Source organism: Bubalus bubalis, chromosome 8 (assembly GCF_019923935.1).
Source record: "Bubalus bubalis isolate 160015118507 breed Murrah chromosome 8, NDDB_SH_1, whole genome shotgun sequence".
Classification (NCBI taxonomy): domain Eukaryota; kingdom Metazoa; phylum Chordata; class Mammalia; order Artiodactyla; family Bovidae; genus Bubalus; species Bubalus bubalis.
The window spans coordinates 116,364,574-116,506,189 of record NC_059164.1 but is presented as its reverse complement, the minus strand read 5'-3'; the positions used below and the strand labels follow the sequence as shown (position 1 = coordinate 116,506,189).

The window sequence follows — 141,616 nt, the reverse complement described above, 5'->3', positions numbered from 1 at the left end:
GTTTTAGTTAAGGAAAGAATTTACTTAGCCTAAGGTCTAACGTGATTTATATCAAAGGTTAATACTTATTTCTTCTATATATTCATTAATGTGTATAAGGGCAGGGGATGTGGAGACTTAGCAGTAAGCATTGGCTCAACAAATGAAAAACCCTTCACCAATACAATTTCTAATCAGCCCACTATAATTATACTAATAATTTTCTAACTTCTCTAAAGAACCTGTTTTTAGAAGGTTTAAAGCATCTCGTGCCTCTCACGGTTGGGAGGCTGTGAGCAATCACATGTGGCCGGACAAGACTGTCAGGCAGGCTAGAGAAACTTCAGAGGAGTTTGTAGGTTGAAACACTCCTATCACGCCCAGGAATTATTATTAACTGGAGCTCTAAGTTAACTCCTTCTCTGAAAGAGGTGGTGGGGGACAGCCCCCCGTAAAGTCAGAGGTGTAGGTGAGAGCACAAAGCAGTAAAGTAGGCAGGCTCTGGTTATGGGGGTAGATGCTTGAGGATTTCCAGGGGGACTCTTGAGGCTCGATCCCGCCTTTGCGTATGTCGAGCCTCCTTCCTCATGACCTTTGCCACAGGCAGAGTGTCTCACGCTGGCCCCCAACAGCCTGGGGTGTAGTCTCAGAGCCCCTAGAACGTCCTGCCTGCTAGGAGCACCTGTTTGCCTGGGACCTTGGTCACACTGGACAGTCTGACAACGTCCTTAGATGGGGGTTTGGCCGAGTAGAGGTGGTAGATCCCCACGGAGATTGGCGACTGAAATTAGCCATGTGGTCAATAAAGTCATCCACGTGGCTCAGTCAGTAAAGAATCCGCCTGCCAGTGCAAGAGATACAGCTTCAATCCCTGGGTGGGAAAGATCCCCTGGAGAAGGGAATGGCAACCCACTCCAGTATTCTTGTCTGGAGAATCCCATGGGCAGTAGAGACCCTGCCAGGCTACAGTCCATGGGGTCATAAGAGCTGGACATGACCTAGCGACTAATGCACCGCCATGTGACGGAGCCCCGTGAAAGCTCTGAAGCTGGGCATGGCTGGCTTCCCTGGTGGCTGTGTTCCATGAACTCTGCTGCCTGCTGATGCTGTGAGGGTCACCCTGTCCTGACTTCACGGGGAGAGAACGGTGGATGCTCTGCGTTTGGGCCCCTCCTGGACTTTTCCTTGGTTGATTTTTATCTGCAGCTTCTCCCTGTAACACATGGTAACTGTGGGTATAACAGCTTTTATGAGTTCTCTGAGTCCTTCTAGCAAGTTATTACATTTGTGGGTGATTTGGGGAACCTCAAAGTTTACAACTGATGTCAGAAGCGAGGTGTCTTCTGTGGATTGTTCTAACTGATCAGTTGGCTAACTCTTCACCAACAGTGAGAGTATGTGAGTTCCTGCCCTCAGCAGTAGATGGTCTAGCGGGGACACTTATCCTTCAGGGTCACACTCCCCAAACTGTGTCCAGATGAGGGCCAACGAAACAAGATTCGAAGGTCAGGTAAATTAACACATCCCTCATCTTCCACTTGAAGAATCATACCAGTGGTTTCAAACCAAAGCCCCTGAAAAATAGGTGTTAGAGAAGCTGGTTGATATTTTTAGCTAGCTTTCCCAAACGTGTCTTTATCTCATGGCATTCTTTATCTTTCTTGATCTGATGCCTGGTAATTTATTGGGGAACAATGTGCTTTGGAAAATGCTGCCCCAGGAGACGATGACAGGTAGTGTGTACTGGGAGCTTCCCAGCTGGCTCAGTGGTAAAGCATCTGCCTGCAAATGTGGGAGACCCAGTTCCATCCCTGGGTTGGGAAGACTCCTGGAGGAGGGTATGGCAAGCCACTCCAGTATTCTTGCCTGGAGAATCCCATGGACAGAGGAGCCTGGCGGGCTGCAGTCCATGGGGTTGCAGAGAGTAAGACACAACTGAAGCGAGCAATCAGCAGCTGCAGCAGTGTGTATCAGAGCTCTTCCCGTGTGCTGCATGCCTTGCAGAATGACCTCATTTAATCTTTACTACATCCCTGAAAGCACGTTCCACCCCTGTTTGACAAATAAGGAAACCAAGCTGCAGCAAGAACAAATATTTCCTACAGAACCGCAGTTTGAAAGGTGGGGCTCAGGTTGGCCTGCCCCTGGAGCCCTCTCCTCCATACAGGAGGATGGCTGGCTCTCCAGGTGTCCTTGGGGTGGGGAGGAGGAGAGTTTTGTAGGTAGAGGGCCCACAGCTTTATGCAGACATCCTAAATCTTCCATTCTGAGAATCTTGTAAGATGGAAAGCTACAGCCATGAGGGTGTGAGGTGCACTTCTGCAAATGGACATTTTGCGATCGGGGGCAGTATTTTTCCGATTGATAGGATGCGTCCTTTTCAGGGACACTTCTAAAGAGGAGCCAGCACTTTCACTACCTTCCTTCCCCCTGAGCACAGAGCAAATGGTCAGCCTGTGCGACGTCCAGGGCTAAGCGGTGTGGACCCGGACCCGGGCGTGGGAGGATGTGGAGGTCAGGGTTTGGGGTGGACAGTCCCCAAGGACTGTTCTTGTCAGCAAGGGCTCGGGAGGGGGAGCAGCGCAGGGGCGTTTGCACGGGCGGAGGCAGGGCGAGAAGCCTTGCGGGGGGTTTTCCACGTGTCTGCTTCACACACAGCTTCCGGTGATTCAGTCCTTTGCCCCCAGGGGAGTCCACTCCAAGGGAGGACCCCTGAGCCCTGCAGCACACGTGGCTGCTATGGGACACACACCTTAAGCTCTTCTCTCATCCATCCTCTCAACCGCTTTCTGAAGAAAAAACTGCTGTTGCTAATATTTTCCAGGTGAAGACCTAGCCTCGGAGGGGACAAACGGCTTGCTCAAGGTCACCCGAACGGTGAGGGGACGTCTGGGGTTGGAAGCAGGCTGCCTCCGGTCTGCTGATGAACGAGCCGGAGGCCCCGGGGCCCCAGGAGGGTCGCGTCATTCTCTGGAATCCCTGGAGTCAGGTTCTGTTTCTCCTTTTTCCATCTGTTGGCTCCAGCAGCTTTGGCCATATGGTGACGTCAACTCCCGGGCAGGTTCATTTTCTTCTCAGGAAGGGGCGCTAAGATGCCGGGTGTTGCAAACCGCAGAGGCAAAGGGGAGGGAGACACCTGGGGCGATGCTGCGTCGACACAGAAGCTCAGAGGAGGGGCATGCTGGGCATCTTGGTGGGCACGTGGTGTGCCACAAAGAAGCGACATCCAAGCACTTCCCACATGGTCCAGTGGTTAAGACTCCACGTGTCCACTGCAGGGGCAAGCGTTCGATCCTGCATGCCACTGTGTGGCATGACCGAAAAAAGAGAACAAAACCCTGTCAATTCAGGGACATCTAGGATGAGATGGTGAAGCAGGACTCTGACCGAACTAAGGACCCAGGCTCACGAGTCTTTATACAGAGTTCTTTTCACTAGACACTGGTGCGATCTGCAGGACCAGGACTCAGAGAACCCCAAGCACCTGTGTAGAGTGAGACCCCCTTCCCTGCAAAGGAGCAGCACACTCGTCAGCCATGCTCTTAATTTAATAGAAAACCGGAGCCCTTCTCGCTGCCCAGCGCCGGCAGCCCCAGGTCACCATCAGCCCGAGTACATTTTTCATACCTTTGAATCCACCTTCCAGGACTCTGGAGGCTGGGAGTCCAAAGGTGTGGGGTGTTCTTACTTGGAAAATTGCCATTTTTAATGATTTGTTTGAATCTTATGAAATGGCCGTTTTGTAGGTCAGCTTGGCCGCATGTCAAAACTTCACTCGGGTCCAGCGAATAATGAGAGCGTGAATGGTGGAAGGACCTCTGTGACGTGCAAGAGGGCTGGTGGAGAGTGGACGAGCAGGGGGCTGGAGGGGCAGCTGCTCTCCGCGGGCGGAGGGGCTGCTGGAGTGGGTGCTTCCAGGCACGGTGGGGAGCTGCGGAGCTGGCGCTGGGGCTTCAGATAGCGGGTGCCGGCCACGGAGGCCAGGGGGCCTGGCTGAGAGCGGCGGATCCCAGAGCAAGGGCGGCAGAGGTGGTCCTGGCTCTCAGGGCTGGGGCTCTGGCCGTTCTTAGACGGGCACGAGGCGGGCACCGTCAGCACTCCCATCCTCCTGAGGCCAGAAGCGTTTACGGATATTTAAGGCACTTGTGTATGTGGACAAGTGCGTGTGTGTGCATGCTAAGTTGCTTCAGTCATTTCCGACTCTTTGCCATCCTATGGGCTGTAGCCTGCCAGGCTCCTCTGTCCATGGGATTTTCCAGGCAAGAATACTGGAGTGGGTTGCCATGCCCTCCTCTAGGGGATCTTCCCGGCCCGGGGATGGAACCCATATCTCTTGTGTCTCCTGCATTGCTGCTCGGGTTCTTTACCACTAGTGCCGCTTGGGAAGCCCGAGCATAAGCTAATGTTACTTTCAAACTGCTGTCAACAAGTCATTTCTACCTTTCCACATTCTATGTTTCCTTCACATTCTGACTCTTTCAACAAGACTCGACCCCTGAGGGTGCCCTGGCGCTGACCCTTCCTTGACTCGAACTGGAAACATTGAGGTAAATAGAGATACTTTCTATTGTCTGCTTCAGCCTCTCTCTAGGGTCGCTGGCTTGTTCTCGCCTGCTCATTTCCCACCATAGTCAGGGCAGGACTGAGCTCCCGCCAAGTGCAGCGTTAATCTAGGACATCACTGGCGCTGAGAACATGAGGCCAAGCTTGACCCAGAGGAACGAGCTAGATTCAGGCCACAGTGGAGTCCACCCAGACCTCTGGGGTCCTGAGTAAAGACTGGAAGGAGCTAGGAGCATCCCAGCACAGAGAAAGTGATGCTGGAGGGCTCCTCAGACCTGCGTGCAATGGGGCACTGGTATCCACTGTGTGAATCCGAGAGAGGCTCTGCGTCTCTACTGGGCAGGGATGGGGCAGGGGAGGTACGGACTTGAAAAGAGACATCACCATCATCACTGATGGCTGCCTCCAGGCCGGCCGGCACGCCCCCTCCTGAGTCTCTGGTACGTGCTGAGCCTTTCAGGAGCCTTGGTTCTGAGGGACCTCAGCATTCCATGGGCATCAGGAGCTTTGGGGGGCAAGCGTGTGGGTCTCATGATGTTTTTACTTCAAGCCGCAGGTCGGGGAGCAGACAGGATGAGTTTAGGGAAAATGAAGCGTGGGAAGGTGGCAGCCTAAACTTGACTCCACCCCGGGAAAGGGGTCCTCACAGGGACTCCCTCCTCCGTTTCCATGGCTACGCAGCATCCTGAAGGAGGCCCTTTCTCAGTAAAGAACTCTTGCTCAACAGTGTCATTTTGTGTAAAGATGTTCCAGAATGCCAGTTAGAAAGTCAGTTGCAAGAATCACACGGTCTGGGGTCCCAAGTAGTTTCCCTGACCTGCCGGTCACCCCTCCCAGGGACCCTCTGCCTCTGTGACGCATTGAGACGCTGTCCACACTGGTCCCACCTCCTCCCAGCGAACCCTGAACCGACCTTGGGGGGAATCTCAGCTCTGCATCACCTGGCTTCTCTGCAGAGGCTGCCACTCCTCCCAAAGTTCGGTTTTGCAAACTTGTAATGTATTTTACAGAATAATGGCTCTGGATCTCAAATTCTTCCTTTCTGTAACATAAAACATCATTTTGTTATACTTTGAGGATAAATGTTATGTTTATTCAACTGTTCGAAAAGATATGTATGTACATGTGTGTGCATGGGTGCTGAGTTGTCTCAATCGTATCCGACTCTCTGTGACCCCATGGATTGTAGCCTGCCAGGCTCCTCTGTCCATGGGATCCTCCAGGCAAGAATACTGGAGTGGGTTGCCGTACCCTCCTCCGGGGGATCTTCCTGACCCAGGGATCAAACCCACGCCTCTTGCATCTCCTGCCTTGGCAGGTGGGTTCTTTATCATCGGTGCCACCTGGGAAACCCATGCATGTATACACTAAATATCAATGTAAGTTGCCATTAAATTATAGAAATCAGTGATTTATTTATCAGTTGCTCATTATATTTTGTAAAGAGAACATATTTAGAATCTTTAATAGCACTTTGTTACTGTTCATCTTTGAAATATCCATACATTTTTCACAATTTTGAAACTAAAATGGTACCAGCATAGATGCTGCAACTCACTCTCCTCCCTTCTCTACCTCCCCACCTCCCAGCCACTGCCAGTCCACTTATTTTTCCCTCTGGGTTTTCCTCATGAGTCTCCTTGGTGGGGACCTCCTTGTCTTTGTCAATAAAGCTTTATTGGAACACAGGTGGCCCACCTGTTCACATTTGTCCTGCAGTCCACAGAATTCCAGCCTCAGGCACCATCCGGCTGGCTGACTCCTTGCCTATATTAGTTTTGCTGGTGATTACCTTAGGTCTTTTGAAGCTGCTCTTGTTCATGTTTGTTTTATTCAACATTTTATTCATTTATTTTTGAGACTTTGTGGTTTTCTCAAGACTGTATTTTTAAACTTTTTCTTTTCTTTTTTTTTTAATGACTGATGTGATTTGACCTCTGCTCTGCATTCTGCTATATGAACCGTTTAGGGGAAAGCATCTATCTTACTAAGGCAAGCAGGGATCGAGAGTCCTGCCTCGTGTGCCGTGAGGTCAGCCCACCTTTCTGGCTAACTGGCCGTTTGCAGCACCTTCTCTTACTTGGTCCTTCTGCGTGACAGCGGGTGTTGATTTTCCCTCCTCTCCCTGGCTACTTCTCACCTTTTCTGGGAATGACACAGTTTCTTGAGTGTATTTCCTGCTTAAACAGAAGGAAACAAGTAGACACTCATGCTTCATAAGCTGACAGATAAAATTAATAGAAGAGACAAAACATCCGAACAAGCAAATGTGTTCTGCTCACTAGTATCAATAAAGACTTACGACCTACACCCCAAGGTAGCACCGCTTCCATTGCTCTGCACCGCTTTGCCATGGGGTGCGTCTCTAAGTCACTATAGCTAACCCACATTTCTGTCTGTTGTCTTATTTACCATGTGCTTTCCCTGAGCTAGATGGCAGCTCACCCATCTCCCGCAGGCTAGGGGTGGTAAGTGGCACAGCACTGGGGTCTGTAAGTGTTTCTTGCCCAAGTCAGTGAATGGGAGAGTCTCGGTGGGGTCCTGGGGAGGTCTAACTGTGTTCTAGGGAGCTTGCAGGCATAGGGGCGGAGCCTGGAGGTGCATGAACTTGGGAGCCTGGGGCGACGGCTCTCTTAGGTTCACAGGTTACCGGTGTGCCTTGGGACCTTCAGGACACCCTCGCCTAGGCCAGGCCCCAGACACAGAGCAAGGGGAGGATGGTCGTGACAAGCGAAGGCAAACGGGGATTGGGGGCAGGTCTCAGGCTGGGGAGGTGGCTCTCCTGCCACGTGGAAATTCTGAGTCCCTGAAACTGAGGGAAATGTGCACGACCCCCACCTCCCACCCCTGAAAGAGTGTTCAGGTTAAGGTCTACCGCGGCTCTGGCAAGCCAGGCTGGCTCTTCCCAACCTCTGCTCTCCCTTCTTCTGGGCTGAAGCCAGCCTGAGCCCTGCTGGGCCCTAAGGGCCTGGCTTCACCCTCAGCCATGCCTGTTTCACCTGGGCCTGCCCGGGACTCTGGGACCGATGCCCAGGAGCCAGACCTCTGCTGTCTCCTCTGTGACATGCCTCTAGGGGAGTCCAGTGGGCACCTCTGCTTATAATCACCTGCCTTAATTACAGGGGGCCTCTACCTGTGCCGGCGGCTGCCGTGTGCGCAATGCACCAGAGTTGAAAGCACAGGGAAAGGAGAGGTCTTACAGGCGGGAGGGGAAGTCCAGACGGGGCTGCAAGCATCCGTCACCCACCCGTCGTCCACCCACCGCGGCTGCCTGGAAGTGGGTGTAATTATTGTGCATTAGATTATAACCTGCAGGGATTTGTGGGCAGTTCAGAGAGAGGCACCCCAAATGACACCCTGTCTAATCAATTCTTTTGAGTTTCTGTTATTTCAAATTGGGCTCTGGTTCCAAATCTTGATATGACCCACGGGCAGGAATTACAACTCCACACCCCTTCACGGCGGCCGAGCCCGATGTCAACACATAATTGCCTGCCTTTGGCCCATTATTTCCAACAGTCAGTCGAGGGCCCGTGGCTCTCCAGCCTGGATATGTTTTGATGATGTCAGGGCTGCCTGGGAGTTGATGACTTAATTTTCTCTGAAACTGCGACATCATCTGTCACTGCCCAAGACAATGAACATCACAGCGGGGGTGCAGTCACTTCTGATTTGGGGAAGGCGGGTGAGGATGGACACGTCCGGCTCGGTCTGGATCAGCGGAAGGGGAGGGGAGCTGTTTAACATCCTGGTGAAAATTCTCCTGGTTGGAACGTGGCAAAAAAACCCCCACAGTAACTTCTCCGGGTGGAGCAAGAGCCCTGCTGGCCTTCTCGTGCTTTAGGAAGACAATGTTGATCCTTTCACGTCTATTTCTCTCCCTGAAACACATACGCTGGAGAGCTGGGTCACAAAGGCTTGGGACCACGGAGGATGAATCCTCATAGGACTGCACTGCAGCCGCTGAATCAGGAGGAGAAATCCCAGCAGACAGCGAGGCCTCGACCAGGAGAGCTGTGAGCCCCGCTCCCGTGGCGGTGATGGTGGGGCTGGCGTCCGGCAGGTGTGGGGACACACGCTTACATGATGTCACAGACACTTCTTGTCGTCTCTGGGCCCTCCTTGTCACAGCTTCATTCTCAGGTGGATGTGCTCCACAGGGCAGGAAAGCCGACCACTGGCAGAGCCAGTGGACTCCCACCAGGAGACACTTCGGAATCCCGCCAGGAGACAGTCCCTCTTCCTACGAGGAGCACGCCCAGACTGCAGGCAAGGCTCCGCTGGCCCTGGTGGGGTCGCTTGCTACCCGGAGCCAGTTACACAATGGGGGGTTGGTGGCGCCAGCCTGAGTCATGTGGGTAGAGGGCACCGTGATCGTGTTCTCCCAGGACCATCTTGAGTGGAAAAGCAGTGACACCCGTGTCCCTGAGGTCCCAGCTAGAGCAACAGCACAGAAGAAAATGTAACGCATGCACTCCACAAAAACAAGAGCCAAAGGGGAGGGTGAAATTCCCCTAGGATGGGCAACAGCAGGAAGCGGTTCCACCTGCAGGCCTCCAAGGGGATGGAGTGGTGTCCGAACTGCCCAGGATGGAGGCTGGCCCGGCCCAGCCCAGGCGCCGACAATGCCACCCGCTGACGGCAGCCCACAGCGACGCACAGGGGAAGCAGCCGATTGCCATCCACTCACTCGCTGTCGGGTACAGTCAGCCTCCCGGAGTCTCTGTGGTTTGGGGAGCAGAGGGCGGAGGATGGACTGGGGTAAGTGGAGACAGTCCACAGAGCACCCCAAGAGAGGCGGTGCTGGGAGGACGAGCTGTTCCCCGCAGCTGCAGAGAGGCTGTCTGCAAGGCTGCGGTCATCTCATCACACCTAGCTCCTCACTTGATCATCATCCCCATCTCATCTAATTAACAGGACGTGGATTGTGCCAAGATAACCCGATGAGTGTGAAAGACCCATGAAGACTGGGGAACTGCAAGAAAGGAGACGAGAGGGGCTTGCTCTGCAGCCCAGGGCAGTCCTAGTGGACAGAGAGTGGGAAATCCCGCATGAAGTCCAGGCGTCGGGGGTTCCTGCAGTGTCAGCCGCTCAGCAGCTGTCTGAACGCGGTTGTGGGGGTGTTCAGTCTCCCCCGCCGGCTGTCCCTGCGGCCAGCACAGCATCTCCATGGCCTCACGTCACTGGTGACTAGCTGCCGTGTGCTCCTCGGACACCGCGTGCTCCGGCCTCGGCTTGACCGTATGTGCCCTTCCCTCCCACACTAACTGATTAGCAGAACTGAGCAGACCAAAGGACTGAACGGCAATCACATAAGAGCTTCCTGGAGGCGAGCAGTGGGCAGGAGGTTCTGGGTCCCTGGAGTAAAGCCTCCCCTCAGTTCCCCCCGCCCATCCCTCCCTCCTTGGGGCACACAGGGCCTTACTGCCTTAGCTGAGACAGACCTACATACAAGGATGCACGCTACCTGGGCCAAGCCTTTTACCTGTTTCCAGTTAACTTTCAATTTATCTGCTCCTTTCCTGGCACATTAGACCCCAAGAGAGGGCATGCTTCTGAGATGGCCCTGTACCCAGCCATTGTACAGTCAGATTTTTTAAATTAACACTGATTGAGCCCTTTGTACCAGGCTGTGGGCTAGGCATCTAGCATGAAGGTGAATGAAACACTGCTATGCCTCCAGGTGGGGACCCAGACGGATAAAGAGCAACTGCAACATCAGGGCACAGCTCTGCACAGGGGAACTGTGCATGTGTGACTGTGGACACATATGTGAGCAGGTGCAAGCATGTGCACATGCGTGAACAGGTGCAAGCCTGTACACGTTTGTGAGCGTGTGTGAGCAAGTGCATGTGTGTGAACAGGTGTGAGCATTTGCACATGTGAACAGGTGAAAGCGTGTCTATGTGTGTGAATGGGTGTGAGTGTGTGCATGTGTGAGTAGGTATAAGCATGCACATGTGTGAACAGGTGTGAGCATGTGCACTGTGTGAAGAGGCATGATCCTATACACGTTTGTGAGCGAGTGCACGTGTGTGTGAGCCAGAAGCCCACCCAGGGGGATTACGTCTGCACTGAGCTCTCAAGGAAAACTAAGGCTTACACGCAAAGGAAGGGGTATCACAGGGACAAGCAGAACGGCTATGAAGACCTGACGAGCGAAAGGAAACGGCGCTCTGGCGGGAGTCACCCTGCCGCTGCTGCTAAGTCGCTTCAGTCGTCTCCGACTCTGTGCAGACGGCAGCCCACCAGGCTCCCCCGTCCCTGGGATTCTCCAGGCAAGAACACTGGAGTGGGTTGCCATTTCCTTCTCTAATGCATGAAAGTGAAAACTGAAAGTGAAGTCACTCAGTCGTGTCCGTGGTGAGAGAGTCATTTCCTAGGCAGGTTGATAGGAAATCTAGGGGGTCCCCAAGGAGAGAGGGGTCTCCAAACGGAGGAAATAGCCTGCAAGTGTCAGACATTTTTATCTCTCTTAAGCGGCAGGAGGAAACAAACTAGCAATATTTTTTTCCTTCTCTATACAAATTTAAAGGGAGGTTTCTCTTAAAATACTGTGTTGCCATAATGACACCTGGTTTCGCCTGAAGTTAGCTATTCTTGAGCCTAGAGATAACCAATGCCTTTTTCTTATGGAAATGTTTGTCTTAAGCTATGCTAATGTACTATGCCTTTACCCCAAACTCTGTCTACAAGTCAGTTCCGCCTCTTGGCCCAGAACCTACTTGACAAACCAGTATGTTATACTCAGATATTGTTCCCCTAATCTATGTAAATGAAACTATTTGTATGGTGGTCTGCCCTTCTTTAAGATTCAAGTTAATCATTTTATGGCTCAGGATAAGCCATTTGGTGCCAAGATTATCCCAAAATGCATCTTATGGGTGAGGGGCCTGGTGCCATTCTGAATTTTAAGACATTCCTTTCTTTCCTTAACAGACTGCTAGTGACTATATAACATCCAGCTGAAGACTAGCAGGGGGGTACTCTTTCTGCCCCCTTCTGATGCCTATGTCAGAAGCTTTCTCTATCTCCTTTATACTTTAATAAAACTTTATTACACAAAAGCTCTGAGCGATCAAGCCTCGTCTCTGGCCCCGGATTGAATTCGTCTCCTCCGGGGGCCAAGAATCCTGGTGTATTCGCGTGATTCAACAACAACCTTTCATCTTGGGGGCTCATCCGGGATCCTTCAGGACAAGGTAAGGATGCTTGGAGCTTTAGTTCTTTGTTCTCTTAGCGAACACATTTTCTGCTGTGCTTTACTAACTCTACTGTGTGCTTGTGTGAATGAATGGCATGCCCCGAGTGAAGCAAGTAAGGGGCCCTGCTCTGCAGTTCCACGGTGATCTCATACGGCTTATGGCAAAAACCTGTCGGGACGTTATACCGACCTGCCAATGCCAAGAGGCACCCAATGTCTCCTTCGGGAACCGACCAGAAATGGGCAAAGCGTGTGGACCGAACTCTCCTTTCTCGGTCAAACCTTTCGGTCTCTTTGACCATTTCATAACTCCTTGGGAATTAGAACTACTAATCTAATCTATCGGATCATAGACTTTCAAGGGACTTGTGATCTATACTGTTACTGTGTACTGTGGCTTAGGTCCCAAACTTGGATTGGTAGTCAAGAAAGTGTCTAGCCTTGCTAGGAATCAAAAGTTCAGAAGCTAGATGGAGCTCTAGCTCCCAGAACATCTCTGAGGTTAAAGGTTACTCAGATTGGAACTGCAATGGGTTTTTTCCTTTGGTAATGCCGGCTCTTAGTGGATCAGAGGAGGCTGTTATACTGGTGTGGTGATGCTTGGAAAGAACATCTCAGTTTTATGTTTGCGTCGGTCTTATTGTGGTCAGGAAATACTCAGGGTCGTGCACAGGCACTCAGGTGACAAATGTTTCCCACAGCGGTCTTAGCTTGGGAGACATTCCGGAAGGTTACTCTGATTCACCCCGGGTGACATCAGAGGCAAGCAAGGTTGAGGGTGAAGAGCTGGACGTCAAGTAGGGATGCTACCAAGTCTACCCCTGGTACATCCCCACCCCATCTCGGTGGTAGAACCGGGAGGGACGAGTACGGTGCCTGCGTCGGTAAGGGACAGACTAAGTCCGACCAGGAAGGAAAAGCTTTTGGTGTAACGTCTGTGTACACCCCCATCTAGAGCAGGGAGGGACGCCTCCAGCAGAAAAAATGGCGCTGGTCACTTTTTTTTCTCATCTTACAGATGGGAGCTAACAATTCCAGCCTCACTCCTTTGAACTGTATCCTGAAAAACTGGGATAGATTTGATCCCCAGGGCTTAAAGAAGACACACCTGGTCTTCCTATGTGATACTGCATGGCCATGGTATCCATTGGAGGATGGCGAACAGTGGCCAGTTGGAGGGTCTCTTAAGTATAATACTGTTCTACAATTAGACCGGTTCTGTAAGGAACAAGGGAAATGGGTAGAAGTAGCATATGTGTTGCCCTTTTTCTCTCTGCGAAATATGCCAGACTTATGTCCTAAGGGTACAGATTTGGGCGTGAAATCTTTAGCTCCCTCCTGTCCTCTTACTTTGCCCCCGTACTGGGGACTCCAAACTGGGATTCAAACTGCCACATGGAGGTCCAAACTACTCCTGTCTCAGTACGACTTCAGACTACTCTGGTTTCAGTAGAAACTCAGACCATCGAAGTAAGAGATGAGATGGAGGACAGGAGACAAAGAGAAGAGGAAAAACAGGTTTCTCCAATCTATCCCTGGGATCATATGCGCTGAGCAGCCAGAGAGACTGAGGAACAGCCACACAAGCTGTTGCCTCTTTATGAAACACCCACCGGGAGAAATAGTCTGTGAGAGTTAATAAGCCTTTTTCTTATCAAGAAATACAAAGAATCAAGGAGGATCTGGGAGACTATTTAGAGGACCCAGAAAAATATATTAGAGCTTTTAAAGGTGTTACTCTGCTTTATGACCTCACTTGGAAGGATGTGATGTATATCTTGGGACAAACGCTGACTCCTGAGTCAAAGACTCGAGTTTTGGGAAAAGTGGTTGCTTATGGAGATGAGTGGCTTGGTAATAAATCAGTAGGGAAGAGGGAGAACGAGATAGCGGCCCTCCCCACTGGGAATCAGGCGGTCCCAACTACAGAACCAGACTGGGACTACAACACAGCTAAAGGAAGATGGGATCAGAGTCATTTTGTTAGATGGATTCTTGAGGGACTTAGGCAGGCGTGTTCTAAGCCTTTAAACTATGGCAAATTGGCAGATATAGAACAGGAGGAGAAAGAAGCTCCTGGTAAATTCCTAGATAGACTGAGAGAAGGCCTTCGCAGATTCACTGAGATTGATCCCGAAAGTGAAGAGGGAAAAGTGATCTTAAAGGATAGATTTCTCACTCAGTCGGCTCCAGATATCCACCGCAAGCTATTAAAACAGGCGTATGGACCAAATCAGTCTTTAGATACTCTGTTACAACTGGCTCAGACAGTCTATTATGGTAGGGAATATGAGGAAAAGAAAGAAAGGCAAAAAAAAAGACAAAGGAAAAGGCGGAAGCCTTCGCCATGGCTATGAAAGACGTTCTTAAACAGCCTGAGAAAAATGCCCAGAGGGGCCCAGGTGAAAAGGGATGGGATTGCTACTACCGTGGAAAGGAGGGGCACCTCAAGCGGGATTGCCCTCAGGCATCTAAGCCGCCCCCGGATCCATGTCCGGTCTGCAAAGGACCACACTGGAAGAGAGACTGCCCCCAGAGGCGTAGGTCTCCCAGGTCGGACTCTCAAGACAATCAGGACTGAAGGTGCCCGGGGGTCCCCACACAAGCTCCTGTCCTAATTACACCTGAGAAACCCCGGGTATTAATAGTTGTGGGGGGCCAATCCGTCGATTTCCTTTTAGATACTGGGGCAACTTATTCTGTGCCTACTGAAGCCCCTGGCCCACTTTCTTCCCGATCCACTTCCGTAATGGGACTGTCTGGATGAGCCAAAAGGTATTATTTCAGTTATTCTTTATCTTGCAATTGGGATTCTGTGCTGTTTTCACACGAGTTTCTGATTGTGCCAGAATCTCCCTCACCCCTTTTGGGAAGAGATATACTGAACAAGGTCCATGCCTCTGTTTTCATGAATATGGGAACCTCCCTTTCTCTCCCTTTAGTTGAACAAAATGTAAATCCTAGAGTATGGGCTGATGGAAAATCTGTGGGTCGAGCACAAAATGCTATTCCTGTAGTTGTTAAGCTCAAAGACCCACATGTATTTCCACATAAGAAGCAGTATCCACTGAAACCTGAAGTTAAGGAAGGGTTAAAACCCATCATCAAAAAATTTAAAGGAGCAGGGACTATTAATTCCCTGTAACAGTCCTTGCAACACTCCTATTTTGGGTATAAAGAAATCGAATGGTAAATGGAGACTAGTTCAAGATTTACGAATAATAAATGAAACTATTTGTATGGTGGTCTGCCCTTCTTTAAGATTCAAGTTAATCATCTTATGGCCCAGGATAAACCATTTGGTGCCAAGATTATCCCAAAATGCATCTTATGGGTGAGGGGCCTGGTGCCATTCTGAATTTTAAGACATTCCTTTCTTTCCTTAACAGACTGCTAGTGACTATATAACATCCAGCTGAAGACTAGCAGGGGGGTACTCTTTCTGCCCCCTTCTGATGCCTATGTCAGAAGCTTTCTCTATCTCCTTTATACTTTAATAAAACTTTATTACACAAAAGCTCTGAGCGATCAAGCCTCGTCTCTGGCCCTGGATTGAATTCTTCTCCTCCGGGGGCCAAGAATCCCGGTGTACTCGCGTGATTCAACAACAACCTTTCAGTAGCAACCCCATGGACTGCAGCCCACCAGGCTCCTCCGTCCATGGGATTTTCCAGGCAAGAGTACTGGAGTGGGGTGCCATTGCCTTCTCCAGGGAGTCACCCGGAGCTCCGCAAATCTGGAGATTCACCTTGACACCAAGGGCAGCCCACTTACCCTGTGGACCTGGGACTTGCTTCAATACTGACCTGTAACCTGCCTTCACCCACCAAGCTCGCTTTAATTATCTTTACAAACACGTGCCTGCCCTCCAAGCCTTAAGAAGTCCAAACAGGTGGATGTCTGTCCCCGCCGTTTCTCAGCACCTTAGGGTCAGCCGAGTGCACCATGAGTTCTGATTGGTTGAGACAGGTTGGGACCCCCATCCTCCCCTGACCCTCTCACTGGGCATGCGCGGTCCTGCCCCCTGACGTCATGGCCGGAAGTTCCGCTGGAAGGCCAGGGCGCCGCCATTTCCAAAGACCGCCTGCTAAGGACCTGGAGTTCGGGGTCGCCAGCAGAGAACGACGATTCGCTGGGTTCGTTCCTCTTTCCAGTCACATTTCGTGGCCCCACAGCCTCCCGCCACCCTGTTTGTCTGTCCCGAAAACATCCCGGCCCCTGCTGTTCCCCAGGATGCCTATTCTCTGGGCTTCCTTCCTCGGGCAAACCTCGGTTTCAAAAGAGGTCCCGCAGTGTGTGGCGCAGAAGGGTTGGTCACCTCTGTGCTGTGCCGCCTGGGGACGCCCAGGTCCCTCCAGGTAGGGGGCCGGCCTGCCGCGTGTAGACCGAGCTGCGAGTCCAGAGAGACGGAAGCTGAGGCCCTGGCGAGGTAGTGTTGTAGGGGAGGGCGACGCGCTGGGGTCCTGAGAGAAGGCGCGGGAGCAGGCGTGTGTGCGTGTGTGTGTGGTGGGGGTGGGGTGGGGGGAAGCTCGCCTGGACGCTCACGGGTGTGTGTGTGTGGGGGGAGACGCTCACCTGGACACTCACGTGTGTGTGTGGGGGGGGGGGGGGCGCTCGCCTGGATATTCACAGATGTGTGTGGAGGGGGGAGGAACGCTCATCTGGACACTCACGTATGTGGGGGGCGTCGCTTGCCTGGACACTCTCGTGTGTGTGTGTGTGTGTACGCTCGCCTGGACATTCACAGGTGTGTGTGTGGCAGGAGGAACGCTCACCTGCACACTCACTGGTGTGTGTGTGTGTATGCTCGCCGGGACACTAATGGGTGTGGGTGTGGACACTCACAGGTATATGTTGGGGGGAGGAACGCTCACCTGGACGCTCACTGGTGTGTGTGTGTGTGTGTGTGTGTGTGTGTGTGTGTGTGTATGCTCGCCGGGACGCTAATGGGTGTGGGTGTGGACACTCGCCTGGACACTCACGGGTGTGGGTGTGGGTGTGGACACTCACCTGGACATTCACGGGTATGTGTGTGTAGCGGAACGCTCACCGGGACACTCATGGGTGTGGGTGTGAACGCTTGCCTGGACATTCACGGATGTGTGTGTGCAGGGCGGGATGCTCGCCTGGACGCTCAACGTGTGTGTGTGTGGGGGCACTTGCCTTGACACTCGTGTGTGTGTGTGTGTACGCTCTCCTGGACACTCACAGGTGTGTGTGTGGGGGGAGGGGCGCTCACCTGGACACTCACGGCGTGGGGGTGGGGGGGGTGGTGTGTGTGTGTGTGTGGATGCTGGCCTGGACACTCATGGGTGTGGGTGTAGGGGGAGACACTTGCCTGGACATTCACGTGTGTGTGTGGGGGGGGGACTTGCATCGACACCCTCGTGTGTGTGTGTGTGTGGAGGGAGGGACGCTCACCTGGACCGTCACGAGTGTGTGTGTGGGTGGGTGGATGCTCCCCTGGGCACTCAACAGGTTGTGTGTGTGTGTGTGTGGACGCTCACCTGGACACTCACGGATGTGTGTGTGTGGGGTGTGAATGCTCGCCTGGACACTCACGGGTGTTGGTGGGGGGACGCTTGCCTGAACACTCACTGGTGTGTGGGTGGGGGATGCTCACCTGGATACTCATGGGTGTGTGTGGGTGTGGACACTCGCCTGGACATTCACGGGTGTGTGTGTGTGTGTAGGGGGGACGCTCGCCTGCACAGTCTCGTGTGTGTGTGGCGGCACTCGCTTTGACACTCACAGGTGTGTGTGTGTGGTGGGGACGCTTGCCTGGATACTCACAGGTGGGTGTGTGGGTGTGGGTGGGTGGATGCTTGCTTGGACACTCACAGGTGTGTGTTGGGGGGTGGACGCTTGCTTGGATACTCATGGGTGTGTGTGGGTGGGGGAAGCTCACCTGGACACTCATGGGTGTGTGTGTTTGGGTGGACGCTTGTCTGGACACTCAGAGGTGTGTGTGTATGTGGGTGGACACTCACCTGGACACTCACAGGTGTGTGTGTAGGGGGGACGCTGGCGTGCTGGTGTGTGTGTGTTTGTGTGTGTGTGTGGTGGGGACGCTCATGTGCTGGCCTGGACGTGGCGCGGTGGGAGGAGGAAAGGCCCAGGGGAAGTGAACCTCAGGGAAGCAGGAGGAGGGGTAGCGGTAAGGAGAGGGTGAAGGTGGGAGAGGAACCCGGAGCCACTCCTGCGGGAGCCCAGGACAGATTCCGAGCTCGGGGAGGCCCTCCCTGCCCCTGTCCCCACCATCTGCCGGTCCCTCAGCTTCCTCTCGTGCTCACCTGCGTCTCTGTCCTCTGCAGCTTCCCCTGCACTTGCTAGAAGGAGGCCGGATTCCTTTTGCCACTTAGCAGGACTTTTCTGTTGAAACGAGGTGTTCCTTTGTTCGTTCTCTCCTTGGCTGCGATCAGGCAGGGCTACCATCAAAATCATTTTGACCATTGGTGGGCACGTGGCCCAAATAGGCCAACAGGATGCTTATCGTGCAGTTTGCAGCGGGAACACAGTGAGAACAGAGTGACCGAAACACAGTTGGTGTTGATGTGTACACTGCAGCATGGAGACCCTGGGACACCTATTCACCCGTTGCGCCCGGGGGCGTTCCTCCTCCCCACCTGGCTCTCTAGAATTGCCCTCAATTCTGCATCCTCTCTAGGTGCTTCCCATAAGTGTCTTCCTGCCTAACGTGCCTGGTTTCACTGTTTTATTTTGTTGGCTTTGCTGTGAGGCTTGCAGGATTTTGTTCCCCAACCAGGCCTTGAACCCAGGCCAGGAGCCCAGGCCACATCTGTGAAAGCCGGAGTCCTCACCACTAGATCTCTGGGGAACTCCCAGGGACCCACTGTTAATTGCTGAAGGGGCAACAGGAACCTTGACTGAGTCCTGACCAGTTTGGGAACACCTCCCCACCCCTTCCATCTCTTTCTCTTTGCTCCCCTTCACCTTGCATTTCTAACTGTAAACTTGTTCTGAAATGAAGAGAGTCCTCTGAGAGCAGGCCCAAGAGCTTGTTCTGGGTCATGTGGGGACCCCCTCCTCAAAGTGGGGGCTTGTCTCATTCCCCCAGCAGGAAGAGCTGCCCTAGAACAGACACTGGGCCATGCTTCAGGCCTGGGTGTGCAACTTTTATGAACCCTGACCCCAGGCGTTGGGGTGCCCCAAGCCTCTACCTCTAGGGCAGGCACCCCCAGCACCTGCTGCCTGGCATCTTGATGTGCTTCCCATGGACAGAGCAGCCTTCTCATGCTTGCCCCATGCAAAGGTCACCAGCAGGAGCAGTGCTCCTCTTCTGCCACTGGCACCCGACCTGGGTGGGGCCCAGCAGAGCCCCACCCAGCACACCATTCTTGGGGAGCACATTGAAGGAGGAGGCCGTTGCTGACAGTCTTTGGTTTTCACTTTCCCAGTGAAGATTAATTTCTCACCCTATTCTGTGAGACACACTGGAGTCCACTCTGAAGCCCGAGGCTTCACTACCCTTGTTTTCAGATGCTGTTCCAGCATGGTTCTTGCTGTCCTTTGTCTTAAAAGTGTCTTGGTTTGGACGGTAAGTTACAGCCATTCCACTCAAAAGGGGCACAACACAGATGAGACAATGCCCTGCTGGAATTCCCTCATGGTTCCCAGTGCAAACGTGCTGCATTAAATCTCATCTATGTGCGTGAGTCCAGTGCTAACTTAACAGTTACCTCTAAAAATGTAACAGTGATAGCAGTTCTGTTGAGTTAGACATGTGAGAATGTCATTTCTAAAAAGTGCTGCCTGCCACCTGGACTTGAGCGTTTACAGAAGCAAAATCACCCTGCAGCATTTGCATCGTGGTAGAAGGCTATGATTGTGATCGGGTGCCCCTGACCTTGTATGTTGAGGGTGGCAGTTTATCTCACTTCTTCCCACACCTACAAGCAGGGCAGGAATGGGGTGAATATTGTAGTTGTTTTTAAAGAGAACTAGGGATACACTGAAGACTGTCCTCTACCGAAGGGCGAAGGGAACAGTCAACAGAGTGAAAATACAACCTGCTGAGTGGCAGAAAATATCTGTGCATCATATGTCTGTTAAGGGGTCACTTTCCAAAACATGAAAGGAACTCCTACAGCTCAACACTAGAGAAACTGACAGCCTGATTTTAAAAAGGAGAAGACTTGAGTAGACATTTCTCCAAAGAAGACATGAAAAAGGCCAACTGGTAATATGGAAAAGGGCAGGATGTCTCTAGGCATCAGAGAAGTGCAAATCAAAGCCATAATGAGATACCACCTCGTACCTGTCAGGATACCTGTTATCAAAAAAGTAAAAAGTGTCAGCAAGGATGTGGAGAAATTGAAACCATTAGACACTGTTGGTGGGAATGTAAAATGGTGCCACTACTATGAAAAACAGTATGGAGATTCCCCAAGAAGTTAAAAATGAAACTTCCATATGATGCAGCAGTTCCACTTCTGGGTATTCATCCAAAAGAATCAAAACCAGGATATCAAGAGACACTTGTACATTCGTGTTCATGGAGGCACCATTCCCAAGTGGAAGCACCCAAATATCATAGGGAATTTCTGCATCAGTGCAAACCAGTGAGTGAACACACTGCTGATCCGGGGGAATTCCCCATTGGTGCAGACCAGTGAGTGATCATGCTGCTGACCCAGCGGGATTCCCACATCGCGCAAACCAGCGAGTGAACACACTGCTGACCCAGGGCTCTTCTCCAGAGGGCACACTGAACACACTGACCTGCTAGGTAGATATCACTTGAAAACAAAGATTTCTGATCATTCCCTGTCCTAAGGGAAACATCGGCTAAACTCTGTGGGTAAAAAACACCATTCATGTTCATCAGTAGGTGCTGTTCAAACACCAGGTGGTCATAGCAGGTCTGTAAAAGCTGCAGCCTTGGAACTTCTCCAGTGTTAGTGATCATCTTTTGCTTCTTGGTGGAAGCACTTCATACCTTGAAAGTATATTCTGGCCTTTCTCACTAATCAAGGATTGAAGAAAGGATCAATGATGGTTGGCTGGGTTGGTGGACGTCCCCAGCATCTGTACCCTTTTCATGCAGCTGGGGCCTATCTATGAACCAGGAGTTACCTGCCACCTCCACAGAGATGGCTGAGGCCACATCTCCTTCCCTTCACCAGGAAGACCCTGTGCCTCAGTGGCAGAACCAGGCTTAGAACCTAGTTGTCAGGCCCCCTTTATTTCCTACATTGTATTGTTTTGAGATGATCGCTGGTGCAGTGAATCAGAAGTCCTGAATTAAAAATCACTTATGGGTATCTTTGAGAAGATTTAGGGTAAGGCTAAAAAAAGCAGTAAAGCACAGTTCTGGATATATTTTCTAAGAAGTCATCAAGGGATGATTCTTTAACCTGACAAAAATAGGTTCATCTCAACCACAGAACCAGTATAAACTTGGTTATTATTTTAGGTTCTATAACTGAAAAATCCAAGACAAGAATCCAAGCCCCAAACCAAAAAACTTAATGAGAAATAAGCTTAAAGAATTGACAAAATCCATGCAAGGGGTGTTTTTAAATACTCCTGAGGGATACAAAAGACAGTTCAGCAGACTGAAAGTTGTGCCATGGTCTTGGGTAGAAAGACCCAATGTCTGTGTGCATCCAGCCCAGATCTCCCTCTCAGGACTAAGGCACTTACTTCTTGAGCTTCTAGGAGTGTTGTCCTCAGAAGCTGCCCTTGGCCTCACCCGAGAGTAGCTCTCTCCTTGAGGACAGCTGTCCTTGCCAGTGAGTGGCTGATCTCGGGTATAAGGGCTAAGCCATACTTGCCTCATTCGAGCGTGTCTCTGAAGGGCTATCCCAGCTTCAGAGCTCGCCGTGGGATGGCTGAGCTCTCTGCAGCAGTTCAGCTGTCTTTGTGCAGTCTGTTCTATCTGTTGATCTGAGAGGAGTCCATCACTCTCTCAAAGATGCTGATCCAAAGAACAGAACAGTTCAGTCGCTCAGTTGTGTCCGACTCCCCACGACCCCATGAACCACAGCACGCCAGGCCTCCCTGTCCCTCACCAACTCCCAGATTTCACCCAAACTCATGTCCATCGAGTTGATGATACCATCCAGCCACCTCATCCTCTGTCGTCCCCTTCTCCTCCTGCCCCCAATCTCTCCCAGCATCAGGATCTTTTCCAATGAGTCAACTCTTCGCATGAAGTGGCCAAAGTATTGGAGTTTCAACTTCAGCATAAGTCCTTCCAATGAACACCCAGGACTGATGTCCTTTAGGATGGACTGGTTGGATCTCCTTGCAGTCTAAGGGACTCAAGAGTCTTCTCCAACACCACAGTTCAAAAGCATCAATTCTTTGGCGCTCAGCTTTCTTCACAGTCCAACTCTCATATCCATACATGACCACTGGAAAAACCATAGCCTTGACTAGACGGACCTTTGTTGGCAAAGTAATGTCTCTGCTTTTCAATATGCTATCTAGGTTGGTCATAACTTTTCTTCCAAGGAGTAAGTGTCTTTTAATTTCATGGCTGCAATCACCATCTGCAGTGATTTTGGAGCCCCCAAAAATAAAGTCTGTCACTGTTTCCATTGTTTCCCCACCTATTTGCCATGAAGTGATGGGACCAGATGCCATGATCTTTGTTTTCAGAATGTTGAGCTTTAAGCCAACTTTTTCACTCTCCTCTTTCACTTTCATCAAGAGGCTTTTTAGTTCCTCTTTACTTTCTGCCATAAGGGTGGTGTCATCTGCATATCTGAGGTTATTGATATTTCTCCCTTCAAACTTGATTCCAGCTTTTGCTTCTTCTAGCCCAGTGTTTCTCATAACGTACTCTGCATATAAATTAAATAAGCAGGGTGACAATATGCAGCCTTGGCATACTCCTTTTCCTGTTTGGAACCAGTCTGTTGCTCCATGTCCAGTTCTAACTGTTGCTTCCTGACCTGCATATAGGTTTCTCAAGAGGCAGGTCAGGTGGTCTGGTATTCCCATCTCTTTCAGAATTTTCCACAGTTTATTGTGATCCACACAGTCAAAGGCTTTGGCATGGTCAATAAAGCAGAAATAGATGTTTTTCTGGAACTCTCTTGCTTTTTCCATGATCCAGCAGATGTTGGCAATTTGATCTCTGGTTCCTCTGCCTTTTCTAAAACCAGCTTGAACATCTGGAAGTTCACGGTTCACATATTGCTGAAGCCTGTCTTGGAGAATTTTCAGCATTACTTTACTAGCATGTGAGATGCGTGCAATTGTGCGGTAGTTTGCGCATTCTTTCGCATTGCCTTTCTGTGGGATTGGAATGAAAACTGACCTTTTCCAGTCCTGTGGCCACTGCTGTTTTCCAAATTTGCTGGCATATTGAGTGCAGCATTTTCACAGCATCATCTTTCAGGATTTGAAATAGCTCAACTGGAATTCCATCACCTCCACTACCCTGAAATTTTTTCCCATTCAGATCTTCATCTCAGAATGTTCCCTGGGGAAACTGGATTACACAATGTCGTCCGGTTTTATGTAATTTCTCCCTAACAATTTATAAAGTAATCACAGTAATCATAATTTTGAGATTAATGAAAGATGGTTGCAAGAAGTGTCCTATGCCAAACTTAAAGCCATTTATGGTTAAATTAGACCAATGGAATCGATCAATAGAGCATAAGGGAAAATTCAGACTAGACCCACATTCATTCATATAGAAACTTAGTGTAAAAAAAATGCCATCTCAAATTAGCGGGGAGAGTAGATTGTTCAATAAATGGTGTGTTATATGTGTTAGCTTTCTGTTGCTGCAGAGCAGCTCATCCCTGAAGTTTGTGTCTTAAAACACCATGGTACATGGGCAGTAAGTATCTCGCATGAATTCTTGGGTCAAGAATTCGCTGGTGACTCAGCTGAGTGGTTCTGGCTTAATGTCTCCTCTGAGGCTCAGTGCAGCTCTTGGCTGGGGCTTCAACTGAAGGCTGGGGCTGGGACATTTGTTTCCATGGTGCTTGTCCACACGTGTGTGTGTTGAATGCTGGCCATCAACTGGAGACCTCAGTTCCTCCCCATGTGACTTCTCCACAAGGCTGCTTGAGTGTCCTCACAGCGTGGCATCTTGTGCCCCCAGAGCAATACCCAAGAGAGAGCTATGCAGAAGCTGCAGTCTCCTCCATGACCTGGTCTCAGAGGCCATAAACCTTCACTTCTGCCACATTATCTTACTTAAAAGTGAGTCTTTAAGTCTGATCTTCACTCAAGGTGAAAGAAATTAGCCTCACCCTTTGAAGGGAGGAGGGTCAAAGAATTTAAAACAACCACAGTGGCTGCAGTGGCGCACATAGCGTGGCCAAGAGGAGCTACCCACCGCCGCCCCGAGAGGAGCTACCCCCCCGCCAAGGCCAGGGGCGGCGGTCTGGAGGAGCTACTCCACGCCTGAGGCCAGGGGCGGCGGCCAGGAGGAGCTACTCCACGCCTGAGGCCAGGGGCGGCGGCCAGGAGGAGCTACCCCATGTCCAAGGAGCAGTGGCTGCGTGGGCACGGGAGGGCCTAGAGGAGCTATTCCACATTCAAGGTCAGGAGGGGTGGTGGTGAGGAGATAGCCCTCATCCAAGGTAAGGAGCAGCAGCTGCGCTTTGCTGGAGCAGCCGTGAAGAGATACCCCACGTCCAAGGTAAGAGAAACCCAAGTAAGACGGTAGGTGTTGCAAGAGGGCATCAGAGGGCAGACACACTGAAACCATACTCACAGAAAACTAGTTAATCTAATCACACTAGGACCACAGCCTTGTCTAATTCAATGAAACTAAGCCATGCCCGTGGCGCCACCTAAGACAGGCGGGTCATGGTGGAGAGGTCTGACAGAATGTGGTCCACTGGAGAAGGGAATGGCAAACCACTTCAGTATTCTTGCCTTGAGAACCCCATGAACAGTATGAAAAGGCAAAATGATAGCATATTGAAAGAGGAACTCCCCAGGTCAGTAGGTGTCCAATATGCTACTGGAGATCAGTGGAGAAATAACTCCAGAAAGAATGAAGGGATGGAGCCAAAGCAAAAACAATACCCAGTTGTGGATGTGACTGGTGATAGAAGCAAGGTCCAATGCTGTAAAGAGCAATATTGCATAGGAACCTGGAATGTCAGGTCCATGAATCAAGGCAAATTGGAAGTGGTCAAACAGAAGATGGCAAGAGTGAACATTGACCTTCTAGGAATCAGCGAACTAAAATGGACTGGAATGGGTGAATTTAACTCAGATGACCATTATATCTACTACTGTGGGCAGGAATCCCTTAGAAGAAATGGAGTAGCCATCATGGTCAACAAAAGAGTCCAAAATGCAGTACTTGGATGCAATCTCAAAAATGACAGAATGATCTCTGTTCATTTCCAAGACAAACCATTCAATATTACAGTAATCCAAGTCTGTTCCCCAACCAATAATGCTGAAGAAGCTGAAGTTGAACAGTTCTATGAAGACCTACAAGACCTTTTAGAACTAACACCCAAAAAAGATGTCCTTTTCATTATAGGGGACTAGAATGCAAAAGTAGGAAGTCAAGAAACACCTAGAGTAACAGGCAAATTTGACCTTGGAATATGGAATGAAGCAGGGCAAAGACTAATAGAGTTTTGTCAAGAAAATGCACTGGTCATAGCAAACACACTTTTCCAACAACACAAGAGAAGACTCTACACGTGGACATCGCCAGATGGTCAACACCGAAAGCAGATTGATTATATTCTTTGCAGCCAAAGATGGAGAAGCTCTATACAGTCAACAAAAACAAGACCAGGAGCTGACTGTGGCTCAGATCATGAACTCCTTATTGCCAAATTCAGACTTGAATTGAAGAAAGTAGGGAAAACCACTAGACCATTCAGGTATGACCTAAATCAAATCCCTTATGATTATACAGTGGAAGTGAGAAATAGATTTAAGGGACTAGATCTGATAGATAGAGTGCCTGATGAACTATGGAATGAGGTTCGTGACTGTATAGGAGACAGGGATCAAGACCATCCCCATGGAAAAGAAATGCAAAAACGCAAAATGTCTGGCTGAGGAGGCCTTACAAATAGTTGTGAAGAGAAGAGAAGAGAAGTGAAAAGCAAGGGAGAAAAGGAAAGATATAAGCATCTGAATGCAGAGTTCCAAAGAATAGCAAGAAGAGATAAGAAAGCCTTCTTCAGTGATCAATGCACAGAAATAGAGGCAAACAACAGAATGGGAAAGACTAGAGATCTCTTCAAGAAAATTAGAGATACCGAGGGGACATTTCATGCAAAGATGGGCTCGATAAAGGACAGAAATGGTATGGACCTAACAGAAGCAGAAGATATTAAGAGGTGGCAGGAATACACAGAAGAACTGTACAAAAAAAGATCTTCATGACTAAGATAATCACGATGGTGTGATCACTCACCTAGAGCCAGACATCCTGGAATGTGAAGTCAAGTGGGCCTTAGAAAGCATCACTACGAACAAAGCTAGTGGAGGTGATCGAATTCCAGTTGAGCTATTTCAAATCCTGAAAGATGATGCTGTGAAAGTGCTGCACTCAATATGCCAGCAAATTTGGAAAACTCAGCAGTGGCCACAGGACTGGAAAAGGTTAGTTTTCTTTCCAATCCGAAAGGCAGGCAATGCCAAAGAATGCTCAAACTACCACACAATTGCACGCATCTCACACGCTAGTAAAGTAATGCTTAAAATTCTCCAAGACAGGCTTCAGCAATATGTGAACCGTGAACTTCCAGATGTTCAAGCTGGTTTTAGAAAAGGCAGAGGAACCAGAGATCAAATTGCCAACATCTGCTGGATCATGGAAAAAGCAAGAGAGTTCCAGAAAAACATCTATTTCTGCTTTATTGACCATGCCAAAGCCTTTGACTGTGTGGATCACCATAAACTGTGGGAAATTCTGAAAGAGATGGGAATACCAGACCACCTGACCTGCCTCTTGAGAAACCTATATGCAGGTCAGGAAGCAACAGTTAGAACTGGACATGGAGCAACAGACTGGTTCCAAACAGGAAAAGGAGTATGCCAAGGCTGCATATTGTCACCCTGCTTATTTAACTTATATGCAGAGTACATCATGAGAAACACTGGGCTGGAAGAAGCACAAGCTGGAATCAAGATTGCCGGGAGAAATATCAATAACCTCAGATATGCAGATGACACCACCCTTATGGCAGAAAGTAAAGAGGAATTAAAAAGCCTCTTGATGAAAGTGAAAGTGGAGAATGAAAAAGTTGGCTTAAAGCTCAACATTCAGAAAACTAAGATCATGGCATCTGGTCCCATCACTTCATGGCAAATAGGTGGGGAAACAACGGAAACAGTGTCTGACTTTATTTTTGGGGCTCCAAAATTACTGCAGATGGTGACTGCAGCTGTGAAATTAAAAGACGCTTACTCCTTGGAAAGTTATGACCAACCTAGACAGCATATTAAAAAGCAGAGACAATACTTTGTCAACAAAGATCCATCTAGTCAAGGCTATGGTTTTTCCAGTGGTCGTGTATAGATGTGAGAGTTGGACTGTGAAGAAGGCTGAGCGCCAAAGAATTGATGCTTTTGAACTGTGGTGTTGGATAAGACTCCTGAGAGTCCCTTGGACTGCAAGGAGATCCAACCAGTCCATTCTGAAGGAGATCAGCCCTGGGATTTCTTTGGAAGGAATGCTAAAGCTGAAACTCCAGTACTTTGGCCACCTCATGCGAAGAGTTGACTCATTGGAAAAGACTCTGATGCTGGGAGGGATTGGGGGCAGGGGCAGAAGGGGACGCCAGAGGATGAGCTGGCTGGATGGCATCACTGACTCGATGGACGTGAGTTTGAGTGAACTCCGGGAGTTGGTGGTGGACAGGGAGGCCTGGCATGCTGTGATTCATGGGGTCACAAAGAGTGGGACACGACTGAGCAACTGAACTGAACTGACAGTGGGAAAATGGATCAATAGCTGTTGAACAATTGACACCAGGATAAATTCCAAATGGATTAGAAACCTAGAGGCAAGAATGATAGACCCCCTAAGTACCAGGAGAATCAGCGGGAGAGTTCTTTCCTGGTCTCAAGTTGCAAGGCCTAAGAACATAAAACATAGAAGCTGTGAAATTAATATGACCGCTTATGGTGCTTTTGCCATACAGAAATTTGTGTATTTGTATACAGTCAAAGTATCAGGTGGGAAGAGCCCTTGGCTAATAACATCCCAGAAAAGGGGTTGATTTTCATAGTATATGAAGAGTGTCCACAAGTTGCTGTAAAGACTCATGTCTCTACAGGAAAGTGAGAAAATGAGGAAATAAAGAAGGCTCATAAAATTGGAAAACATGCTCAACTTAAGACAGCAAATGCAAATAGAACTATTTTCTGATTCCATTTTTTACCCTCAATATTAGCACAGATTTGAATATTTGATAACATTGATTAAAGTAGGGAAAGAGGTGCCTGCTTGTCATCTGTAAATAGATACAGCTGTGGAGGTCAAGCTAGTAATGCTTATTAAAACTCATACTCCTTGACCAAATAATTCTCCTAGGAATTGTAGATGATTTATTGTATATATGGGCTTCCCTGGTGGCACAGGCAGTAGAGAACCTGCCTGCAATGTGGGAGACCTGGGTTCGATCTCTGGGTCAGGAAGATCCCCTGGAGAAGGAAATGGCAACCCACTCCAGTATTCTTGCCTGGAGAATTCCATGGACTATACAGTCCATGGGGTCACAAAGAGTTGGACACGACTGAGTGACTTGCACTATTGTATAAATATCCACCAGAAGAATGAATGACATGTAATACAGAGCCCCTGCACCCCCCCTCCACCCCCAGTGCATGCATGTGTGCATTGCTCACACACACACACACACACACAGATGGAATTCCTCTCATGCTGATGTGGAAAGAACACCACAATATATTAAAAAGGGGAGAAAGGTAGATGTCAGTATAAATTTACCATTTTTGTTGTGTATGTGTAAAGGATATTTTTACCTGCTAAGAGTGTGAAATTCTAGGTATGTGTTCACTTACCAAGTCAGCCTGATTATATTGAGACGTATCCCTGTCCACTTCTCATGTGTAAATCACCATTCATATTCTGTGTCGCCTGTATTTCTGGACAAGTAGATTGTCATAAGAATTGTTTAAGAGGCATTACCCCTCCCACTTGAGGCCCACAAAACTCACTTCAGGACAAAGATTTAATTAAGAAATGTGTTTTTATCTGTATCATTAATGTTCAGACGTTGCTACAGCGCCAGATGCAGCAGTGGGCTCCATAGAAGCCAGTTAGATGGTATGTAAAAGAGCAGATGCTCCTGAACAGAGGAAAGGGCAGAAAATGAAAAAGCAGTGATGCAGGTGGCTCCTGAATTGTGCCTGGGGAGTTTGCATGAGCCATCGGGCAAAAAACAAAAGCCCCAGCAGGTGCTGCTGTCTGCCCAAGCTTGGGCTCCTGGAACCTGGACAGATGTGTGCAAACTTCACAGATGCTGGAACGGGAGCCATGATTCTCTCCCTCGTTTTCCTGGCAGGGCTAATATTCAGCCTCATGTCGTTATTGGACCCAGATAAAACATCTCTCGTCTGAACCCTGAGAACGGTGGCCCAGGCTCAGAACTGTCCTGAAAGTTGGGAAGAGGCATTTGCTCTGGAGCGTGCCATTGGAGACTGATGTTGGTTAGTCCTGAAAAGCTGGCCTGGGGGCTTTCTCTCCCCTGTGTTGTGATGGAGCACAGGTTGACTCAGAGAAAGGCTGAGACTCAGTAGAGGCCAGCAGAGGATGAGGGGGGTCCCTGGTGCCACAGCTGGAGCTCTCTGGGGACAGACTCTGCGATGGAGGTGACCGTGCAGGGCAATCCCTGGGATGTGCCCTTGGGTGCATCCTTGCAGGGGAGCAAGGGAAGCCGGGCTGGGCAGAGGGACAAGGGGACCTAAAGGCGGTCCCCACAGAGGTTCAGCAAAAAAAAAAAAAAAAGCCTTGTCCTGGAGTCGGTAGCGTTTCCACAGAGCGCACACTCATGAAGTTGGAGAATTGCCAGTGAAGTCTGTTGAGTTGAGCTACTGGAGCAGGTCCCGAGGCATGTGCGTCCTCCTTGCCCTCACTGTGATGGAGGATGGCACCTTTCCTTAAGAGAAAGGGAGCTAGCTTTTGTCAGTTTTGCCAGCACCAGGAGGATGCCCCTCTGGAATTTTAATTGCTCCCTCAGGAGTGAGCAGCAGCTCCCAGAAATGTCACTGAGTCCTAAATGGCCACAGGAATAACTGATATTGTCAATTTCCCTTCCAGTGGTGAGAGAAGCCCTTTATTCTTTAGGAGAAAGCAAAAATAGACTGGTTTCACAGACTGAGCACAGAGAGAAGGCACACCGAAGACTGAATAATTATAAATGCAGTCGTCAGTCCCTCACTAAACGTGGCACTGGATTAAGAATTTGTACCGTGAATCCAGAGCTCTGGTTACTGTGGTAGTATAAACACCAGCAGACTGGACGGGTTGATAGTCGCACTGAATTGGGCATCAGGTTGTGCATGATTAGAGGACGAGGTGGTCAGTGTGGAATCTCACAGCTACAAACAAACAGAACCTTCTAGACTGAGTCTCTGTATGCACGCAGAAATAAGGTGATCACTCCATGAAAAGGTCACAAAGATAACCCGAGGTACCAGGTGCTGCCCACCTGCCCCCTCCCCCACGCTGGTTTTGCAGGGCGCAGCTTCCTGGGTGTGGAGGTGTGCCCCTGCTCTTTCAGCCTGATGTCCAGGTGCTCACCTTCCTCCACGTCTAGCCGCTGCTTGGATCAGTGGCTCCTCTGGCTCCAGAGCTATTTCCCAGCTTCCTCTGCGTCTCCGTGGTCACAGAACAGCAGCCCAGCCCAGATCTCCCATGCTCACTGCCCTGTTTCCTTTCTGCAGGGTGGAGCCAGATCCCACCACGCCTGCCTCATAATTCTGAAATGAGAGCCTGCAGGGGAACTGTAACATATTTTGCAATTGTAAAGCAATGTTAATGTCATGTCATCGTCTTATAAATCAGTTCTTCACAAATTCAGGCTGGGGACTTGGAACCTGGGCAGCGAACTCGTTTGTAGGGAATTGGAGGAAACCCATCTGGATGGCGCAACTCACATACTGTGACCAGAGAACAGCATGTGACACGAGACGGTGGCCCAGGTCAGTAGCCTTGCCCTCAGGTCTAATGAAGGAGTTGTTCAGTGATGACAGCTTCAGAACCTGCAGGAGCCGCAGCCAAACCCATGCTCGTTGCCTCAAGGGAAAAATGTGTTTGTGCTGAAAGCAGACAGCGCCCCTGAGTCTTCCATGCTTGACTCCAGAGGCCTGATTCCACAGGCATTGGGCATGAACAGGTTGTCTTTGCCAGAACTTTAGCACGAAACTGCCCCACCCCAAGACTAGAAAAATTTTTCCATGATGGGGATGGGGTTGGGGGAGACTACAAATGTATGGGGTAGAAATGGAAGGAATTTACCTGTCAGGTTCCTGCTAAGCCCCGAGTGGGGGCACACAGCAGGCCTGTTAGTGGTCAGGGGTGCGTCCGTCTGGCTGCAAGCGAGAACTTCCTGGGAGCAGCTTTATAAGAGTGAGTATACAAGCTGTTGGACATACGCACATGATGGCATGTCCATATGCAAAAATAAGCTCAATGGTACCTCATATGATATAAAAAAACAACTAAAAATAGATCAAAAACCTATATATAAGAGCTGAAATTATGAAAATCAGAATAAAACGGTTTTATCTTTATGACCTTAAATTTCTTGATGGATTCTTAGATGTGACACAGAAGAACAAATGATGGAAGCAAAAATAGATAAATTGGACTTCATTAACATTAAAAGCTTTTGTGTAGCAAATGACGTTATCAAGGAAGTGAAAAGACAACCAGCAGATTGGGAGGAAATATTTGCAGATCATATGTCTGAAAAGGGTCAAGTGTATAGAATTTATAAACAACTGTTACATCTCACAATAAAAAGACCGTTTTCCCATTGAACAGACATTTCTCCAAAGAAGATGTGCAGGTGGCCAGTAAGCACGTGGAAGGATGCCCCACGCCCTGAGGCATTAGAGAAATGTTAGTCAAAACCACAGTGGGTGTGAGGTTCCATTTTGCATCTACTGGGTTGGCAAGAATAACAAGAAACAAAACAGAAAGTACTGGTAAGGATGTGGAGAAACAGGAGCCCTTACATGTAGCTACTGAGACTGTAAACCAGTCCATCCTTATAGAAATGGTTTAGCTGTTTCTCAGGAAGTTAAACAAGATTACCATATGATTCAGCAGTTCCACTGCTGTGTATATACTCCAAAGAACTGGAAATGGGGACTCCGACAAATACCTGTTACTGGATGTTCAAAGCAACACTATTCCCAGTGCCCCAAAGATGGAAACAACCCAAGTGGCCATCAGCAGACAAATGGATGAACAAATTACGGTGTCCACAGACGCTGGAATATTATTCAGCCACACGAAGAATGAAGTATGGATACATGGTCCAATGGGGATGAACCTCAAAAACCTTATGCTGAAAGTGAAAGAAGCTAGGCAAAAGAGTCAAAGTCATATACTGTATAATTCCGTTTGTAAGGAATGTGCAGAACAGGTAAATCCATAGAAGCCAAAAGCAGGTTGGTTGCTGTGGGGAGGGAAAATGGCAGTTCACCACTTGATGAGTACAGGGTTTTATTTTGGGGAGATGAAAATGTTTTGAAATTATATGAGGGTGATTCTTACACTCGGTGTTGCTAAGTTGTTTGCTTTAGCTAATTTTGTGTTATGTGAATTTCATCTCAATAAAAACAAGTTCACCCTCAAGACCAGTTGAACTCAGAGGAACAGGGTCAGGCATCAGTATTTTTATTTTTTTTAAGTTCTCCAGGCAACAAGAACTTGTAGTTGCGGCTAAGACCTGCAGATCTAGATGGAAACAAATGTTGCTGCCCATATTCCAGGGATGCCACCGGAGGGGGAAGGGCTGCTGCACTCCCAGGGCACGCTGTCTCACTGATCACCACGGGGGCCCTGGCTGCGGCCACCCTGGCAGGCTCCTTCCCCTTCTTATGCGCTGGCTAAGATTCTAGAGCTGCACTGTAGCTTGGCAGTCGAAGGGCGCCACCCACCTAGAGGAAAAAGGAATTTAACTGCAATGAAAGTGATAATTTGAGCAAGCTCAAGTTTGTGGGTTGACCTTAAGTGCTGTATGTCCTTGTATGTTTTATTTCTACACACGCTTCCTTACACTGTAAGGTTCTGCAGGGTGTTGCTGAGGGGAATGGAAGTCAGCTGCCATTCAGTTAACATGTGTATTGAGCATCTACTGAATGCTGGACAGATACTGTTCCAAACACGAGTTAAAACAGCTCGCAGATGATCGCCTTTTTACACTCTAGTGGGCACGCGCCTGGGACCTTTGTCCGTATTCTGATTGCCTGCAGCCCATGTGACCACCATGTGTTTAGTTGAAGGAGTCTCTGTCCTACCTTCGGTTTCCCTCTGGTAGATGAGATAACCTCAAGGTTACTGTTTAATTGCCCTGCCAGCCTTTAACCATCTTGTGACACTTTTGTGTAATAATCTCTAAAACAGCCCTCCAGAGTAAGGTTGGCAAACTTTTGCTAAAGAGCCAGATTAGTAAATATTAAAGCCTTCATGGATAGAGAGGCAAAACTGAGGGTATTGGGGTGGTACTTAGAGGATCCTGTAAAATGTGAACATTTACAAATGTAAAAGCCATTGTTGGCTCATAGCCCTGTGACAAGCAATGGGCTCTGGAGGGTCTTCTTGCCAGAAAGTGGATGTGGCAGCTTAAATAACAGCCTCCAGCCCTACTCTAACCTTTGTCTTAGAACAAGTTTGGGGTTCCTGTAGCAGGCCTGGCTGCCACAGGAAAGCAGTTAATAATTCCTTGTTGGGAAGGGTGGGGCCTGCACATGTTACCAGCCTCCCTGGACTCTGCCCACTAGATGTCAGTAGAGCTCCCCTTCCCCCCACCAGCCCCCATTTTTAACAACAACCGAGACCTGTCTCCAGGCACCCCACAAATTCCCTAGGGCAGAATTCCCTGATGGAGTCGTAGAGATTCAGAGTGCAGGCTTCTGTAGGTTTTTTCCAGAAAGTATTACTCAGTATTTCTTAAAACTTATTTGGCTGTAGATACGGAGCACATATGTTCACATAGTAGCTATTAACATCCCTTGGAATTAGCGTTTTATGAAACACCTTGAAAAGGGCTTCTTGGGCTTTCCTGGTGGCGCAGTTGGTAAAGAGTCTGCTTGCAATGCAGGAGACCCAAGTTCGATCCCTGCGTTGGGAAGATCCCCTGGAGAAGGAAATGGCAACCCACTCCAGTATTCCTGCCTGGAGAATCCCATGGACAGAGGAGCCTGGTGGGCTACAGTCCTTGGGGTTGCAGGAGTCGGACATGACTGAGCAACTAAACCTACCTACCTATCCCCATCCATAAGGGTTATGGCGGAGGGCCATATGGCTGGTGCACAATACTGCCAAGTGTTACTTGGAAAGAAGGCAGCAGAGGACTTTCCTGAAGCAGGTGCAGTGAGGGGCATGGCTCATCTCCCCAAGCTTGCTTACCTTCAGACCTGGGAATTCTCTACTCCTGCGGGTGAGTGTGAAAGAGTAGGTGTGTCCGGAGACTGGGCACGTTGATGTTGGGATGGTTTTCATTCTCTTCCCGAGGTGGAAGACTGTAGGAGGAAGTCCTGTCTGTGTCCTTCTGGGACCCCCATCCCCCACGCAGCACCCAGATGCTCTCCCCTAACCACAAACCCCTTGGGAACACTTTTCTTTTCCTTTTTCTACTTCTGAGGCTTCAGCTGGTGTCTTAGAGGCCATATTTCACTGTAGAAAAATGTGGGGTGATTCCCCTTCCCATCCCAAATGCCAAGAACAGCCTCGAATCTGCTAAGCGGAACACGGCTGAAGGTGTTTGTTAGCAGCATCTTATCCCGATGAAAGCCTGCACATGGACTCACATGCCCACATGTCTCAGCTGGACTTCATGTGAAGTGTCAGAACCTGCTTTTCTGCTGTAGATCTTGGGCCCAGGCAGGAAGAGCTGTGGGGTTGACAAGTTGTTTTACTCCATACAAATGTACTGTTTCTGCCCTACACAGGGCATCAGAGAAACCAGATGTATCCCCTTGAATATTTATGGTCGCACAGCTTCTTCCATGAATAATTCATCCCACACAGCACTGTCTACCCATCAGCAAGGCTGCCCAGGCGAGGAGCAGGAACAGAAAGGCTCATTCCTCCCCTCCCTGGAAGTCCCAGCGCCTGAAGCAGACAGATGGGGAGCCACACGCCTTGCTTGGATCACCCTGTGACAGATAATAAAACACACTTTGTTGGAATTTTCTACAACAAGCCTTTATTACTTTAATAAATCACGGAGGGCAATCATCAGGAAAAGAGCTGTGCTTTTCCAGCCAGACTTCTAAGAGGAACATTTGGCTTCTTTTGTTATTATGGGGCCAAATATTGTTGCTAAATTAGTCTGTTTTGAATACTAAGGAAGCTTTCTCCCTCCTAGAAGTGAGCTCTGTCTCTGGCTGAAAAGCTCTCAAAATTACACCTTTGTTTTTAATTTGAATTATAATCACTGCTGGAGTGTTAGAAGATATTTTAAAAGTTAGGATAAAAAAGTCACTGGTAATCCTAACACCTGGAGGAAAAATATCCTTTATGTCTTGCTCTATGACTTTCTAGGATGTACAACCTTACATATATAAATGTGTACTTAAAAGTAGTGTTAATATTATATTGTTGATTCTTATAAATATCGTTCAGTAGAAATATATTGTCCTCACTTCCTGTAATTTACACAGACACAGTATAGGGACTCCATGGCCTTCCATTGTATATATTTTTCTGTGAGATTTTGTCAGATTCCCTGCTGATTAATAGTCATGTTGGTCCTAGTGTTTTCCTATTGTTAAAATGTTGCCATGTCTTGCGAGGACTTCCTTTCATCCCCTACCCCATCGTGATAGGGGAATGTCTGTGTCCACAGATGTAACCTTGTCCCGCTTCACTCCAGTGAATGTGGACCAGCAGGTTATGGTGTTTTGATCACTACACCTGAATTTTGTAGTTTTCCCCCCACTGGGAGACCCAGAAGCAGAAGCAGTAAGAAGGACCACAGGATAACCAGGCCCAGGCCAACTCCCTGTGGGCTTGGTGTCCTGTTCAAAGAAGTGGTTGGGAAATTAGTCACATGATCACTCTGGGGAGCTCAGCCTCTGTGATGGGATTTTTTGAACTGCGGATGTGAGCACTTTGGATCCTAACCTACAAACACTGGATTTTGATGGTGTAATACGTTTTCCTGGTGTTGAGGGCTTTCCAGATTGTCTTCTTAATGACTTACAACGAAGAGTGTCAGAGCTTTCAGTAACAGACGTGAGTGGAACAGGGCCACAGGCCAGGAGAGGCCTCTGAGCGTGAACCCCACTGGCAGTCCTGCTGTCCTGACTGCTGCTTCCTGCTGCTGCTCTGCGTCCCCTGCTGCCCCCAGTGCGTGCTGACCTCCTGGGTGCCTCAAGGCCAAACCCCCTCCAGTGCGGGCTCATCAAGACTCTTGGAAGACACTGCTTCCCTCCAGTGTTACTGAACTCAGGTCCAGCTGCTTGCCACTCAGAAGCCCATGCTTGAGAGGCAAGTGCTAGTGGAAAGGAAAGGTTGCTTTATTTCAGAGGCTGGCAACTGGAGGAGAAGGCAGACTTGTGCCCGAAGACCAGCTCTGCACTTACAAGCAGTAGGCAAAAGCTGTTAAAAAAAATATATATATATATATATATATATATATAATTTGGCTGTGTCGAGTCTTAGTTGCAGCACCCGGATCTTTGGGCTTCTGTCTAGTTGTTGCATTTGGGCTCCAGCATGCACAGACTCGGAAGCCTTGTGGCATGTGGGATCTTAGTTCTGGGACCAGGGATCAAACCTGTGTCCCCTGCATTGGAAGGTGGAGTCCCAAGGGCAAAAACTTTTAAAGGGGAGTTTTAGGGGTGCACAAGTGGAGGGATGGGGCTACATATGGAAACAGCACAGGCAGCTCTGATAGTCATCTTGAAATTGATCATAGTGGTTTGATCAATGTCATCTTGATTAAATAGTTAATCTTCATTTTCGGGTTGGTTGGTTCCCATTTCTTTGAGTCCATTTCTCAGGACTGTGGCAGCTTATGTCATGGCTATAGTCTGCTCATCATGTGGTTAGCCTCTCCCACTTTGAGGGGTTTCAGTATCTACCAAATAGCTCAGAAGATACAGCTCAGAATATTATGTATAGCCTTGAGGAGGAACTAAAGGTCCTTGACTGTGTTTAATGACCATTATTAGTTGGTCTTGTTTGACTGATTTCCTTTGTTTTTGTATTTTCCCATTTCTCTGCTTACGTTTATTTCTCAACTAAATCTTTTCTGCACTCAAAAGGCAGGCAGAGGACATGAGGATGTGAGAGAGGCCTCACAGCTCCAATTCACCAGTGTAATTCTCTTGAAAATTAGCTCACATCACTGCTTCTAGAGTGTGCTGGCAGTGTGCCTTCAGACGTGGGACTCCCGATGGAGACAAACCCCAACTTGTTTTCACACTTTAGAGGCTTGATCATAAAATAGGCATCTCAGTCAGCAAGTCTCGTCCACCCCTTCCATTCTTTCCCAAAGACTCAACCAAAGACTCTTTCCAGAGAAAAGATCCCCTTCCCTAAGCAAAATTCATTTTCATTTTCCAGAAATACTGCAGACAAATGAAAGGGGAAACCAAGAAATAACTTCCTGTGGAGGTCAGTACTTCTGGGTCAGATTCTCAGCTGGACTTAAGAGCAGTTACTCAAGCACAAGCACCACTTTCTCTGAAATGTCTTCTTTTCGGAATAGAAAGCTTTTCATTGCTTCCTGGGAACTCATCTCCAATGTGGCAGTGGGAAGAACAAGTAGAATATACACATTTTCAAGCATTTCTTAAATATTCAAGCATTTGTTAAATAGAATATTCAAGCATTTGTTGAATAAAACCAAATGGACCTTCAAAAATACTGAGGCAATTTTTCACCCTCACCAACTGGGAATGAGGGTTCTTATAACCATCCCAGCACTGAGCATGGCTCAAAGATGTTACCATTCTTTCAACTTGCTGATTCTTTTATTGGAGTTTCTCTCGTGGCTCAGATGGTAAAGAATCTGCCTGCAGTGCAAGAGATCCGGGTTTGATCCCTGGGTCAGGAAGATCCCCTGGAGGAGGGCATGGCTAGAGACTCCAGTATTCTTACCTGAAGAATTCCATGGATGGAGTTTAGTATATTGAATACTATTTAACAATATGTTTACTATTTTTAGTATACAACATAGTATTGGTGATATGTACCTTTTTTGAGTTACCTCCTTATATTCTCAGCTCAGTTTTCTATTCCGATGTTTCTCTGGTATAAGACACTTAGCTAATGCAAAACCATGACTATCTAATGTCATTATATATATAATGTAATTATATATAATTAAATGAGAAGATAAGGTCAGTTCAGTTCAGTTCAGTCGCTCAGTCATGTCCGACTCTTTGCCACCCCATGAATCGCAGCATGCCAGGCCTCCCTGTCCATCACCAACTCCCAGAGTTCACCCAGACTCACGTCCATCAAATCAGTGATGCCATTCAGCCATCTCATCCTCTGTCGTCCCCTTCTGCTCCTGCCCCCAATCCCTCCCAGCATCAGAGTCTTTTCCAATGAGTCAACTCTTCGCATGAGGTGGCCAAAGGACTGGAGTTTCAGCTTCAGCATCATTCCCTCCAAAGAAATCCCAGGGCTGATCTCCTTCAGAATGGACTGGTTGGATCTCCTTGCAGTCCAAGGGACTCTCAAGAGTCTTCTCCAACACCACAGTTCAAAAGCATCAATTCTTTGGTGCTCAGCCTTCTTCAGAGTCCAACTCTCACATCCATACATGACCACTGGAAAAACCATAGCCTTGACTAGATGAACCTTTGTTGGCAAAGTAATGCCTCTGCTTTTGAAAATGCTATCTAGGTTGGTCATAACTTTCCTTCCAAGGAGAAAGCGTCTTCTAATTTCATGGCTGCAGTCACCATCTGCAGTGATTTTGGAGCCCAGAAAAATAAAGTCTGACACTCTTTCCACTGTTTCCCCATCTATTTCCCATGAAGTGATGGGACTGGATGCCATGATCTTTGTTTTCTGAATGTTGAGCTTTAAGCCAACTTTTTCACTCTCTTCTTTCACTTTCATCAAGAGGCTTTTTAGTTTCTCTTCACTTTCTGCCATAAGGGTGGTGTCATCTGCATATCTGAGGTTATTGGTATTTCTCCTGGCAATCTTGATTCCAGCTTGTGTTTCTTCCAGTCCAGCATTTCTCATGATGTACTCTGCATATAAGTTAAATAAGCAGGTTGATAATATATAGCCTTGACGTACTCCTTTTCCTATTTGGGACCAGTCTGTTGTTCCGTGTCCAGTTCTAACTGTTGCTTCCTGACCTGCATACGGATTTCTCAAGAGGCAGGTCAGGTGGTCTGGTATTCCATCTCTTTCAGAATTTCCCACAGTTGATTGTGATCCACACAGTCAAAGGCTTTGGCATAGTCACCATGAGTCAAAAACAAACTCAACAAAAGCATTAAGGCATGAAGTGAGCACTGATCAAACGCAGAAAAGCTACAGAAGAAAAAAACAAAATTCCAAAAGTGAATACTAAATTACAGAAATAAACAATGGAAATGATATAGAACCAAAAGCACAATAAGGAACATAATGGAGAAACATAAGAAATGCCAAGGAGAAAAAAATGATCAGAGAGTTCATGGTACTGAATACTAGCAAAGAGCATCCCACATACAAATGAGTTCCCTAGAAAAATAAAACAGTGGAAGACATTATTTAGAATTTAATTCAAGGAAGGTTTTCTGAGAAAAAAAAAAAGGTGAACTGAATATACACATTGAAACGTCCTACTACTGTATAGCTGGGAAAATTGAAATATAACCTAGTGAAACATACATTGAAGATGATCCCTAGGCCTCCTGGCCAAAAGGAGAATAAAGAAAATGAGTTTGGCATCAGACTCCCAACAGCAGCATACATAGGAAGGAAGACTAGTGTAACATTTCTTGAAAGTTAAAGACAAAATGCAAGCTTTTATTCAAAGGTTACAATGGAACAATTGAGATGACTGTTCTTTGGGAAGCAAGACATTTAAAGACTTAAAAGATGAATAGTGTAGAAAGTTCATCTGTGGCCCAAATTTGTCACCTACTCTTGTGTGATACACTGGTTAACTGTTCTTTTTTTTTTTTTTTTAGCATGGTTGGAAAAATATGAAAATAATACTTTATGAAACTATATGAAATCCAGAGTCCAATGTCTGTAAGTCAAGTGTTGTTAGAACACGGCCGCTCTTACTGACCTCCGTGTTGTGTATGACTGCCCTGGTGCCACAGTGGCAGAGCTAATAGTTACGGCAGGGACTGCATGGTCTGCAGAGCCTGAAACGTGCGCTTTCTGGCTCTTTATAGAGAAAGTTTACCAGCACTTGATGTAGAATGATGACGGTTCAGTCTGAGTCCAGTGTTGCTCTGAGATTCCTCGCTGCACCGTCTTTCAGAAGGTCTGCAGAAGCTGAGGGCCATGGGCAGCAAGCTTGGAGTCGCTGTTTGGAACCATTGTTGGGACGGCGTGGACTTAGAGGATTAGGGAGGAGCGAGCTGCCTCACGGGTTGGCGCGCCATCTAGTCCTGTGCATGTTTTGCAGTGTGCGGTCCACTTAAACTTACGTGTCTTCCACAGTATATTGAGTACTTGTTTGGGTGACTCAGCCTCTTGAGATACATGTCCATGGTCTCAGCACATGTTCCTCTCACCCTCTACTCCACGAAACAAGGCATTCCTGGTGAGGGATGAGCTCACAGTCTAGGCTGTAGCGTCTGGATCCACAGTTGTGTTGGTTCTGAAATAGCTAGTCAGGCTTTCTTCCTGGACCATTGACCTCTGACTTGAGATGGTCCCATCTTTCCTCTCGAGATTACGTGCTGAAACCTGGCGCTAACCCTTGGGCCTGCCATCTCAGCCGTTTACCTCTTAGTTTATGACCCCCACCTGTGGCCTCTATCAGTTCATCATCTTTCTGGACACCTGTGTGTTGTCTCAAAACAGCACAACAGGCTGTCCCACCCATCCAGCCACGACTCGGTTACTCTTCACTAGTATCATTATGGAAGAGAATTCATGCATCACTTCTCTGTGGGCACCAAGTCTCTGTCACTCTGGCTCCACGTTGGACCTAAGGCTGAGCTCATACCTGATGCTCCAGTGCAAAGATACCAAGGACACTGCTTCCTCAGTCCCCCACATGTTAGCCAAATCTTTCTAAAGCATCTCAGAAAGGACTGAGAAGTGAGGGCTGTGGTGCTTCACCTCACTGCATTATGTCCAAGTCCACTCTTCATAATTCCTCCAGTGGGAAAGGCAGGGTTTACACTTTGACTTTCATTCAAAAAACATTTGAGAGCTTACTATTGTTCCAGCACTGATACATCACTAACATTGTTATGGAAGAGAATCCATAATAATGCATCTCTTCTCTGTGGGCACCAAGTCTCATACCTTAGCAGCTGTAGACAGGAGAGTTAGCCTCTGGGCTCATGAATTTTATGCAGCATTGGTTCCCTGATATTTGGCTAAATATTATTCTCAGTGTTTCTGAAGGTTTTTTTTAAATTAATTTTTTAAATTAATTTTTATTTGAGTATAGTTGATTTGCAATGTTGTATTAGTTTCTGCTGTATAGCAAACAATCAATTATATATATATACATACCACTCTTTTTTAGATTCTTTTCTCATATAGATTATTACAGAGTGTTGAATAGAGTCCCCTGTGTTATAAGCAGGTTCTTATCTGGTTTACATACAGTAGTGTGTGTATGTCAGCTCCAGTCTCCCAACTCATCCCTTTTACCTCCCTGGCTTGGTAGCCATAAGTTTGTTTTCTACATCAGTGACTCTATTTCTGTGTTGTAAATAAGTTCATTTCTACCATTTTTTCAGGTTCTACATACATGCCCTATCATATGATATTTGTCTTTCTCTGTCTGACTGACTTCCCTCAGTATGACAATCTAGGTCCATCTGTGTCACTCCAAATAGCCTTATTGCATTCTTTTTATGGCCAAGTAATATTTCATTATATGTATGTACCACACCTTCTTTATCCATTCATCCATCGATGGACATTTAGTTTGTTTTTGTGTCCTGGCTATTGTGCAGGTATTTTTTAAGAAGAGACAACATTTGAATCAGTAGACTTGGCATAAAACAGATTACCCTCCATAATATAGGTGGGCCTCATCCAGTCAGTTAAAGGCCTTAGGAGGGAAAGACTGAGATGCCCTGAGGTCAGAAGGCCCTTGGGTCCCAGCTGCAAATCAACTGTTTCCTGGGTCTCCAGCCTGCCAGCTGATGCTGTAGATTCTAGATTCTAGACTTGCCAGCCTCCACAATCACCTGAGCAATTCCTTAAACACCCTTTCTCTCCCTTCCTCTTCCTCCCTCTTCCTCTCTCTCTGTCACTACACATGTATACACCCTTCTGTGGATTTCGTTTCTCTGGAGAACCCTGACTAACATAAACTCTCTACACAAACCTAATTCTAATACCTAGAAAATCTGTTCCTCTCAGAGTTTTCAGGACCAATGTTGTCTTCTCAGAACGCCTATGCAAAGCTGGATGGATCTACCCAGTCCTTCTGTAACAGCTTTAATTTATAGTCCTGGTGGATTGGATACCTGTCATGACCAGGGAGAAGTCTTATTTGCCTAGAAATGTATGAGAACAAGGCATGTGAATATTTTCTTTAAAAAGTATACCAGTTCCTCCTGCATTTTCATTTTGAGCAAGTGACACTGGTGGAATTAGCTCAGGCTACCATAGCAAATACCATAGACTGAGTGGGTCATACAACAGAAATGTGTTTTCTCACAGTCCTGAAGGACTCCTGGGGAGGCCAAAGTCCAAGATCAGTGTTCCAGCCGATTGCGTGTCTGGTAAGAGCTCTCTTCCTGGCCTGCAGATGGTTGCCTTCCCACTGTGTTCACATGGTCTCTTCTTTGTGTGCATGGAGAGAGAGAGGGCAAGCTCTCTGGTGTGTCTTCTGATGAGGGCACTAATCCCATCATGGGGCCCCACCCTCGTGACCTCATCTAAACCTAATCACCTCCCATCTCCCAGTACCATCATGCTGGAGTCAGGGCTTCAGTGTTTGAATTTATGTGTGTGGGGGGGACATTCAGTCCGTAATGGGTTTGCACCTTAGGAGAAAAGTTTGAAAACAAAATTTGCATAGACTAGAAGTTTTAGATAATAGATGAAATCAAGGGAAGGGTTTAGTTGGGTGAAGTTTGATTCCGTCTTTCCTTGGCACCAGCTCCAGTGACCACTATGGAGACTGGTTTTCAATTTGTTGTTGAAATATCAGAGAGTGTTTCTTTTCCTTCACTTTTTGAAAAGTCCTTATTCCAAAGACCCATGTACAAATGTGACTAGCTGAAAACAACAAGCCCATCATTTATAAAGCAAAGATTCTATGTGGCTGAGTCCCATTATTTCTGCAAGCTCTATGAATAGGGCCACTGGTAAGTGGTTTGTTCAAACAGGATCTGTAAACTGCATTCTGTCATTAGGGCCTCAGCTAGCAAGGGCGCCTTCCATTTTTGGAGACAGTTATCTAAGGTCCAGTGCTTTGGACATAAACCTGACTTAAAGTCTACTGATCGTTGCCCGTGGAGCTGCAGGAGGACCCTCAGAACACAGGAGAATCTGGCTCTGGTGACTCCCGAGGAGGAGGAGGTTAGCTCGTTTATCTACACCAGGGCTGGAGACTGCATCCGTCGTCACAAGGAATATAGAATTAGACATTAAGACCAAAATGAATGTCTCAGAGGCATTCACACCAGTGTGGGCTCAGTCTGGGTGCCAACATCTCCATGTTATTAACAATGTAAAGGGCAGCACCCACAAAATAACGAGGTCAGAGGGGTTTGGGCTGTGTATAGGGTTTGCTTTATGCCTCTAACTTTATTCTGTTTGTGTTTGGTGGGCTGGGGGTGAGTTATCAGGCTTCTTGGGATTTATGGAGAGAAGCAATTGAAGGTGAACTCTTTTTATACTTCCAGAAAACCAATTTCTCCCCGTTGGCATTCTGCTAAGTCTTCTGAAGAGCTTACAGGTTTTATTAGAACAATTATTTTATTGTCTGGTTTTATTATAAGCTGCCTCAGAATGTTCCAGGGACCAAGGAGGGAGATAGTGATTTTTTTTTTTTTGCTAACTTAACACTTCAATTAGAGCACAGAAGCATAGCTTGGAAGTGGTGAATGAAATATGTGTATTATTTATGTCATTGGTTTTCACCAGGGAGAAGATACTAGTTCAGGCTAGTTCTTCTCTTCCCAAGATGTTCATATCTGAAACCTACTTTATTGTGTATCTGGAGAGAGGAAATATGTGATTTTTAGAACCCCATCACCTCAGAGAGGTCTCCATTGGGATTTTAGCCACACAGACCAAAGAACAAGTGCAGTGTTAGTGAGGCAGTAACTGAATCAGCCTGCTGTGCAGCTCCTTGTCATCCAGCGAAGGGAGAAGGACGAAACTGCCTGAACCACACAGCATCTAGTTTCTTCTGTGAGGAGTCTCCCAGAGAATGCATGCACTTGATGAAAGGGTCCTGTTGCTAAATCAGCTTGAAAGCCGGTCACTTGAGCATCTCTGCCCCGCAGCATCACACAGAGCCATCTGGGAAATAAAAGCTACCTGCCCTGGGGTGGGAGCCCCCTGCCCCCTGATCCTCCCCTCCACATCTCACCCAGCCTGGGCTTTAAGGAAAGATGGGATGGAGCCCTGTGGTCAGAAAGAACTTAATTATAATCATCACTTCTTGCTCCTTTCTGACCATAGGGTACAACTGTAGAGGGTCTTCTTTTAAATGGCTTTTCCTTTCCATGTATGTAAACGGGCACCACTCTGCTCCCATTCCCAGCCTGAGCCTCCCTAAGCGTCAAGGCTCATGTATCTTCCAAGGCCGGGCTCCAGATGTTTTCCAGTGATCCCGCAAGAATGAAGTCTTGACACCCCTTGCTTCTCTTCCCCTGCCAGGGACTTCAGGCCCAGTCCCAGGCGGGGTCCCTGCAGCGTGGCCCTGATTGGTGGGGGCGGGGCATGCATAGGGTGGTGATGTGGATATCGTTACTCATGCGGTGGGAGATGCGACTCCCAGGCCTCCCCTACAGGAATTGCCCTCCTGATTTCTAAATAAATTCAGTCTGGGCCACGCGTCAATTCCTACTATCTACTGCTGCCGTGGAACTTGGTGCTGACTGAGGCGTCAGAGCCATCCTTGCAGTGAATGCAAAACCAAACTTCAAACCAAGACCACAAGTGCACATCAGTTCAGTCGCTCAGTCGTGTCTGACTCTTTGCGACCCCATGGACTGCAGCACACCAGGCCTCCCTGTCCTTCACCAACTCCCAGAGCTTACTCAAACTCATGTCCATTGAGGCGGTGATGCCATCCAGCCATCTCATCCTCTGTCGTCCCCTTCTCCTCCCACCTTCAATCTTTCCCAGCATCGGTGTTTTTTCTAGTGAGTCACTTCTTTGCATCAGGTGGCCAAAGTATTGGAGTTTCAGCTTCAGCATCAGTCCTTCCAATGAATAGTCAGGACTGATTTCTTTAGGACTGACTGGTTGGATCTCCTTGTAGTCCAAGGGACTCTCAAGAGTCTTCCCCAATACCACAGTTCAAAAGCATCAATTCTTCAGTGCTCAGCTTTCTTTATAATCCAGCTCTCACATCCATACATGACTACTGGAGAAACCATAGCCTTGACTAGAGGGACCTTTGTTGGCAAAGTAATGTCTGCTTTTTAATATGCTGTCTAGCTTGATCATAGCTTTCCTTCTAAGGAGCAAATGTTAAAACAAATGGACATAGATTTCCTATTTTTAATATGTTAATTAATATGATTTAGTATGTACAAAATAATACATATAACAATATATCTGTACTGTAATAATTCAGACATATAATTTTTAAATGCATGCATTCAGAGAATCAGGGACATAGCAAACCACAGGCCGTTTTATTGTCCAAGACCTTTTTAAAGTTTTGTTTGATCACATAAACACCACATCATCACTTAATTGTCTTGCCTCACCAGTTACATTGACGTGTTCACTAAAGTGTTACCACTTTTCTGCTTTCATCGTTGCCAGTATCGGTCTCACAGTGGGTGTGTACATACCAGTGCACAGCAGCAGCTAACAGATCAATCACCCATCACCCTAAAGTGCCCCTGGTTGGTGAATAAGCCTTCATAGCCCTTAGTGATGAAACTATGTTTAAGAAGTCAACAATGTTGTGACAGTTTTGTTATTCTAAACTCATGATCCGAGGCTAGAAATCTTTGTTTGGCAACATTTGAATAAATTCTATACAAATGGAACCCATAGTAATAAGCAAATTTGACAGATTCTACGGAGCTAGTAGATATCTCTGTGTTGTGGACAGTTGATTCAAAACGGAAGGCGGTATTTGATTTGACTTTCAGTTCCAGTTCCAAGCTCTTGGGTTGCATTTTAGAATAAAGTGGCCAGTGGGAACACTTGCCTCTTCCATAGGTTCGGTGTGCACGTGTGTGGGGCCATATTGACTGGTCTTGCAGATGTGCTTGTGTACTTTGATATGTTCAGAGAGAATGTTTCGTGAGCAAATATTGGGACATGGTAAGTACTAGGGTGAACTTTCTGGAACCACGGAATGGAGCCCTGGAAGTGGGGACTGTTCTGGGAAACTCGAAGTTGTGGTTTCCTTCCCCCTAGATGTCCCCGTTATGACTCCTTGCTCATCACTGCCTGTCTGTCCTCATCCTGCCTGGACTGCTCTGTTTCCTCCCTCCCCTCTGGCTGGTTTGACTTTTCTGGGATGACGCTAAACCATGCTGCGGTGGACTTTGGAGAGGAAAGGGCACTTGGTGGGCCAAGTCCGTGGCTGTTCAGTGTGAAGTGAGGACAAGCAGATAAATGGGATAAAATGAGGTCCCGGGAACTGCCCGTGGAGACTCGCCTTCCTGCCGGGAGTGCGGCAGTGAGCCACTTGGCTCTGGGGGCCACCCTGGGGACCTCGAAGGCCTGTCTCTGGCAGGTGGTTGCCAGGTGGGGATGGGGAGATGGGCGAGTACCCCATGCCTTGCCAGCCTCGCGCTCAGTGGTGCCTAGAGAAGAAGTTCTTGAAGGCGCTGTTGTAGTTCTTGTTGAAGGCCGTGTAGATGAGGGGGTTGAAGAAGGAGTTGGAGTAGCCAAGCCACAGGAAGACGCTCTTCCAGGTGGCGGGGACATCGCAGGCGCACAGGGGCCTGAGGAGCTCGGCGGTGAAGAACGGGATCCAGCAGAGCACGAACACCCCGATGAGGATGCCCACCATGAGGGCGGCGCGCTGCTCCTTCTGCTCGCGCCACGTGTCCCCATCGGCCTGGAAGGTGACCGTGGCGCGGCGTGCGGCGAGGACCATCTCAGGCCGCTGAGCCGCGCCCTTCCCCTGGAGAAGGCAAACAGAAGCATCAGGAGGAGCCGCCCCCATCTCACGCCAGGGGCGGGCTGACCTGAGACACCGGTGGGCCTGGTTTCCCGCATGTGCATTTCAAGAGAAAGCTTTTACTTGTCCGTCGCAGGGACCCTCTAGGGTCCTCCCACCCCGGGGCCGACAGAGCTGGGTGTTTGCTCACATTTTGACATCTTACATCTTTGTGATCTCCTTCTGGTTTATCCCCTGCCCTGACTTTTATGGAAAACAAGAGGTGCTAAACTCAGATTCCCTCCACCTCAGCTTGCCCAAGTCCCCTCGAAGGCAGTTTCTCCAACTTCACTACCCTTCTCTAAGGAGGTGGAATTCCTAGGAAAGGAGGCTCTTTCCTCCATTCCAGCTTTTTAATTTTTTTTTTCTCCATATCTTTGGAGAACTGGAATAAGATGTGTCTGATGACGAGGCCCCTGAAACAGGAGGAAATGACGATGGGCTGATGTGCTAAATGAGCAAGTTAGTTGACCCCGTCACAATGTGGGGCAGTTTCTGGGCCGATCCATCATTCACTAGTGGAGAGACTACCCTGACATCAAACTCTGTGCTCTGCAACTCCAGCCTTCTGTGATCCCAGGACACTCGACCTGGAGAGGTACCCACTCACGCCCCAGGAGCGCACAACCTTCTAGGCAGTGGGCTAGGTCACAGGGTCTGTCCCTCTAACCCACGTAACCAGTTCATGGCTGCATCTACAAATTGTAGTCAAGAGGAACTATTTATAACTTATCATATAGAATGAGCTGAAAATAGGAACACTGTAGTTAAGAGAATGTTAGTTCATGTGTGAATTACTAAATTTATACGATAACCTTCCTGTCATCTATTTGAAAGACAGCGAAACCCCAGCGTTATACAGTTAAACATGAGACTCATAAATATTGAAGCAAGTAGTTCACTATTCCTCAGCTCTTAGAAGCGTGTATGAAATAAGTGGCACTGCCACTTTGACCTGTGTCTTTCCAGAGCCGCACCCCTGGGTGGAGCCAGCCATCGTTCTTCTTTTATTAGTGTCGATCATGGGCTGCATTTCAGGAGCTAACTGATAGAAATGCAAGCACAGGATTCAGTTTCATTTTTCAGCATAAAGAAAATAGGAAAAGTCACTAATTCCCTTAGTAAAACTCAACCTCAGAATGTCATCAAGGAAGCCATTTCCCCCCATTTCCCCGAGGTGGCAATGAAACAGTAATTCCAGTCCTGACTCTTGAGTCCTTGAGAAGTTCTGTTTCCTTTCAGACTTTTTCATGGGTGACGCTGGCCGCTCAGGGTTTTGAGGCCATTGTGACCAACCCTTAACTCTCTGTAGCACATTTAGTGTAAAGGTGGAGCGTGTAACCAGACTCCACGCTCTGGGGTAACGGCAGAAATGAATACAGCAACACACAGCTGGACACTGTAGCTTCTGAACCACGGCCCCCTCTCGGGAACCTCTGCACCCCCACCCCATCCCCACTCACTGCCTGCCTGCCCTGTGGTGGTCACTGCCGCCCCAGGTCAACTCCAGAAGACCATCTTAGCCCTTCAGATACTCAGATTCCAGTTGTGAGACGCTGTGAGCCCTACAGTAAGACTGCCTCCGTGAGGCCAGCCTTTGGTGAGGGATGAGATACACTCCCAGTGCTCTGCTTTTTATCTGTGGGAGTTTTCTACTGCATAATGGGAAGAGTTACACAGCTTCCATTCTGAGGACCCACCTTCTATCCTATTGACTGAGACTCTGCTGGGACATTCAGACCCAGTCCTGACCTGTATCCAAATGGAATCTGCATCAGAATACAACACAGTACTTCTTTGTTCATCTGAGAGACGAGGGATCACAGGGCTGTTTGTTGTCCAGGTGTGTGCCATACATTCAGGTGTAGGGTATGGGTATGTCTATAAAGGTGAGCATCAGGGAAGGAGACCCAAGTGTCATAAGACAGTTTCATGGCAGCCCATCCCTTCAGGTCGTCGTCCTCATGGAGAAACATTAAATGCCACATACGGGCCTGCTTGCGCAGGTGTCTGGCAGTTGTACTACAAAACCCTGAATGTTCTGGCCACCGGATGCAAAGAGCCGACTCCTTAGCAAAGACCCTGGTGCTGGGAAAGATTGAGGCAGGAGGAGAAGGGGGCGACAGAGGATGAGGTGCTTGGATGGCATCATCAACTCAATGGACATGAGCTGAGCAAGCTCTGGGAGACGGTGAAGGACGGGGAAGCCTGGCGTGCTGCGGTCCATGCGGTCGCAAAGAGACACTACCGAGCAGCTGAACAACAACTATAAAGTCCTAGATTCTTCCAGCATACTGTACCTAGGTTCTTTTGAATTTGAACTGTTCCCATGCACAGCATATGTTCATTGAATTTGTGAGAATTCCCCACTGTATGAGAATTGATGTGCAAGTGTCTCTTAAAGGTTTCCTAGTTTTTTATTCCTAAGCTTGTCTTCAGGAGGGTTTCTCTTGTCAGTAGGACCCACAGATCCATGCTCGCTCTCTCTGAGTTATTAGCATAGCAGGTGGGGAGCACATTCGTGGGGCCCCTTTACAGCAGAGAACCTAAATTCATTTTTAACAATTCTTTTCCTATTCCATGCAGTCTTCTCCCACTTCTTAGAATTCTAGTTTGAATTCAAGTTAAACTTTTTTTCCTAAATACATTGTTTTTATGGTTTGTTTTGAGTCGGAAATTTTTATAGGTTAGAGAACTCCTTGTTTCTGAGAAAAGCATGCTCTCTATGGCTTTGATGAGAGATGTGGATCATTTTGAGAGTCATTCAACACCAGCTCCCCTGGTGAGCATGCCATTGGTCTATAATGGCTCCGCTGGAGGAGGGGCTTTGCTGTTGGGGAGTTTCAGCTCCTGGTGTTAGCAGATGGTTGACTTGGTTGCTTACCCTGTGGCTTTCTGACTAAAGGACTCCTTAGCTCTGCTTGTCAATGATTGCAATAAAGTACTTAATCACGTCTGGTGTATAGACTCTATTGATTACTCTGTCAGTTACTCAGCATGGTTGTTAGTAGATTCACAGAAAGAGAGGTAATGGGGCAAAAATAAGTGAGTGCATTCGAGCCAAGCTTCACTTTCCCGTTTATCTTTGTGGTGTTGGATCATTTCTAAAGCACAAGCCTCACAAGTTAAAACTCCCATGGAAAAATGTTCTAAGTGAACAGTTGGCCTTGTATCTCCAAACAAATGAATTATTCGGGGGACATGTGCCTATGATTTAGACTTCCCATTCTTCCAAAACGGTTATGTGTTCAACAGTGACCTCCTATATAGCACATGGGGCTCTGCTGAATGTTACGTGGCAGCCTGGATGTGTGTGTTGCGGGGAGATTTTGGGGGAGAATGGATACATGTATACGTGTATGACTGAGTCCCTTATTGTTCACCTGAACTATCGCAACATTGCTAATTGACTACACCCCAGTACAAAATTAAAAGTTTTTTAAAAACTGAAACTTAAAAAAAATGAAGATGGTTATGTGTTAAGATAACTTGTTGCTATCTAAACCAGTCAATCCTAAAGGAAATCAGTTCTGAATATTCAATGGAAGGATTGATGCTGAAGCTGAAACTCCAACCAACTCATTGGAAAAGATGCTGATGCTGGGAAAGATTGAATACAGGAGGAGAAGGGGATGACAGAGGATGAGATGGTTGGTTGGCATCACCGACTCGATGGACATGAGTTTGAGCAGGCTCTGGGAGTTGGTGATGGACAGGGAGGCCTGGCGTGCTGCAGACCACGGGGTCGAAAAGAGTTGGACACGACTGAGCGACTGAACTGAAGTTGTTGTTTAGTCACTAAGTTGTGTCCAACTCTATTGCAACCCCAAGGACTGTAGCCTACCAGGCTCTTCTGTCCATGGGGTTTCCCAGGCTCAAATAATAAAGTAGGTTGTCATTTTCTTCTCCAGGGGATCTTTCTGACCCAGGGATCAAACCCTTATCTCCTGCATTGCAGGCGGATTCTTTACCACTGAGCCACCTGGGAAGCCTAGTTAAATAACAATTCACTAGTTAATCATAAATCTAGCGTGTCCTTTTACTTCCTCAAACTATTCTGCTTCACCTCCCTATTAATATCACAGATAATCAATAGAGTATCATCAATAGTGGGTATTGCAATTAAGGGATGAAGGCTCTCACCTGGGAAGTGTGGCTTCGGGTGATTGCAGGTGAGACCAGACCATTATCACATGCAGGATGTACCAGTGAGTCAGGATGTTTCATCTGGGAATGATCCTACCCATCTAGGGAGGGCTTTACAAGGGGCAGAATAAGAACATTTCCACAAGCTTAGGAAAAGACCGTCTGTCCTGTAGTTGTGGTAACACAGAGCCTTGCTGCTTGTTTAAACCCCTCCAGTGAACCCAGGATGGTCCAGCTCTGTGAACAGGCATTGGCAGACCAGCTGGTCAGTGTCGGCCCTCACATCTGACAGCCAGCTGGGGCGAGGTGGGCCCTAGTGCTGCGTCCCCGAGCAGCAGTGAACCAACAGTGGCCTCACTGAGTCACCCCCTGTGTGGGGGAAGTCTGCTCGGTGTCCCTCTCAACGCCCTCCCACCCCCGAGCTCAACACTGTCTCCATCGATGATGGGTGTTCTGCTCTGCTCCAGGAGATGGTGCCAGACAAGCGTAGCTTTCTCTCAATCTGTAGCAAACCGTGTTTTTATTTCAGGTGCTATGTGGTGGTTGTACCATCTTCGGGCTGTTCTAGAGGTTTCTTGGATATCGTTTTGAGGACCCTCGACAGGATACTTGGACTACAGGTGCATTCATAGAGCCCTGGACCCCAGCTGCCTTTGGATCTGCAGACGCACACCAGTCTCAATGAGCTGAGTGCCAGCCTGCTCCACTGGGCTCTTCTCACTCTGTTTTGTATCCAAGGCTTTGCAACCAAGTGTGTCTTTGAATGGGCTTCCCCGATGGCTGAGAGTGTAAAGAATCTGCCTGCGATGCAGGAGACACAGGTGATGCGGGTTCAATTCTTGGGTCAGGAAGATTCCCTGGAGAAGGGAATGGCAAGCCACTCCAGTATTCTTTCTAAAAAATCCCATGAACAGAGGAACCTGGCAGGCTACAGTCCATGGGCTCACAAAGAGTCAGACATGACCAAGTGACTAAGCATGCACGCACACATGTGTATTTGAATAAGTTCATTCAGCTTAGGTCTTCCTATCAAATAACTGGACCTTTGTTAGAAAGGTGCACCATCTGGAAGTTGACTTGCATCTTATAAAGCTGTTAGGTCTCTTGCTGGAGGTATACCATTGAGCAAAAATGTCATGCCATAACCTACTTATTATATTGCTGTTTTCTTTGTTTTGGCTGTTGTTTGTCTAAATATGCAAACTCTTATTTTCATAGATTTTTTTGGTTTATTTTTTGTCCTGGAATACCTTTTATTTTTCTGTTGAATATAAAAAGGATTGTTCTATAAGGTGCTGGCTTTATAAGCTTCTAATCTTTTCCAAGCCAGACCTGAGGGCTAATGATTTGCAGACCATTAGACTTAATAACCAATTTGTCAGAAAGCAATAGATCAGACTTTGCTTCAAGTTTTTCACAAAACTTAAGTGAGGGCATTCCCTATCTTGTCAGTTTATGGAATAAATATCACCTTGTGTAGTTGGCATTCCAGCTCATTGATGATTGGGTTGGTCATCATATGGCCCCTTCTTGGCCTCTGGTCAAGGATCTGAGAAACCATTCACAAGCACAGACTGTTGGCCAACCCTGGCAGCCTTTTTCTTGTGTGTCGTGCTTTGTTTTAGAGTCTCAGCCTTATTCTTTGTGAACTTCTATTTTAAACTGCACTATAATCCTAACTCTCACTCTTTTCTTGATAAATGTGAAAAAAAGTTTTTCACGTAATAATCTCTGAAAGTCAAAATCAATAAATTAACATTTTTAAGTTAGAAGACAAACACTAAACAGTTGAGAATCAGCTTTTTTAGTTGTTCTGCTATGGCCTTAAAGTCTAACTCTGAGTTGGTCCTAAAGATTTTGTAACTTTCCAAAACCTCCCCTGGACAGGAGACTGTTGGATCCTACCAAAAAAAGATACCCCACATCCAAGGGCAAAGGAGAAGCCCCAACAAGATAGGTAGGAGGGGCAAAATTGTGTTTAGAATCAAACCCCTACCCATCTGAGATGCTTGGAGGGCTCAAACAAAACCTTGTGCACACCAGGACCCAGGGACCCCACAGAGACTGAGCCAGACCTGCCTTTGAATGTCTGAGTGTCTCCTGCAGAGGCTGGGTCAGTGGTGACCTGTGCGGGGACAGGAACTCTGGCTGCAGCAGACCTGGGAGGTGCGGCGTGTGGCATAAGCCCTCCTGGAGGAGGTCACCACTAGCCCTACCATAGAGCCACTGAGCAGATGACCCACAGACTGGAGAACAATTATACCAAAGACATTCTTGCACTGTTGCAAAAGTTCTAGGACCCACAACAGAATTCCCAACCTGGAGATCTGGCAAAGGGACTGAGAACCCAGGGAATTTGACTTTGAAGTCCAGTGGTATTTGCTACAGAACTTCCACAGAAAACGGGCACTTGGAGGGCACAAACAAAACCTTGTGCACACCAGGACCCAGGAGAAAGGGCAGGAACCCGAGAGACTGAGCCAGACTTGCCAGTGAGTGTTTGGGAGTCTGGTGGAGGTGTGGGTCGACAGTGGCCTGCCGCAGGGTCAGGGGCACTGGAGACAACAGTCCTGGCATGAGTCCTTTTGAGGGAGATGCCATTGCCCCTACCATATTTTGGCCTCAGGCCAAACTACGGGGAGGGAACATAGCCCCACCCAAAACCAGAAAATTGGATTAAAGATTCGCTGAGCATGGCCCCACCCATCAAAGCAAGACCCAGATTCCCCCACAGCCAGTCCTTCCCATCAGGAAGCTTCCACAAGCCTCTTATCCTCCATCAGAGGGCAGACAGATTGAAAGCCACAATCACAGAGAACTAACAAAACTGATCCCATGGACCACAGCCTTGTCTAACTCAGTGAAACTATGAGCCATGCTGTGTAGGGCCACCTGAGATAGACGGGTCATGGTGGAGAGTTCTGACAAAACGTGGCCCCCTGGAGAAGGGAACAGCAAACCACTTCAGTATTCTTGCCTTGAGAACCCCATGAACAGTCAGTTCAGTTGCTCAGTCATGTCCGACTCCTTGTACAGGGGGCGGTGATCAAAACCATCCCCAAGTAGAAGAAATACAAAAAGGCAAAATGGTTGTCTGAGGAGGCCTTACAAATAGCTGATAAAAGAAGAGAAGCTAAAGGCAAAGGAGAAAAGGAAAGATATACCCGTCTGAATACAGAGTTCCAAAGAAAAGCAAGGAAAGAAAAGAAAGCCTTCCTCAGTGATCAGTGCAAAGAAATAGAAGAAAACAGTAGAATGGGAAAGCCTAGACATCTCTTCAAGAAAATTAGAGATTCCAAGGGAACATTTCATGCAAAGATGGGCACAATAAAGGTCAGAAATGGTATGGGCCTAACAGAAGCAGAAGATATTAAGAAGAGGTGGCAAGAATACACAGAACTATACAAAAGAGATCTTAATGACCCAGATAACCACGATGGTGTGATCACTCACCTAGAGCCAGACATCCTGGAGTGCAAAGTCAGGTTGGCTTTAGGAAGCACTGAACAAAGCTAGTGGAGGTGGTGGAATTCCAGTTGAGCTATTTCAAGTCCTAAAAGATGATGCTGTTAAAGTGCTGCACTCAGTATGCCAGCAAATTTGGAAAACTCAGCAGTGGCCACAGGACTGGAAAAGGTCAGTTTTCATTTCAATCCCAAAGAAAGGCAAGGCCAAATAATGTTCAAATTACTGAACAATTGCACTCATCTCACACACTAGCAAGGTAATGCTCAAAATTCTCCAAGTGAGGCTTCAACAGTATGTGAACCGAGAACTTCCAGATGTGCAAGCTGGATTTAGAAAAGGCAGAGGAACCAGAGATCAAATTGCCAACATCCACTGGATCATAGAAAAAGCAAGAGAATTCCAGGAAAACATCTACTTCTACTTTATTGACTACACCAAAGCCTTTGACTGTGTGGATCAAAATTCAGTTCAGTTCAGTTGCTTAGTCGTGTCCGACTCTTTGCAACCCTATGGACTGCAGCACACCAGGCCTCCCTGTCCATCACCAAAATAAACCATGGAAAATTCTTAAAGAAATGGGAATACCAGACCACCTTACCTACCTCCTGAGAAATCTGTATGAAGGTCAAGAAGCAACAGTTAGAACCAGACATGGAACAATGGACTGGTTCCAAATCGAGAAAGGAGTATGTCAAGGCTGTATATTGTCACCCTGCTTACTTAACTTCTCTGCAGAGTACATCCTGTGAAATGTCAGGCTGGAGGAAGCACAGGCTGGAATCAAGATTGCCAGGAGAAATATCACAACCTCAGATGATGCCACCCTCATGGCAGAAAATGAAGAGGAACTAAAGAGCCTCTTGATGAAGGTGAAAGAGGAGAGTGAAAAAGCTGTCTTAAAACTCAGCATTCAAAACATGAAGACCATGGCATCTGGTCCCATCACTTCATGGCAAATAGATGAGGAAACAATGGAAACAGTGCCAGACTTTATTTTCTTGGGTTTCAAAGTCACTGCAGATGGTGACTGCAGACATGAAATTAAAAGACGCTTGCTCCTTGGAATAAAATCTATGACCAACCCAGACAACGTATTAAAAAGCAGACATTACTTTGCTGACAAAGGTCCATCTAGTCAAAGCTATGGTTTTTCCAGTAGTCATGTATAGATGTGAGAGTTGGGCCATAAAGAAAGCTGAGCACCAAAGAATTGATGCTTTTGAAGTGTGGTGTTAGAGAAGACTCTTGAGAGTCCCTTGGACTGCCAGGAGATCAAACCAGTCAATCCTAAAGGAAATCAACCCTGAATTTCCATTGGAAGGACTGATGCTGAAGCTGAAACTCCAATACTTTGGCCACCTGATGCTAAAAACTGACTCATTGGAAATGACCCTGATGCTGGGAAAGATTGAAGGCAGGAGGAGAAGGGGACAACAGAGGATGAGATGGTTGGATGGCATCACCGACTCAATGGGCATGAGTTTGAGCAAGCTCTGGGAGTTGCTGATGGAATGAAAAGCATGATGTGCTGCAGTCCATGGGGTCACAAAGAGTTGGACAAGACTGAGCGACTGAACTGACTGAAAACCTCCCACCTTACACATCCACACCCCCCATATTTCTACTCAGCTTTTCCTAACTTCCTAAATGAACTATCTTTTCTGCAGGGGGTTCCTCAGTAAAACAAAATCACATTGTAAAATTGCCAAGCAAGAAGTCAAACTTACAGAATGTCAGTTAAAACCTTGATCGAGAGCTGAGATACAGGCTATACGGAAGAATTTTTCTAAAGTGAAAGCCACTCAATCATGTCCGACTTTTTGTAATCCCATGGACTGTAGCCCGCAAGGCCCCTCTGTCCATGGGGATTCTCCAGGCAAGAATACTGGAGTGGGTAGCCATTCTCTTTTCCAAGGGATCTTTCCAATCCAGGTCTCGCACATTGCTGGTGGATTCTTTACCATCTGAGCCACCAGGGAGGCTGCTAAACTTCAGGGAGAAGGGCAAAAAACTGTTGTAGAATTTAGAATTTTTAAAGAGTACTGAACAAAATCCTTATTGTCCTAGACTGCAGATCAGCAGCACCTAGTGAAATTAATTAAAATTTCCCTTAGATGAGGAAAAATATTTATAACTAGAAGGATAGAAGAGAGAAGAGCTATATAACATGGCTATGCAAATTTAAAATGTAAACTAAAACAATTTCAAAAGCCATTTTTTTAGAGAAGATTGATTGAGGATTCAAAATTGTAAACTATATAGAAAATTTAAAAGCAGCATTCTGATATAAACCTAACAGCTGACGTATGGTCTTGTCCTAAATGGGCTCAAACCTGAATTAGGGAACTTAATAAGAAAAAAATAAATTTAAATATGAAATTGCCAATTTAGAAAATACCCAGTATGGGGCTAGACACTTCCAGAACGTAGATAATAAGGGGTCGGAGAGGGTGGGAGGTTGGAGAGAGGTTCAGGAGGGAGCGGACGTGTGTAAACCTATGGCTGATTCACGTTGATGCATGGTAGAAACCAACCCAACGTTGTAAAACAATTATCCTCAGCTAAAAATAAATTAAAAAAGAAAGTAGATAATTGATACAAGATATGGCTCTCTAGATAAAACATCAAGAAGCACGTCCGTTTTAAAAGATCTGGGTGCCTAGATAAGGCCCACAGTAAATGTAAACAGCAGAAGTAACCTTGAAAGCAGCAATATCCCCTTTTGGCTAAAAAGACGACAACCATCTAAAATCTGCCCAGTGAAGTCATCCCAAGGGAGATATTATCACCCAACAACTTCCTGTCCTTCCAAACTTCTAGGGGGAATTGCCTTTAATTGTGGATGTACAACAGTACAGCTTTCTTGTTTATGGTGTGGCTATTGAAAAGGCTTGAGGGAAAAAACCTAAGTTAATGGAAGAATTCAGTGAGAATCTTGAATAATCCTGTGTGCCAACTTGTAGCTGGTATTTCAGGATCCTTATGAGAATCCTTTCGTTTCGGTACCACAACTACACATTTACTAAGTAGAATGTGCCTCCAGATAAAATATACTGCTGTCCTTCAACATTCTCAGATTATAACCGGTCTGTTTGTGAGAGTATCTGCACTGTGCGTAATTCAGGACATCACTGGAGAAATAGCAGTAGTCCTAGAGTTCTTGCGGAGAAGAGACACCACAGAAAGACTGATGAGAGCAGAACTGAGCATGAGACCTCAGATGGACTCTCCCTGGTTTGTCATGATTTTGCCACTTTGTCCCAATGTGAACGTGCTGGGGCACACTCCAGGTGGGCTAATCCAGCCACATGACACCTGTCTAAGAACTATTGCCTGTTGAAGCCCACCCCTCGATTCAGTGATCAAGGCTTTGCCTGTGTGCCTGGGAGATATTACTCGTATCAATTAAACTAGTCAACACATCTTCAGAAGGTTTTTTTTTTTTTTAATTAAACCTTTAAACCTTATATTACCACGTGCAGTAAATCCCCATTGCTAACTGAGACCGCCCAGCATTTTTCTGCTGGTTGGTTAACCTGGTTTAGTGTCCGTCGTCCAGAGCTTTGACTGCTGCTGCCCAGCGCTGTGCTGACAAGTGACTGAGCACATCGATCGATGTGCAGTCTGAACATCAGCTCTCCATGGATGAAACTTCAAGGAGAACCAGCAACAGAGCTGAGAAGCTGAGAAACGGTCTTTCTGGAGTGAGGACCAAGAACTGGAGGGTGAGAACCATGTGCTCCTCGAACTTGGGGCGAGTCCACGTGTTCTGAGGCCCGGAGCCAGCTTTCGATGTACTGTCAGTCAAGGACATTTCGTCTTGGTGGGCTCGGTTTTACAAGCCCTCCTGCCGTGTCAGCCCCTCACTTCTGGAAGTTAGGCAGCCAGGCCTGGATTCACTCCAGTAACGCCCGACCAGCAGAGCTGCTCATACAGCTGATGTCAACCCGCTGAGAACCCGGAAAGCCCCCCAGGCCCTTACAGGTGGGAAATCCAGCTGTGTCTTCACGTCAGAGCCTCAGTTGCGGTTTCATCAGACTGTGTCAAGGGCAAGGCCTCTCTCTCTCGTATGTTTCCGGCTTTCATCTCCGTGCCTGACAGCGTTTAGGCTTTCAGTGCGCATCTGAGGCAAACTCAGAAGGTAAAGAAGCAGGGAAGAAGTGTTGTGTTTCCCTAGGCAACAGGGCTTGTTGGCGGTAGAACTGTATTTAGAAACTTCGGCACCTGCTACCACCAAGAAATCAGGAAGCCTGACTTTTAATCCACCCTCCACGGTAATGTGAGAACAAGGCCAGCTCCACATGGATTGCTTAGAGGCCTTGCAAAGCCATGGGACCCATTTTTGAAAGTTACCCGGCAGAGAAAGAACATGAAGTGGTGCTTTGCTTCTGCTGTCTCCAGACCTGAGTAGTGATAGCCCCTTTTCCTTCTGCTCCAAGCCCTCCAGGACACAAGGACAGTTGCTGTTCCCTTTTAAAGCCGTTTGGTATTGATCACAAATTGTGTTTACCTGGGTGAGCATCCTGGCAGAAGAGGATCCGTGTAAGGAGGGCTGTGGTAGGCCGTCTGCCAGGCCCCTTGTTCCTGACCTGGAACTGCGGGGGTGCACACACATGGACACTCCAGGTAGTTTGGAGGCACGCCTACTTGTCGGCATTCCTTGTCCAGTTTAGAAGTCTCATGGGCCAGGGTTTCCCAGATTTGTCCCTGTTGACATTAATTTGTCACTAATTGTTTGTTGTTCTGGCTGTGCTGTGCATCCCACCGCACTTGGCATCCCAGGCTCTGCATGCCAGGTGCAACAGCACCCTGTCCCACGTGTGGATAGTCAGAAACAGTATCAGATAACCAGACATTCCGAATGTTTCCTGGGGTAGGTGAGGGTCATTTGGGTGAGACTGTTGTTGTAGATAAAAGGACAGAGGGCCTCTCACCCCTTTTTCCTTCTTTCTTCTAGAATGATGCCCTTCCCCTTCTCCCCTGCCTTCACCTCTGGCTCCTGTAAGCTTGATTGACTGGTTATGCTTGGAATTAGCTGCTGACTCTTGAAAAACACAATCATATCACAGTGCTCACAACACATGCCTCTCTGCCTGTGTCAGACTCTTCCTAGGCAAAGATGATGTCTTTATCATCCTCTTACCTCCAGCAGCCAGCCCGTAGTACTCACTCAGTGTGCTCATTGAATTGATTTTGTTGTCCCAGAGCCGGTAACAGAGATGGGTGCTGCGTGGATTTCTGGTCTAACTTACACATGTGAATTAGGTTCAAAGGGTCACCCCTGGCAATAAGTGGGAGGGGTTGAACTCTGGTGGTTCCTGAATCTTGCATCACAGGGTCAGATTACTAAGAGTTAACAAAAAGCAGGAAAGTGTGAGTGGAGAGAAGATGGGGACTGAGCCCTCCCGGGTGCTGGAGCAGTTGCTGGGCCTTAAATGCTCCTTGCACGGAGCTGGGGAATTGTCTGCCTTAGGTTTTAATTTCCTCCCTCAGCTTTCCTCCTGTGCCAGGAGGGAAGCCAGTGGTCCCCAGCATGTGTGGTCTGACTGGGGATGGGGCTGAGGGTCTGAGGGGTAGCCCCAGAAAGCAGCACCATGGCCCATGGGAGCAGATCACAGATGCAGGCTCTGAGACAGGCGTGTGAGCAACATCTCTGATCTTGCATCAGGAGAGGAGGATGCTGAGAATGACGGTAATCCATGAGATACCACACTTTTGCAAAATTAATTGCTATAATTTGCAAAGAAAAAATTAGATGGGGTTGAAACACTAATGTGCTTTGCCTGGTATATTCCTGCCAAGTCTTCCTGCCAAGTCAGATTACCGCCCCTCTTCCCACCCTGTCAAACACCCCCTCTTAAGCACAGGAGTCTGCACGTTTATCATTTATCTGGTGCAGCCCTGGACACCAGCTTCTTCAGACATTCTAAAGGCGGTTACAGATCCACAGAATTTTCAAGCCTAGTGGAACCCTGTAGAATTCTATAGTTCAGACCCTCATGCTGCTGCTGCTGCTAAGTCGCTTCAGTCGTGATATGAGGAAATTAATAATGCATGAGCGATGGCATGCTCTGTGAGCAGAGCAAGTCAGAGCAGAGTGGGTGATGCTTTCTCTCTCCCACTTGACCCCCTTCCCTCCCTCCCCTCCCTCCCCTCCCTCCCCTCCCTTGCCCCAAAATACTAAAAATTTTCCACTTCCTACAAATGTGGGGGAAGGTGTGCCAGAGAAGAGGCCTGTGCAAATGCAAGCAAAGTGTTTTTTAAGGGTCCCTTTAACACCCACCTGCACGGTTTCGGATATGGGTGAGACGCTGTTGGTCTTCCGGGGGCCCACGCGGAGCTTTGCGGCCTTGTAGATCTTCCAGTACACAAAGAGCACCACGCCGAGCGGCAGGTAGAAGGCGCCCACGGTGGAGAACACGGTGTAGGAGGGCTCGCGGCTCACCTGGCACTCCTCGCTGCCCTCTGAGTAGGTCTCCCCCCAGCCGAAAAGCAGCGGGGCCAAGGAGATGACAGCGGAGAGCGCCCAGGTGAGCGCGATCATGACGTTGGAGACGCGCCTGCGGGCGCGGAGTGTGTATTCCAGGTGACGGGTGATGGACCAGTAGCGGTCCAGCGCGATGGCCGTCACGTTCCAGATGCTGGCGGTGCAGCAGAGCACATCGCACGCGATCCACAGCTGGCACAGCCGCCGGCCCAGCCGCCAGCGGCGCCCGGACAGCTCGTGCACCAGGCTCAGCGGCATGACCAGAGCGGCTACCAGCACGTCCGAGATGGCCATGGACGCCATCAGATTGTGCGGAACGCGGTGAAACGTGCGCACGCGGAGAATGGTCGCCAGCACCAGCAGGTTCCAGGCGAATGTGGCCGCCACCAGGAAGCCCAGCAAGGTCAGGACAAGCACCCCGAAGACGGAGAGCAGGGGCAGTCTGGGGCGCGGGTCTGCTGCGTCGAAGCTGCTGCGGTTGGCCTCTCCAGGGGCGGGGGTGGAGAGGGTGAAGTAGCTGAGGTTCGCAGGCGGGTCCATCTCTGGGTCAGGAGGCCGGCTCCGTGGTGTGTAGGAAAGGGGCGCTCAGGAGAACGCACGGTGGCCACTGTGCTGGAAGCCACTCCCGAGGCTTGTCCCCTCTGGCCAGTGGCAGGGTTTCTGGGGAGCGATTATGAAACGGGCCGATCTCCTGCATCCGTGGGAGACGGTGTGGCAGAGGGGCGGGCGCTGGGCTGCAAGCCGGCGGCAGATCTGAAGTCCTCGGAGGCTGGGGGCTGCGTCTCTTAGCCAGGGCCCGCCTAAGGGTCGCACGCCCAAGGCGCTTCGCCTCGGCGGAGACACAGCAGTTTGTTTGCCTAGAGTCGAGCGTCCCCCAAGTGTCGGGGACAAGCTGCGCGGCCCCGGGGCGTGTGGCCGCCGAGAGGGCTGGTGCGTCAGCGCAGTAGTTCTCGCCGCGTGGCCTCCCCGCTCGCCCCTTTCTCTCCGCAGCGGCGGCGGGCTGCAGCCGCAACTCCGCGATGGGGGAAGCCCGGCAGGGACCTGCCTTCTGCTCGGTCCTGGCCCCTTCCCGCCCCGTGTGGGGCCGCGGCCCCGCAGAGCCAGGGCTGGCGCGCCCACCGGACCCGCCTTATCAAACTAGGGAGCCAGCCTACGTAAAGCATCAGCTGATGAGGCCGCCTCTCGGCCCTGAGCGCGCCGCGCTGGCGCTGTCCCGGGTGCTGCCGGCTGTCCCCTCCCCGGCCCGCGCGCGCGGAGCTTGCTGCTGTCCATGGTGCTGCCCCTTCTCCCCGAAATGAGCGCCCCTCGTGGAGTTTACCAAAGAACTTTCCTTGAAATATTCCCCTAAGCACTCCACACCCATGACCTTTCTAGGGGTGGTCTCGATACCTTGAGAGGGTTCTTCGCTTTCCACAGGTCTTACTTTTAATACCTGTCTTTCGAGTTAAGCTTCCGAGTAAAAAGCTTCCCTGGCGGCTCACACAGTAAAGCGTCTGCTTGCAATGCGGGAGACCCGGGTTCAATCCCTGGGTCGGGAAGATCCGCTGGAGAAGGAAATGGCAACCCACCCCAGTACTCTTACCTGGAAAATTGCATGGACAGGGGAACCTGGAGGGATGCAGTCCATGGGGTCGCAAGGAGTCCAACATGACTGAGCGACCTCACTTTCCGAGTTAAGGGTCTAATGTGATTTCACTGGCTTTTCGGCTCTGAGAGGTTTCAGTGCCTGATCGCATGCTTCTTACGCAACACCTGGCACTTCCCTTAGAGGGTTGTTTTCCTTTAGGGAGGAAGAGCAGGAAAGCCGTTGGCTGCTGTCCTAGAGGTGCTGAGGGATTGGAGGTCGCATGTTTAGACCATTTTCTCCAAGTCATAGAGAAGTTGCACAGTCTCCAGTGAGCTCTACCACATTTGCTTCTTGTGAAGGGGAAAAACGGATGCAAGTTGTTATAAAAGCTCCATCTCACTCACAAAAAGGAAGAGGGCACTTTTAACTCTCTCCCCACACTCACTCACATAGCCACACACACAAACCCACAGTAACTGAGAAAATATCGAAGTTCCTATACAGAAGTCATGACTTAAAGCACTCACAGATAGATACATGATATAGCAAGATAAAATAACTTAAAATCAGGAAAGTGAGATGACAGAAAAGTAAGATGGCATGAAGCTTTCTGTTTTTATAAAGTGCATACAATGGGTGTCATTGAAACCTATTCATTCACAAGTGGTTGTCCACAAATGTGGTTGGAAACTTTTTAGCTATTTGAAAATGAGAAAAAGATAGGCTTCCCAGGTGGCACTACTGGTAAAGAACTTGCCTGCTAATGCAGGAGACATAAGAGACACAGTTTTGATCCCTGGGTGGGGAAGATCCCCTGGAGGAGGGTATGGCAACCCATTCCAGTATTCTTGCCTGGAGAATCCCATGGACAGAGGAGCCTGGCGGGCTACAGTCCATGGGGTTGCAGAGAGTCAGACACGACTGAAGTGACTGAGCACACACACACACACCAGATTCTGCTTCTAAGGGAGTGAAACAAGTCCCAGGAGACTGCTCTGAGAAGAGAGAAGTCCCCCCTCCCCGTGAGCTCAGAGGAGAGGACACAGCTAGGGAATGCTGATGAGAATGTTGTTCATTAAATAAAGGTTATTTGCAGAGCTGCTTCCCCAAATGTCTCCTAGAAACAGCTGACGGTGGCTGCCTTGCGCACCGCTACTCTGCATGGCTCTAGTCATGGGGCAGACGTGGTTGTTTAGAGAACATCATGTTTTTGGAGTCACAGAGCTAGTTAGAAGGAGATGTAGACAGTCTCCTTCTTTGGAAAAAAAAAGTGCTCTGAACAGTTCTGCCTTCTGTTTCAGGGGTCCATGGCTGGGTGGAATGGCTGAGCTGTACTTATGGTTAAGGAAGGCCTGGATAATGATATCTGTCAGAATAGATGTGGAAGACATCATGTGTGCTCAGTCACGGCAGTCCTGTCTCTTTGTGACCCTATGGACTGTAGCCCAGCAGTCTCCTCTGTCCTTGGGATTCTCCAGGTAAGAATACTGGAGTGGGTTGTCATGCCCTCCTCCAGGGGATCTTCCCAACCTGTATCTCCTGTATTTACAGGCAGGTTCTTTAGCGTTAGTGCTACTGGGGAAGCTCTTGGAAGACATCACGGGCTTGAAATGATACCCCACCCCACCCCCACACCCCCCCAGTCCTGCCTGGCACAGCTGTCTGTACTGATCATTAAGTGAGCAGCTGTCCAATAAGGGACATTTTGTGCAAATGGAGCATCATAAACTTGAGAATTGATGAGAATGCTCTAAGAAAGAGGAGATCCAATGGAATATTTCCAGAGGAGCCAATTTCTGTTGAGAAATCCTGTTTTATTTTTTTACACAGACACAAAGGAAAGATCAGAACGTTTCAGCTTTTTAATCTTAAAGCATGGCCACAGGTTTAGCTTGAAAAAAATGCAAACAGGTGTAAAGCTCTCATCTGCCATAAAGCACATCAGAAATGCCAGTTTTGGGGAATAGAATTTTCTTGTTTACTGCATGTAGTCTGTATCTCCTCTCTCCTAAACCCTCATTTTGAAGTCCTGATCTCTAGTACCTCTGAATGTGACTGTATTTGGAAATAGGGTCTTGAGAGATAAGATTAAGTTAGAGTGGGGCTGTTAGAGTGGGCCCTCATTGAATCTGACTTGCATTCTTATAGGAAGAGGAAGCCAGACACACAGCACATCAGGGCTGCTGGCGTACCGAGGAAAGACAGCAAAGACCCAGCAAAGAGGAGGCCATGTAAAGCCCAGGCGAGGCCTCAGAGAAGCCACACCTGGTGACGCCTTGCTTTGGGGCTTCCAGCCTGCAGAACCGTAAAACATAAAGTAAATTCCTGTTTCTTAGGTTGCTGTGTGCTGTTTTGATATGGCCCTCTGGCAAATGGATACACCATCAACAAAAGCTACTTGCTGAAAAGATGCAACCAGATAACGAACTAGGGTGATAGGCTGTGTGGTGGTTTATAGACACATCAACCAATTGTAGGACAGCTACCAAAACATGTCTTTATAGAACATAATTTGTGGCCATTCTAGCAATAATTAGATTGCAGGCTCAGTTGTCTATTGAAGTTGCTTACAGTTTGTGATTAAGCCAAAGAAGCATATAGAAGACTGCTCATTTCACATTTTCTTATTTTCTTAGTGGGAAAGTATGCATCTGTTTCATTCAAGTAGGAGCTGATTCTTAACTGAAAGTTTGAAAGTAAGAAAAATTTGGAAGTGCAGAATAGAACCTAATTCTGCTCCACTTGCAAGGATCTGATGGGTAAGACTTTTTCCTACCCTTCATAACTACCACAATTTTATGAAATCAATGATTCATTAACAGATAATCCTTCTTACAGAAAATCTGTATTATATACCAGACATTAAATGATATCCCCATGTGATCATACATCAGAAATTTCTATCGGGAATTCCCTCAATGGTTATTTCTCCAATTCCCAAGTGCATGATTGGAATACACTTAATGGCAGTGGGCAGACCCCCTGGTTCCTTGACCTGGGCGGGTAGAAGCTGTTGTAATAAGGAAGGCCAAGAGAAAGTCTCCAAAACATCTCCTCCGACCTGGCAGGCAAGACAGCAGAAAGAGCAGTACACGGCTGAGGGGAGTCCACGTGTGCTTTGGTCCTTGGTCCCGGCAGCCCCAGTGGGGTCCTGTTGGGAGACAAGGGTCAGACCTATGCTCGGTTGTGCAGGACTGCTGGACCGCATCTCAGCTAGCGTGGGGGGGCACAGCCTTCAGCGTCTGGTGGGCAGCCACTGATCCAGCTCCATTCCTATCACTCTGGAGAAACAGAGTGGCTCCGACTCCCTTGGAACAGCCAATGGCAACCAGGACGAAGTTCCTGCACCAGGGCGAGGTTAACTTTCCCTCCCACTGCCTTCAAATGGTCTGAAGGGCCCTGGGTCATCTAGACTGGTGGTTTTCAAAGTATGGTTCCTAATCCCTTCCAGTGGGTCTGCAAGGTCCAAACTGTTTTCACAATAACAGAAAGATATCGTTGGCTTTTCTCATGGTGTTGACATTTCATCAAGGGCGTGGGTGGATGGGGAGGAGACCTGCCCAGCGCAGAGTGGCCGTGTGAAGCGGCAGCAGTCAGCACGGGCCTTCCTCGCTGCTGTGCTCTCACAGGAAAAGGGGACTCTACAGCGTTCACTTATAGGTGTCCTAGGGAAGTGGAGACATTACTTTGCCAACAAAGATCCATCTAGTCAAAGCTATGGTTTTTCCAGTAGTCATGTACAGATGTGAGAGTTGGACTATAAAGAAGGCTGAGCACTGAAGAATTGATGCTTTTGAACTGTGGTGTTGGAGAAGACTCTCGAGAGTCCCTTGGACTGCAAGGAGATCCGACCAGTCCATCCTAAAGGAAATCAGTCCTGAATATTCATTGGAAGGCCTGATACTGAAGCTGAAGCTCCAATACTTTGGTTACCTGATGCAAAGAGCTGACTCATTGGAAAAGACCCTGATGCTGGGAAAGATTGAAGGAGGGAGAAGAAGGGGACGACAGAGGATGAGATGGTTGGATGGCATCACTGACTCAATGGACATGGGTTTGGGTAAACTCCAGGAGTTGGCGATGGACAGGGAAGCCTGGTGTGCTGCAGTCCATGGGGTTGCAAAGAGGCGGACGTGACTGAGCGACTGAACAACAACATCAACGCTGTTAGCCACTCTCACAGGGCTTGGCGAGTGCAAACAGAAGCCCGGAGAGCCAGGTTTCTGGAGAAGAAAGACCTTGGTACTTACTATCTTTTATTCTGCTGGCTGAAGTTACTCACTAGCCTAAAACAAATGAGCTATTGACGGTGATGAGACTTTTGAACTAGTGTATGCTAGAAGAAGAGGACAATTCTTACGTGTTTCAGCCTTGAAATGTCTTATGTTCTGAGGGGACTGAGCTTGAATGCTCAAATTACCGTTACATTGGTAAAGTTAAATTGCCACCTTGGGAGGACTCTAATGCAATGAGTAACTTCACCTCCTGTAAATACGCAAGTGTACTTTACTTCTGGAACAGGTGCAGAGGCCACAGACATTCCTAGTGTGCCTCCCCCAGCCCCTGTTTTCTCCCTCAAGTGTCTGGATGAAAGGGAAAGAAAACAGGACCGCTCAGGGAGAGGGGGGATCAGGCGGCCTCCTGTCTCCGTGCCTGGAACAGGCGGTTTCCAGCTTCCCTGGCTGGCCAGGCATACTTCAGGAAGCTGTCATTTTCTCTGCTTGGCAGTGGAGCAAGCAGCAGTGACCACGGCATTTGGTGAGGTCAAGTCTGTTTTCAGTTACCGGAGTCGTCTGGCTCTTTGAAGAATGGCTGAGGGCACTGTTGGGGGAAATCTATGCCTCCTTTGCACATAGAAGGATGTCGGGACTTCCCTGGTGGTCCAGTGGTTGAGACTCTGCACTTCCAATGCAAGGGTTGTGGCTTCGATCCCTGGGCGGGGAACTAAGATCACAGGTGGTGAAGAACGTGGCCAAAAATATAAGAGAAGAAAAGAACATGGGTTCTTGAGAATCCATGAAGCCCAGAGCTCACAGACTGGCCCTTTCTCAAGCCAGTCTCTGAGTTGCCCACACCTCCCTCCCTGACGTGGGGTGGGGGCGGGGATTGCACAGATCTTGGCTTCTCCCTCGCTTCTCATCCTGGTTACCTCCTGGGTCAGGGAGTTGATGTGGATATTCTGCAGCCTGTAGGTTTTCTGCTCTGACTGAGCACTCAGGAACTGTCTGCATACTCACTGGACACCCCCCGCCCTTGCACTGGGGCTCAGAGTCTCTCATTTGGCCTCTGTAACCCTCTGGCTGGGGGACCACAATGGAACGCGGATGCCCGAGGATTCACATCAACAAGGATACAGTTTCTTATCTGAGTCGCTCCCCATCAAAGCTGAGATGGAGACCTGGGTAATTTGGGGGGAGTTGACCTCAGAGAGCAGGAGTGGAGGAGCAGGGAGAGGGGACAGGAAGCCAGGGAGAGTGGTGCAGAGCTCCTTACAGAGCTGACACCCCAGACATCCAGCTTCCAGTCACCTGGAGATGAGGCATGCCCTTAAAGCTGGACTCACCTTAGCATGGGAGTCAAACATTCGTCCATGGACTTCTCAGTGCGTTTTTGGAATTGCCCCAGGGCTGTCAGCCTCACCACTTTACTCCTTCTGGACCAGCTATTGCGTGCAGGCCAGCTCAGTCCCCCAGCAGTAAAAAAGCCCCAGGACAGCATTGTCCAGCACACGGAGCTCCATTCAAGAGTGGCAGCCTGGATGAGGGAGGCGTTTGAGGGAGCATAGAGACCTGTATGTGTGTAGCTGAGTCCATTCGATGTTTTGCCTAAAAGCTACCACAGCGTTGTTCATCGCCTATACCCCAATACAAAACAAAAAGCTTAAAGTTTGAAAAAAAAAAAGGAAGAAAGCCCCTGGACAGGAGAGTGGGGAGCCCAAAGGAGCGTGCCGTCAGCGTCCTTGTGTGCAGCTGTGTCCACCCGTCCACAGCTGAGGTCAGAGCTGGACCCAGCCAGGCCAGCGCTTCCTGTAAAGTCACAGGCCCCTCTGAAGAGGCCTGAAGACAGTTTATAGAATACATGTGTGGCCACGCTGCAGAGATTCTCCACAGGGGCCCAGCCTGCTCCTTGGTCAGCAGGCACTGGTCTGTAATCAGACCTAGGTCTGGGAACTGGGTCAGGGAGCCTGCAGCGTCACCACGGAAGCTGGACCTGGATCTCTGCCTACCAGACCTGGACTTTTGTCTGACTAAAGTAGCCCCTCATTGGATTGAGCCTGTGGTTTACGCCATGCCTGGGTAGCTACCGTGTGGGATCCTGTGGGTCAGGAAACTTTGATGAGCTTTCTGTCCTCAAGGTCTGGTAGACAAATGTGGTCAACCGTGTCTCTGACAAATGTTTCCTTTCTGGGATCCCAATTTTTCAGTTTGAAACAGGGAGCTTATTTCAAGATGCCATTTTCCTTTCGTCCTCTCTCTCATAGAACTTCCTGAAGATGTCTGTGCTTCCTTTTACAGTGTACTTCTGAAAACTTACTCTATTGTGAAAAGTTTCAAGCATACATGAACCGGACTGAAGCGTTTAGAGTGACAACCTCCCGCACCCCCTCACTTAACTCCAGCACACAGTTCATGGCCAGTCTCGCTCCACCCTGGGTGCTTTCTCTCCTGAGCTGTTTTGAAGCAAACCTCATCATATTATTACATCTGTAATTATGTGAGCATATATCTCTACGACAGACTGTGTTAAACAACATAATCACGTGCATTATCACACATAAAAAGAGTAACACCAGTTCCTTAGTATCAAATCTCCAGGTGGTGTTCAAATTTGGAAACTTTTTAAAGTTGTTGAAATCAGGATCCAAACAGGGTCCACACTTTATATTTGGTGTATATGTCTGAAATCTTTTAAAGCTGTATCTCTTTAAACCTACCACCTTTTTAAAATTCTTACAATACATTTATTGAAAAGGCTTGACCATTTGTTGTGTACATCGGTGCATCTCAAAATTTAAAGTTTAGGCAAATCACCTAGGGATCTTTTGAAAACACAGTTTCTGGCCTTCCTTGGTGGCTCAGTGATAAAGAATCCACCTGCCAACGCAGGAGATGCGGGTTCAATCCCTGATCCAGAAGATCCCATGTGCCACAGAGCAGCTAAGCACGTGCGCTGTGCCAGAACTCCTGAGCCTGTGCTCTGGAGCCCGGGAGCCACAGCCAATGAGCCCTCGCACTGCACCTACTGAGGTCCACACACCCTAGAGCCTGAGCATCCCAACAGGAGAAGCCTCCACAAGCAGAAGCCCACACACCGCCACTAGAGAAAAGCCCACGCTGCAACGGAGACCCAGCACAGCCAAAAATATATGAAGACAATTCTAAAAATGCCGTTTCTGGTGGAGTAGGTCTGGCAGTGGACCTAAACATCAGCATTTCTAGCAAGCTCCCTTGGGATGTCCCGGCTACTAGTCCACTGATCAAACTTAAGTACTCCTTTTTTCCTGCAGTTTCAGTGACATGTAGTTAACAGGTTTAAAATGTACAGCATAATGACTTAACATATGTCATGGAATGGTGTCCTCAATAAGTTTAGTGACCATCCATCATCTCACATAGGTACCAAAGAGAAGAAAAAGAAAAAAACTTCTTTGCTTGTGATGAGAACTCTTAGGATTTACGTCAGGACTTTGATACGTAACACACAGCAGTGTTCGCTGCATTCATCACGTTGCACAGTACATTCCTAGGATGTACATACTTTGTAATGGGAGTTTATACCTTTTGACCTCTTCCAGACAGTTCCCTTCCCCCTGTGCCCACCTCTGATAACCACAAATATAATCTCTTTTTCTTTCCTTCTTTTTTTTTTTTTGCTGCACCATGAGGTGTGTGAGATCTTAGTTCCCCAACCAGGGATTGAACCCCAAGCCCACAGCAGTGAATGTGTCTAGTTCTAACCATTGGACTTCTAGGGAATTCCCTAATCTCTTTTTCTATGAGTTTGTTATTGAAGTATTATTGACCTACAACACTATGTTAGTTCCTGGTGTACAACATAGAGACTCAGGGTTTTCATAATTTCAAAGTGATCACCACAATAAGTCGTTTCCATCTATTACCATGTAAATATCTATATCTATCTATATCTATATCTATATACACACACATCACATCTTCTTTATCCATTGTCTATCAGTGGGCACTTCCACATTCTGGCTATTGTTAATAATGCTGCAGTGAACGTTGGAGTACATATATCTTTCTGAATTAGCATTTTCATTTTCTTCAAATAAATGCCCAGGAGCGGAGTTGCTGGGCCACACAGTAGTTCCTCTGTTCACTTTTTAAGGCTCCTCCACTTGTTTTCCACAGTGGCTGTACTAATCTACCCTCCCATCAGCGTGAAGGTTCTCTTTTCTCCACATCCCCGGTAATGCTTGTTGTTTGCTGGCTTTTTGATAATGCCTATTCTGGCTTGTGTGAGGCATTATCATGCTGTGGTTTTGAATTGCTTTCTCTGATGCTGAGTGATGTTTGTCTTCCCATGTACTTGTTGGCAGTCTGTTTGTCTTCTTTGAAAAATGTTTATTCAGGCCTTCTGCCCATTTTTTTAAAACTGTGTTGTTTATTTTTTGATGTTGAGTTGTATGAGTATGATATATACAAGTATATTCTTTGCGTATTAACCTGAATTGGACATATTATTTACAAATACCTTCTCTCATTCAGTAGGCAGCCTTTTTGTTTTGTCCATAGTTTCCTTCACCGTACAGAAGCTCTTCAGTTTGATGTAGAACTGTTTGTTAATTTTGTTCTTGCTTCCCTTGCCTGATGATACATATCCAAAAAAATTTACTAAGATCAATGTCAAAGGGCATACTGCCTGGTTCCCTTGTGCTGCAGTGGCTGAGATTCCGCACTTCCAATGCAGGCAGGCTGGGTTCAATCCCTGGCCAGGGAACTAGGTCTCACAAGCCGCAACTGAACAGTCTGCATGCTGCAACGTAGATCAAAAATCTTGTGTGCTGCAACTAAGACCCTGCTGCTGCTAAGTCGCTTCAGTCGTGTCCAACTCCGTACGAGCCCACCAGGCTCCCCCGTCCCTGGGATTCTCCAGGCAAGAACACTGGAGTGGGTTGCCATTTCCTTCTCCAGTGCGTGAAAGTGAAAAGTGAAAGTGAAGTCGCTCAGTCGTGTCCGACTCTTAGCGACCCCATGGACTGCAGCCTCCCAGGCTCCTCCATCCATGGGATTTTCCAGGCAAGAGTACTGGAGTGGGGTGCCATTGCCTTCTCCTAACTAAGACCCTGCAGAGCCAAAAAAAAAAAAAAAAAAAAAAAAAGAACATACGGCCTATGTTTTCTTCCAGAAGTTTTACGAGTTTTACATCTCAGTCTTTAATCCCTTTTGAATTTATTTTCGTTCGTGGTGTGAGAAAGTGGCCCCATCTGATTCTTTTGTGTGTTGCTGTCCAGCTTCCCCACCACTGTTTATTGAAGACACTGTCTTTTCCTCCTTGTGTATTCTTGCCTCTTTTGTCGTAGGGTAATTGCCCAGATAAGTGTAGGTTCATTTTTGGGCTCTCGACTCTGTTTCATTGGTCTATGATCCTGTTTTTGAGTCAGTACCATACGTTTCAATTACTGTAGATTTGAAATCAGAGAACATATCGAATACCTCCAGCATTTTTCTTCTTTCTTAAGGTTGTTTTGGCTATTCAGCATCTTTGGTGCCTTCTTACAAATTTTAGAATTATTTGATCTAGTTTTTTAAAAACTCTCATGATCTTTTGATAGAGATTGTATAGAATCTGTAGATTGTCTTAGGTGGTATGATCATTTTAACAATATTAATTCTTCCAGTCCATGAACTAGCTGTATCTTTCCCTCTGTGTCATCCTCTGTTTCTTGCATCAGTGTCTGCTATTTTACCGAGTACAGGCGTTTTACAGTCTTAGTTAGATTTATCCCTAGGTATTTTGTTCTTTTTGATGCAATCATAAATGGAGTTGTTTTCTTAATTTCTCTTTCTGATAGTTCATTGTTGTGTATAGAAATGCAACAGATTTCTGCCTATTGATTTGGTGTTCTGAACTTTACTGAATTCATTGATGAGCTCTAGTTTTTTGGTGGCATATGGAGGGATTTTTATGCATCATGTCATCTATAAATAATGACAGTTTTACTTCTTTCTTTCCAGTTTGAGCTCCTTTTACTTCTTTTTCCTGATTGCTGTGACTGGGACTGCCAATACTATGTTGAATAAAAGTGGCAAGAGTGGGCATTCACTTGTTCGTAATCTTAGAGGAAATGCTTTCACCTTTTCACTGTTGAGAATGATATTAGCTGTGGCCTGGTTGTATATCACCTTTATTGTGTTGAGGTATATTCCCTCTATGCCCACTTTGTTGAGAATTTTTCATAAATGGATATTAAATTTTGTCACAAGCTTTCTCTGCATCTATTGAGCTGAGCATAGGCTCTTTACTCTTAGATTTGTTAATGTGCTGTATCACATCCATTGATTTGTTGATATTGAACCATCCTTGCATCCCTGGGATAAATCCCATTTGATCACTCTCTTTTTTTCTCGATGAGGCTGGCTCAGAGTTTATCAATTTTTTTATAGCCTTTGGAAAACCAACTCTTAGTTTCATTGATCTCTTCTGTTGTTTTTTAAGCCTCTATTTATTTCTGCTCTGATCTTTATTATTTGTTTCCTTTTACTATTAATAGTTTGGGGTTTTTCTTGTTCTTTTTGTACTTCCTTTAGGTGTAAGGTTAGGTTGTTTGTGTGAGATTCTTCTCGTTTCCAGAGGTAGGCATGTATTGCTATAAACTTCCCTCTTGGGACTGTTTTTACTGTGTCCCATAGATTTTGAATCACTGTGTTTTTATCTTCATTTATCTCCAGATATTTTTAAAATTTATTCTTTGATATCTTCAGTGATTCATTGGTTGTTTAGTAGCATATTGTTTAGCCGACATGTATTTGTGGGGTTTTTGGTGAGAGTACTTTCTGGATCATGTTATAAGAGACACATAATAAATGGTGATAAGATTAATCAGGGTTCAGGTGAGGTCAAGCAGATCAATCCATTATAATGGTCCCCTTCAGCTTTTCACTTATCAGTTTTTTCCATTTATCTCACTTTAGGTTGCAACGTGGTGATATTCTGTAATTTCTTCTTCAATTAGTAGCTGGAATTTTTGTATAAAAAATGTTTATGAACGATTTATTTATTGAATGCCTTGACATCGGTAGAGTAAGTGATGTATTCTCCCTCTTTATTTCTGGCTGTTGAACACTTGAAGTGTGGCTAGCCCTAATTAGGATGTGCTACCAAGTGTAAAATGCACACCAGATTTCAGATTTACTGTGAAAAATGAATGCAAAATATCCCATTAATTATTTTTTATTCTGACTAGAAGTTGAAGTAATAGTATTTTGGATATATTAATTTAATTTCACCTCTGTCTTTGTACTTTTCTAAAAAAATGTAGCTACTAGAAAGACATTTTGATTCCACAGTGGCTTACTTTGGTGTTCACACACTATTTCAGTTGGACATCTCGGTGCCAGGGTAAGACAGGGAGTGTCCAGCGTCCCCGCCTCACTGATGCTGGCTGAGGGATCCAGGTCCAGGCGCCATTCCCCGTGGTTCTGAGTCCTGAGCCCCGGGACAGGACATCTGCATCAACAAAGTCACCCCAACCCACTCGTGGATTTTGTCTTTCTTAGTCTGGCGCCTGGAGTACATTTCCACAAATCTTGTCTTGAAAAGTGAAAGTTAAAGTCACTCAGTCATGTCCAACTTTTTGCGACCCCATGTACTGTACCCTGTCAGGCTCCTCTGTCCCTGGAATTCTCCAGGCCATAGTACTGGAGTGGGTAGCCTTTCTCTTCTCCAGGGGATCTTCCCAACCCAGGGATTGAACCCAGGTTTCCTGCATTGCAAGTGGATTCTTTACTGTCTGAGCCCCCAGGGAAGCCCAAGAATACTGGAATGGGTAGTCTATCCCTTCTCCAGGGGATTTTCCTGACTCAGGAATCAAATTAGGGTCTCCTGCATTGCAGGTGGATTATTTACCAGCTGAGCTATGAGGGAATCTTGTCTTGGTTTCCACCAATTCAAATTATTTAGATCTTGAAATTCTTCCCCATAAAGGTGTTTTCTCCAAAAGCCAAACTGGAGTTCTATGTAAGACCTTGTTTTAAAAATAACTGAACCTCAGGGGACTTCCTTGGCAGTTCAGTGGTTAAGACTCCAAGCTTCCACTGAAGGGGCATGAGGTTGATCCCTGGTCTGGGAACTAAGATCCCTCATGCCACATGCTGTGGCAAAAAAAAAAAAAAAAAAAAGTATTAAAAAAAAGTAAAAAGAATTGAACACCATTTTCTTTGATCATCTCTTGGGTGCCTCCTGACTCAAAGTCCTCCAGTTCCTTTAAGTTCACCTCGTTAGGGTCAACCATTCCACACCATGCTTGCTGGCAGGGACCACAGTTGGTTATTGTGCTGACAAGCTCAGGAAGATGGTTCTGCAAAACCGAAGACTGAGTCAAAGCCATGGGCACAGTTTTGCCGCACGTGCCAAATACAGGTGGTCCTAGGACTTGCTCTTTTGAATCGGTTGGAAAATCTAACTAAAACCAGAAAGAAAATACGCATAGTCCGTGTCGCGGCTGCCCCAGGCAATGTCTGAAATGTTCGCCCCGCCAGGACTTGGCCCACACGCAGGCAGGAGGGGCACTGGACCTCGTCTAGTGGAGGGTCTCTCGGCAGGTGACTCATACCCTTGTCTGATGAAAAGCCTCGGGTCCGTGTCTCTCGTCCTCATCTGGGTGCGCGTGCCTGCCGCCTTCCTCAGTAAACGGACGGTGGGGAGTTTCCGGCTCCCGTGGGGTCTGTGTTGAGTGATCGGATGTTAATTTTGCCTCTTTTAATCTTGCGCCATCTTCTCCCTGCCCCATGGAGGCTCCCACGCTCTGATTCAGAACAAGAACTGCACGCAGTCCCAATGCCCCCTTGTCTTCAGCCCCGGAAGGTCGCCCTTCCTTCCAGCTCTTGCGGGAGGAAGAGAGCTGTGAGCACATTCTTTGAGGGGCTGATGCTCATCTGAGTAGAAAAGGAAGTGAAATCGTGAAAATGGGTCAAGATCTTACATGCTATGCATGCGCCTTACTAGAATTCCCCCAAGCTTAAGCTCAGACATTCCAAGAAAGGATCTATTGGTACAGCTAAGTAAATGGTGTGTATGTGTTGAATATATCCACATATATACATAGCGTGTGTAAATATGCATAAAATATTTAAGAAATTAGACTTTGAAGTGTTTGAGTTCAAATTCCCCAAAGCCTTCAAAACCAATGTATGTCTCGCTGACATTAGTATTCAAAAAAATCACTTTTTGCCGAGAAAACATTTGAGGTTTCCATAGTTCAGAATTTAATGTGTTCAGTACTTCACTTGGAAAAAAAAAATCTGTGTAAATCAAAGAGATGGTTCTAACCATTCAGAACATGATGTCTCAATATTTTCAGTTCCAAACGCTTTGTTTTTCTTACCAGTTTTATACTGCACTTAATTGTAAAAGGGGGAAATACTTTGCATAGAAAGTATAAATTTTCAACAAAACACTTATATTTGATCAGAAATCAGTAAAGAGAAACCTGAAACTAACTTTTAACAACTTTAACCAAAATGATGTGCTGGGGATAACAGTTCTGAAACAAGTACTGGTATATTTGCCTTCTAGGTAATTGAGGCTGAGCATCCCAGAGTCCCAGAGTGGACGGGGGCGTTCGGAGAAAGTCTGTCGGTCGTAGGAAGGATTCCGCAGAAGCTGGAGAGCCTGGGACTGCGGTGGCCACGGACGGGACTCCCAGGAAGTAGCAGGTTAGAAACGAGGGAGGACGGGTCTCACGCCTGCGCTCAGAAGCTGTAGGAGGGGGGAGTTTTACAACATGAGCAAGAATACAGCAGACACGGGGACTTCCCTGGTGGTCCAGTGGTAGTTAAAACTCCACGCTACAAATGCAGGAGGTCCGGAAACTAAGATGCTGCATGCCTTGTGGTGAGGGCAAAACGTTAAACACACACACACACACACACACACACACACACACACACAGATACTTCATATGTGAAAATGGCCAAATGTCCGGTAAGTATTAAAGTCCTCAACCTTATTAATCAAAGAAATGAAAACCATACTGCACCACCACCACTCACCCAGCAGGACGGCCAGAATGAAAGAGACAGCGCCACCTCTGGCAGGAATGAAACGGTGCAGCCACTTGGGAAAATGTTTTGGCAGTATCTGTTAAACCCTACGTACGCGGTTCCTCCAACCCGGCAATTCCACGGCCAGACTATGTGTATCCAGCATAACGCGTGCATCTATCCACCAAATGGCATGTGTGGAAATGCTCGTCGTGGCACGTTCGCAGTAACGAGAAGCTGAAAACTGCTCGAATGCCCAAGGATCGCTGTGTGGATAAACCACTGTAGAGCACTTGCCAGGGACTGCGGTACAGCAATATGGATGGAGAACCCGAAATGACGTGCAGGAATATGAATGGCTCTCACAGACTATAATTTTGAGCCAAAGACAAGACACAAAATATGTGAATCTATTTATATAGACTTAGTAACGGAAAAATGGCTCTAAGATATCAGAAGTCAGGACAGGAAGCTGTGGTTTGCAATGGAGTGTAATATAGGCAATACTGTGTCTCTAGCTGGTTACACAGGTGTATCCACCTCGTCAGGGTCTTTGAGCTCTCCGAGTAGGGCTTGTGCACATTATTGTATATATAGTAATGTAATATATATAATGTAATGTTATACATATATAATGTAATATTATATATGTATAATGCTTTATATTATGCTTTAATAAAAACTTTAACAGCAGGAGCAGCTCATATCTTCCAGTTTAAAATGGTCTGTTTCAGGTGAATTACCTGCCTCCAGTACTACTTCCTGCAGTAGGATGGAGCCCGTGTGACTGTCATGAACCCATTTACTTAAAACTATCATGAACCCATTTACTTAAAACTATCAAGAATGTTACACATTGCATTCTTCATAGCAATATGAAGCTTTATCCTACTTCACTAGTCATAATAACCAAATTTTAAAGTCATAATGCTGTGTGCCTATGACAACCGCCTGCCGCTTTGTATTATTTTGCAGTCATGTCTTAAAGCCACTGTAAAGAGCCAAGAGTGCCATTGGAGCACTAGACAGAGCCAAGGACAGAAGGATGGAGGAAGGGACATAAGGAGAACCTTCCCTGGCTTCCCTGGGGGCTTAGATGGTAAAGAATCCACCTGCAATGTGGGGGACCCGGGCTCGATCCCTGGGTCAGGAAGCTCCCCTGGAGGAGGGCATGGCAACCCACTCCAGTATTCTTGCCTGGAGAATCCCATACAGAGTAGCCTGGTGGGCTACAGTCCATGCAGTCCCAAAGAGTCAGACGTGCCTGAGTGATTAACGCACAGAGAAAGGATTCATGAAGCTTCTTTCTCAGATTCTAATGAACATGTTGTAGATAAGTGGGATAAAATGCATCAGTCACAAAGCCCAAGATAAAATGGAAAGTTTCCATTTATGATCATACTATACACATATTCTCCAATACATTGAAATTTTTCTATAGGAGTGAAACACAGGACTCAATTCTACTTGCAAAACCCTCTGCTTTTTTTTTTTTAATATATGCGTTTATGCAAGTTCTCAGAGCTGCCAGACATAGGCAAATAGATTGAATAAATCCTCCCACTTAGAAATGTATTAGAATTATCCAGGACTCTTATTAAATCATTTAATCCTTGAAATGGCTGGCTGGGAAAAAGGTTGTAAATATAAATGGCTTTTGTGCTCAGTGAGGTGGTTCTTTCCTCTCCATAGTCTGATTTTTCTTTCTCCGCACAGGTTTGGAGCAGATTCTTTGTTCTACATGAGCAGGTGAGTAACAGAAGCAGAAGGATCACCAATATCCCTAACATTCACCCCTTAGAATTTTCTTACATGATACCTGAACTAGAAGAGACTCTGACATCAGGGAGAACACTCTGGGGCTTCCTCTCCTCTGGTTTTCTGTTCAGCTCATCCTATGGCCTTCTGTCCCTGACCACTAACATCCTAAGCCTTGTCTTCATCTTTCTAAGGAACAGTTTGTTTTAAGTGAGGGAAATGACTGGTTTACAGCAGGAAGGAATTACTATGAGCCCAAGTCAGGAAATCGAATGTGGTATTAGAACTGCTGTGTAGCTGTGTTTTAATATCTCAAAAAATTATCTTCAGAGTTGGCTGGGAATTGAACGTTAATAAACAAAGAATGACACTTTTAATTCACAGCCCCTAAATTATATCAACCTCAGATATACAGATGATACCACACCCTAATGGCAGAAAATGAAGAGGAACTAAAGAGCTTCTTGATGCAAGTGAAAGAGGAGAGTGAAAAAGCTGGCTTGAAACTAAACATTCAAAACACTAAGCTCATGGCATCCAGTCCCGTTGCTTCATAGCAAACAGAAGGGGAAAATGTGGAAGCTGTGACAGATTTTATTTTCTTGGGCTTCAAAATCATCGCGGATGGTGACTGTAGCCGTGAAATTCAAAGATGCTTGCTCCTTGGAAGGAAAGCTATGACTAACCTAGACAGTGTATTAAAAAGTGAAGACATTACTTTGCTGACAAAGGTCTGTATAGTCAAAGCTATGGTTTTTCCAGCAGGTACGTACAGATGTGAGAATTGGACCATAAAGAAGGCTGAGCACCAAAGAACTGATGCTTTTGAGTTATGCTGGAGAAGACTCTTGAGAGTCCCTTGGACTGCAAGGAGATCCAACCAGTCAATCTTAAAGGAAACCAACCTTGAATATTTATTGGAAGGACTGATCCTGAAGCTGAAACTCCAATACTTTGGCCACCTGATAAAGAAGAGCTGACTCATTGGAAAAGACCCTGATGCTGGGAAAGATTGAAGGCGGGAGGAGAAGGGGACGACAGAGGATAAGATGGTTAGCTAACATCACTAATTCAGTAGACATAAATTTGAGCAAACTCCAGGAGATGGTGAAGGACAGAGAAGCCTGGAGTTCTGCAATCCATGGGATCGGACACGACTTAGTGACTGAACAACAACAAAAATGTGTTACAAGCTTAAAGTTTAAGATTCTTGGTCTTGTTATTCTGTGATTGTTTTCTTTTTGTGAATAAATGTTCATAAGAATGGCTGTCTCATGTTGAAATGTCTGCCTTTATCGCAGTAAAATGATTTTTATTATCTTTGGACGATGTTCCTAAAACACCTGAATTTATCTTGATAGACACTGAAGTATCTTCATTTTAGATTCATGTAATTTCTTTTCCCCATGCACATCACTACACAGTAGGCATGTACACTGGGTACATTCTGAGTAAATTTCACTGTCTTTATTCATTTTCACCTGTGCTGTGCTAATAAGTCTCAAATTAAACAGCTCCATCAAGTCTCAGCAGCTGGCACTGTGCCCCGCTGCGGATCGCAGACTGAGAAAGGACTATTTGGGGAAGCTTCATAATTATCCTAAGATGAAAATGTTGGCAGCCAGGAGATACATATTTTTCAAGATTTGAGAGAAAATTTAATGAAAGTGCCACACGCATATTACTTAGGATGATCGTTTGCAGTTAATATGAGGCTGTTTCCTCTCCGGACTTCAAAGTTTGGACTAATTAATTAGCCCTAATTCCCCTGTCTTCCTGATGGTCAAGCACTCAGACAGACCTCCGGAGACCGCAGAGTTGGCGCAGCCAAGTAGAGGAAGTGCCGGCTGGGGCTCCAGGGACCTGCGAGTTAGTTCACACCTGTTGGGTGTTGTCTTTGGGATGGAGTCTGTGAGCCTGTGACCTTGGATGCCCCAGCCCACAGTCAGCAAGCCGAGGCCCACGGGCTCAAGCTGGCCGGCCGCCCACCTTCGAGGAAGGGGTGCCACTGAGCCAGCCCCGGCCATCGGCACATGTGTTCCTCTACAGCTGCCGTCTAGCTGCAGTGGCGGGGTTAAGGAGTCAGAACGGGTGTCCTGGACCACAATGCCCGCAGTGTCTTCTGTCTCGCCCATCACAGGACAGGCTGGCTGGCCCCTGGCCTAACCTCTCTGGACCTTGTCTCCCCATCTGTAAAGAAAAGCACAGGCGTCAGTGACAGTGGAGCAACTTCCAGTCGAAGAAGGAACTTTCAATTTTGCACAGCTCTGACTGTGTTTGGTGGTGCCTTAAAACCAAGGTGGAAAACCCCCAGCAGTGATGTTAGCTCATTCGAAACGCACCCATCTACTCCCTCAGTATCTATCCATCATCCACTTGGCATCGGGCACCATCCTGAGAAGCTGGGGACATACTTGTTCAGAGCAGTAAAACCATTAGCAGTGGCAGGATTATGTGGGAGTTGGGTGGGGGTACTGTGTGAGATGGGCAAGTATTTTAAAATCAAGTCTTTTGGAATTTTAAATAGAAGCACTGGGAGGAAGGCAAGCGCCATTTTAGGTCCCCTGCCTTGAAAACAGATGCGTTGGGCAGCCATGCCACGGAGTGGAGATGAACTCTCTCACAACTTGGTTGGCTTTAGTCAGCCTTGATCCGTCCAGAGAACCCCCAGTTTATGACTTCTTTACCATCAGGAACAGAAGGGACCAAAGCAGTTCTGTCTCAAGGCATCAAAGATGTTTTGCGAAAGGGGACGTTTGTGCATGGACACAGCAGAGGTGTGGCCGGCTCAGCTGTGCATGTGTGCAGCCGTTTCAGGTCGGGGGGGGGGTGCGGGGTCTGCACGAAGCCAGGGGGCAGGGGTGTGTGGTGGGTGTGTTTGAGGGGGTTTGAGCAGCCGGTTGGTGGGAAGAGGCATGTATGCAGTGGGGTGGAGGAGGCAGGCTGGGGTGCTGGGTTCTGGAGTGTGTAGTGGGCGTTTGGGGGAGGTCACAGGAGGTCATGGGGGCACAGCCGGCAGGCTGGTGGGACTGAACCTCCTCCGCCAGCCGTGGGAGCTGCTGGAGAGCTGGGCAAGGACAGGAAGCGCTGTCTGGCTGGTGCTGTTCTGAATGCTGCCCTGCCCCACACTGAACACGAGTAGGTATTTTCCAAATGGGAACAAATGAGAGACAGCGTCCTGTGCCTCCATTTCAGCCTCTACATTTGGGGATGAGGATCTGTAGTAGATTCCACGCTGTGAGCCACGTGGGCGGTATTCTGTCTTCCTGCATGGTTTCTCCCTGACAGCCTTCAGCCTACTTCTTTGTAGTGGCTCCCCTGCGACGTCCCCTGCTCCGGGGTCTGGCCTGGTCCTGCCGCCCCACGTTCCCTCCAGGCCCAGGCCTCTGCTCAGGCTGCTTCTCCAAGTGGCCGTTGGTCCCCTCTTTCCGTCATCCTTCAGAGCCCTCTCAAAACTCACCTCCTCCAAGAAGCCCTCCGTGTTCATCCCAGTCCCCATGGTAGCTCCCTGCTTTGAACTCCGTCACCTTTTACTACTCGTGTTGGCATGGAACACATTGTTTCTAGACCGGAGTTCAGGCCTCCCATGGGTGCATGTTGCTGGGCCTTGCTTCTTAAGCCAGGCCCATCTGCAATGCACCTAAAGTCCCTGTGCTTTCTCAGCTGAAGTGAACTTCCTAGAATCAGACTGCTTCACTTTACTACTACATTAGGTCTGGGTTCAAAACTGTGCCCCCGCCCAAGCCTTCTCGTGGGGTTCTCAGTGGAGCTGGGGAACAGTGGTGTTGAGGACCAGTGGGGGTACGCAGTGTGGTGCAGAGCCCGTGTGCCCAGTGGCTCAGACCTGCACCAGGAGGTGCTTCTTGGTGGGAAAAAGAACAACTGAGATATATCGTGGATACAGCCTCATTTTCTCTAAAAAGCAGTTATTTCATCTTTTTTGGGGTATTGCTACATTAAAACATCAGTTCAGTTCAGTTCAGTTGCTCAGTCGTGTCTGACTCTTTGTGACCCCATGAATCGCAGCATGCCAGGCCTCCCTGTCCATCACCAGCTCCTGGAGTTCACTCAGACTCATGTCCATCGAGTCAGTGATGCCATCCAGCCATCTCATCCTCTGGCGTCCCCTTCTCCTCCTGCCCCCAATCCCTCCCAGCATCAGAGTCTTTTCCAATGAGTCAACTCTTTGCATGAGGTGGCCAAAGTACTGGAGTTTCACCTTTGGCATCATTCCTTCCAAAGAAATCCCAGGGCTGATCTCCTTCAGAATGGACTGGTTGGATCTCCTTGCAGTCCAAGGGACGCTCAAGAGTCTTCTCCAACACCACAGTCCAAAAGCATCAATTCTTCGTTGCTCAGCCTTCTTCACAGTCCAACTCTCACATCCATACATGACCACTGGAAAAACCATAGCCTTGACTAGACGGACCTTTGTTGGCAAAGTAATGTCTCTGCTTTTAGTTATCCACAAATTGTTGATATTTCTACATATATAAACATGAAAGAACAAGGCCTATTTGATTTCCATGTCATGCAGTTTTAAGGCTTAAGATTTTACTGTGACCTACCAAAATGTTTTCCTTTCAGTCCACTGACAAGTCTGAGGAAAAACGATCTTTTAATATGCTGTTCAGAGAAGGCAATGGCACCCCACTCCAGTACTCTTGCCAGGAATATCCCATGGATGGAGGAGCCTGGTAGGCTGCAGTCCATGGGGTCGCTAAGAGTCAGACACGACTGAGCAACTTCACTTTCACTTTTCACTTTCATGCATTGGAGAAGGAAATGGCAACCCACTCCAGCGTTCTTGCCTGGAGAATCCCAGGGACGGGGAAGCCTGGTGGGCTGCCGTCTATAGGGTCGCAGAGTCGGACACGACTGAAGTGACTTAGCAGTAGCAGCAGCAATATGCCGTTAGACCGGGTGGTAACTTCAGAGACTCTCCTTTTCATTAGCATTACTTAGCAGTATTCGGTGATTCATGGCTGTCTTATGTCTATAACTAAAATCACGTGGTTGGGCTATTTCTCACAACATCCTATGTTCTAGGATATTTTGACCTTACATAAAGGATATATCTGTTGAGTTTTAATTCAGCAGAAATTACTGAATCCCAGCTCATGTTTTCACCTGTACCGTGTTTCAGAACAAGTGGGAAGTATCTGGGAAGTTTGCAAGTATCTGGTATCTCGCCTAAAATTCCCTCCAATCTGGCCTGTCCTGCCACTGATCGTAAAGCAATAAGTGTAGAACTCGGCAGTATTCCCTCTTGCCACAGCTTTCCAATTATTGAAAATGAAGTAACTCCCTATAGAGGAGAAATCATTAAATATATAGTAAATAATGAGGTTAATTAATTTAACCCCTTCTAATTAGGAAACTAATTAAATCAGAAAATTAAAACTGACACAAGACATTATAAGAGGGAAATTCTGAACTTAGAGCTAACAATCATCTCTTCATCTTCAATCAATTCCAAGAGAGGACTGAATACGTATTAGCTGCAAAAATATAAATCAGTGGACTATTTTCAACTTCTATCAAGGTATACCTTCCACACCACTAATACTTTGTTTTTTTCTACTTCTATTATATTGAAATTAAATCGTTTGTTTTTTTAAAAGAATGAATTTGAGTAAATATAATATAAAAAGGTGGATTTAGCCCAAAATCTGCTAGCAATTCTCATCATCATCGAGTCACTTAAACTCTCTGAGCCTGTTTCCTCATCCTCAGGATATTCTATTAAAAAGTGAGGCTGACTCACAACATCTTGCAGACGGAAGCACATCTGAGATGGAAGTATATCTAAACAGAAGGATTGGGTCAGAAGCTCGAGTGGGAGAAGACTGTCAAATCCTTGTCAGTGTTTTATGATACGGAACCAGGTCCTAGTCTAGGATTTACTGGTGAACAATCTGAGATGAGACTAAGGATACATTTTCAAAGAAGCCCAACTCTGTCCATGACGGGAAACCATCACGCCCATCAGCGTTACCTCTGGGAATAGCTTCCAACGGCCAGGAAAAGCCTCAGAGCAACCACAGAACTAGACTAAGGTCGTGGTGCTCAGTGCCACTGGCCACAGTGTCTCTACGGTGAAGAGCGTCTGAGCAGGCCCTGCTAGATGCCTGTGGACCCTCTGTCCTCTTTACATTGTCTCATTCTCCATGCAGTTGACAAGCACATGGAGCACTGTGGTCCAGGGCCTTTCTGGGGGTCCCCTCTGGGCATGGTGGCGGGAGTGAGTCCATGTGGATGCCCCAAAGCCGTAACGAGTGTGTTCTAATTCCTGGCCATGTCAGTGCTACCGGGTGCTTCCCATCAGATGGCCGGTACAATTCATAATGACAATTTCTGTTTATGCACTTTACAGGCTGAAAATGAAGCAAGAGTTAATTCTATAGCCAGCCTGCCGCAAAGTAGTTCACCTTCAGTAGCTAGTAAGCTGTTTTTTTTTCCTGTTAGGACAGCTACAGGTTTATTCTACACCTCAAATTCAACAGCCTGCTCTGGTGGGACTTCAGGACCTTCATATACTTGGCATTTATTTCGTATTATTGCCTATTTGCCCCTTGTATCAAATAACCAATTACTATCTAAAACGTCCAACTTTTCTGTTATCCGCTCCATCTGAGAAGTTTGTCCCATCGATCCTGGCACACAAGGAGCGCTTCTCTAAAGCTCTGCTGCATTTATTAATTCCACCACTGTCAGGCTTGTGTACCCAAGTATTTGTTAGCTTTTCGAGGGCAGGCATAACATTTATCTGGAAGAAGACTTCTCAATGTTCCATCAGGTCTCCATGTCTGTTATGTAACTCAGATCACGGCTGAAGCAGCCTACTCACATTAGCATCACCTGAGAACGCGGATTTATAAAGGGATGGCTACAAAGGTGGAGGCAGACGTGTGGGTGGCGGGGGAACCAAGGGTCAAAGGAATGAGGAAGGAAAGGAGAGCGGGGCCTCAGAGGAGGCAGCTGCATAGGTCACGTGACCTTGCCAGCTGCAGGCAGCCTGCCCAGAGGTCCAAGAAACAAACACAGCATCTCCCTCCTTCCTGCCCTCTCAGCTGTGCCGGCGCCTTGTTCAGCAGATTCAACTGGGAGCCTGTACGGTCACCCAGCGAGGTAGGCATCCTGGGTAGGGAACAAGGCCGCGGATGGGGTGCAGACCTGCGGGAGGAGGGGCGCTGGAGGCTGCTGCAGGCCTCCGACCAACGCCTGAGGCTAAGAGGACACCCACCGACCCCCCAACTCAGCATGTGTCTACCAAGTGGCTAGGTGCAAGCATGGCTTTTTAAAATTATCTTTAATAAATTTTTTAAATGTTTTATTGTATCCTATTAGTATGATCTTAGTTTGTTAGAACTGTTTTGAAACTAAAGATGGCAGAAATTGGCAGAGTGCCATCAATCCCATCTCCTTTTCCTGGATACCAGGAAGACTCCGTTTCCCAGCCTCCCCTGCAGGGTAGGCTGGGGTTACAAGACCTGGTTCTGGCCAGTGGAAGTGGGTGGACTGGGTGGTAGGCGGCTCTCTGCAGGCCTGGTGGCCAGGGAGCCTCCGGAGCGATGTTTTGCTTGCTTCCTCCCCTCTGGAGAGCAGGCAGGAAGTGGCTCCCACACAGCAGCCCCGAGGAACGCCAACTGAGCAAGCCCCCAAGCCGTGTCAGAAGCGTTCCGTGTCCTGATCGGGTGGAGGCTGCACGTACTGCCTGTCCTCCAGCTACGCCCCGACAGCGGCACCCTGGGCCCTGTGCACAGGGCGGTCGTTGTGTGGGCTGCCCTGGGCGTCCAGGCCTCTGTCCCTGGAGGCCAGCTATTCTCCTCCCCTCCAGCCAAGATGCCTCCAGGGGCACCACCGCCCGAGCCAGAACCAATGACAGAGTCCTGGTGATGAACACTCACTCTGTGCTCTGCACTCGGTCCTCGAGCAGGGAGGCGGGTGGCGCTAGTCCCTGACCTTGGAGCATGGAAGGAAGAGTGTAGGACCCTGCGCATGGGCTAACTGTGCGATGAGTTTACAGCCCTGAAACCGTCAAACTGGAAACAAAGGCATTCACAGAGTTGGTTATCTAAGTTATCAGATCAGATCAGATCAGTCGCTCAGTCGTGTCCGACTCTTTGCGACCCCATGAATCGCAGCACTCCAGGCCTCCCTGTCCATCACCAACTCCTGGAGTTCACCCAGACTCACATCCATTGAGTCAGTGATGCCATCCAGCCATCTCATCCTCTGGCGTCCCCTTCTCCTCCTGCCCCCAGTCCCTCCCAGCATCAGTCTTTTCCAATGAGTCAACTCTTTGCATGAGGTGGCCAAAGTACTGGAGTTTCAGCTTTGGCATCATTCCTTCCAAAGAAATCCCAGGGCTGATCTCCTTGCAGTCCAAGGGACTCTCAAGAGTCTTCTCCAACACCACAGTCCAAAAGCATCAATTCTTCGTTGCTCAGCCTTCTTCACAGTCCAACTCTCACATCCATACATGACCACAGGAAAAACCATAGCCTTGACTAGACGAACCTTTGTTGGCAAAGTAATGCCTCTGCTTTTGAAAATGCTATCTAGGTTGGTCATAACTTTCCTTCCAAGGAGCAAGGGTCTTCTAATTTCATGGCTGCAGTCACTATCTGCAGTGATTTTGGAGCCCAGAAAAATAAAGTCTGACACTCTTTCCACTGTTTCCCCATCTATTTCCCATGAAGTGATGGGACTGGATGCCATGATCTTCATTTTCTGAGTGTTGAGCTTTAAGCCAACCTTTTCACTCTCCTCTTTCACTTTCATCAAGAGGCTTTTGAGTTCCTCTTCACTTTCTGCCATAAGGGTGGTGTCATCTGCATATCTGAGGTTATTGATATTTCTCCCGGCAATCTTGATTCCAGCTTGTGTTTCTTACAGTCCAGCGTTTCTCATGATGTACTCTGCATATAAGTTAAATAAACAGGGTGACAATATACAGCCTTGACGTACTCCTTTTCCTATTTGGTATGTAAGTTAAGGTACATTTAAAAATAGAGCATTATGTATCCATTAAACGATGCAGATCTTTTATCTACTGACCTGGAAGGACCTTCTTGTTTCTGTTGTTTTTAGGCCAGCAACATAATTTTTTTTCAGGCAAAAATGTATTTGTGTGAGACAGTGTCTGGAAGGATTTCAGTAACACTGCTTCCAGGATAGGATTTGAGATAATTTACTTTTTTCCCTGACTCATGTTCCCTAGTTTTTCTACACTGAACACATGACTTTTGGTGGAAACTGTGCCCTGTGGGTCCGCTGACTGACCGCTCCCATAAAGAAACACATGTTTTTTGGCTCCCAGGTTCTCCTGTGAGAAAATGCTGGCTTGCTGATGCCTCTAACTTAAGTATTCCCTTTCATGAAAAGGTCAAATGTTGTAGTCTATAAACCCCAACTAGAGGTTTACTAAAAATTAATAGTACCTAACTTTAAGGGGTTTGTGACTAGCTGAACTGAACATGAGACCAAGACTGAGACTGCTGCATAGAATAGAAAGATATGCATTAAAAAAAATTTGTAAATACTTAAATAACGGCCTCAAGTTCCTGCCAGTAAGTACAATTTGAGTTAAATATTCTCTACTTTCCATTTCCTAATTTCACACTTTTTTCTGCTAGCTTCAAGATACCCAATTTTGCAAAATAAAACATGAGAAATGTGTATTACCCTATTTATCAAATTAGTATTAAACAGGCTGTTTGTTCTCTGAAGGTTGATTACTAACAAAATGATCATGCTTTGAACTTAGTTGGGAGAAGCTGTAAATATATTAATGCTCAATGTCGCATATGGGGTCATACATGTACCGAAGTTAAAGAAGTACAAAGCTTTTGTTAAAAGCACTGATACTTCCTCAGAACATGCCTTATCCAGGTGAAGTCAGAATTCATCTAAAGAAGTTTCTTTTATAACTGGCAAAGCAGCAGTGTGCTACATACACCCTACTGAATGTTTTCTCTGTGGGCCACTGACCCGGACCCTCTTGATGTTGGTGAGATAAGGCCCAACGTGTACAACAGTGACCTTGCACAGTTTAATGTTTAACAATCTCTTGACAGGTTGATGAGATTTTAAATAACAGATTTCTTAGTTCCATAATTTGCCTTCTTGACTATCAGAAATCACAGTAGGGTAAAGTTGCCCTGCTGAATGTTACAAGTTCTTTTTTTAACTTACAAAATAAAATACCTGGCTGAGATATGCTTTAAGTCTTTTATTATAAAAATACATGCTTAGTTCCTGTTTAATGAAGGAAGAAAAAAGCTAGCAAGTTCTCTCACACAGGTCAATAAAAGGGGATGCCAATTTTGATTTGATATTTAGAACTAATTTATCCCTCCTACATTTTCTTAACAAAGAAGGTAAAATGTTACAATGCTGCTGCTAAGTCACTTCAGTCGTGCCAGACTCTGTGCGACCCCATAGAGGGCAGCCCACCAGGCTCCCTCGTCCCTGGGATTCTCCAGGCAAGAACACTGGAGTGGGTTGCCATTTCCTTCTCCAGTGCATGAAAGTGAAAAGTGAAAGGGAAGTCGCTCAGTCATGTCCGACCCTTCGCGACCCCATGGACCGCAGCCTACCAGGCTCCTCCGTCCATGGGATTTTCCAGGCAAAAGTACTGGAGTGGGTTGCCATTGCCTTCTCCGAAATGTTACAATGGCCAATATCAAACTTATGCTTGGGTAGTCAAAAGAACAGTATATTCTTACTCATTCAGGCAAGTACCCAATGTTTTTATTATTTGTGAAAACAAAAAAAGTTAGCATCAGAACAGCGTTGTTTCAGACTATTCAGAAGACAGATGAAAAAAGAGAAAACATCAAAATGATAAAACATAAGGATATTTAAAAGGCTTGGGCTTCCCAGGTGGCACAGCGGTGAAGACTCCGCCTGCCAATGCAGGAGACGCAGATTCCATCCCTGTGTCGGGAAGATCCTCTGGAGGAGGCATGGCAACCCACTCCAGTATTCTTGTCTGGAGAATTGCACGGACAGGGGAGCCTGGCGGGCTACAGTCCACGGGGTGGCAAAGAGGCGGACATGACTGAGCCATTAACACACAATGTGCTTACTTCCTGCCCATACAAAAACCACTTATTACACACATAACGAGTGCACAGACAATCAAAGGCGTGTCTGCTGATTAAACAGAGCCAGTGTCCTGGGTACTGCGTCCTGGTCAATGAACTAACCACAACTCACTTTCAGAACTTGTGTCTGATCGCAGACTAAAAAGTGATAGCCTCAGAAATGAGGCTGCCACAGTCATTCTGAAAAGTTTTTTTTTTTTTCCCCGACCAATTCCATTAACATTTACTTCACGATAGAGAACGAGATGGCTGGATGGCGTCACCCACTCGATGGATATGAGTTTGAGTAAACTTCGGGAGTTGGTGATGGACAGGGAGGCCTGGCGTGCTGCGGTCCATGGGGTCGCAGAGTCGGACACGACTGAGCGACTGAACCGAACGGCTTTCCGCTTAGCAGGGAGCACCAGCGGGCCTCCCTCACGTGCCTTTCCACCCCCAGGCCCCGGCCGCGGCGTAAGCCCCGGGGGACGCGGGGGTCCCGCCGGCCGCCCCACTCCGCTCCCACCCTGCGCAGGTACGCCCGAGCGCTGCTCTCCGGGCGCCGCCCGATTACGTCACAGCGCGGGCGCGCGTCGCGCCACGTGTCGTCAGCGGCGCCCGGAGTGAGGAGAGCGGGGCTGGTTCCGACCTCACAGGGTCCCCGGGCAGGAGCCGGCTCGGGCGATGGGGAGAAGCTCAGTGCCCGCGCCCGCGGGACCGGCGCGCCTCCAGCAGCCCGCGGCGCTCGGTCCCCGCCCTCCAGCCCGGGCCTCCCCCTCCCCCACCTCCACTCCGCTCCAGACCGTCACCTCAAGTCCCCGCTGGGCGGCCGCCGGCGGCGCTGCGCTCGCCCGGGCCCCGCCCCCGGCGCGCGCATGCGCAGCGCGTGCGGCCGCGCGGGCCGACGGGAGGGCCCGCCGCGCTGCCGTCCTCCCCGGGGCCGGCCCACTGCAACCCGCCGGGGGGGGCGCGTCTCCCCACGACCCCCGAGCTCCCCCAGGGGCGGCGGCCGCCCTGAGTCCTGCGCTCCGCGGCGGGTGGCCCGCCGCGCTGAGCGCCCCCCGACCCCGGGGCCGCGGCGGAGAGCTCCGGGCGGCGCCGGCCGAGCGGCCCCCGGCCCTCGGCTCCCCCTCGACGGCCGGCGGGATGGTGCGGCCCACGGGACGCGCGCGGCTCCCGCGCTCCAGCGGCGCCGAGGGCGGGGGCGCCGAGGGTCCGACTTGTAGTGCCGGAGCCGGAGCCGCGCGCCTGCCGCGCCGTTGGGGAGCGGGCCCCGCGGGGCCGGGCGGGAGCCGCCTCTGCGGAGCCTCGGGGCCGCCGCGACCATGTCGGGCCAGGTGCCCCGCGTCCCCGAGGAGATGTTCAAGGAGGTCAAGTACTACGCGGTGGGCGACCTCGACCCGCAGGTACTCCGCCTCCACCCCGCCGAGTCCCCGCGCCCCCCGCGCGCGCGTCCGGGTCCCGGGGAGCCCGCGAGTCCGGCTGTGCGGAGAGCAAGGCCGGAGGGGACGGAGCGGGCACCGGGGTCTGCAGCCCCCGCGGGAGGGCACCAGGGGCTTGAGGGGACCCCAGGAGGGGACGTGGGGCGCGTCTGCGGCGTCCCGCGGCGGGCGCTCGGTGGGGGGCCCGTGCCCAGACTCGGAGGAAAGTGGGCACGTGGATAGGTTCTTCGCGGAGAGCCCAGCGCCGGGTATCCCCGTCCCCTCTCCGTGGGGCGACCCCCCTGCCTGCGGTCGCGCGGCGCCTCGTCGGCTTCCCCCCAACCCACCCCCTCTCTCCGCTCCTTCGTGGGCGGAGTCCGGACTGGGACACCCTCCCGCGGCAGCCCGGGCTGACGGGTGGGTCCGGGGTGGGACCTTCGACAGGGTGAAGCCAGTAGGGGCGCGGGTCCCGGGGTGCTCAGGGGACAGTTAGCCGCCCCCGGGTGGCAGCCCCCCGCCCCTCAGCTCGCAGGTCTGCAGCTCGGTCCTCTCCTGTCTTCTCCTAAAGTATTGCATCTGTTTGAATGTCCGAATTTTATGCTTCCACTGTAGGAATGGACTGTAGTTGGGTCTCCAGGTGTTCTCTTCCCTAAAGTTGTGTCTGTACAGTTACATCGCCTGGGTGTCGCCTTGGCTGTGAGTGCTGAAAGTGGAGAACTGAGGCCTGGGCCTCCCGAGTAGAGAGGGGGACTTAATAGATAAACTGGAGGCAGAAGAGCTGCGGCAGGCTGATGGGTCTTGGCCTTCTTAGAGGCTTGTGAGTTGGTGTCCTAGTAACTAAATGCTTGGCAGCCCCCAAGGTGGATCCTTTCTCCCCTCTAACTCTGAAGTAGAGGCTTTGACTTGGATAAACAGATGGTGAACTCAAAGAGGTGAAAGTAAGTGCCCGTAGCAGGGTGGAGGCTTCTCCCTTCCAGCTTGGGTGCTCTTTCCTCACTGCCTGCTGTCCCTCTCCCCTCTGCTGCCTATCCTCTGGTTCATTTTAAGACTGACCAGAACTGAAGCAAATATTACTTAAAACCTGGAGGAAGCTGAACTGGAGCCATGCTTACTCAACTGTGAATCAAGTCTAAGGGCTTAAAAATGTCCTTGCAACCACTGAGGTCTGAAACTGTTTTCTGAAAGATGGTTGATTCTCTGAATCTTAAAATGTGGATTCCAGTTCACTTGTGTCAGATGAACTTCTAGTTCACGACCACACATGGGCGCTCTCACCACCTGGAGCTTGCGGTGTGCTGCTCAGACCTGACCAGCGGCCTCCACCTGCCCTCCAGCCTCTGCGCCCACCCGGCCTCCGTTTCCGCCCCCCTGTGCTCTGGGATCTTGTTGGCTCAGAGCTTTGCCCCCATCTCTGTCTACACAGATGGCTTTACTCGGGTGGGACCCTGCTGTCCTCGATGCGCTGTGTGTCCTCCTAAATCGTACAGTGGCACCAGAGGAAGCCGTGCCCTAAACTAAAACTTTCTTTCCCCCGTCAGCTCGTAGTGGTGCTTGGGAGCTGTGCTGTGGTGTCGCAGTTTCTTGCACACGCCCCCTCAGTCACCAAGTCTTGCCAGTTCCCTTGCATCATTTTCCTGTCCAGTTCGGTAACCTGCCTCTTTCACCTGAGTTATCGCAGGTGCTTCTTAATGCCTGTCCTGCCTTCACTCCCGCAGTGTAGACCTGTCCTTCCACTGGCGGCGGTCTTCCTGTCGTGTCTGATCATGGTCTTCCCTGCTGACCGCCTGCCCCTCAGCCTCTCTTTCAGAAGACACTCTATTTTATTTTGGGGTAAAATACAAAGGCGCAGCATCTGTGCCACACTGTCAATGGTCTGGTCTGTGTTCTGCCCGGCGTGTCGCATGCCGCCCTCTCCGCACGCTGACTGTGTTTCTGCGTGGCCGACGCCTTTAAGCTCCTTGAGATGCGGCTCCTACAGCGCCTCTTGCGGAACTTCTCCATTTATCAGAACTGCCTGTCCCCGCGCCTTTCTGTTGAGACGCTGTGTGTCCGTTGTTCGCCCTTCGTGCTCACCTTGTCTGTCAGTCCTTCTGTCTTCAAGAGGGACACTGTCCAGTACCTCGGTCACAGGAGCTCTGTGCTTCCCTGTCAGTGAGTCAAGACTTGCTGCGTTTTGTCGTCCCTGTAGGTTTCCTTGCAGATGACTTGGTGGCAGGTATTAATCCTCTGTGGAGAACGTGGTGGATGTTTATTAGGATTTTCATGGTTCATGATCACTGGTATGCATTGAAATGCGGCGTGTTCCATTGTAACTCGTGTGCTTTTTGTAGGTTATTCAGCTTCTGAAAGCCGGGAAAGCGAAGGAAGTGTCGTACAACGCGCTCGCTTCGCACATCATCTCGGAAGATGGGGACAATCCAGAGGTGGGAGAGGCCCGCGAGGTCTTTGACTTGCCTGTCGTCAAGGTGGGTGGTAAATCTGCCCCGTTTTACACCCTTGGTCGTGTGTCTTGAAAGCGGCGCGCTGAAGCTTCTGTGCAACTTCTCAGGCTGTTGACTCAGGCTCCCGTCTGGGTGGGGAGCACTTGCAGCACTTGGACGCCTCCGAGGCGTCAGCCGGCAGAAGGCCCGGGCCTCCTCGCTGCAGCTCGTGCAGCTGCTACCGTGAGCCCGTTTGCCATGGGCTGGAAGTTCTCTAAGTCAAGAGAGCATGTTGAAGGCAGTGGATGTGCTGTCTTGACGCAGATGACGCTGGTGAATTCTGCTCGGAAGCTGGATTGACTCCCCAAGACACACCTGGAGCAGGGCTCCCTCGCACCCACAGCGGCCAGGGGCCCTGGTGTCCAGGCAGGCAGGTCTGCTGTTCGCTGTTTTCCGACAAGGGTCACGGTGGCCACTGGTCTCATTGTCCCCCGGTAGCATCTGGTTGTTCCCTGTAGCTCTCGCTTCCACTGCCCAGCTTGAGAGCTGTGGGCCGTTCGCTCTAGAAAGCGGAGCGTGTGCCGGTGGCCGAAAGCTTGGAGCTTGTTGATCTGCGTCCTGTTGCTCTGTTGCTGCTGAGGGTCGAACCAACTGCTGTTAAATGTGGGTTTTTGAAATTTAGGTTCGTAATTTTGATCCTTCAGTTTCATATTAGGCATTTGTTTTGAAATGGTTTTATTCCACTTTTTTTGTTTTTCTCTTTTTCACGCTGTTGCATGTGTTATCTTAAAATCACTGCGGAGGTTGCTGTAGCTTAATACCGAGAGCCTGGCAGTTGGGGGCGAGTGCTGTGGCGGGCAGCCTGCAGGCCGGCTTGCGCTGCGGCCGTCTGCCTCACCAGCATGCAGGCCCTGAACGCTGCCTCGCAGGCGCAGAAGCCCGACTTGGGAGAGTGGGCCTGCAGGCAGGTCTGTCTCACAGGAGGGTCCTTGCCCGCCAGGCCCTCCCGCAGCTGCTGCGTGTCAGAACCACACGCGGTTGCTTTGCGGTGTTGAAGCACAGCAGTCGTTCTGGCTGGCCGCGTCTTTCTGCCTGGCCAGCGGGCTCACTCCACCTGGTCCTTCGTGAAGACTGATGTCACAGGTGTCTTGCCCGCTTCCCCTGTGCCGCCTTGGAATAGTGGACCTGCCTCCGGCACCAGGCGCCCTGGGGCCCTGCTCTGCGTCCATCCTTCCATGGCTGTGGGGACCGAACCTCATCTCCCCCATAGTAGCCTGCAGCCTGTTGTCAATGGTGGCTCCAGGTAGACTGTGTGGACTCTTCATGACCCTTCAAAGGGCAACCCCTTGGTAACAAATTTGGGGTGCCAGGGTCCTTTTCCCCAGCCCAGTTACAGCAGTGCTTAAGTCTGGCGACCCCATCAAGCCCCTTTTGTAGCAAATATTTTGTAGTACCCCGTTTATTACCCTGAAATGAAATTGTTATGTAAGATAATATGTATTGTAAATATACATATTATTATTTATATACAAACGGCCCAAACAGGAATGTAAACAAAAAAAGGGAGGCAGATGGCAGTAAGTCCGCATTTCAGCACAGAGACCCTGGGGGGTTGGGGGGTGGATCCTGGGGGACCTGGTCCTCTGTCCCGCCCACCAGCACCAGCTCTGAGGGGAGTGCGGGCTGGTGACTGGGCGCTGCTGAATTCCTGAGCCCATCAGCACATCCCTCCCGGAGGTCGCTTTCCCAGGAAGGGTGTCCACCACGCGGCTGCCCAGAAGTAGCCATCACGCAGTCGCAGCGCGGCCATCGTGTCCCAGTCGGCTGACCATGGCCCCGCGTCTCATCCCCTCTGCTGCCGGGCACGCTGCTCACTCTCCCTCTCAGTGCGCCAGCCTGCCTTTACCTCGTGGTGCACTGCGCTATCCAGGGCTGCAGTGTGGGGACAGGGTGGAGGAGTCTTCCAGAGCAGTGCAGTGGTCTGCGCTCACTCCAGGACAGCGCGGTAGGCTCAGTCCTCGTCTGACCCGCTTGGTGCGCTGCCAGGCTGCTGGCTGCACTCAGCTGAACGTGGGGCCTGGTGCCCGGGGCTCTAGAGCAGAGGCTCAGGAGTCGTGGCTCTGGGCTTAGTAATCATGGCTCTGAACTTTAGAGCAGAGGCTCAGTAGTCGTGGCTCTGGGCTCTGGAGCAGAGGTTCAGTAGTCGTGGCTCTGGGCTCTAGAACAGAGGCTTAGTAGCCGTGGCTTTGGGTTCAGTAGTCGTGGCTCTGGGCTCAGTAGTCGTGGCTCTTGAGCTTTAGAGCGGAGGCTCAGGAGCTGTGGCCCTGGGCTCTAGAGCGGAGGCTCGGTGGTTGTGGCTCTGGGCTCTAGAGCGGAGGCTCGGTGGTCGTGGCTCTGGGCTCTAGAGCGGAGGCTCGGTGGTCGTGGCTTTGGGCTCTAGAGCAGAGGCTCAGTAATCGTGGCCCTGGGCTCTAGAGCGGGGGGTTTGGTGGTTGTGGCTCTGGGCTCTGTAGAGCGGAGGCTCGGTGGTCATGGCTCTGGACTCTAGAGCAGAGGCTCAGTAGTCGTGGCTCTGGAGCGGAGGCTCAGTGGTTGTGGCTCTGGGCTCTGGAGCAGAGGCTCAGTGGTTGTGGCTCTGGGCTCTGGAGCGGAGGCTCGGTGGTCATGGCTCTGGGCTCTGGAGTGGAAGCTTGGTGGTCGTGGCTCTGGGCTCTGGAGTGGAGGCTCGATGGTTGTGGCTCTTGGCTCTGGAGCAGAGGCTTAGTGGTCATGGCTCTGGGCTCAGTAGTCGTGGCTCTCGGCTCTGGAGCAGAGGCTTAGTGGTCATGGCTCTGGGCTCAGTAGTCGTGGCTCCTGGGCTCTAGAGCGGAGGCTCGGTGGTCGTGGCTCTGGAGCGGAGGCTCAGTAGTCATGGTTCTGGGCTCTGGAGTAGAGGTTCAGTAGTCATGGCTCTGGCTCAGTAGTCATGGCTCTGGGCTCTGGAGCGGAGGTTCAGTAGTCGTGGCTCTGGGCTTAGTAATCATGGCTCTGAACTTTAGAGCAGAGGCTCAGTAGTTGTGGCTCTGGGCTCTGGAGCGGAGGTTCAGTAGTCGTGGCTCTGGGCTCTAGAACAGAGGCTTAGTAGCCGTGGCTCTGGGTTCAGTAGTCGTGGCTCTGGGCTCAGTAGCCGTGGCTCCTGGGTTCTAGAACGGACGCTCAGTAGTCATGGCTCTTGGGCTTTAGAGCGGAGGCTCAGGAGCCTTGGCTCCTGGGCTCTAGAATGGAGCCTCAGCAGCCGTGGCTCTGGGCTCAGTAGTTGTGGCTCTGCTCAGTAGCCGTGGCTCCTGGGCTCTAAAGCGGAGTCTCAGTAGTCGTGGTGCAGAGCCTTAGGTGCTCTGCAACATGTGGGATTGTCCTGGACCAGGGATCGAACCCATGTTTCCTGTGTTGGCAGGCAGATGCTTCACCACTGAGCCACCAGGGAAGCCTGGCACCAAGAGTTTTTAAACCTTTTGTTTTGTGGAAATGCTTTCCCCAGTGGCCTTGGAGGCCTCGTTGGAAGCGTTAATTCTGCTGACTTGCAGTGGCTTTATTTTGTATATTGTTGCTTGCTTTGGGGATAAACAGCTCCCTGTTACTGTGCTTTTCTAGCTCCACTTGTGCTTTGGTACGAGTGTGTTCTCCTCCTTAGCTGCAGTGTCTTATCTAGACTTACCTGGATGAGGGGTTGGGGTGAGTCTGTTTATGATGACTTTGAAGCAGCCAGCCCAGCAGTTTTTCAGTGCACCTGTCCTTTCCCCTCCTGCAGCCGCCAGGGGCAGCTTTCGGTGTGACTGCTGCGGGCAGAGTGGTAAGGTGCCAGTCCCCGGTGCCAGCTCCTCTGGCCCGCCCATGTGAGTCACGTGTCAGGGTGTTGACCTGGTCTTCTGCCGTATCCTCCTGCTGTGGACCCAGGGCGGCTGGGGAACTGGTCTCAGGAAGGACACCTGGCGCACCACACGTGTTGGCTGCTGAGGGCTTTGGGGTCGCAGCTGAGATGCCGAATGGAGCGGGAGGCGGAGCCTTTTGGGGGTTCCTGGGAGGCCGGCTCCCTCCCATCACTGGAGTCTCCCCAGGACCAGAGTCACGGACGACGTTACACACCCCTTCCTGCTTGGTGGCTCAGCCACAGAGCCACAACTTTGGTGAAGTGGTGAAATCAGTGTGAAGTGACTCACATCACAGATGTCACACATATGTAGACTTATGCTGAGGAATTGCTGATGTTACCTGGCGTAGAAGGAGAGGGCACTCGGATTTCTGAGGTTCTCTCAAGGTGTCTGTGGTATATTAGACGTGAGTGTCGTACAAGCAGCTGAGGTTTCTGAAGTCAGCCGGCTGCTGTGTGTTTTTTCACAGTAATTCTGTGAAGCAGACCTACCAGAATAATGGTTAATGTGATTTTCAGAATTAAATGTCAAAGTAAGATGATTATTCAAAAATATAATTTACCCAAAAAGGTAGTAAGTAATGTGTTTTGTGGTTCATAGAAAGATCAGCAGACAGAAAGGCCTCATGTGATTTACAAACATTGTATCTCCTTGACCTCCTGAAGAAAAACCCCAAAACTCCCACCTTTAGACCAGCCAGGACTCCGGACTCCAGAGGAGACTTGGAGGGGCCATGTGTGCCTGGCACGTGGGTAGGGTAAGGCTCCAGTTGTGAAGACAGCTTCTAGCTGGACGAGAGGCTTACGCAGCAGCCCAGAGAGTCGGACACACCTGGAGCGACTGAGCAAGCGTGGAAGCCTGGAATAGAAGCTTCTGTATATATAAGCTTTTTTTTTTTTTTTTTTTTTTAATTTTTTTTGCCATTTTATTTTTTATTTTTATTTTTTAAATTTAATTTTATTTTTTAAACTTTACATAATTGTATTAGTTTTGCCAAATATCAAAATGAATCCGCCACAGGTATACATGTGTTCCCCATCCTGAACCCTCCTCCCTCCTCCCTCCCCACACCACACCAATACAGTATACTAACGCATATATATGGAATTTAGAAAGATGGTAACAATAACCCTGTGTACGAGACAGCAAAAGAGACACTGATGTATAGAACAGTCTTATGGACTCTGAGAGAGAGGGAGAGGGTGGGAAGATTTGGGAGAATGGCATTGAAACATGTAAAATATCATGTATATAAGCTTTTAAAGAGCCGGTAGTATTTCATTGCACAGGTGGGCTTTTCCCCTTGGGGACTAATAGCTAATATTTGACCCTGATGCTTGAGAGCTGGGACTGCAGTCTGGATGCTGTACCACTGGTGATAACACAGCCTTTCATTTCCAGGAGCAGCACTGGGCGCATGGTGCGTTTTGAATGGGAACCGGAACTGTGTTTTGATTTGCACTTTGTGTTCTTTTTCAGCCTTCTTGGGTGATCTTGTCCGTTCAGTGTGGAGCTCTTCTCCCGTATCCTTTTTGGGGAAGGAGGGAGGGAGGGGGTGACTCTGGGTCCAAGACTCAAGCGCGCCTCACTTCTGCGCTGACGTGTGAGTCGGGAGGTCGTGTGTGTCCTGCTCTGTCCCTCCTGTATCCAGGCGTCTGTTCGGATCCTTGTCGTTCCCCCTGGGGGCGGGGGGCCAGCTGTGTGGAGGCAGCTGTAGCCTGGGCCTGAGGCACAAGTTCTCGTCCCACAAATTGGCTTTAGGACCCAGGCAGTCTAGACCTCAGTTCTGTTGTCTTTGGAACAGCTGGCTTCTGTGGTGTCTGGTTAGATGGACTGTTGCTAAAATTCTCAGTCTCTATGAACCCAGTCACGAACTATTTGAAGAGTAGATGGGCAAAGCGAACATCAGGACAGCTTTAGTTTTATATCATGCGGTGTTGTTCTTTTTATTACGTTGGATGGAAGTATATTAATCCATTTCTACATTAATTCCACCCTTAATGTGGAGGGTCTGCTCGGGGCCTAGTTCTGCAGACAGGACTGCCAGGCCCGCGTTCCTGCCCCAGGGGGCTGCCCTGCACTGCGTGTTTCCCTAGTGTGACTGGAACACACACACGCCGCCTCCCACACGTGCACACACAGCAGGCAGAGGGTTGCCAGGACTGCATTTCTGCACCCAGGAAGCTGCCCCTGCGTTGCGCGCTGGCTCAGCACGCAGAAGTAACGCTGTAACCCATTCGAGGTCCAGACACTCCAGATTCCTTAAAAAGTCATGTTAGCTTTGAACAGACTGTGAAGTTCAGGCCCTGGAGGTCATGTCTGCTGACAGAGAGGCCTGTGCCCGGGGCTGCATGCTGTGAGCGCTCAAAGAATATGTTGATGGAGGGTTTTTTTTTTTAATATTTATTTATTTATTTGGCTGTGCTGGGTCTTTGTTCCAGCACACAGGATCTTTAGCTGTGGCGTGTGGGATCCAGTTCCCTGACCAGGGATCGAACCCGGGGCCCCCTGCATTGAGAATGCGGAGTCTCAGCCACTGGACCACCAGGGAAGTCCCAGTTGATGGAGTTTTAAGAGCCAGAGCTTCAGAATTGGGACAGACCTTGGGAATTACATACATATTCTAATCCTTGTTTTAGTGAAGGGAAAGCTGAAGCTCAGTTGTCTTGCCCAAGTTCACAGAGTATGATGGTGCTAAAACTAGACCTTGGGTTCCTCTGAAAGATTCTTCTAGGCAACAGGAGTAATCATGCTAAAATAGCTCAAGACTTCCAGCGTTCTTTTGGGATAATGCCGGGCCACATGTGGCTGTGTGTGTGTGTGTGTGTGTGTGTGTCTCTGTCTGTGTGTAGTTGGGTGCTTCTCCCGCCTGCCCTGCGCTCTTCTTCGGCCAGCTTAAGTCTGCCTCTTTGCTAACGGGATTGAGTGGGAAGCAGAAGGTGGGTGGTGTCCGCACGGGCAGGTCGGAGCTGTCTCTTGGTGGAGTAGAGGTTGCACTGGTGTCATTTCATTGGACTCTTAATATGTGTGCAACAGAGTAAATGGTTTTTCTCCAGAGTCGTGTCAGATTTTTTTTGGAATCACAGCCTGCCTCTCTCAGGTAAGTGTGGCACAGTTCCTCTTGTGTTATTTACGTAACAGTTCTGAATTTTTATATGATTGGACATATGTTGTATTTGTAAACCAGTGTTGCTTAACTAAACTCCATATTCAGTATGAGCTTACAACAATTATTTAAACATTCATACCCAGTCTTAAGATTCAAAGCTTTAATGGGTGAAAATGGTCTTTCTAATCTAAAGAATTACAGAGATTTAAAACTTGAGTATGAAAACATGTTAAAAGTGAAATTAAAAGGTGACAAGGAGACTCCATTCAGAAATAAAAGCAGAGTTTTTTCTCGTAAGAGGCTCATGCAGACCAGTGAAACGTTTCTATGAAGAGGAATTTCAGATAAGTACAGCAAAACATTTGATACACTTTGTGTGCCCGTTAATAGCACTGAGATAAGATTGTCTGCGTCGCAAATGTGTGACAGTGTATTCAGTGCTGGCCGAGCTGTAGCCAGGCTTCCCCGCCCCCCACAGGAGTGCAGATCGGTGAGCAGTTTTCTAGAAAAGTCAGGCCATGTCAGAGCCAGAGGAGACTCAGTTGTTTTCCTTGCAGGTCTCGTGTGTTTAGACGTTTATCCCAAATTGATAGAGATAACGGCAGATTGATGCATAAAGGCAGCATTATTTATGAGAGGGTAAAATTGGAAATAAGCAGATCATCCACGATTTGGAAATGTTTAAGAAACTATTCTGGTCCATTATTAATACATAATAATCCAGCTATCTAGCCAGTTTTGAATTTTGTTTTATAAACGTATGCAGACACATGGGTAATTTTTTAAATGGGGGACAAAGCAGGATATAACATAGTTATGTACAGTATTACATCAACCAAATAAAATATGTAAGAAATATCCGGGAAAAAAGAAACATCTGAAGGGGGACCAAGACGTTGGCATTGATGGATTTTGGAGCGGTGCACGTTCAGCGTCGTTCCGTCCCGGTCTGTCCTCTCAGTCCCCAGCCGGAAACCCTCAGTCTGTAAACAGCTTTTATGAAAGGTCAGGCTGGTGGTGGTCGAGCTTCCTTGGGGTCAGGCGCAGCCACTGGGCAGGAGGAGGCTTGGTTAGCCCGATCTGTTTCTGTAGCCTGAGGACCTCATTCCGTCTGAGGCTCTTATGTTGACACTTTGGGTCTCGCCATCTCTGAGGAGGCCTTCGAGAACAGGGTGTCCAGGATGTTAGGTGAGACTGAAAGGACTTTGGTTAGAATTGTGCCTTCTTACAGCTTTGTAACAGAAGCCTGTGGAGCCGGGCGGCATCAGTTTAGTGCGTTGATTGTCAGCCAGACCCAAGCTTTTGTACAGGTGGTGCCTCCACGGCCCCTTCTCTGCCCAGGCAGTATGTCGACTGATTCTGTGTTTTTTTGTAAATTCTGGAAGTTCTTTAAAATTATAAAATCCTCTCTTTTTTGTTTTTGCTATATCGATTTAATAGAGATCCTTGAAAAGTTGGCTTTTTTCCTTAAGAATAGAAAGTTTGTTGGTATTTGTGTTTTTCAGTGTTTTTCACATCTTTGTAATAAATGTAAATTTATATGATGATGATTTTTAAAATCGGCTAAAATGAAAACCTTTTTACAATGGGTACTGTGGTTGCATGCAGTTTTTATTGTTTTCTTTATACTTCTCTGTATGTTCCAAATTTATAACAAGCATCAGGAAAGTTTTTAAAATGAAAACATTTTATTACTGTTACTCCTCATGCGTAAACAAAATATACTGTGGCTAAAATGTAAAATTTGTATTTAATTATATTTGTACTGATTGGATCTCTGGGTTCATGATTCAGAGCCCACTGTCCAGACAAGAGAGGAAGAGGCCGAGGCAGGGAGTCCTGTGGCTGTTTTCAAGGGTCAAGGTCATAGTGACATGGTCTTTAGCAGACCTGACTTGGAAAAATAAATAAGATTATTCATTGATTAGAATATGAGCACTGTGAATATGAGGCGATGACAGGGTTTTAAATCAGGGATCTGAGTTTGACACTGGAGAGCCTTCTAGTCTTGGGGAAATAGAAACGCAGTTACGTTTGACAAAGGTTTTGGCATATGCAGCGGGTTATACGTAGTCAGTACACTCGGTGTGTGAGGGTCGGTGCACGTGGCTGGGCCGCAGGGGTCACCTGTGAGCTTAGAGAAGGCGGGGCCGTGTGGATGGCAGGGTCCGGACAGCCCGGGTGGATGTGGTGAGGTCTGCGAGGCCACGGCACAGTGGGTGGAGCAGGTGGAGCTGGAGGGGAGAGCAGAGGGGAGGTGGGGGCTCCGAGCACTGTGAGGGCGCCGGCCTCAGAGGCCTCAGAGCGGGGCTGCCTGCTGGGGTGGAGAGGAGAGCTCGGAGACACAGGGGGCGGAAACCTGGGTGCGGGAGGGAGCTCCATGAGGTGCCTGCTTCCCTCCTTAGTTTCTTACGTATTGAGTCTTGATTGCAGATGTTTACATGAGGACATTTGGAAAACACAGGAAGAAAGCAAACAAGTTAAAAATCACTTGCATTCCTGTAGGTGAAACTGATCTGAGAGCCCTGAGCAGGAACAGTGGGCGGGGTGGGGATGGGGTGAGACGGGCACTGGAACCCAGGTTAGCACCGTGTCCCTGAAGACAGCACAGACCTGAGGAGTGGGTGGACGGGAGTTGGAGGGTCTGCGTAAGGAAAGGTGGGGGCGCAAAGGAAGAGGAGCCGATGCTCACAGTGGGCCTCTGGTGGGTGTTCCACAGAAGGGCACGGCCGGGTGACTTCCTTTCCCAAGTTAGGAGCATCGCTGGGCCTGGGCTGCAGAGGGGAAGAGATGAAGTCAGCCTGAAACCCAGTACTGTCCAAGCGCAGGGACCTGGGACTTGCGTGAAGGCTGAGAAGTGCATCCTTGCAGAGGAGGGTGGAGGGAGGCGCAGGCTCAGGAAGACACCCTTGAGTGGGGAGACAGGAGGCTTCAGAGTGAGCAGAGACACTAGCGGAGGCGGGCGGGCGGGCGGGGCAGCTCTAGGAGCCAGGGGGTCAGGCCCCGCATGGTTTCATCGCTGGGGCCAGTAGGGGGACACATGGAGTGTCAGCTTGAGTCCCTCTGCCTGGCTCAGTGCTGCGGGCAGGGGGCTGGCTGCGGCTGCATGCGGGCTTGGGGGTCTGTGTGCACCTCCAGCTCTGGGTTGAGAAAGCTACAGGTGAGGTCAGCATGGGGGAGACCGGGGACCCCAGGAAGAACCTGAGAGGCATCTGGGGTCGACGGGCGGGTGTCAGGGAGGTGGCCCGGCTGGGGGGCTTGTCCAGGTGTGCACTTCACTGTGGGGGGTGGCTGGGGCCCTGGTGGACAAAACAGCGGATTTAGCGAGATGGCTGACAAGGGTTTTATGGCCCTGAAGCAGATTGATCAGGTGTGCCGTTCAGACCCCAGACCCTTCGTGTGAGCGTCACTGTGATGGAGCTGGTTTTTGTGGGTCCATCGCTCGCTGCACTTACTCTCACCGTCCGCCATTTGTGGCCAAGGCAGCTGTGCTTCGTCGGAGTCGATGGCTCAGCCAAGAGTGAGGAAACTCAGAGCACGCTGGGGACGCTAACTCTGGCTGCTGACACTCGCTCACTCAGTTGTGAGATGGATAACACGTGTCTGTCCAGCGTGCAGCTGCAGGCCCCGCCCACCACGCCTGTGCGGGTGCTTTGTGAAGCGGGAGGCAGGTTCCCCTCAGGTGGGGGCGCAGGGTGTGGGTGGCACCGGGGATGGGGTCAGCACGGGTAACCTGCCCCGAGCAGCCTCTGCAGCACGGGCACACGCACACGCAGGCAGGCAGGCAGGCAGGCGGGGCTCCACCGCCGCGGAGGGACTGTTGTTGGCGGTTCTCAGTGACCTTCTGTCTTTTCCCGTCAGGGTGTTGAGACGCTGGAGCTCTTGTTGGAGTCTTCCAGAGCGCTCCAGGGAGAGGTAGGGAAGGGCGCTTGTGCCGGCAGAAGTTGGGAAGCACAGACATCACCCGCCTTCTCCCGAGCCAGTGTTGACGCAGGCTGCGGCCGCGGTTGTCGTGTGCTGGGTAGGTGGTGGGCAGGTCCCTGTGTGTGAGAGCCTGCCAGGGCCTGACTGCACTCTGGGAGGCCCTTTCCATCTGTATCTCAATCAACAAAGAATTTCTTGACTGCCTACCCTGTGCCTCGCACTGTACTAGGCCCCAGCCGAGGTTCTGAGGTCAGGACAGGCCTCGCACCCGAGGCGCTCCTCCCTGGTCGGCGGGCTGAGAGCTCGTGCGCAAGAGGGACGAAGAGGGGCTCATGGAGCTGCACCCCAGGAGTGTCTGGGCGGGAGACCTGGAGAGGGGGCCGTCCTGGTGCAGAGGGAGGCCCTTTCCCACGGGGGCGCGGCGAGGAGCACCCTCTGCTCAGGGTGGAGGGGGCTCAGTGCCCCTTGAGGGCAGCTTGCTGTGGGAGTGCAGGGGCCAGGGGTGCTGAGCTGAGAGAGTAGTGGCCCAGGGTCAGGGCCAGCCGCCTGGGCGGGGGCACAGTGAGGGGGCAGCCGTGCACAGGTCGGGGTGGAGGGGGGTTGCCCGAGACACTCTGGAAGCGCTCAGATCTGAGCCCGATGGGTCAAGGAGACGTCCAGGCTCTTTTAGCTGAGCTGATAGATTAGTTTAGGAAGATTGCTGTTTTAAAAAAGAAGAGCATTTTTTTCCCCAGTTATAAATGCTTTTGAAAATTTGGAAAATACAGAAAAGTATAAAAATGAAAATTAAAATGTCCCCATGACCCCGTCACCACCAGGTAGCTATTGTTAGCAGTTTCGTGTGGAAAGAGCATTCTCCATCACACTGTTAGAGATTCACTGGATGAGCTGGTGCAAATACGTTCAAGTCACTTAATGCAAACACAGGTTGATGAAGACTCTGATTCCAGGAAGTTTTCCAAGTGGATACAAGTTAGAGTTTGGGGGCTTGGTCCATGCAGGGCCTTGCCTCCCCCATGCAGTGTTCTTTCCACAGCAGCTTGCTATGCTCTGTTGAAACCCAGCCAGGGTCCAGGCCGTAGGGTGGAGGACTAGTCAGTGAACTAAAAATAATAAAGCCACGTCTAGATTGCGGTTTTTATTTCATTTGTAATAAAGATTACATAACGATTTATTAGAGTTGTATGTTTTATCATGTAATTAAATCTCACCACCAAATGCTGCAGGATATGTTTTTGTGGAAGTCACTATTAAAAATAACACCTTCTGATCAAGTCTCCTGAAATGTGTCACTGACTAAAGACATACAAAATAATGATTTTAAGGTGACTTTGTAAAATTAATGTGTTCTTGTTAGTATTCACAGAGTAGTATGGAATGCAAAATAATTTCTAGAAATATTTGTAAAATAGAGAGTAGATACAGGATGTTAGATTTTCGGCAATCTGAATAATGACAGTTAAAAAGAAAAATTTTGTTAAACTTAAAAAAAATTAGCTTGAGACAAAGTTCAGAATTCTTAACTATAATTCACAATTTATAGTAAGTTACCTAAAATTGACTTCAGTGATTATCTTAGAATTAACACCTTTGTTTTCCTTAAATGTTTCTTTTGACTTTCAGATGATAAAGTTTTATTTTTTAGAAATTGTTTTTAGTAGGACCTGCCCTTAGCGAAGCAGTCTAGAGCAGTGGGAAGCACAGTTTGGAGTCAGGCCTGGGCTTAGGCAGACCTAGGTTTTACAATGATCAGCTTTGACTTCTGTGAGTTCGTGCGTCCTCTGCTGGGTCGCAGGGACGAGGAGCCCCTGGCACAGTTCCTGGCACATAGTAGGCAGGCAATAAATGGAGCTGTTGGTTCTGGAGTGAAAGCCTCTGTCACAGCATAAGCCATCGCATCTGCGTCTCAGCTTCATCACTTGCGTGCGCAAGCATAGGAATTACGCCTTTTATGCTTGCCTCATTTTCTGTGTGCTTGGTAATTATGTTTTCCCCTGAGCTTATACGCCACTGTATTTTTGTCTTTTATTTTTAATTCATTTCATAATAAGCATTTATTTGTTATCCATTAATTCTTAAGGAATCCCTTGAATATGATCTTTATACTACTGTATTGAAACATTTTAAAAAATGACAGAGTTGGAAGATGGAGTGTGGGGTACTAGTTCTGTGTCCCTGTCATTTCGGTATGTAATGAAGTAATCCTCCACTCAGCCCCTAGAGTGTAGACGTAAGTATTTTTTAGTTTTACTTGGTGACAAGGCAAAAAAGGTGATGTTTATAAAACTTAAGATAGAAGTAAAAGTTTACTGTAACAAGCACATAGGTGAAAGCTCATCGCTTTTTCCCACTAATATGCTTAGGTTAATTTCATTTAAGAAGGAAAAAAGTAGATGAGCACAGTGGTTATGATGTCACATAGCGTGGGCAGGCAAGTCGGTGAGTGTGATGGAAGTATGATTTCTGGTTCCTGCCAGGTGTCGCCTGAGGACCGAAGCGCCCTGTGGGCGATGCTCACCTTCCACGGGGGCGGCTGCCAGCTGAACCTCAACAGGAAGTGCACGCACCTGGTTGTTCCCGAGCCAAAGGGGGTAAGCGACCCATGTACGTTCTCCTTTTAAATGTCTTCTAAGCATTTCCAGTCATCGCATGTCTTCTTTGAACTTCTTTTAAATTAACTGGATTCTGTTTGCAAAAGCTGATAATGTGAGTTTATGTCACTTGTAAAACAGCTTCATTCCACAAAGGATGGGAGATGACGAATTTTACTTTGAACCGGATGTAACTTTTAAATACAAAGATTGGACAGATTTTTTAATCTTTAGGTTTCCTTTCACATCGACTAAAACTTCAATTTTGTGAAAATGTGTGTTAGTGCTCTTTACAATTTTTACAAAGGGTCATACTGAGTATAATTATAAACATGCATTTGGAGCAGTTCTCAGTGTACTGTCCTTCTTAATAACCTGAAATATTTAAGCGGTGTTGATCTGCTCGAGCCCAGGGCTCTTCTCTAAGCACGGGTGGGGCTGTGGGGATTGAGGTTCCCAAGTGGGGTGCAGGTCAGCAGCGCAGCCCCGCAGGACGTGTTAGGGCTGCAGGCTGGCCTCCCGCGCGCCCCAGACCGAGTGAAACAGGACCTGCTGGGGTGGGGAACCCGGGGTTTCTGCCGCAGCCTCATGAGGTGCGAGCACCGCTCTCGCGTGGAGGCCGAGCTTTTCTCCTCCCATGGACAGTTATTTAGCACTTTGAGAATGAAGTATAGTGTGTTCATAGTAGGAAGGTCTTTTGACAAGTTACTGTTCCCGTGTCAGTCGTTACCTCCATATTTTTTATTGCCCTCAGTCTGAATCAACACCACGTGTGTCTTACCCGAGTGCACTAACTCACTGAGTGGGAGGTGGGCGTGCGGGTCTGGGGTGAGGGGGCGTGGAAGCAGAGAGACCCACCTGCCAGGAGGGTCCCTTTCCCTGGGCCCCGGGAAGCAGGGCAGCCCGTGGATGTGTACCGTTCAGAGTGCTCATTCTCTGACGAGAAAGTGAGCTGTGAGCTGGTGAGTGTGCTTTAACGTAGTAAGCCACATAATCCAAGGAGAAGCTCTGAAAATTTGGGGCTAATCTTAAAGTCTACTTAAGTAAAAAGTTGTATCTTATATGACAATTTAAGAGATAAGTAGTATGCTTTGATTAGAGTATAGGGTTTTTTTTATTTTCTATGAACTGGTTTATAGCTGAAAATAAATCCTTTGATTTTAGGTAGCTAGTTTAAGGGGAATGAAATGTTTATAAGTTTTAAAACTACGAGAGAATACTTGTAAAAGGTCACATTACAGTTGGAGGCAGTATATGAATCGAGTGGATTTGTCAGACCAGCTGAAAGTGAAAGTCGCTCAGTTGTGTCCATGGAATCCTCCAGGCCAGAATACTGGACTGGGTAGCCTTTCCCTTCTCCAGGGTATCTTCTCAACCCAGGGACCAAACCCAGGTCTCCTGCATTGCAGGTGGATTCTTTACCAGCTGAGCCACAAGGGAAGCGGAAGAATACTGGAGTGGGTAGCCTATGCATTCTCCAGGGGATCTTCCCGACCCAGGAATCGAACCGGGGTCTCCTGCATTGCAGGTGGATTCTTTACCAACTGAGCTAGCTGACTATATACACAAAACTAAATGGCACTTTTAATTTTTTTCATTTTTGATCAATTTATGGAGAAAATACATAAATGGCATGATGAAACTGTTTTCTGTATTCTTGGATTTTTAAAATGTATTAAATTGAGACAAATGGAGGAATTTAATAACGGCCAAAACACAGGGAATGTTGCTCAGTGTTCGGCGGAGGGAGCTGGTTTCCGGGTGTACATGCTCCACTCCACTGAAGGCGGAAGGCGGAGCTGGGGAGGGTCCTCGGGTCCTCCAGCCCGCCCCTGGCCCTGGCGTGCAGCCGGAAGTGGGTGTAGTTTATGGCCCCAAATAACGTGTTTTCCCGAGAATGGCTGTTAGCCGAGGCTTTAGCACAGGCGGGTCGGACTCGGTCGGTTCACCGAGCCACGTTTACGAACGGGTTCACTTAAAGCTGCTCTATCACATTGCTCTCGCGTAGCGTTTCCTTCGTCTCTCTTCCCTCGGGCGTGCCTTCCGCTTTGCCCTGTCCCCTAGGAGCGTCCTCCTGCCAGGCGCCCCCGCTCGCTGCCCACAGACCCCGCCGGGCCTCCCTGCCCGCGGCCCACGCGGCTTGGCGCTGGCTTCCGTCATAGTCCCGTCGCCTGTTTGACTTCTGTGCAGAGCTCAGTCGGAAGCCTCGTGGGGTCAGAATCATTGCGGCTTTGTGTTTATAGCGGAACGAGCTTGGTGCACGCCGGTGCCTGGTGGAGCGGTGTCCTCACGCCCCGTGACTGCCTGTGGTCCTGGGCGCTCTGCCCACCGCAGCACGGCTCCGAGCGGCTCTTGGTGATTACCACGCTGGACGGCAGACACGCCTTTCACTCTTGAGCGTCTCACGGGAGTCCTGGCGCTGCGTGTTGTCAGAAGTTGCGTTTGTAAACAAGAATTGAAGCACAGTCTTTTCAGACTGCTGTTGGCACATGCGACGGCGTCCTGTGACCCCTGATATGTGGTTCTTCTTGTCTCCTGTCTGAAGGGGTCTGAGTGGTTCCTGTGGGTGAAGTGGCCACAACAGGAGTTGACTTTTGTCTTCCTAGAGTTCTTGCTTTGCGTCCGTGATTCTAGGAGATCTGATAAACCCCGCAGCTTGTTTCTGTGTGTGTCTGTGCTTCACCCACAGGAGAAATACGAGTGTGCTTTGAGGAGAGCCAGTATTAAGATTGTGACCCCCGACTGGGTCCTGGATTGCATCTCCGAGAAGACCAGGAAGGACGAAGCCCTTTATCACCCCCGCCTCATCGTCTACGAGGAGGAGGAGGAGGAAGAGGAAGAGGAGGAAGGGGCGGGCAATGAGGAGCCGGACTCCCCGAACGAGGGCAGCACTGACGGGAAGTCCAGCCCGGCCAGCTCTCAGGAGGGCTCCCCCTCCGGCGAGCCGCCGTTCTCACCCAAGTCGAGCGCTGAGAAGTCCAAAGGGGAGCTGATGTTCGACGACTCCTCTGACTCCTCGCCGGAGAAGCAAGAGAGGAACTTAAACTGGACCCCAGCGGAGGTCCCCCAGCTGGCGGGGGTGAAGCGCCGGCTGCCCCCCGGCAAGGAGCCCGGGCTGATTAACCTGTGTGCCAACGTGCCACCTGTCCCTGGGGGCATCCTGCCGCCCGAGGTCCGTGGAAGCTTGCTGGCTCCGGGACAGAGCCTGCAGGGCCCCGAGAGGCCCGAGGTGATGGCCGCCTGGAGTCCGGCCATGCGGACGCTGAGGAACATCACGAACAACGCCGACATCCAGCAGATGTCCAGCCGCCCCTCCAACGTGGCGCACGTAAGTCACTCTTAGAGACAGAAATGTAAATGTCCGATTTCAGTCATCTTAGGATATCCGATTATTTTCTGCTTCTTCAGAACAGTTAACATACAAGCAGGGTTTCTTTGCCCGAGGGCGTGTTCTGCAGTCTTTGTGTCTGCACACGCGTGTGTTCAGTGTTGCGGACTCCCAACGAGAACAGTGACAGGCCCTGACCCCGCTGAGCGGCATATGCCCCGCGGCCAGGCTGCCCCGACGGTGGCACCAGAGGAAAGCCTGAGGCTGCCCGCTGTGCCTTGGTGTTTACCACGAGCTGTGGGTCAATAGAGGGCATGGCATGGTTTGCTCATTGATTGAAGAAGCCTCAGTTTTACTTGACAGTTTTGTGATGGGAGTCTGCTGTACAGAATGGACCTTAAACACTTTAGTAGCTGTTTTTCCATTCAGGACAAAAAGAAGGCAGTTGAGATGTATGTGTGTCCCTATGTGTGTGTATGGGGGTCCCTGTGTGTGTGTGTCCCTGTGTATGTGGGTCCCCCTGTGTGTGTGTGGGGGGGGGGGCGGTCCCTGTGTGTGGGGGGGTCCCTGTGTGTGTGGCGGGGGGGGGTCCCTGGAGAAAAGGTGGTGAGTGAGGACGAGGAGCCCAGCCCCTCTCAGGTGCAGAAGACAGGCAGGGCGAAGACAGGTCTGAGCAGAAGGGCTCCCCACGATGTGGGTGTCTGGACGGTGGTGCCAGGTCTTGTACCAGCCGCCGGCTGGGGAGGCTCCTTAGGTCAGGCACTTAACCCCAGGTGGCCCTGGCAGAGCTGAAAGCGAGTTCTGGGTGGGGGGCAGCCCTCAGACCCCGAGCAGACTGACTCGGCCGTGTCCTGAGGACTGGAGGGGCCTGGCAGGCGGGGCCTTGGCTTCTGTGGTGGGGAGGCCACGGGGGGATAGTTTGAGAGTCCTGTTGGTTAAAAGTGTGTAAGAAGTGTCCCTCCCTGCCTCCTTGTCTTGGGGTAAACAGTGACAAGTGTATAGTACCTGGTCCTTGAGACGCTGGAGGGGTGGCCCCGGCCAGGCTTAGGGGTAGTGTGGGGGGGACATGGGGTCAGGGACTTGGCCGAGTGTCCCGACATGGATGCGAGGTTCCGGACACGTGCTGGAGCTGGTTAGGAGCCAGGGTGAGGGGGCATCCTACCCTGGGGTGTTGGCAGAGTGTGCGCGGTGGGCGGTGGGGTGTGGCCCACGGTGAGGACCTGGAAATGCTCAGTTCATGGCGGGGCACACGTCTGCCTTCCCGCCAGTCGTCCTGCAGGTACGACCTCCAAGGAAGACAGTCTCGCTCCGCCCGCGGTGTGGGTGGGGTAGGGATCCATGCTCACCAGGGCAGGGCTGTGATACTGGCCGGAAGCCTTTGGAGACCTTCGCAGAGCTCTTAGTGTCGGAGCATTGGGACATCGCACTGCTAGATGTGGAGAAAAGGAATCTTTGAAAGTTAGAAGATTTAGTTTAAAATTAGATCAGGAGGTTGGGAAAGACAGCAGCCATCAGACTCCTGCTGAACTTGCGCGTTTCTGGTGGTTGGGAGCTGTGCGTGTGTATGTCAAATGTGGCGCTCAGCGTCAGGAACTTAAATAAGGACGGTGACAGCACAGAGCGGCGTCCAGACTTGGCGTGCCCCGAAAACTGCAGTCTGCAGTGCGGCACGCCACACGCTCGCTCAGGTGGACTCAGGCGGGTTTCCAGCCAGACGCAGATTGGAAAGCTGGACACAACGTCTGGTGGCCGGGGACGGCACTCCCGGGCCTCTCGGTGGCGGGCGGGCAGGTGCAGGCCCTCCGGGCGGCGCCCACCTCAGGCCGGCTGGGCCCTCGCCTGCCTCTCCGCCTGCCCCAGGCGCGCCGGCTCCTTCAGATGCCGCCCTCGGGAGCCCCTCGGGAGCCCTGTTGCTGACGGCAGACGGGCAGGCTGTCGGGTCCGCGCGGGCTGCTGCTGCTGAGGGGAAGCAATGCATGCACACAGGTTACATTCTAACGGTGGTGGTGGTGTAGTCGCTAACTCGTGCCTGACTCTTGCGACCCCGTGAACAGAAGAGCCTGGCAGGCTGCAGTCCATGGGATTCTCCAGGCAAGAATACCATAGTGGGTAGCCTATCCCTTCACCAGGGGATCTTCCTGACCCAGGAACCGAACCAGGGTCTCCTGCATTGCAGGCGGATTCTTTACTAACTGAGCTAGCTACAAGGGACGCCCATTCTAATGGTCCCCAAGGCTGTAAAGTGGTAATAACCTCCCTGAAGCCCCCCCTGCCCCCCAGGTACGGGACCAGCGTGTGTCCTCTGTGTGGGCTCCTGGCCCCCGCCCACTCCTGCCTGCTTCTCTGCAGGGTCAGCATCCCAAGTGCTTTTCTCTGCTCGGCTGGGTCTGTGGTGGGCTTCATTTCTGTCCCACTTGACTGGGTATTTTTTAATACTTGCGTAGAGAAAAGAGTTATCCTGTTACTTAAAAATGTATTTAAATCTGCTTTTTCTGCTCAGAGCTCAACTGCGAAGTTTTCAGAGTGCCCGGAGATTCTCCTCTTACCTGTAGGGTGATTTTTAAGACAGATGTACTCAAACTCTTGAGTTTAACTTATTTCAGTTTTAATTTGTTTCATCACTGAATCCAAGGCCTGTTACTCTTGCAAATTACATAATGTTTATGTTTTGGAGTCTGTTTAAGTGAAAGATGTATGTTAAAAACATATTTGAGATTTTTTTATAACTTTGGTTTATGTTAAAGTTGAATTTCCAGAGTTTTACTTAAATGACAGGGATACAAAAATAGGGATTGGTTGTATTGGTTGACTTTTCAGTTTAGTTCAGTCGCTCAGTCGTGTCCGACTCTTTGCAACCCCATGGTCTGCAGCACGCCAGGCTTCCCTGTCCATCACCTACTCCCGAAGCTAGCTCAAACTCATGTCCACTGAGTTAGTAATGCTACCTAACCATCTTATCCTCTGTTGTTCCCTTCTCCTTTTGCCCTCAATCTTTCCCAGCATCAGGGTGTTTCCCAGTGAGTCAGTTCTTCAGTCAGGTGGCCAAAGTATTGGAGCTTCAGCTTCAGCATCAGTCCTTCCAATGAATATTCAGTACCAATTTCCTTTAGGATGGACTGGTTGGATCGCCTTGCAGTCCAAGAGTCTTCTCCAACACCACAGTTCAAAAGCAACAGTTTTTTGGCCCTCACCTTTCTTTATAGTCCAACTTTTACAAACATACATGACTACTGGAAAAACCATAGCTTTGGCTATACGGGCCTTTGTCAGTAAAGTAGTTTCTCTGCTTTTTAATACACTGTCTAGGCTTTTTGTAGCTTTTCTTCCAAGGAGCAAGCATCTTTTGATTTCATGGCTGCAGTCACCATCTGCAGTGATTTTGGAGCCAAAAAAGTAGTCTGTCAGTGTTTCCACTGTTTCCCCATCTATTTCCCATGAAGTGATGGGACCGGATGCCATGATCTTCGTTTTCTGAATGTTGAGCTTTGAGCCAACTTTTTCACTCTCCTTCACTTTCATCAAGAGGCTTTTTAGTTCCTCTTCACTTTCTGCCATAAGGGTGGTGTCATCTGCATATCTGAGGTTATTGATATTTCTCCCGGCAATCTTGATTTCAGCTTGTGCTTCATCCAGCCCAGCGTTTCTCATGATGTACTCTGCATATAAGTTAAATAAGCAGGGTGCCAATATACAGCTTTGACATACTCCTTTTCCTATTTGGAACCAGTCTATTCTTCCATGTCCAGTTCTAACTGTTGCTTCCTGACCTGCATATAGGTTTCTCAGGAGGCAGGTCAGGTGGTCTGGTGTTCCCATCTCTTTAAGAATTTTCCAGTTTGTTGTGATCACACAGTCAGAGGTTTTGGCCTAGTCTATAAAGCAGAAGTAGATGTTTTTCTGGAATTCTCTTGCTTTTTCTATGATCCATCGGATGTTGGCAGTTTGATGTCTGGTTCTTCTGCCTTCAGCTTTAACATCTGGAAGTTCTCAGTTCATGTACTGTTGAAGCCTGGCTTGGAGAATTTTGAGCACTCTTTTGCTAGCGTGTGAGATGCGTGCAAGTGTGTGGTAGTTTGAACATTCTTTGGCATTGCCTTTTAGTAAAATCTGTTTGTTACTGTTTTTCTTGACCATAGGAAGTTGGCTTCCAATTTCTTTTGAGCATGTAGGGAAACTTCATTGTAAGACAGGTTTCTTTCGTCACGTCCGGCGCTGAGCAGGTAGTAAAGTAACATGGGATGTGACGCTCTGCGAGGTGATATCCCTGGTTCCTGAAGCTTGTTGGGTGCTTGTCGGGTGCTTGGCCGACGCCTGTCCTGAGGAGGGGGCGAGCCCAGGGGATGCTGTGGCCGGCGGGGGCTCCAGCCTGAGGCCTTCTGTCCAGTGTGTGTGCACGGGCTGTGAGCTGGGGAGGGCTGCCCGCATGCACACACCTGGGGCTGGGCCTCTCCTGTCCCTCGTGTGTGTGGCGGAGCAGGGCGGCCGCGGACGGGGCGGGCTGGCGGCTGCTGTCTGGGGCTGCAGCGTCCCATGCCTTCATGCAGGTGGGGTCTTGGTGTCCTCTGGACCCTTTGTTTGTTGGGAAACGGCAGCTGTGGGAGGGAGGCTTGGTCAGGCTGTGTGGCCCGGAGGAGGTGGGGTGTGGCGGGGTATCGTGCTCGCAGCAGGACTGTGGGGTCAGCGGGACAGAACAGCCCCCCACCAGCAGCCCCAGTCCTTCTGCTCTGGAGCGAATCAGCCACTCTAGGGAGTGTATCTGCCCACATCCGTTCTGTAGCCTCTCCCGTTTTACTTACTCCGTTCCACGTTTTGGTGAAGAGGTCTCAAGTACGAGCATGTCCACCTCACTGAGCTGGCAGTGTGTATGCACGGGAGAGAGGCGGGTGAGTTTGAAGCCTCCTGCTGGTGGGGGTTAGCCCATGGCGTGTCGGGTGTGTGCTCCGCTCTCTGAGGGGCCTGTGAGGTGAGGGCAGCAGCTGTTGACGCGCCCTTGCCTGACCTCTGCTTCCAGATCCTGCAGTCCCTCTCGGCGCCGACGAAGACGCTGGAGCAGCAGGTGAACCACAGCCAGCAGGGCCCCGCGAGCGCGGTGCTGCTCGGCCAAGTGAAGGTGGCCCCGGAGCCGGCCCCGGCACCGCAGCCCATCCTGCACCTGCAGCCGCAGCAGCTCCTGCAGCTCCAGCAGCAGCATCTGGCGCAGCAGCCCTACCCCCCGCCCCCACCGCACCCGTTCCCTCCGCCACCGGCCCACCCGCACCAGTTCCCCCAGCAGCCCCTGCAGCGCCCCCAGCCACCCCTGCAGCAGCAGCAGCTCGCCCACCTGCAGCAGCAGCACCTCCAGCACCTGCAGCGCCTGCAGCAGATGCAGCCGACGCCGACGGCCCAGCCGCCCGGCCCGCCAGCCCAGGCCCTGCAGCCCCCGCCGCCCCAGGCGCAGGCGCAGCCCCCGCTGTTCGGACACGACCCGGCGGTGGAGAGTTAGTAACATGCATCCTTCTTTCCCTCTCCCGAAACCCTTGTGCCTGCTCTGAGAGCGTTTGAGGTCAGGCTAAGGATTCGCCTCGAGAAATAGTTAGAAAATGGGGACCATAGTTCGGAATTGTTAGGTTTCTCGGCTCTGGGCCTCCGTCCCCACCCTGAAGTGAACACCGGTGTCCTTGGAACAGCGGGCTGCCGCAAGGAGCGCTCGGTGCCCAGACGTACTCCGTGGTGGTGCCCGGGTTTGAGTCACGTGATGGGGGCGATCGAGTAGCTCCATTTGTAGCAGCTGCTGCTTTTGAGGGCCTTCTGCAGAGGTCCTCGACTGGTGGAGACGTCATGGGCAGGCGTGACTAACTTCATAGATTCACGTCGAGCTCTGCAGAGTGCGCCTTCTCATGTTCCATGCACACGTTCACAGCACGCAGGCTCTGATTCATTTTCCTTGTGTGATTCTGTTCTAGTCCCAGAAGAAGGCTTCCTACTGGGGTGTGTGTTTGCAATCGCAGATTATCCAGAACAGATGTCTGACAAGCAGCTGCTGGCCACCTGGAAAAGGGTGAGGTCACTGAGATACACACACCTGCGTGCGCACACACACACACACACACACACACACACACGTGTACCTATGCCTATACTCACACTGGGTTGGCCAAGAAGGTTGTTGGTTTTTTCTGTAAGACGGCTCTAATAGCGCTTAACTGACTTGAAGTTCATGCAGAACAATTTTGTTAGATTGTTCTGTGACAGCTGTCTTATCAGCTTGTATTCTTTTAAAAAGTTATCAAAATTGGTGAATTTCTGTGTAGCCATTTTAATATTGAAGATGAAAGAAACAAAGGAATATTCTTCGCATATTATGCTTAATTATTTCAAGAAAGGTAAAAACACAACTGAAAAGGAATAAAAGAGAGCTTTGTACAGTGTATGGAGAAGGTGCAGTGACTGATCAAATGTGCCAGAAGTGGTTTGCAGAGTTTCCTGCTGGAGGTTTCTTGTGGACGGTGCCCCATGGCTGGGTAGACCAGTTGAAGTTGATAGTGAGCAAATTGAGACGTTAGCTGAGAGCAGTCAACGTTATACCACATGTGAGGCAGCCGGCACACTAAGGACATCCAGATCCAGCACTGAGAGAGTTGCACCAGCTTGCCTGTGTTCATTACTTTGATGTTTGGGTTCCACACAAGTGAAGCGAAAAAAGCCTTCTTGATCTTTTTTTCACATGCAGTTCTGTACTGAAATGTAACAAAAAACGTTTTGTTTTTAAAACAAACTGTGACCAGTGATGAAAAGATACTGTACAATAGGGAACAGAAGAGATTTGGGGGCAAGTGAAACGAACAACCACCAACCACACCAGAGAATGTGCTGTGTGTATGGAGGGGGTGGAAGGGAGTCCTCTGTTGTGGCTCCATCTGGAAGACCAAAGGGTTAATTCCAACAAGCACTCCTCCCGATTAGACCAGCCGAAAGCAGCACTGTGTGAAGAGCACCCGGAATTAATCAACAGAAAACTCAAACGCTTCCATCAAGATAACTCAGACCTCATGTTTCTCTGATGTGTGATGACCAGGCAAAAACTGTGAGAGCTTGTCTGGGATGTTCCGATTCATCCACCATATTCACCAAACATGGCACCTTCGAATTTCCATTTATTTCGGTCTTTACAAAATTCTCTTATTGGAAAAAAATTTTTCCTTTGAAGACTGTAAAAAGGCACCTGGAACAACAGTTCTTTGCTCAAAATGATAGAAAGTTTTGGGAACATGGAATTATGAAGCTGCCTGGAAAGTGGCAGCGGGTAGTGGGACAAAATGGTGAACACATTGTTCAGTCAAGCTCTTGGGCCGCATTAAAAATACGCCTTTTAGTTAAAAAAATCAAAGGAACTTTTTGGCCAACCCACGAAAGTTCTCGCCCTTTTGGTAACAGCCTTCCCCTCAGTGCCACACGACCATGCAACCATTGCGATTGGGATACAAGACAGTATGAAAAAATTCAGAAATTCAGAAACTAAATTTAACTTCGTGTTGCTTTGCTTTCTTTTTTTCTCTTTAGAATGAAGTTTCTTTTTTTTTTACTATATTTATTTTTTTTTAATTTTATTTTATTTTTAAACTTTACAATATTGTATTGGTTCTGCCATATATCGAAATGAATCTGCCACAGGCATACACGTGTTCCCCATCCTGAACCCTCCTCCCACCTCCCTCCCCATACCATCCCTCTGGGTCGTCCCAGTGCACCAGCCCCAAGCATCCAGTATCGTGCATCGAACCTGGACTGGTGACTTGTTTCATATATGATATTACACATATTTCAATGCCATTCTCCCAAATCATCTCACCCTCTCCCTCTCCCACAGAGTCCAAAAGACTGTTCTATACATCAGTGTCTCTTTTGCTGTCTCGTACACAGGGTTATTGTTACCATCTTTCTAAATTCCATATATATGCGTTAGTATACTGTATTGGTGTTTTTCTTTCTGGCTTACTTCACTCTGTATAATAGGCTCCAGTTTCATCTACCTCATTAGAACTGATTCAAATGTATTCTTTTTAATGGCTGAGTAATACTCCATCGTGTATATGTACCACAGCTTTCTTATGCATTCATCTGCTGATGGACATCTAGGTTGCTTCCATGTCCTGGCTATTATAAACAGTGCTGCGATGAACATTGGGGTACACGTGTCTCTTTCAGTTCTGGTTTCCTCAGTGTATATGCCCAGCAGTGGGATTGCTGGATCATAAGGCAGTTCTATTTCCAGTTTTTTAAGGAATCTCTACACTGTTCTTAAAGGCAGCGCTTCTGGCCCCAGGGACCAGTTGGCACTGTCTGAAACTTTTCTCGCTGTCCCAGAGAGGGAAGTGCCCTTGGCACCTGGGTTGGGGGTCGGGGTGCAGCCAGCCCCCTGAGACGTGGGATGCCCCACAATGCAGAACAGCTGGTTTATCTAAGACATCCGCAGCACCCTGTCTTAGAAAGAGCATCTCACTCTTCCTCCGGAAGTTCAGATGAAACAGGGCTTAGAGTTCGTCTTTGCTGTGTAGTGCTGGCTGAGAAAGCCGGTGAAAAAACTGATGGTTAGTTCTCACTTTGGGAAATACACTGTGTGCATACGTCGTGGGTCTCGTGAACTCTCCCTTTGGAGATCGCAAGGCCCTTCCCCGGGTGCGGGAGCTGACTGACCATGGGTCTCATGTGTGTGCAGATCATCCAGGCGCACGGAGGAGCCGTGGACCCCACGTTCTCAAGCCGCTGCACCCACCTGCTCTGCGAGAGTCAGGTCAGCGGGCTGTTCACACAGGTGAGGGCTCGGCTCTGCTGGGATCAGGGGGGCTCTGAGTGGTGCTGGGACAGTCGTGCTTGGAGAGGACTTTCTCCCACCTCTGAAGACAGGACACTGCTGCTCGCTCATTTCCATCTGCCTTTGGCGTGTGGACACCTCTGTGGCCCCCGGCTTCTCTGCCCGTGAGGACCGGGGCGGAAAGGCAGTTTTCCCAGTGGGGGCGAGGTGGACACCGTCCGCCCCGGCAGGGCCCCATCCTGCGGTTAACTTCAGGAGCAGTTACGTTTTTGGAACTTGCTGTGGTCTCACGGGGGAATCTAATTCTGCTGATTGGGAGTGTCCTCTCCTTCTGTGACTGAATTAACTTCCTGGGCTGTCAGCTTTCCCCCCCGCGGTTGGCTCTTACTCCTGTGTAAACGGTAACCGTTTTGGGTTGTGTTCAAGTTAACCGGTGACGCTGTTGCAGTTTATTAGTGTAGTGCGTTGGGCGCTAAGCTCCTGAAACTCCTGTATTGATAGGACTTCCAGCAGAAGTGACCTTGTAGTTCACAGCCTCACAGCTGTGTGTCGCCTGCGGTAAAGCCCCCAGCGACCGGCCCGCACTGTTGTGTTTGCAGGCGATGAAGGAGAGGAAGAGGTGCATCACGGCACACTGGCTCAACACGGTCCTGAAGAAGAAGAAGCTGGTGCCGCCCCATCGGGCCCTGCACTTCCCCGTGGCCTTCCCCCCGGGGGGCAAGCCGTGCTCCCAGCACGTAAGGCTCCCCCCGCCTCCCTGGACGGAATAAGCATCTTGTTTCCTTCTCTGTCCCCTGTAACAGTCCCAGCTTCCTGACATTTAACGGGTTCTCCCGAGTCTCGGACACTGTTTAATAAATGCCTACTCCCTGGTGGCTCCGATGGTAAAGCGTCTGCCCACAATGCGGGAGACCCAGGTTCGATCCCTGGGTTGGGAAGATCCCCTGGAGAAGGAAATGGCAACCCACTCCAGTATTCTTTTCTGGAAAATCCCATGGACGGAGGAGCCTGGAGGGCTACAGTCTGTGGGGTCTCAAAGAGTCAGACACGACTGAGCAACTTCACTTTCACTTTACAATTAAGTGTGTTACACCAGGAGTGGCCACAGCCGGCCAGACGTGCTCTCCTATTGGTTCTCCTGGTCAGATGAGCCCAAAACCAGGGTCAGTAAGAAGAGCTGACCAGTATTCCTAGGTAGCTCTGTTACCGCGATCGGAAGAGTGTCGCGCTGACACAGGGAGGCGTTCCCCCTTTGGTGTGTTTGCTTTTCGTGCCCCCGGCTGGCTCGTGTGCAGCGTCGTCGCCAGTAACGGCGTTGTCAGAGGTGGTGTCCCGACATGCCCATCAGCGCTGGAGGAGGGACGGAAACACGTGTCTGCAGCACAACTAATGGAGAAGAGTCATATTAAGCGGGTTAAGTCGTCGTTCCGTCTTGACCTCACTGGGCCTTTTCCCCCTCAGATTATCTCTGTGACGGGGTTTGTCGACAACGACAGGGACGACCTGAAGCTGATGGCGTACCTGGCGGGTGCCAAGTACACGGGCTACCTGTGCCGTAGCAACACCGTCCTCATCTGCAGAGAGTAAGCGCAGCGCCACCACGGCCGTCCTCAGCCCGCCCGGTGCCGCCCGGGTTCCTCGGTCAGCCGGGGCTCCGTCTCTCCCCACATGGCCCTGCCCCGGGTCCCCCTGTGCAGCCGGGGCTCCGTCTCTCCCTGCATGCCCCACCCCGGGTCCCTCGGTCAGCCGGGGTTCCGTATCTCCCCGCATGTCCCGCCCTGGGTCCCTCGGTCAGCCGGGGCTCCGTCTGGGTCCACACGCCCCACCCCGGGTCCCTCTGTCAGCCGGGGCTCCGTCTCTCCCTGCCTGGCGCCGCCCAGGTCCCTCGGTCAGCCAGGGCTCTGTCTCTCCCCGCACGCTTCACCCTGGGTCCCTCTGTCAGCCGGGGCCCCGTCTCTCCCCGCACACCCCGCCCCGGGTCCCTCGATCTGCCGGGGCTCCGTCTGGGCCCGCACGCCCCGCCCCAGGTCCCTCTGTCAGCCGGGGCTCCGTCTCTCCCCGCACGCCCCGCCCGGGCCCCTCGGTCTGTCCGAGGTCTGGGGTGGACGTCAGAGTCTGTTGACAGAGCGGCAGTGACGGTGGTGGTGATGCTGGCAGTGGAATGAAACGGGATGATTAAGGGGCTGTGGCCAAACTAGGTGGCGGTGCTGAGCTGACCGCAGGCCGGGCGATGGCCTCACGTCACGGGGACACCTCCTCACAGCCCCGTCAGCTCTGCAGACCCGTCCCTGCCACTCCCGTGTGAGCAAGTGTCGCCTGGCTTGTGTTAACAGAAGTACAAGTGTGAACACCGGTAACGCTAATGAATGTGTTTTCTCTCCTCTCCTCCACGCCGCCCCCCACACCAAAAAAGACCGACTGGTTTAAAGTACGAGAAGGCCAAAGAGTGGCGGATCCCGTGCGTGAACGCCCAGTGGCTGGGGGACATCCTGCTGGGGAACTTCGAGGCCCTGCGGCAGACGCAGTACGGCCGCTACACCGCCTTCGGCCTGCAGGACCCCTTCGCCCCGACCCCGCAGCTGGTGTTGAACCTTCTGGGTAAGCGGGTGGCTCCCCGTGGTCGTGGGCTGGTGCTCCAGGCGCCACTCTTGGCTTCAGGGTGGTGTCGGTTTTTGTCTCATCTCCCGCTTCCCCTCGGTGCTGCCTTCTCTGCACCGCCCTGACTGTGCTCCAGACGGCGCTCAGCCCGTTCACGCACCTGAGCGCCCCTCCAGGGAGTGGTCACTCCCAGCTGCTGGAACACGCGCTCCCGTGACGGAGCCCTTCCAGCTCTGGTCCTAATGGACTCAGTCGCAAGAAAGCCCTCCCTGGTTTTGATCCACCGTCTGCCTGCTTCCTGGGGACAGACCTGGGTGTGACGTCCGCTCTGAAGCCATGGTGCAGGCGCCAGGCCCTTCCTCGGTGACACTTGTCCTCGAGGGCCCGGCCAGGCCGCCGCCGCCACGCGCTGCGCTCCTTACAGACGGTTTCTCGGACGCCAGAGCACGGGGCTCCCAGGATTGTCCGGGGTGCAGCCCACGCGGGCGGGCGGTGCCTGCACTTGGCTGCGGGCGGGTGGTTTGCTTGGCTTTGTCTCACACAGAACCCTCGGCCCCTGCCAGGCTTCCCTGTGAACTCAGGAGTAGTCCTCACGGCTCACTTCCTGGAGGCCGTCACCCGAGCCTCTGCGTGTCCAGGATGACCCGCGCCTGGAGAGGCGTCTCATTTCTGTTGTTACTGACACACCTCTATTTTTAATTGTTTTTCTATTGAATATGGTTGATTTACAATGTTGTGCTAGTTTCAAGGGTGCAGCAAAGTGAATCAGTCATATTTGTACATACATCTGTTTTTTTAGGTTCTTTTCCCATGTAGCTATTATAGAGTATTGATTCGAGTTCCCTGTGCTGTATGGCAGGTCCTTATTGTTAACTTGTTTTATATATAATAGTGTGTAGGGGTCCTGAAAAGGCTTTTATATTGATTACGGGTCCTTTACACAGTATTTCTGAAAAGTAACCTGTCTTTTCAGATGCTTGGAGAGTTCCGTTGAAAGTGTCATCAGAGTTGTTGATGGTATGTCAAATTAGTCACCGTGCTGTGGCGTTACTGTGTTACGAAGAAGTAGGGGTGTGTCTGCATCTGTGCCCTTGTAGTAACCGGCTGTCATGGCAACTGAGGCCTGACTCCTCGCCTGGTGGAGCTGTTCAGTGCGCCCTTTTCCCTCTTTGTTGATGGTACTGGGAGTTCCTCATTCACACGACACCCGTTAGCCCCATGACTTCTTCAGAGGGCTGCGAAGGTCTGCAGAGCAGAAGAGAGGGAGGCCGAGTGTCTCTGTGGGGCTCGGGAGGCGGAGACTGGGGCACCAGTGTGTCAGCCCAGACCGCGGCTCCTCACTGTGGCGGTGGGCTTCTAGCCCGTGGGCTGGGGTCTCTGGTGGGCTGCCTTCGGGTGGGCCGTTCTGCACTGGAGTGCCAGGGGTTGGTTGGTAGGAATGAGTAGGGGCTGCCCTTCACTCGGGGCAGCGGGGTCACCGCCACCCTCACCTCCGGTGGAGAGGCGGTTGCTTCCGACAGTAGATAAATGAGTGTGGTGTGGGAGAAGGTCTGCGTTAGAGGCCAGGGCGAGGCTGGCTGTGGGCGCCTCAGGCACCGGCTCCCCTCTGGGCTCGGCATCTCCGCAGGTCAGGGCCTCCAGATGGCGTTAGGAGCGCGGGCACTGTGCCCGGGTCTTGGAGTGGCTGTCAGAGGCCTGCCCTCGTCTCCAGAGTGCTGTGACCCAACCGTCCTGCACCCTCAGAGGGGAACCTCCGTCTTTCTGGAGGGGTGTAATTGCAATCATTATGTTTTGCAAATTCCATTGGGACACAAAAAACAAAATATTTGTAGTAAAAAGTGTTTTGAAAAGTTCAGGGTTGAGGATTAAATCTGTCACGGGCGCTGAGGGGCTGAAGACGCCTTAAAGCACCGTTGGGTCAGGTGAACAGGGAGGGTGGCCAGCGCCAGGGCCTCCCTGGGCAGCTCGCGGCCCGTGGTCTCTGCCGGTTGTGCAGTGGGGAGCATTTGTGTGTGAGGTGAGGTGGGTGGAAAGCGCTCAGAAGCTGCTGTGTTATTGGGGAGGCTGACTAAGGTAAATCATCCTTTAATTACAGGGTGTAAGACTACCTCCCAAAGCGAAGCAGAATGAAGTGACTAATGTCCAGCCTTCTTCCAAAAGAGCCAGGTAGGAAGCGTCACCTTGTTTTTTCATGGCTGATGATCTTGCACAGTATGGTCCAGGAAGTGGTGCAGTGGGGTTTTCCCTTGGAAGAGTTTCCCCGGTGACACGGGTGCTGGGGAAGCCGCCGCTGACGCAGCTGACAGAAGGGCTGGCTCAGTCCCTGGGTCGGAGGAGCCCCTGCAGGAGGGCGTGGCACACACGCCAGTACTCCTGCCTGGAGACTCCCATGGGCACAGGAGTCTGGTGGGCTGCAGACCATGGGGTCACAGAGAGGCAGACACGACTGAGCAGCTGAACCACCAGGACTTGGAAGGATCTGCTGCTTGCTCGCATCGCAGCTGTATCGTGACAGCCTTGGATTCACTGCTGGAGACAAATGGGGAATAGCCAGTGTCTTTTCCTTTCTTATTTAAAAAAAAAAAACCAGTCCAATCTTTTTTTTATCTTTTTTCTATCTTACCGGAACCCCCGTTCTGTGAAATGAGCTGCTGTGGTGGGCCGGGCGGGGGCACTGGAGCCCAGCCCCAGGCTTCCTCGGCATGGGCCTGGGAGCCCTGGGAGCCCGCGTCGACCCCTGGCCCGGGTCGGGAGGGGGAGGAGCCCGTCTGTGGGGCTGGGGTGGGCTGTGCCCAGACTTGTCCTGGTCTCCTCTGCTGAAGCTAAGCCGGTGGTGTACCTAGAACCCAGAGACCCCTGGGCCATGTTGAGTGAGGGTCTTTGTCTCCTCAGTCCCCTCCTTCCAGTCCCCACAGCCACCCAGGCTGGGGATCGTTGGATTCTCTAATAAAAGCCTAATTATGTGACTATATCCATCGTTAAAATGCTACAGGTTTTTTAATTTAATAGATTGTCTCAAATATAACCTAAAAATAAGATTTGAAAAAATTTAAGGAAAGGGGAAAAACTTTAATATAAAGCGTGTGCTTGAGTCAACCAGCTTTGTCTTGCGTCAGAGCTTCTGGGGTGAGATGGGGCCTGTGGGAGACAGTAGGGAGCCGGGACCACAGGGACCCCTGGGAGCCCCCGCTCCCGCCCTCAAGACCCCCAGGGCCAGTGCAGGCTGGGGGTGGGGGTGGTGCCTGATGGGCCCCTCTCCTGGGGGTGCCAGGCGAGAGCCCTTTGGGGTGACTGTGTAAATGGTGGGGAAGAGCGAGCAGATGAGCTACGGCGCTTTCCCTTTACGGAAAGAGAACCACACAGGTACAGCTCTCAGAGCCTCTTAAAGCTGTTGAAACCCCTCGTTTGGTAAAGAACACATCAGGGAAGCAATAGCCGTTCTCTTCTCTGTGTGTTTCATAGAATCGAAGATATTCCACCTCCCACCAAGAAGTTAACCCCGGAACTGACCCCTTTTGTGCTTTTCACTGGATTTGAGCCTGTTCAAGTTCAGCAGTACATAAAGGTGAACTTTGCTTCTGTTTTGCGTAAGGACTTTTAGGAATGTCGCTTTCTGTGTATTTGCTTTAGGCTAGCTGTCTCTTTAAGGTAACGTAGTCAGGAACACCGTGCTGCAGCGGTGCTCACGGTGTGTGTTTACTGTCGCCGTGACACTGTCGCCTTCCCGCCTCGTCTTGCTGCGGCTTCCTCCTTAGACGCTTGCTTTCTTGTTAGGACGACTCAGGTGAGGAGGCCAAGAGCAGCCTGGTAATCACACATTAGCAAAGCCACGCAAATCCCATTTTCATAAGGACTTCAGCTTACGAGAGTAGCTGTGCTCCTCAGGTTTCCTGAATGAACCCACCATCTTCTCGAGACTTGTTCTCTTGAGTGTGGCGGGCCCAGGGCTCAGCGATGTATTTGTATTTATTTACATAAACGCACTTCTGGAAGTAAAACTGGGAGGGATTGTGGGCTTGTGTTTTGTTATGTGGCTGGGGAGGGGATGGTTAAAGTTAGTTGACCTGTATCACAGGGATTCAAACATTTCCCTTTATTTTTTTAAGGAAGAGAAACAATTATAAATGCTACTATAAAATTCTTTTACTTTTAAGATTCAGTGTAAAGAGATCAGCTCTTGTGTGTCTATGTCTTAGGTTGATTTTTGTGTCGTCACTTCTTAGAGACTGTGTCTTAATATGCCTTACCAACGCTCACGTGGGCGTAGGCAGCCTGGGGGGTCTGCAGAGCCTCCTGCTTCTTCCCAGGGGTGCCCTCCGGGTGTCGGGTGGAGGGCCCGCTTTCCTCTTGGCTTGTGCGGCACTGATGAGGGAAATGTTCGTTGCCACTCCCAGCTTCCACCTTGCTCGTGCGGTGGAGTACGTCTGGCTTCACCGCTTTCACCATTTTCCGCGGCCCAGAGCCCCATTCACGGTCTAGACAGGTCCCAGCTGCGGGTGGGCGGGCGGGTGGGCGGCTCTGCAGACAGGATGGTCTCACGTCTGCTCTGTGTTCCCGGCCTGCAGAAGCTGTACATCCTGGGCGGGGAGGTCGCCGAGTCAGCACAGAAGTGCACCCACCTCATCGCCAACAAGGTCACGCGGACGGTCAAGTTCCTGACGGCCATTTCCGTGGTGAAGCACATCGTCACGCCTGAGTGGCTGGAGGAGTGCTTCAAGTGCCAGAAGTTCATCGGTGAGGGGCCGCGCCGCACCTCGCGGACTGGGCACCCAGTTAGGAGGGGTTTGCCTTGAATCTGTCCCCGTTTTCATCCCAGCAAAGGCCGAGTTCATTTTTTAAGTCTGTGAATTTAAATGGATAAGTAACAGATTACCTCATGTCGCAGCGTGTCATTTGGTGCCTCTGTATCTTGCTGTGAAATAGGAAGGCTGTGGTGATGGGGGAGGTGCCAGGGAAGAGCTCTGTGCCCCTGCCCTGCTGCTTCCTGATGGTTCGTCCTCTGCTGTGCTGGCTGTCGAGTGGGGTTCCAGGCATGGGACTGTGGACGGAGCAGGGCCAGGGTGCCCAGGAGTGTCCTGGGAACACGGGGCGGGTGGCCTGGGGGTCAGTGTGGGGCACCCACCCCAGGGCAGGCAGGGCATCTGCGGTGGGACCATCACTCCGCTGCTGTGTGCCCCCCGCCCCTCCCCCTCATGCCTCCTGCCGGGGGCTGCACAGGGCGGACCTGTGCTTGGGTGGTATCCACGGTGGTCCCCTCTCTGCCCCGCCTGCTCTCGAGTCATCTGTGGGGAGCACTTTGAAGTCTGCACTTGCCGCTGCCCCACAGCGTTTATCCTGTTTATCCCGTTTCCTCACGTCTCCTTGCCGTCTCCTTGCCGTTCCCACACCGCCTGCTGTGACCAGTGGCCGCTGGCCGGGCTGGCCTTGGTGCCCTCTCCGCTTTTGCTGCCAGTCGTGGCCTCCTGGTAGCTTTTGGCGAAACAGAGCATCCTGGGCTCGTCTTAGGCTCTTCTGCCCCGAGGCCAGTGCCAGCATGTCCCAGGGACCCCCACCACCCCCGGTTCCTCAGGGCAGACCGGGGAGCTGACGGCGCTCGGGCCCGTGGGCTCTGGCTACGCTGAGCCGACTCCCACGGTGCGCCTCATGCCCGTCCGTGCGGTGCAGGCCCGCAGCACAGGCCTCATGCACACCTCCCCCTCCCTGCGCCTGTGCTCCAGCAGCGAGGCGCCTGCGCCCCATGTCCTAAACTCACTCGCTCCCGGGACGAGTCCCCTGTGTGGAGGCAGCCCCTGATGGCCGCCCGTGCACCCCCAACCCTGCAGCACGGCCCCCGCCTGGGCTCTGACAGCTTTAACACTGGGCGCTTCCAGCCATGGGGGCAGGCGTTTTGACACTTTGTATTTGTGTTTACATAGTCTGAGACGCCAGTTGTGCAGGTTCTTTCTTTCTGGGGTGCACATGCCCTTTGCGCTGCTGTGGCAAGTTTGATTTTCAAGTCGACTCTTGCCACAACTCCGACCAAGTTAATGTCACTCAGCCGCTCCTCTTAGAAACCCAGGGTTGTCGTAGCCACTGTGTTCCTTTCAGAGTCCTCTCTCTCCTTACGCACGGACTGCTTCCTCTCCTCCGTCACAGCTCTTCAGCAGGCCCAGCAACCTTCATCCTGCTGTAGACACTAAGATTTCAGATAAATCCCTTCGTTCAAGTATATCACTTCATGCATGACAGTACTTCTTTGTTCATTTTTTAACTTCATTTTTAAGACATTCTTCTCTTCTTTCACTGAGTGTACTGCCTTTTTCTGCTGCTGGCTGGTGGACTTGCATTTCTAGCAGTTGTTAAATCTCAGTGTCTCCCGAGTGACGTGATGGAGTCAGCAACTGTGGTCTCTGAGCTGAGAACGGTTTCCTCCTTTTTAAGGTGTTGTTTTAGGAAGAGAAGGGCGAGGGACAGACCCAGCATGTGGCCCGTCAGCCCTGCAGCGTGTCTTCTGACTCAGCCCAACCCTGGACTGTTTGGTTACGATGATGAAATGAAACGCTTTTCTGAATGAGATGTATTCATAAGATTAAAACATTTTGTGATCTTTTTTGACAGATTAGGTATTATTTAACAATTTTAGATTCTCAAGATCTGGTAAAACCATTTTTTGTAAATTGCTGTATGTGTTCGTGTATAAAAGGAGCTTGTTTCTGGTACACCTGTAAACTGTGACTATTGACTCTCAGCCGGAGTCCAGTGGCTCTGAACTCACTGATCCCTGCAAGCACACGCCGGCTGTGAAGCTGGTTCCCGGGCTGTCCCTCCGCACAGGCGCCCTTCACCTGGGTCTGGGTTGGGGCGCTGTGGCCCCCCAACAGTGTGAAGTTACAGCTGAGGGGGTGGGGAGCCGCCCATGGATGAGAGGAGGGTCCACGGCTTTCTGGACATTTGTTCCTAAAAGCTAAGAAACCCTGGTCCAGGAGGAAGAGTGTCTTTGGCCTGGCTGTTTTTGGGAGGAAAGGAACTGAAGTACAGTCAGGGAGACTTACTCATCCACAGGTTTCTCCTGGGGTGCCTGGAGCCGGTCGCCCGTGGTGCACCCCAGTGCCAGGCCCTTTCTGAGGCCGTGCTGTCTTCCTTTTCAGACGAGCAGAACTACCTCCTCCGAGACGCGGAGGCCGAAGTGCTTTTCTCCTTCAGTCTGGAGGAGTCCTTGAGGAGGGCCCACGCTTCTCCGCTCTTCAAGGTACGCCTGGACGGGAGCTCAGCTCAGCTGCTGCGGCCGCACGGCCACAACAGAGCGGGCGGCTTGCCCTGAGAGCCGGGCGCTCCCCTCTCCCCTGCGCGGTCGGGCCTCCTCCAGGGTGTGTTCCAGGGCTCAGAGAATTGATACGGAGAGAGATGCATTACACATAACCTGGGTTCAAAGAGTATGTTATGAATAATTTGTAAGAGATTAAAAACTTTTTTTTTGCTTTTAACAATTCTATTCTCATAAAACGTTTATTCAGCTGGAAAATGGAGACCATTCTTGAGAAAATATTAACTGAATATGTGTCTAATAATTCTAGACTATGGTGTTTAAATGTTTCTAAGATAGAACAGTTTGGAAAATTTTTTTTGTATCTAACAGTGGCTTAGTAGATTAATAAGGTAATCAGTTTTTTTTTTAACTCTTAAGGAGCCAACTTAGGAATCAAAAGAGATTTGTAGTATTGAGTTAAGAGTACATTACCTAAAATAGTCTGTTTTATGTTTGAGGAGTTTAAAACAAAATGGTACTTTTGGTACAGTTAAGAGTAAGGGTGTTAGAAAATTTTAACCATAAAAGTCATTTTGTACTCCATCTTAGCTTTAGAATTTGTGAAAAATGTTCTTATTCTTGCTCTTACCACAGAATACTTCATGTCTTATAGGAATTAAAGTCCCAGTCACTTTTTAATAATAGGTCACATGTAGCATATGAGGGTGCTTATTTCTGAAATGCCATGTCTGGGTTATGCCAGGCCCACTTCATGTGGGGCACTAAGGGGGCTCTAGGGCCATTTAGCTCTGTGAATTTAGGCATTTTTGTCAAAATTTTTAGGTAGAATGAGAAATTACGCACGCTGAGAATTCAGTTTGAAACCAGTACACGTATTTTCATTTTTAGGCGAAGTACTTTTACATCACTCCTGGGATCTGCCCGAGTCTGTCCACCATGAAAGCGATTGTGGAGTGTGCAGGAGGCAAAGTGTTGTCTAAACAGCCATCTTTCCGGAAACTCATGGAACATAAGCAGAATAAGGTACACTAAAGTGAAACCCTGTTGAGTGCATCAGTGTCGTGTGTGAGGCTCAGTAACCAAGAAGCTGCTCTTCTTTTCCTTAGAGTTTGTCAGAAATAGTTTTAATATCCTGTGAAAATGACCTTCACTTGTGTCGAGAGTATTTTGCCAGAGGAATAGGTACGTTCATTGCTCTGCTGTGTGTTGGCGAGGGTGCAGGCAGGTGCGTCTGTTTGATGGGTTTTGTCTTTGTTCCTGGCAGATGTTCACAACGCCGAGTTTGTTCTCACTGGAGTGCTCACTCAGACACTGGACTACGAGTCATATCCTTGGGAAGGCGGTGGGTGGGCCCCTCTCAGCGCTCAGGAGCCCCCCGGCTAGGGCACCCTGCCAGGGCTAGCGGTGGGGCCGCTGGGAGGCTCGCTGGATCCCGTGGGCTGTCCTGTAGAGTAGGCGCTCTCACATCCCTCCAGGCTGTCCCCCGTCTCCTCCATGTTTCCGTCCGAAAGTCCGTGCTGCGCTGCTGTTCCTTGCGGAAGGAAGACTCGGCGTAAAGCTCACCCGAGCCACCTGTGGGTGGCCCCTCGGGCCTCTCGGCGCCTGCAGCCTGAGAGCAGCTGCGTCCTGCTGCTGCAGGCGGGGGCCTGGGCTGCAGGGGAAGGTGGGGCCCGGTTTCCGGAAGCGGGGCTTACGGCATCCAGGGTTCTGTCTGCACGCGGCCGTGCTGGGTGTGGGCCTGGTCTGCACTGCTGTGGGTTGTTTTCCTTAACATGCCTACATATAAATTCAACTGACGCCCCTGTGCTGCAGCCAGGAGCCGCGGCCTGCCCCTGGCCGTGCCCGCAGACGCCCTTGTTTTCCAGCTGCTTTCTTCGGGACAAGCGTTTTTAAAGCAGGAAGACAAATATATTAAATATGTTGCATCTTATTTAAGATGTGTAATTTTATTCTGAGGAAACATAAATTATGTTTTGTATTATACGACTTTTAAGAGCCCACATTAGGTTTTATGATTCATTTGCTGGGTTTTTAAATGTTTTCACAACACTGTTAATGGAACTTTAGCTGCAAATAGAAATGATGTAAATAAAGATCTTGCTGTCTCTAAATTATGGATGTTAAAGATTTGAAATGTTTTGTACTTTTATTTTTATTTCTTATACTCTTTTCTTTTATATTGAAATCTTGCCCACATTTTAAATAAATGTACTTTTGAACTTTACTTAGAATTGAGTGATCCTTTCTTATGACACATTTTTTTGGTATAGTTTATAGGGTTTGCATGAAGGTGGATCACATTTTAAGTAATTTCAAGGCAAAGTATTTTCTGGTAGGATTTTCTCTCGTGGAAGTAATTTTCTGTCAAGGTGAGACACGAACTCCTGAGCAGAGGTGTGTTCACAGCATTAGCAGTTTCGACAGCACAGGCATCCACCGGCCAGACTCATTACCACCACAGGAGCCCACATCCCTCCTGCTTCTGTTCCAGATACGGTTCTAATACACTTCCTGTCGGGCTGGAGGTAGAAAAAGGCGAGTGGAGACCATCGTCTTACCAGCGACTACTGACGTTCGAGCCTGCTGAATATACTACAGGTATCCGTATGCTCCGGTCCAGTGCTGCCAGAGGCTCGGCCCTGCCCGTGTCACCGCCCATCCGCGTGCTCCTCAGATGCTGTGCTTGCCTCCACGGCAGTTGCTGAGGTGTCTTCCCAGGACGAGCTGGAATTGGCTCCAGTCTGTCCTCCTGTCGTGCAGTCCCTACTGTTTAATTCCCACAGTGGAGGGGAGCACGTGCGTTCAGCACATCGGGACTTCCACGTCACAGGAGTGGTCAGCCCTGCTGCAAGGCTCGGGCGTTGCTGAGGACGTGGGACATCCTCCCGGCTCTGCCGTGGAGCCACGTGGGGTCAGTCCTGCGCTTCACCACGCGGCGTCACAGTGAAGTGAGGCTCCACACCTGCGACCTGACCTGTGGCGACTTCACTGTGACCCGTCTCTTGCCGTGCGGGTACCGTTAAGTCTCTCAGCACTTGTGCGTGACACGCCGATGGTCTACTGGAAACAGTAATATATCAAGCTCTTTGAAACACACCCCGTTGGCACTTGCATCTGTAACAGAGTATCTCACAGTGTGTGTCCATTGTGGTTCCTACTTTTGTACCTAAGCAAACAAACTTACTGTAGAACTGACTCTTCTCATGAGCCGCAGGTGGAACGAATGTTGATGTGAAAGAATGGAGAATCTGTAAGGTTCTGGAAGTACGGCAGGAGTTCCATGAGTTGGCACAAATGTTGATTGCTCTGTATTCAGAGTATGGGCCTGCTTCTTACACCCTTGAAGGAAAGTGAACGTGACCATGGCATAAAAGCCTCTGGGTAGAGTCTGTGCATCTGTTCAGTCTTCAGTGAAGACGGGGTTTGTTTAAGCAACATGCAAGTCTGACTGATTTGATTAACCTTTCAATGAGTGTTTTTTCAAAAGCTGCCAAGAAATACTCCTTAAACACTCCAGGAGCTGTCTACAGCCAACTGGCCCGCACAGCTGCTGAGCGCTGACTTGGAGGCTCAGAGGAAATTACATATGAAGATTTAAGAAAAAGATAAATCAACTTATTCGGTTGATTGGGTTATAAAGTTATTTCTCATAAGAAAGGAAGTCTCTCAGTCCTGTTGTTTGGTCTGACTCAAGATTTAGCAGAAGTATAATGTAGATCACATATGTAATTCTAAAGTTTCTAGTGGCCACAGTAAAAAACCTTTCAGATTTTAGTTTCTACAGTTTAATATATCTGAAGTGTTACTTCATTTATAAGTAATATTTTTAAAATTTTTAAAAATACTTCAGATCTCAGACCACTTACAGTTCTAAAAGTAGATTTGCATACCCAAGTTACTCTAAGTGAAGGTTTTTTTAAAGTTAGTTAACGGTAAGATTGACAGTTGAGCCCTCCTCTCACACCAGGCATATGTCCAGTGCGTGGTGAGCTGGTGTGGTTGGTCTGCACCGTCTCACTTTGCAAATGGGTGGGAGAAACACAGATACGACTGAAGACGGCCCACTCGGTATCCGAACAAGCCTCCAGGGTTATCTCAAACCTCTGCGTAGACGAGTACATGACTTTGAATCCAGATGGCAGAACAGAAGGACGTGGACCTCACCTGCCACAAATACATCTACATACGGAACAGTTCTCCCATTACCTCCTGGCGGGAAAGCTCAGGCACCGAGGAGCACAGGAAAGATCTCCAGGTAACCCAGGGGGATGAAAGGCGGTGGTGGGGGGGGAGGGAAGAAGAACCAGGCCTGCGCCCTGGGAGGAAGCTCTGATAGGGGGACAGGTTCCGGCCCCCAGAAAGGCCCTCACCCAAGGGGGGGACCAGCCGGGGCAGAGAGGGGGTCAGAGACTCAGAGGAGCACGTAGCAGGCAGGGCAGAGAGCCCGGCAGAGAGGCTCTGTGCTGCCTGCACGCAGCCGGCCTCCAGCGGAGAGCGTGCCAGCTGGTTCATGCAGGACGGGCCTGGGCCAGGACCACGGTTGGCTGCGTGAGCAGCCTGAGGGGTGCAGTGTGGCGCCGCTGCAACTGGGGTGGCATGGAAGATGCCCCAGCCATTGTGGAAGCAAAGCACCGATGTGAAGGAGCGTGTGAAGGGCAGAGTGGGCCCCCAGCAGCCTCCACACTCCCCAGCGCAGCCCCCCACCACAAGCCCCAGGAGCACTCGAGGGACACCAGCGGGGCCCTCGCCTGCGGAGCCGTGGCCGAGCCATGGGCCGGTCTCTGGCTCTGTCCTCACGGCGCCTGCAGGGCACACGAGTGGACAGCGGCGGCTCCCTGGCTGGGGCAGGTCCAGCCCAGGCAGCCGTGGGTTTGTGGGTGCACCTGGGGGCCGGGCCAGGCCTGAGCTGCTCCGCAGCTCCCACTCCAGGCCTGGGTGCACAACTGCTGCTTCCAGAGGATCTGCACTGGTGGCTGTGAACGCAGCACCAAGGGCCGCCTGCCTGCACCCCACAGACGCTGGGGTCCCAAGCAGACCCACACCAAGACAGAGGGTCATGGAAATGTCAGAAGTGAAAGGGGTCTAAAGGAAGCATTCAGGTGCCTGAAGGATTCATTACAAAAGAACCCCCACAAGGCTGCCAGCGGACTCCTCCAGAAACACTGCAGGTTAGGAGGGCATGGCCAGGTAAGTTCAGAGGCCTGAAAGGGAAAACCGTGCCGCCTAGGATACTCTACCCAGGAGGACTGTCATTTAGCATGGAAGGAGAGGAAATTTCTCAGATGTGATGCCACAAGATGAGCCCCCCAGGTCAGAAGGTGTCCAATACGCCACTGGGGACGAGCAGAGGGCAATTATGAATAAATCCAGAAAAATGAAGCGACTGGGCCAAAGTGGAAATGATGCTCCATTAACGATGTGTCTGGTGGTGACAGTGAGGTCATATGCTGTGGAGAACAGCCGTGCCTGGGATCCTGGAATGTCAGGTCCATGGCTCGAGGAAAATTAGAAGTGGTCAAGCACGAAGATGGCAAGAGTGAACATTGACATCTTAGGAATCAATGAACTAAAATGGACGGGAATGGGTGAAATTTAATTCAGATGACCATTATATCTACTGCTGTGGGCAAGAATTCCTTAGAAGAAATGGAGTAGCCATCATAGTCAACAAAAGAGTCTGAAATGTTGTAGTCTCAAAAATGATAGAATGATCTGTTTCCAAAGCAAACCATTCAATATCACAGTAGTCCAAGCGACCACTAATGCTGAAGAAGCTGAAGTTGAACGGTTCTATGAGAACCTACAAGACCTTCTAGAACTAACACCCAAAAAAGATGTCCTTTTCATCACAGGGGACTGGAATGCAAAAGTAGGAAGTCAAGATATCTGGAGTAACAGGTTGACCTTGGAGTACAAAATGAAGCAGGGCAAAGGCTAACAGTTTTGCCAAAAGAATGCACTGGTCATAGCAAACACCCTCTTCCAACAACACAAGAGATAACTCTACACGTGGACATCACCAGATGGTCAGTATCAAGATCAGATTGATTATATTCTTGGCAGCCGAAGATGGAGAAGCTCTATACAGTCAGCAAGAACAACTGTGGCTCATTTCATGAGCTCCTATTCCAAATTCCCACTTCAGTTGGAGAAAGTAGGGGAGAAGAACTAGACCATTCAGGTATGACCTAAATCAAATCCCTAACGATTATACAGTGGAAGTGACAAATAGATTCAAGGGACGAGATCTGATAGACAGAGTGCCTGATGAACTATGGATGGAGGTTCGTGACATTGTGCAGGAGGCAGTGACCAAAGTGATCCCCAAGGAAAAGGAATGTAAAAAGGTGAAATGGTTGTCTGAGGACGCCTTACAAATAGCTGAGAAAAGAGAAGCAAAAGGCAAAGGAGAAAAGGAAAGATAGACCCCTCTGAATGCAGAGTTCCAAAGAAAAGCAAAGAGAGGTAAGAAAGCCTTCCTTAGCGATCAATGCAAAGAAACAGAGGAAAATAATAGAATAGGAAAGACTAGAGATCTCTTCAAGAAAATTAGAGATACCAAGGGAACATTTCATGCAAATATGTGCTCAATAAAGGACAGAAATGGTATGGACCTAACAGAAGCAGAAGGTATTAAGAAGAGGGAGCAAAAATACACAGAAGAACTGTACAAAAAAGATCTTCATGACCCAGATAATCATGATGGTGTGATCACTCACCTAGAGCATCCTGGAATATGCAGTCAAGTGGACCTTAGGAAGCATCACTACAAAGGTAGTGGAGGTGATGGAATTCCAGCTGAGCTATTTCAAATCCTAAAAGATGATACTGTGAAAGTGCTGCACGCAATATGCCAGCAAATTTGGAAAACTCAGCAGTGGCCACAAGACCAGAAAAGGTCAGTTTTCATTCCAATCCCAAAGGCAGGCAATGCCAAAGAATGTTCAAACTACCACACAGTTGCACTCATCTCACACACTAGCAAAGGAATGCTCAAAATTCTCCAAGCCAGGCTTCAACAGTATGTGAACAACTTCCAGATGTTCAATCTGGATTTAGAAAAGGCAGAGGAACCAGTGATCAAATTGCCAACATCCACTGGGATCATAGAAAAAGCGAGAGAGTTCCAGAAAAACATCTGCTTCTGCTTCTTCATTGACTACACTAAAGCTTTTTGACTTTTGACTTTGACTGTGGATCACAACAAACTGTGGGAAATTCTTAAAGAGATGGGAATACCAGACCACCTAACCTGCCTCCTGAGAAATCTGTATGCATGTCAAGAAACAATAGTTAGACCTGAACATGTAAAAATGGACTGGTTCCAAATTGGAAAGGAGCACAACAAGGCTGTGTATTGTCACCCTGCTTATTTACCTTCTGTGCAGAGGACATCATGAGAAACGCTGGGCTGGAGGAAGCACAAGCTGGAATCAAGATTGCCGGGAGAAATATCAGTAACCTCAGATATGCAGATGACACCACCCTTATGGCAGAAAGTGAAGAGGAACTCAAAAGCCTCTTGATGAAAGTGAAAGAGGAGAGTGAAAAAGGTGTCTTAAAACTCAACATTCAGAAAACTAAGATCATGGCAGCTAGCCCCATCACTTCATGGCAAATAGATGGGGAAACAATGGAAACTGAGAAACTTTATTTTTTTAGGCTCCAAAATCACTGCAGATGGTGACTGCAGCCATGAAATTAAAAGACACTTGCTCCTTGGAAGAAAAGTTATGACCAACCTAGACAGCATATTAAAAAGCAGAGATGTTACTTTGCCAACAAAGGTCCATCTAGTCAAAGCTCTAGTTTTCCCAGTAGTCATGTATGGATGTGAGAGTTGGACTATAAAGAAAGCTGAGCACCAAAGTATTGATGCTTTTGAACTGGGGTGTTGGAGAAGACTCTTGAGAGTCCCTTGGACAGCAAGGAGATCCAACCAGTCCATCCTAAAGATCAGTCCTGAATGTTCATTGGAAGGACTGATGCTGAAGCTGAAACTCCAGTAATTTGGCCACCTGATGTGAAGAACTGACTCATTGGAAAAGACCCTGATGCTGAGAAAGATAAAAGGAGGAGAAGGGAATGACAGAGGATGAGATGGTTGGATGGCGTCACCAACTTGATGGACATGAGTTTGAGCAAGCTCTGGGAGCTGGTGATGGACAAGGAAGCCTGATGTGCTGCAGTCCATGTGGTCTCAAAGAGTAGGCCATGACTGAGCGACTGAAATGATCTGACAATTGAAGTGCATGTGTGTGCTCAGTCGCTCAGTCGTGTCTATGACTCTGCAACCCCATGGACTGTAGCCCACCAGGCTCCTCTCTTCTGTTCATGGGATGTCCCAGGCAAGAATACTGGAGTGGGGTACCATTTCCTACTCCAGGGCATCTTCCTGACCCAGGGATCATACACATGTCTTGTCTCTCTTGCATTGGCAGGCGGATTCTTTACCACTGAACCACCTGGGAAGCCCAGAAGTGAAATAGAATCTGCAAATTAAAAAACAAAAGACTCCCTACAACAAACCAAAGTCCAGGACCTGATGACTTCACATGGGAATTCTACCAAACAAGCAAAGAACTTACACCGATTCTACTCAAACTCTTCCAAAAGACTGAAGTGGAGGGAACACTCCTAAAGACACTCTATGAAGCCACCGTCACCCTGATAGCAAAATCAGACACTGCAAAGAAAACTGTAGGCCAATATCTTTGATGAATACGTTGTTGTTTGATTCATCTTTGACAAATATAGATGCAAAAATTCTCAACAAATTAGCAAGCCAAATCCAACAAGACATAAAAAGGATCATACACAATGACCAAGTCAGATAAATCCCAGCACTGCGAGGATGGCTCAACATATGCAAAATTAATGTCGTACACCACAGCAACAAAAGCAAAGACAAAACCCAAGATCACATGATCCTCTCAGTCGATTCAAAAAACGCCTCTGCAAAAATTCAGCATCCATTCATGATTTTAAAAAAACTTACGATATAGAGGGACTGTATCTCAACATAATAAAAACTATTTATGGCAAAACCACAGATAGTATAATACTCAACAGTGAAAAGCTGAAAGTCTTCCCCCTAAAATCTGTAACAAAGATAGAACTCACCACTTCTATTCGACATAGTATTGCAAGTCCTAGCCACAATAAAAAGACAAGAAATAAGGGTATTTAAATTGGAGGGAAGCGGTGAAACTGTCATGATATGCAGAGGACAGGATACTATACCGATATATAGAAAACCCCGCAGACTCCACAGAAAAACTCCTAGAATGGAGAAACGAGCTCAGTAAGGCAGCAGGATACAAGATTAACATACAGAAATTGGTTGCATTTCTTACATTAAAAATGAAATATCAAAAAGGGAATGTTTAAGAAAAAACAAACTCCCTTTTAAAATTGCATCCCCCACCCAAAATAAAGTACTTAGGAATAAACCTGATCAAGGAAGTGAAAGAATTACACACTGAGAATTAATCAGCTATATCCCAATATAAAATAAAAGGTTTAAAACAATAAAAGGACTAAAAAATGTTAATAAAGGAAACTGAAGATGGCTGAAAGAAAGTGGGAAGATATCCCGTGCTCTTGGATTGAAAGAACGAATGTTAAAATGGCCATACCACTCAAAGCAACCTACAGATTGGATGCGGTCTGTAGCAAATTGCGCATGACATTTTTCACAGCTAGATAATCCTAAGACCTATGTAGAAACATAAAGACCCAGAACTGCTAAAACCATCTTGAAGAAAAAGAACAAAGCGACTCACTCCAGTACTCCTGCCTGGGAAATCCCATGGATAGAGGAGCCTGATGGGCTACAGTCCATGGGGTTTGAAGGAATCAGACTCAACTCAGCAGCTAAACAACAAACTATCCTCTATAGATAACTTTCTTCGGAAAAGGACATTATTCTAAGAAGGATAAATACTACTGCCCGTAAGCGGAGGCTTGGGTCTCCTTCGTTTTAGCGTCTAACGGTACCAGGTGGTAGCGATGACAACCATCATAATTTCCCGCTGAAGACGGTTACAGCAGCGGGTCTCAGCACACGCCCGTCAACCGCTCAGGCGTCCCAGGTGGCACAGTGGCAAAGAGTCCGCCTGCTAATCCAGGAGACGCGGGAGATGCGGGTCCCGTCCCTGTGTGGGGAAGATCCCCTGGAGAACGAACTGGAACCCACTCCAGTACTCTTGCCTGGAGAATCCCATGGACAGAGGAGCCTGGCGGGCTACAGTCCACGGGTCACAAAGAGCCCGACATGACTTAATTGACCAAACAACAACAGTCCACTGCTCAGTTCACGGCCCTGGTCAGATTCCCTGAGAAGAAGCTCCTGTAAGAACACGGCCTGTCCACAAAGAAGAACCAGACACACAGCAGGAACCAGGCGTGCCAAGGACCAGCTCGGAGCAGCGGTGAGGCCTGGGGGAGGACACAGCCCTCAGGAAGGGCTGCAGGGCCCCCCCCGGACGCCCCCAAGGCCTGGGAATGCAGGTGGCACTCACCGAGAAGCCCAAATGGGGCAGTTCTGCCTGAAGCCGACCTTACCTGGTGTCTCCAAAATGGCAAGCCTGTGGAGACAGCGGGAGTCAGTGGTCCTGAGTGCCGGGTCCCAGGGGAGGCTGTGCAGCCGGTCCCCAACCCGTTCCTCCTGGCGGCTGCTCAGCCGAATGCAGAGGCCCCAGAGCTTGCTCACAAGGCGGCCGAGCAGGAGACAGGAACAAATCAAGTCTGCCTCCCAGAAGGCCTGGGGCTGGGGCATTTACAGGATGAGGAATTAGGAAACCGCATGTGGGGAGCACGGGGAAAGGTGATTGGGAAAAGGTGTGGACTGGTCCTTTCACACGGGCTCACAGGGCCTCAGGCCGCCCCACGTGCCAAAGGCCCCGGGCACTCGTGCAGGCCCAGCTGGAAGGGCCCTGGTCCCATCTGGCCACAACCAGCTCAGCACCAACTGGGCACAGCTGACCCCCCAGTTCCTAGGAAACAGCCACACAAAGGCAAGCACATTCCTGTGGAGGCGCCAAGCTGCCTGCAGGATGCACGGGTCCCCACCGCCCTGAGGGGTGCAGGCAGGGGAAGGGGCTTCAGAGTCCAGTGCCTGAGCCACAGCGTCCCGGGGGCGGCCGTGCTGCGGCCTTGGGGGGCCTGGGCATCCCCCGCACACGAGGCCCGGGCCAGCCGCTGGTCCCCAGGGTTCTCCGGGACCCTGGGCGCTCCCCGGCCCGTCTGGACACGGACTGCAGGCACAGCTGCCCCGGGGCAGAGGGTGACGCTGCCCTGTTGGGGTTTCGAGTTCTCCTGCGTCCTTGGCTGCTTCCTCGCCCCAGCAAGCCTGTGACAGGGACCCGACCAGACAACCGGGGCACGCCAGGGGTCCCCGAGTGAGGCCTCTCCCGCCCCGGCCTCTGTGGGCTTCAGGCCACAGCGTCAGCTCCCCAGCAGGTGGGGGCGGTGAGTGGGTGTTCCCTGGGTGGGGGGCTCCCTTTGCTGGCTGCAGCTCTTGACTCAGGCCTGGTGGGGGGCCCTCCCCCAGGGCGCAGGCTCCGCCCGCCGCTCCCCCGGCCCGGTGTCTGCAAGGCCTGGGGCAGCCCCACTGTGACCCTGGCCCGTGGTCCCCCGCGGAGTACCGCCCCCCACTGCCCCACTTCTTGGACCCGTGCCCTGGGGGACCCTCAGCCCACCCAGCACTCCCCCACGGTCTAGAGCCCGCCCACCTCCTGCCCAGAAACCTGTTTCCTAGAGGTTCTTCAGGTTGCAGTTTTAAGAAACTCAGAATGCAAACTGTCAGAAATCCTTCCAGCTCTTTGGGTGAGACGAGGCTCCCAGGCATCCTGAATCACATGCCACCCACGTCCTCGTCCCCTCTGAGCTGGCCTCTGCTTCCTGAGGTGGGGCGGGGGCCCAGAGAGGCCAGGACACCTGCCCAGGACACACAGCAGCCGGCAGGCAGGTGGAGGGCGGCCCTCTGAGTGTGGAGCCTGCGGCCAGCAGGCTGCACCCCGCCTGTCTGCCCTCACGGCCTCTTGGGGAGGCCAGGGGACCGGACGCTGGTCGGGGGCCAGCCCATCCTTGCTGGGTGGGTTTATACCCCGCCTCTCGCTGACCGTCAGAAGGGCCT

General features: G+C 49.4%; 3 protein-coding genes and 2 long non-coding RNA genes across 7 annotated transcripts; 3 read left to right on the top strand and 2 right to left on the bottom strand.

The window, feature by feature from the left end:
• Positions 1–34,160: 34,160 nt before the first annotated feature.
• On the top strand, positions 34,161–35,116 carry LOC123334856. The gene is made up of 2 exons (XR_006553022.2): positions 34,161–34,359; positions 34,871–35,116. It is a non-coding gene; the product is annotated as an uncharacterized LOC123334856 (long non-coding RNA).
• Positions 35,117–45,756: 10,640 nt separating this feature from the next.
• HTR5A (5-hydroxytryptamine receptor 5A) lies at positions 45,757–62,806 on the bottom strand. Its single transcript, XM_006077322.4, has 2 exons — positions 61,295–62,806; positions 45,757–47,361 (listed from the first exon to the last, which is right to left on the bottom strand). Exons 1-2 carry the CDS (start codon positions 62,036–62,038, stop codon positions 47,029–47,031), a joined length of 1,077 nt encoding a protein of 358 aa, XP_006077384.1. The 5' UTR covers positions 62,039–62,806; the 3' UTR covers positions 45,757–47,028.
• LOC123334855 lies at positions 61,764–79,173 on the top strand. The gene is made up of 3 exons (XR_006553021.2): positions 61,764–61,901; positions 76,824–76,963; positions 79,007–79,173. It is a non-coding gene; the product is annotated as an uncharacterized LOC123334855 (long non-coding RNA).
• An 806-nt stretch (positions 79,174–79,979) lies between these two features.
• Positions 79,980–91,468, bottom strand: LOC102410484 (translation initiation factor IF-2). The gene is made up of 2 exons (XM_044947108.1): positions 90,951–91,468; positions 79,980–81,238 (listed from the first exon to the last, which is right to left on the bottom strand). Exons 1-2 carry the CDS (start codon positions 91,466–91,468, stop codon positions 81,211–81,213), a joined length of 546 nt encoding a protein of 181 aa, XP_044803043.1. The 3' UTR covers positions 79,980–81,210.
• On the top strand, positions 91,331–131,701 carry PAXIP1 (PAX interacting protein 1). 3 transcript variants are annotated; one of them, XM_025291912.2, is made up of 21 exons: positions 91,331–91,547; positions 93,893–94,027; positions 99,370–99,413; positions 100,927–100,990; positions 107,401–107,514; positions 110,204–110,842; positions 115,854–116,319; positions 116,785–116,879; positions 119,538–119,633; positions 120,233–120,370; positions 121,095–121,216; positions 122,047–122,231; positions 123,205–123,248; positions 124,327–124,397; positions 125,694–125,796; positions 126,797–126,965; positions 129,359–129,459; positions 130,366–130,500; positions 130,584–130,659; positions 130,742–130,802; positions 131,258–131,701. In XM_025291912.2, the coding sequence occupies exons 1-21, from the start codon at positions 91,467–91,469 to the stop codon at positions 131,271–131,273; spliced, it is 2,955 nt and encodes a 984-aa protein (XP_025147697.2). In that variant the 5' UTR covers positions 91,331–91,466; the 3' UTR covers positions 131,274–131,701. The 3 variants fall into 3 exon arrangements, with proteins under 3 accessions (XP_025147697.2, XP_025147698.2, XP_025147699.2); XM_025291913.2 differs by lacking the exons at positions 99,370–99,413; positions 100,927–100,990; XM_025291914.2 differs by lacking the exons at positions 91,331–91,547; positions 93,893–94,027; positions 99,370–99,413; positions 100,927–100,990 and adding an exon at positions 104,884–105,020.
• The last annotated feature ends 9,915 nt before the right edge of the window (positions 131,702–141,616 follow it).

Excerpts from the sequence above, each read along its gene's own strand:
- HTR5A (XM_006077322.4), bottom strand. The coding sequence starts at position 62,038 with ATGGACCCGCCTGCGAACCTCAGCTACTTCACCCTCTCCACCCCCGCC. Across the intron at positions 47,362-61,294 it reads CCATATCCGAAACCGTGCAG|GGGAAGGGCGCGGCTCAGCG; the intron begins GTGGGTGTTAAA and ends TGCCTTCTCCAG.
- PAXIP1 (XM_025291912.2), top strand. The coding sequence starts at position 91,467 with ATGTCGGGCCAGGTGCCCCGCGTCCCCGAGGAGATGTTCAAGGAGGTC. Across the intron at positions 107,515-110,203 it reads TTGTTCCCGAGCCAAAGGGG|GAGAAATACGAGTGTGCTTT; the intron begins GTAAGCGACCCA and ends CTTCACCCACAG. Across the intron at positions 119,634-120,232 it reads TCAGCGGGCTGTTCACACAG|GCGATGAAGGAGAGGAAGAG; the intron begins GTGAGGGCTCGG and ends TTGTGTTTGCAG.
- LOC102410484 (XM_044947108.1), bottom strand. The coding sequence starts at position 91,468 with ATGGTCGCGGCGGCCCCGAGGCTCCGCAGAGGCGGCTCCCGCCCGGCC. Across the intron at positions 81,239-90,950 it reads CCGCCCAGCGGGGACTTGAG|ATGGGGAGACAAGGTCCAGA; the intron begins GTGACGGTCTGG and ends TTTTCTTTACAG.